Source organism: Periophthalmus magnuspinnatus, chromosome 4 (assembly GCF_009829125.3).
Source record: "Periophthalmus magnuspinnatus isolate fPerMag1 chromosome 4, fPerMag1.2.pri, whole genome shotgun sequence".
In the NCBI taxonomy this organism is placed as follows: Eukaryota; Metazoa; Chordata; class Actinopteri; order Gobiiformes; family Gobiidae; genus Periophthalmus; species Periophthalmus magnuspinnatus.
Window position 1 is genome coordinate 16,555,610 of NC_047129.1, and position 127,266 is coordinate 16,682,875.

General features: G+C 39.4%; 2 protein-coding genes across 8 annotated transcripts in view; one reads left to right on the forward strand and one right to left on the reverse strand.

The window, feature by feature from the left end:
- The first annotated feature begins 11,891 nt into the window (after positions 1-11,891).
- On the forward strand, positions 11,892-118,065 carry bcar3 (BCAR3 adaptor protein, NSP family member). 3 transcript variants are annotated; one of them, XM_055221403.1, is made up of 18 exons: positions 11,892-12,020; positions 16,729-16,843; positions 49,950-50,145; positions 51,628-51,861; positions 60,408-60,450; positions 99,035-99,163; positions 102,788-102,913; positions 102,987-103,103; positions 104,064-104,296; positions 106,143-106,243; positions 106,332-106,454; positions 107,112-107,336; positions 108,153-108,715; positions 109,557-109,672; positions 110,648-110,819; positions 113,441-113,552; positions 113,629-113,832; positions 115,496-118,059. In XM_055221403.1, exons 1-18 carry the CDS (start codon positions 11,931-11,933, stop codon positions 115,672-115,674), a joined length of 3,078 nt encoding a protein of 1,025 aa, XP_055077378.1. In that variant the 5' UTR covers positions 11,892-11,930; the 3' UTR covers positions 115,675-118,059. The 3 variants fall into 3 exon arrangements, with proteins under 3 accessions (XP_055077378.1, XP_033848020.1, XP_055077379.1); XM_033992129.2 differs by lacking the exons at positions 11,892-12,020; positions 16,729-16,843 and adding an exon at positions 30,749-30,909; XM_055221404.1 differs by lacking the exons at positions 11,892-12,020; positions 16,729-16,843; positions 49,950-50,145; positions 51,628-51,861; positions 60,408-60,450 and adding an exon at positions 82,723-82,988 and having other exon boundaries at positions 115,496-118,065.
- A 3,136-nt stretch (positions 118,066-121,201) lies between these two features.
- The window catches only part of fnbp1l (formin binding protein 1-like), a 54,246-nt gene continuing 48,181 nt past the window's right edge, over positions 121,202-127,266 (reverse strand). For 2 of the 5 annotated variants that reach the window (XM_055221408.1, XM_055221410.1), the window contains exons 15-16: positions 126,022-126,059; positions 123,354-125,936 (exon numbers count right to left, since the gene is read on the reverse strand). In XM_055221408.1, the coding sequence (XP_055077383.1) occupies positions 125,796-125,936; positions 126,022-126,059 (179 nt within the window). In that variant the 3' untranslated portion in view covers positions 123,354-125,795. Of the gene's footprint in view, positions 125,937-126,021; positions 126,060-127,266 lie in introns of all 5 variants that reach the window. The other 3 variants (XM_055221412.1, XM_055221409.1, XM_055221411.1) reach the window with 3 other exon arrangements.

The following is a 127,266-nucleotide window of genomic DNA, read 5'->3' on the forward strand; positions in this document are numbered from 1 at the left end:
TACTGAGAATACTTTTACACCGAGTTGCATTAAATTATAGTGTAAAAAACATGACATATAATTGCAAACAGCTTGATTTTGTTGCACTGTTTGTTATGCAGTAATTATGTCTAATTGGAGAAGGAAAAAATCCACGCACACACATTGCTGGAGCGGTGTTTTGTTTTTCTCTCTCTAATACTGAGCTGTTCAAAGCTAAAATTGTGTGATCAAGTGCAGCCATGTATTCCTTTGGTTTTTAGGAATGTAACTGTAATCTGAAAACCACCAAAGGAAAGCGTAACTGTGCCGCAATACAGTTACTCAAAATTAGTATTCAGTACATGTATTCAGTTACTTCCCATTTGTCAATTTACCATTTAAATAGTTCATGGCAAAGGACAGTGTTACCAATAGGGAAATCTGTCTCTTGACATCTATGAAAACCACCAACAGGAGCAACAAAAGTTTTAATTAGACTGAGATAATGTGTATAATAATGCATGATTTGAATATATAATACTGTAATGTAATAATGTTCCACCTTCAAGGCACTCAAAGCTCTTTACATCAAGGAACCACTCACCCATTCACACACACGTTCATACACCAGTGTACACAGACACTAAAGAGTGGGATTCGAACCACCATGCTTCAGATCAGTGGACAGATACATGATTTTAATGTATATAATAATGCACGATTTTATGCAAGCCCCGGTGTAGAGAGTTGTATGTCGGAACATGTTGGCTCGGCCGTGTAAACAAAGGCCTTTTCCTTTGGGCAGCTCTAGTTTGGAACGTCTGATTCAGTTAAATCCTTGTTTCCATGAGCGCCCTCGACCAGTTTTACCGAGTGGAACACCTGTAGCGCACAGCACATCTTTGTTTTCTAAGGTTTATATTGTGTTCATACTAAGGGCTATATGTCTTGTGTTATTCATACTTTTTGAGACAAGCTTTGTCTCACTTGCTTAAATGAACTTTGATTTTCAGAAACCTCTATTGCTGGGTTTCAGATGATCACAACATTGTATAAGTCAATAATATTTAAAGGTCTTGTATTACATGAAGTTAACTTTTGTAAGGTTTAAGCCATTATAATGCTGATACCTTCTCAAAAACATACCTGAGGTTATGTCTTGTTTCATTCACACATGTTTGAGTAACACTTTAATATTAGTCTTTCTACAACTTCAAAATGCTCTGTTCCACCTTGTGATGTCATGAAGCGGTAATTTTCAAGTTAACAGCTCCTTTTACCTTTTGTTACCTTGGCAATTCCAGGATTGAAATCATCCAAATGATTCTAGTGACAGTGTATGGAGTTTAAAAACACAGTGGAAAACGTCTCGTGTTTTCTGTTTGAGAGAAGAGCCTAAATATACAGGGTTTGTGTGAATGAAACAAAACACAACTCCGGGTATGTTTGTGATAAGGAAACAACAGAAAATAGCATAATATGGGCTCTTTAATAGGCTATAGATGGGGGACAGCTCAAATGTATACTGTTAAAATCAATTTGTGCTGTAATAGTGAGCTGTTGGGTTTAATCACTTGTTACTAATAAAACTGGATTAACAGAAGCAACCAGGTTCAACATTTGTGATTCATCAACAGGGAAATCTGTCTCTTGCCCTCCATCTGGGAGTATGAAATCATCACATCAAAAACCACCAACAGATCCTCTTCATTCGGAGCCTATAGCCAACAGTGTCAGCAGAGATTTGCACCTCAGCTTGTTCCATAGCACCTGCAGCTCCAGTGACAGTGATGGCACGGATGTCTGCCTCCGGTTGCCACGGCGCTGCGGATGGTTTTACTGGTTGCTATAGCACCCTCAGCAGCTATCACTGACCAACTGACCAATCAGCTTTTCTTGCAATTAATTCTTTAACTTTAACTTAAGCGTGTGTGTCAACTTCACATTACAGGAGATATTTTGAGGACTTTTTGCCATGCAGAAGATATAGCAATGTGTTTTAAACTGTCAATTGTCATGGCAGCAGTTCAAAATTTTCAGCATTGTGAGACTCATGGATAGGAACATGAAAAATGATCCATCTTGAGCAGGATTTCAGTCTGAGGATAACCAAATTAATTGAAGTTTTTTTTCTTGATTATGTAATTTGATAATTCTCCACAACTAAAAACAAAAAAGCACTTGTTGAACCAAAACTGAAATAATTTATTTTGCTATTCTGCAGTCTCGTCCTGTGTTCTAGTGACAGCTCACATGATCATGCGGATTGTTTTTGCCTATACCATCAGTCATGTTTGGTTATAGCAGCGTTAATAACAGACTTGGTTTCCCAGTTACCATGGTGATGGGGCTTTCCTCTTGTCTCTCACTGTGCACCTCATCTCTGCTGTGTTGTTGCCGTGGGAGATGGATTTCAGCTAAATGCTCTTTTAATTGAAGTGAATGGCAGTCCAGCCCATTGGAAATGAATATGCATGAACCCATTATCAAACGGGGTCTTGTTGCATCACATTATGGTCTGTTTCTTTGCATGAACACTAATTGATTATTGTTTGTAAAGGAATTTTTTAAATATGTTGCAGCCTGGTGTTATGCAATCAGGATTAAAGATACTAACAATAAATACTGGTAGGTACTCCATACCTAGGGTCTGTACTAAGGTCTGAGCTTTGTAAAACTTAATGTCATAAAAATATAAAATAAAATAAAAAACAGAAATAGTGTGTAAATATTGTGCACTTTGAGCAACCACTTTCTGTCCTTGTACAGCACAATCGATATAATTCATATACAGTATCTGCATTCATTATACCTGCATAGTGAACTCCATACTTTAAAACATGAAACACTTGAAAAAAAATAAAATAAAAAATTGCATTTATTACCTCAAATTAACGCAACATGGAAAAACACAACACTGAGACAGAGAATAAGTGCACACTGTTGTAGGCTCTGGTGCACGTGAGTGTAAATATGAGCTGAGTTTGACCTCATGTTGTTTTCTGAGGGAAGTTTGAAGTCCGTCCACAAGAGGGCGCAGCAATACTAGGATCATGGCACACAGGGTTTTCTATTATTACCAACTTTATGTCAGAAGCAACTGTATAATCTTTAAAACGTCAACGAAACTATAATAATTTTTGTAAAAGCAAATTGTACAGTAAATAGTAATGGCTAAATATGGGCTGTGTAAAAAGGCAACTTCAGTTAGATTTTTTGTAGTCTTAATAAAAGTAGTGTAAGTTGTGAATGCAGGTTACAGCAAACTGTTCTGTCACACAATGAAGATCAGTTAAAAATCTTTCTCTCTGACTCTCCTTTCTATCCTCTCTCTTCCACTCTGTCTCTGTCAATCTCTGTCTCACTCTCTCCTCTTTCTCTCTCTCCCTTGTCTCCCTTCCTCTCTCTTCTCTAACTCTGTCTCTTCTCCCTCTCTCTCCCACTATCTTGTTCACTCTCTTACTCGCTCTTGCTCTCTTTCTTCTCTCTTCACCCTGTCTCTCACTCTATTTATCACTTTCTCTTGCACTCTCTTTCCCTTACTCTCTTTCTGTCTCCAGTCTCTCCCTTCTCATGTCCCTCCTCTCACTCTTTCTCTCCCTTGTCTCCCTCCCCCTCGCTCTATCCCTCTCTTTCTCTCCCTTGTCTCTCTCGTCCTCTCTCCATCTCTCTTTCTCTCCCTAGTCTCTCTCCTCTCTCTCGCCTCTCCCTCTTTCTCTCCCTAGTCTCTTTCCTCTCTCTCCTGTCTCTCTCTTTTTCTCCCTAGTCTCTCCCCCCACTTTCTCTTGCTAGTCTCCCCCTCTCCCTCTCTCTATTTCTCTTCGTAGTCCCCCTCTCTCTTTCTCCCCTCTCTCTCCCCACTCCTCCTCTCTCTTTTGCTCCTTAGTCTCTCTACCCTTCTCTCTTCTCTCTTTATCTCCTTACTCTCTCTGCCACTCTCTCTCTTTGCCTCTCTCTCTCTTTGCCTCTCTCTCTCCTCTCTCCTTCTCTCTCCCTTTCCCTCCCTAGTTTCTCTCTCCTCTCTCTCTCTTTGTAGTCTCTCTCTTCTCTCTACCCTCTCCCAACTCTCTCTCCTCTCTCCCATCTCCCTATCTCAACTCTCTCTCTTCTCTCTCCTCTTTTCTCTCTTCTCTCTCTCCTCTTTCTGCACTGACAGGTTCGTTATTCGTGTTTGTGCCCCCTCCGCCCTTCTGCTCTCTCTTCTCTCCTTTCTTCTCTCTCTGTCTCTGCCCTCTCTCTGCGCTGACAGGTGCGTTATTCGTGTTGGTGGCGCTCTGCAGACTGACTCTCTCTCTCCCCTCTCTCCCCCCCTCACTTCTCTCTCCTCTCTTCTCTCTCTCTCTGCGCTGACAGGTGCGTTATTCGTGTTGTTTGCGCTCTGCAGACTCTCTCCCCCCTCTCTCTCCCCTTCTCTTCTCTCTCCTCTCTCTCTCCTCTCTTCTCGCTCTCTCTCCTCTCTCTCTCTCTCTCCTCTCTCTGCACTGACAGGTGCGTTATTCGTGTTGTTGGTGCTCTGCAGACTGACTCTCTCTCCCCCCTCTCTTCTCTCTCCTCTCTTTTCTCTCTCTCTCTGCGCTGACAGGTGCGTTATTCGTGTTGTTTGCGCTCTGCAGACTCTCTCTCTCTCCCCTTCTCTCCTCTCTACTCTCTTCTCTCTCTCCTCTCTCTCTCTCTCCTCTCTCTGCACTGACAGGTGCGTTATTCGTGTTGTTTGCGCTCTGCAGACTCTCTCTCTCTCCCCTTCTCTTCTCTCTCCTCTCTTCTCTCTCTCTCTCTCTCTCCTCTCTCTGCGCTGACAGGTGCGTTATTCGTGTTGTTGGCGCTCTGCAGACTGACTCTCTCTCCCCCCTCTCTTCTCTGTTCTCTCTCCTCTGTTCTCTCTCTCTCTCTCCTCTCTCTGCGCTGACAGGTGCGTTATTCGTGTTGTTGGCGCTCTGCAGACTGACTCTCTCTCCCCCCTCTCTCCCCCCTCTTCTCTCTTCTCTCTTCTCTCTCTCTCTCTCTCCTCTCTCTGCGCTGACAGGTGCGTTATTCGTGTTGTTGGCGCTGTGCAGACTTGACTTGAGGAGGCGCTGACAGGTATTAAAAGTAGCGCGCGTATATCCCATATGAAAATAACCGTAGTTGCTGTCGTGGGACGCTCTGTTTCTCTTCAAACTGAGTGCAAACTTTCTCACGTGCCATCAGCGGAGGACGGTGGAGTATTTTCTTGGGACAGTCCGCGCGCTACAGGCACCATTGCCTCATCCAAGCAGCCACTGTCCGAGTTCAGCAAGGTAAGACTCAGAGTTTAGTCAAATTAACTCAACTGACCGATTTATGTGTTTTATATTAAAAGCTAAGTGTATTTATAAACGTTTAAACATCAGTTACAAGACACGCTTTTCCATTAAAACTTAAAATAATAAGTTGCGCGCGTGCAAAACTGTGCCAAACAGCCAGTTCTGCGTTTATAGTGAATTGTGGTAGCGTGCAAATTAAAAACCACGTGGCATTTTGGAAGAACTAGAGTAAATCTAATCATATCAAACCCCATCTTTACAACGTACACATCAATTTGACATCAACGTTTGCTTTAGTTTTTTTGGTGATGCTAAAACTCACTTTCCAAAGATAAGAGCAACATGGCCCCATCAGAAACAAAAACATTTTCCAGAAATAGATTTCATCATGTTATTTCATCACAATATTTCCAAATATTTAAGTCTGTCTGGGGATCTTTATGGTGGTAAAACTGTATTCAACTGTTTGTCTGAATCTGGCACTAAAACCTGAAACACTCCAGAAATAACTAAAAATACGATGTTGAATTTTTGAATTGTAACCAACTGGCTGCATTATGATCTCAAATTTTAGAGCAAAAAAGTCAAGTACAACTGTTTATAATTACAGCCAATTGGTGTACATAGCATCTCTCTACAGTATACACATGCCTTCTAGACAACTACTTCAACATAGTTACTTCAGTGCAAGCCCAGCCACGTCTGAAATCCACCTGTATGTAAGTGAGAGTGAGAGAACACGCTCAAAATGAAGTTGGTAATTTGCACCGTCCCCTCCGGCTCTGCTTTGGCTCTGTCTGTTATCACACATAGTTGAGAGCTTTGAAGCATCTACAAGTCTGCATTCAACTTCAGAGGAACTTGAAACTCTCTCCGTTAAATAAAATGAATGATACAGGAGACATTTTTCAGTCGAGTCAGACAAGTTCCAGTATACGACAGGTTCTCATGCCGTCTCTGTTTACTGTACATGCATTCACACAGCTTAGGGGTTTCTTTGCAGACAAGATAACATCCCACAAAGAGATTAGATCAGTATTAGCTCCTATTGCCATATCAGGCTAAAGAAGATTAATCGTTTTCACCTCAAAGGACACACATTTCAAATCTTTCCATAAATCCCAGTAGATAGATGCTAGGTTTAGTTTTAGCTATCCCAACTGTGAGTGAAGGAGCACTTGTTGTACGGGCCCATAGGTGTGCAGGCTGGCAGAGTGGTTAGCCTGCTGCCTTTATTGTCATTAAAGTGAGTTGGTGAATCTAAATGCCCTAATTGAATAAATGCTAGGCTGATTTATGTCTCTGTGTCAGTCTCAACAGGTCCCGTTGACAGAAATTTGGGGCTCTGGGGTAAGAAATCTCACATGGCCCCCTTCCCCCTCTGGTATAAATTAATAGGAAACAGGTCCAATTCTGTGCTCCTAAGACTGGGGCCCGGGATAACAGAACCCCCAACTAACAGACTCATTGATCTTGTCGTTGATATTGTGCCCCGCCCACTTTTGACGTAAATGCGACTAAAATGGAGAATTTGGGAAAAGTTTTGCCGCTAAAATATGATATAAAGTAGGTTGATTTGTGTCAAGTGTTTAATGTTTATGAGCAACAACAAGTCAACAGTCCCTATAGAATTTATTTGCTGTCAAGATCGGCAGCTCCATGCAAAGTAATACAACCTGAATAGCGATGGCAGCGTCCACAGCAACACTTCAGGAATAAGGAGAATAGGACAGAAGGATGTGGCAAAAAAAGAGAAAATGTTTATTAACATGAGAGGATGCTGTCAGTGCTCTCTGAACCTCAAAACAAAAAGTTCTAGTATGAATATGGCATGTGTGTGTGAGTGAGTGTTGGTCAAAGGGGCTGATGGTGCAGATTGGCAGCCTCGCTTCTGTCAGTCTGCCCCAGGACAGCTGTGGCTACAATAGTATCTTATCACCATTGAATGTGAATTGAATGAATAATACTCTATAAAGCATGAATAATACTCTATAAAGCATCTTTTAGTGTCACTATATATCTGATGCATTTTTCTGGAATTTCCCCACTGTGGGACTAATAAAGGCATATCTTATATCTTCTTCTTCTTCTTCTTCTTCTTCTTCTTCTTCTTCTTCTTCTTCTTCTTCTTCTTCATAATAATAATAATAATAATAATAATAATAATAATAATAATAATAATAATAATTAGTAGTAGTAGTTTTTTGGAATATCAGTACGAAAAAACTTAATTAATTCCCCAAAATCACTCTAACCCCACACCATGTAGATAACAAATCGACAAAAGAAAATTAAGATGTCCAAACAGTTTAATGAAAGTGATTAAAATGTGAATAATTGCACATTGTCTTATCCACGGCCCAATGTGAACCGCTCTGTAGTTTATTGGAGGGACTTCGGCTTATCAAAGGTTGCACAGTTGTCCAGCTGTTAGTGTCTCTGTGTTGGTGATATTTTTACCACTTAATTCAATTGGTGGTACTGTGTCAGTCTAATGTGATTGGCAAAAAGGATGCCCTTGGAGTACACAGGAGGCTGCCAGTAAGAGCAGTGCATACAGATACACTATGGGGTAAACTGTTGTCTTGTTTTCACTTTACATTTATACCCTACTATGTCAAAGAGCATGTGTCTTTTGTATGATATATATATGATAAACGGTGAAACGATGCAGGGATTGGGCTCTGGAGGTCTGTGGTCATGGGAAACAGCTGTGGTCAGGCCAATAGAGAGAGAGAGAGGACACAGAAGAGGGGAGCGAGGGACCACTGGAGACCGCTTGGAAGAGAACACTGCTCTAATAATTCTTGATGACCTTTAGACCAGAAAGAGACTACAAACGAGGAAGAATGTGGTGTCTTGGCTACTCTACTAATGGTCAGGACTAGGAGCAGGCTACAGTGCTGTCTTGAGTTTGTCCTATAAGCTGTTCTTTGGGTGATTTTATTTTTTTGTTTGAGAATCGGGATGGGAAACAAGGCAATTATGACATGATCCTCTCTCTGACAATATGATTTTTTAGTTATAACATAAAATCATAAACCTGTGTTGTTCATTTTATTTCATAAAAAAAAAAAAAAATCTTTTTATGTATTTCGTGCAGATTAATGAACACAAGAAGTCAGTGTACATGCATCCAGCTTAATGCATATTTCATATATTTTTTCTAATTAAAGCTCAAAAACGAGTGGGAAGAAGCAATCGTATTAAATCCCTCCCCTGTCTTCCATTAGAACATAAATTAAATGCATTGTTGTGTTTTTCTGTTTAATAAAAGCTCAAATACAGACACCATTCCACCCACTCCTCCAAATAGAGCAATATGTAGAAAGGAAAGGAGCATAAATCATGATAATTAACTAAATTGTAATCAGAGCTGTCTGTGTAAACCCTCGGCTGTCTCAGTCCTGTTCTGACAGGATTCTGAAATAAAGATAGCTCCTTGGATGAGTTGGGAAATCCACTTTTAAAGTAGACCTATTCTGCATAATCAACTTTTCAGAGCTTTAAACCATGTTGTAGTTGTTTACACTTCTCATTTACCTTCTGAAGTTGTATTTGGACTGATTTGTGCATGTTTGAGTGATCTTTAATCGCTTATTTTTAAGACACCACACTGCTGATCAACTCCTGTTTTCACTGCCACAGGTACACGCCCACTGTGATGTATTTACTTCATTCTCCAATTTTATTTTCTTAATCGGTGATCCACTCAGGATTCTGCAGTGTTGCGTTGTGTTTTTGGTACAAATAGCTGCCGATTGCTGGTGTGATCTGCAGCTGTCCGTTGGAGGTGGCAGCTCTTTGTTGTGGTGACGTCAGCTCCCATTGGGCACTGCAGTTTTTTTTAACATGGAAGTCAGCAGATTTGCTTCTTTTATTAAGACATTTTTGGTCAATATTGCAAATTAAAATGTGCAAATTATAACATAATCATGCCAGAGATTATAACTATAGAGCAGACAAAAGCACCATAGTTCTACTTTAAAGACTTTTGTCCGGTTTAGAGAATTCAAATTTCTTTTTGATATAATTAGAAATAAATAAATACTGGGTTAGGACCAAAAAGTTGAAGATGTGAATGTTTTGAGGGTCATATTTTTCACTGTCAAAACATTTAGTTTATTTATGTATTTTTTTTATTTAATCTTCAACCATTGGAGTATCAACCATTGTACTCCATGTGTACAACAGTGAGGTTTAAACACTGGTCTGGAAATGTGTTCCTTCACAAGTTTCCAATCAGACTTTTATAAGCAAAACCACTTTCAATATCAGAGCCACAACAGCAGAGCCCTGTTTACTGCTCGAGGTGTATTATTGGGTCATCTGGAGCAAAGATGCAGTAGTTTTAGCTTTAGCAGCAGCGGTGGGCAGACGGGGCGGAGCCACGTTTCACTCACATCCTCTTAATGTGGTCCAACTCAAGACTTGATACTTTTTATGGCATCATATGGAGCTGGATCACCAAGTATTTGAGAACTTCCAGTCTTTCTGAGTTCTGTATAAGCTACACAATGTTGCATTTTGTTACATTTCCAGTAAAATATAAATAAGGCTTGGTTGACATTAGGGCTGTGTTTTAAAGGAGAAAAAGGAAAAGTGCAACATACAATGACATTTTTGAGTATAGTTTATTCAGGAATTTCCAATACAAGTTGAGTTTGTTGATATAGCACGTTTAAAACAACTTCAGCTAACGAAAGTACTTAATATAAAAATTCAAACAAAAAATAAATATATAGATGATACTGATTTGAACATTTTACCTGACTGATAGTACTGTTTATTGAGTAAAGGACAGCCAACATGTCTACTCCTGGATTTGCGTGCTAACTGTCCTCGTCAATGTCCTGTTCCGTTATCGCTTCATTTTGAGGTGATTTATGTCGTACTGGTCACTGCTTACATCTTTCCTACAGTGCGTGCGCGCGTATGCCTCACTGCATTTGTTTCACACTAATTAAATTTGTTATAAATTTTAAGATGATTGATGAAATTTAAAACAAGAAGACAGTGTTATGTCTCAGTATGTGCTACTTCAGCGTTATGCATAGCTGCGATACATTAGTGAAATTACTAATGACACGGACTGTCAGATTATATTTGAATGAAACTGACAAAAGACCACTGCAAAATACTCCAACTGGCTCTGTGCACAGCAGTGTTAGCGTCACTACTTCCTGTCCAATTTTCTCTCTATGAGGTTTTTGCAGAGTCAGGCTAAAAGGAATTAATATTTAAAGATGAGGCAGTGAACAGGGAGCTGTAGAAGAGACATGTTCTCTTTTAATGTTAATTTTTATCATGATTGTTTGTGATAATTTATGTTTTGATTTGTTGTATTGTATTTTAAAGTCTTTCTTATTCTGTAAAGCACTTTGAATCACTTGTATACAAATTACAGTATGCTATACAAATAAACTTACCTTGTCATGTTTGTGCCTCAATGCTAATGCCAATGCAAATTTTGAGACATAATAAATGTTAAAACAACGTCATTAAGTATTCTGCATTTAAAAATAAGTAGTTAGTCTTTTAATTAATTTTTAAAGTTTTATACTTCCAAAAAGGATATAAATGGATTTTTCTGCACTTTTATAGGTCATTTTTGTCTGATACTTACACATCAACTAATACTTTTAAAGACAGATTAACAAATTTCCATTGGATTTCCATAGTATTGTCCATTATTATTGAATTACTCAAACAATTATCACATTTTTGTCAATATCACCTGCCGGTACATAGATTTTGTGGCTTGTCCCTTGTTCATATCGTGCTGTCTTATCTTGTCCCCCTCCTCCTCTGATTGGCTGTGACCCTGACAGTGTCCATAGAGTGCATGAGAGACTCATCTCCATGACGACATGCTCGTACATTAGCCTGATGTGTCCAGACCTGTCAGCTCAATGACACCCAGTGGTCACGCAGTCGTGGGACATCACTTAAATAGATTGTGTGGGGTACAGGGGGGCTCAGGGTGCTCAGTCACGCCTTTACCAGGACCTCTGCAATGACTTGCCTCTTTCCTGGGAGACATTAACCTCAACTCATATACAGTAATATGAATGAGTGTTTTAGTCTATATGTGTGGGTGACAGTGAGTTGGTAGAGTGTTTGTCCATTCATCTGAAGGTTAGTGGTTCTAGTCTCTCAACATAAACATCATTGGTTGATTGGTCTGATCCACTGACCCACAGGTTGGCGGTGAGATTCAAGCTCCCAAAGATGAATGCTATCATTGTGTCCTTGGGCAAAACACTTAAACCAACCCACCCTCAGTGTGTGTGTACACTGGTGTATGAATGTGTGTGAATGGGTGAGTGGTTTCTTGATGTAAAGCGATTTGAAGGTGTAAAAGTACTTTGTGACCATTTACTGTTACGTTTTTTAGGCTCAATGCCTGTAGTTTCTTTGAGGCCTCATTTTACTCCTTATTATCCAAACCATCTAATTCCATCTGATTTGAAAAAAAAGAAGTGACAATTTTGAGTTGAAACCAAATAATCCGACTCAAGCAGCTTAACTATAACCATCGTCACAGCTTTTTCCAATCCGGAGAAAACATTATGGGCTTTTGTTAGTATCTGTTGTATTTCAGTAATCTGTTCTCCCTTTTGTGTTTTAGGTTCCACATATACAGATTAGTTGAATACATCCAACTGATCAAGTGTATGTTTCACAATGATGCACCGGTCAATCTCCCGATGGTTGAGTCAGCTGGGACTGCCTCAGTACTGCAGCGCACTGGAGCAAGAATACGATGGAGTAGAGGTAATATCCAACGCCACTTTGACTTTTAAATTATGCAGAATAATTAGAACTTTATTAGCAACATGTTGGTATGCATGTTGTATACTGTTTCAAATACATGCATTATTTACATCAACTTCATAAGGAAACAAGGCACATCGTATAAGAACTTAGTCAATAAATACTGGTTAAGATCCCATTATTTAAATAGACAGTGATGAACAGTGTCTTCAACTTGAAACAGCTGTTTAGTCAGTTCATTACTCTACAGACAACATGCTGAATGTCTGTTCAGCTGAAAGGACATGTGCGTTTTAATTACCCCCTGCCCTGCTAATGGTTACCCAGGATGCATTAGTGGTAGTTAGGACCTTACATAGTAAACTGAGGCGGGACTTATAGAAACATGGATATAGCTGTTTTAAAGGTATGTACAATGACTTTAAAATTACTTCATAATATTAAACTTTAAATAAGTTTAATATTATAAAAGGCCAGTAAATCCTCATCAAAATGGGATTGAAAGTCGATATTTGATTGACCAAAATTTTCTATATCAGCTCCGATATCTGAGACCGGTATCATATCGGTGCAACCCTAGAATTTACAATAGTGTATAGTCTAAATAAACCACTTTTTCTGTGATTTTTGAACCTCAGTCAAAACTATAATGATTACAGGCATGTTTTAGCACATTTTTGGATGGATTGCAATAATATATAATAATAATAATATGCCATAATATTGTCCCACAGAAATTCTGCCCATGCAGCTCTAATTCTGGGTTTATATTGCTTTCTTCAAACTGCTTCACTCCTCAGTGCACCAGCAGGTGGAGTTGTTGTGTCCTTACATAGTTTTTCATGGTCAATAATCAGGACTAAGTGGCATTTAGCTGTTTATGAGTTTTACATGACAGTGCGGCAGTCAGCATTTGGAAAACACAGATCTGTACCATCATGTTCTCTCTTTGCTTTGGCCTTCTGTTCACAAGCACATTAACAACATTAACAAGGACAAAACCAACATCCACTGTGCTAAAACAACTATGCAGAGAGCCGCAGTGAGAGGCAGTGTTATGGTGCAGCTGTGCATGATGGGAGCTAAGAAAACTTGTCAGGTCTCTGCTGGTCGGCCCGGGAGATGTGCTCGATAACACAGAGGTGTATGTTAACATGCGAACATCAACAACTCCAATGTTGTTCTTTTTCAGCTAATATGTTATGACTGAGCTGCTGGATCTCTTCAACCGTTATAATTGTTATTTGACACAGATAGCGCTATTGTGATATGCTTATTATTTGAGAGAATTATTTGTTCTTTCTTTTAGGTTTGTGCATAGAGTGATATTTGATGGCTCTGCAAATTTGGCATATTATTGTTAATGCTATTCAGTAAAAATCAGTTATGTTGGGAATAAACACAAATGTTTTATTCATGTAAATCTGTCCCTGCAAAGTAAAGTGATACAGTCAGATGCTGGCCATGTAAAGGGTAGGGCAGGGTAATGATCAAAGGCGCCACTAGGGTTAAGAAAAGGTGGAGCTGCTCGTATAAAAAGGGCTATCAAAACAATCAATTTTTCTTTTTTATGTTTGGAATGTTTCAAAGTACAGCATTAGACATATCTAGATTGCATTTATTAAGTTACAGGTGATTTATAGCTAAAAGATAACATGCATTCTAGTTGTCAACAGGCATGCTTCTCGACAGATCTCACCTGTAACTTGGCCTGGTGGCTTAAAATCAGAGAGATTAGGTGAATCGCATATGGCGGAATAGACAGTGATGAGGAAAATACTTTGAAAATGTGTTAAAATGTGTTACAAAATACTGAGTGCCTGCATTAACATGTATTTTGTAAAGTATTCAGATACATGGTTCAATCAGAGCACTGGATTCTGAATACTCGGGATACTTTTATGTCCAGTTGCATTAAAATTATAGTGTAAAGACTCGACATAGTATCAAAAAGAGCTCTGTGTTTGTTTCACTGTTTGTTGTGCATTTCCTGTCACTGGAGAAACTAAAATCACACCTACCTCACCACAAGAGCAGCGTTTTATATTTCACTCATTCATTTTGCACAGTTTAAAGTTTACATTGTTTAATCAAGTACCCCCATGTATTCCTTTGATTTTAGGAAAGTACATGTAATCTGAGTACTACTAAATGAAAGAGTAACTGTACTCAAAGTTAATATTTTGAGTATGTATTCTTGGTACATGTATTCACGTACTTCCCAATAGGTCTGAAAAAAGTATTTACTTGTATAATCACCTAAATCAAAATCAGGAGGTATTGTTTAAATTCTGGGACTGGCAAAAACTGAAATGTACACAGCCCCAAGAAATAATTTGATAATAATTTCATATATCATTTAATATTGCACCACTAGGGGTCAGTAAAAGAACAAATCATTACATTCAGTGGAAGGCTTACCAATTTGTGCACACTGTAATCACTTTTCCAGTTTGTCTTCTATGTTCTTACAGTCAGAATAAATAAATGAATTTCATGACATTCTTGTGGCTCGTCCGCTCTATAATTATGTGCCCGTAAGTTTACCCAATGGGCATGTGCGGACAGTCTAAATCAGGAGAGAATGGTTGCATTGTTGGGAAACCAAAACAACAAGGTCTAAGCAGGGGCCTGGGAGCGTCCTGTATGCGTGTGTCAATTATGAGTGTCTCTGGGCTGGTTAAATACACTACCGTGTTGAGTTCTGGTTCAAAGACTTGTGGCGGTCTGCAGACAGGGGCTCTTTTGGGGTCTTTAATGGTAGACTTGGGTCTCTTCAAATGGGGCAGGGTGCGTTTGTTTTTGTGTTGAAGTCACTGCAGTAATGACAGGAGGAGCGGGAGGGGAGGAGACGGCACACTTTTAGGAGAGAGAAGGCAGGGTCAGCACTGGTCAGTTAAAGGCGCTGGGTCATGTGTCTAGACGGTCGCACTGAAATTAAAGGTTGTCTGTCTGTTTCGATTTTCCTTTTTTGTTTTTCTTCCAAAGATTGTTATTGTTTATTTAATGATAACATAGCATTTTATCCATATCTGTGTAATCCCTCAGTTGTCCAGGTCTGATCCATAGCAAAAGACAAAGTTTAAATCTGTCAACTGGAGTGATTTATCCACGCATTTCAGAATTATGAGAAATTAGAACAGTTGCCATAGTGATAAACAATTCAAAACAAAATATTATCTCTTTTGAATGGGAAAAAGTCCTCAAAATGATGCGTAGAGCAGGAAGCTGAAACCCATGAATATCACTTTTTGCATTTAAAAGTGCATTCTTTAACTTTTCATGTGCAGTATCAGCCACATGCTTGTCTCCATGGAGATGTTAGTACTTAGCTTGTAATGTTCCAAGGAGTATTAGCATTAGGCTGTCTATATACTATAACTGTCTTGTATTTTTATAGCTTAAAGAATACATTGAAAAACATGCATTCTTACTGTGGACAGGCTTGCATGTCCGCAGATCTGATCTATATCTTGGCCTGGTTGCTTTACCTGCTTGTTGCCATAAGTTAAATAGTGCACGTATTAATTTATAACTGATATTAGAGGCTTTGGACACCACAAGTTGGTCTTGTCCAAAGAGGTGTACAGATACTCAAAAATACTCAAGTAAAAGTAAAAAGTATAAAAAATAATCTTAAATAAAAGTATTAAAGTACCTGTTTGACAATGTACTTTGTTTTTCGTGCAGATTTTGAGATCTTATAAAGCTTCAAATGTAGTGATTTTGATAAAGATTTGAGCTGAATTTTGTTCAATATAAACAATTAAATGGATTTTTTTTTCTAGCTGTTTTTATCTGTATACTTTTGTTTGCTGAAACTATGAACATGTTAAAAATAAACCTCTCAGTCTTTTCAGCAGGTCTTAAGCAATAACAAAAAATACTTTTACTTTCAGTCCTGTTCAAAATGTAGTGGAGTAGAAAGTACAGATACTGCTCTCAAATGTAATAGAGTAAAAGTAAGTCTGGTCTTTATGCACTTCATACTGTTCTAAACTAAACTGTGGCAATAGATCGTAACTTTTTTTTTGCTCATTTTAATTTCTGATTTTGGAAATAGGGAGAATCTACACTAACATCATGACACTCGACTTTACGGGACAAACACTTTGATTGATGAATTCTGTGTTTCCCATGGGTTTGTGTCACATTTTGATACCACATAAATGACCTCAGGAAGATGGTCACCTGTCTGAGTTGAAAGTTAACGCCGGTCCCCAGCTAAGCTTAAGGTCAAAGGTCAAACAATAGCTTAGGTCAGGCTTCTCCATTTTCTTTGCTCATTTATCTAATATGACAGTATGCTGAGAAAAATCCTGCACTTTTCCCTGAAGAGTTCATAGTCTAAAATAGACTTGCACAATTTTGGAACTGAACTAATGCAAAAATTCCATCAGTTTGAGGACAGTTTGTTGAAGTCTAAACTACAGGTACAGCAAAATATTTATATAAAAAAGACAAAATATAGCATTCTTTGCAGAAGGAGGAGGAAATTTTATGTGCCAATTAATTACATCCTTTTAAATTATGCCAAATCGAATGCTCTCGTGTAGACACTTAACCCACATCCAGTGTCTGCGCACACAGGTGTATGAATGTGCGTGTGGCGCTATATAAAAATGTGACTATTTACCAGCTCAAACAGCAATTTTGATTTGAAAAAAAAGTATTTGATTTGAATAGTTTTATGACTCTTTTGTTTCAGGACTTGCTCAACCTGTCGGAGTATGATCTGTTGGAGCTGGGGGTCCACAGTCACCTCCACCGGCTGCACCTTCTCATGTCTCTGCGTCTGATCCAGGAGAGAGAGCGCAGGAGAGGTAGAACACACAGTTCATCAGCAATTCATTGAAATAATACACACTCTACAACATATACCAACAGACCTTTTATGACTCATATAGCAGCATTTTTAAATCAAAATACCAAAAAATGTTTACAAATTAGAATCTTTATCATACACTTTATTCATAAATCTCTCTATATAAGGCTTCAATCATCATATTTCAACCTGTATACAAAATTACAGTTTATGTGTTTCAGCTTCCTGTCAACAATGACGCAACATTTCAATGACTTTTTCCCATTCAAAAGATGCAATATTTAGTTTTACATTGGGAATCGCTACAGCAACAGTTCTAATTTCTCATCATTCTGACACCAAGGAATAGAAATAATCGTTTGACTTGTTAGATGGAGCCCTACAAATAATAGGCAGCCAAACAAACAGGGTCTCCTTATCTGGGACATCACCTTTGTGTTGTGTGAATCCTGCTCTGTCTGTTGTTTCCTGGAGTTGATGGACATATGAGTGTTATGTAAATATAAAACAGACAATGGAAGTTCAGTGGATCATCTCTTCGACTGTGCGCTTCGGAGATACCAGATAAGTGTGTAAAGTAAAGCCATTATTTGTCATTATACATATAAGGTGTAAACGTAATAGCATAGATCAGACGGTTAGTCGTGACCTGCATCGTTTAGGAGCAGAGGAAACATAATTCCACATAAAATGGTCATGTCCAGTCCCGGAATTGAATCCCACCTTTTTGCAGTAAGAGTGAAAGTGCTAAACACTTGCTTGTCTCCATGGAGATGTTATTACTTTGCTTGGAATGTTCCACAATGTAAAGCCATTTACACTGATCTATCCCCACTGAAACAAATTACAAGTCAAATCTGTGGAGAGGCACGTCCACTCTTAGTAAGAAGTAAGTTTTACAAAGGAGTTTTTAGACCTTCTATTAGAAAAGTTATATAGTGCACCTTTAATTAATTTAAGTTAATCTGTAAGAAAAGAAAAATTCAAATCTGTCAAGTGGGCAAGAAGTTGTAAGAGGGAAGACATTTCACTGCTCATCCAAGCTGCTTTGTCAGTTTCTCTCTCAACTATTTGTCCAGTTGACAGATTTGAATTTTTCTTTTACTATGGATCCTACCTGGACGACTGAGGGATTACACAAACAAATTTAATCAGTAGTTTCTTTTCTACAGCACATCATTTGTTTGGTCAATGTTCATTCTGTCTTCAGTTTTAAACTTAGAATTAGCGACTCTTCTTGTCAGACGCAAGAGTTTGTTTACCCGCTTTACACGTTTGACTTCCTGTAGCCTTTCTCAGAAGCGTCACGTGATTGGGTAGTGACGTGTCTTGTAGGCTGCTTATATGGTTTTGTCAAACAGTAGGCTAAGCTCACAAATGCCACCGCTGGGTCAGAGAGGGCATCGAGATCCGCAAACAAGATCTGAGGTGCATAAATTGTGACGAGGGAGCATACACCTTATCGTACTTGGGATGCAGTTGTGAAGATTGCTTCTGTATGCTTCTGAGAAAGGCTACAGGAAGTGAAACATGTAAACAGGGAAACAAACTCTCCCGTCGGGCAAAACAAATAGCTAATTCTAAGCACATCAGTATTTCTTACTCTGTTTACTTGGACTTGGGCCCAGTATGATAAATACATTGATAAATCATAATGAAATAAGTAGTTTATGTTACAAGACTTACAGGGGCTAATAGAGCTTAAACATGTTTTGATGGAAGTTATATAAAATTATATCTTGTGCATGTGATAATGAATCCATCCAAGTTGCTGTTTGAGTATTTGATTTTAATGGACTTTTTATACAAACGTTCTTACATAAATGAAATATATCCTCCAAATATGCCACATACATTGAAGTCTTCATGCCATCTTGTCTGTTTAGGAGACACCACTATATTTCACCTCGGGGGTTAGGGACAGTCTCCTTAATCTTACTAAATAGGGTCTGGAAATAGTGGGAGGGGGATAATATTGTGTCCCCGTCTCATTGTAGCCGTGTGTCAGTCAGAAGTGGTCCTGCTGGGATTAATCACATCTCAAGTGTCTGTGATGAGGGCCACAGACTCCTTTGTGTGCAGCGTTCCCATGCGTTATACAGAGAAATGTGACTGTTGCCCGGGATACAGACCCAGCCATCGCTCCAGTTTATATGGCACAGTAAAGCCACTACAGGGCATTGGCTCAAGCCTGGGAGATACAGTGTGAAGGAGGAGAAGAGAGATAGTGTGTTGCATGTAATGAAGGACGTATGGTGCACTATAAGACATTTGTGCATTGGTTTGCCTGTTGATTTTGTATAGGTTTAAGACATTTTTTACATTTACCTGGATTTGGGATGAAAATTATTCAATTCAATTTTAATTATATAGCACATTTAAAAAGAACTTGAGCTGCCTAAAGTGCTTCACATAAAATGACAACAAAACAAATATACAGATACCATGATACATAGGAAAAGAACAATAAAACACCAAGATATCCTGTCTAGTTAGTATTAAATGCCAGGGAAAAGAGGTCTTCAGTCTAGTCTTAAACTGCGTTAAAGAGAGCGTCTGACAGATGCTGTTCCATAGTCTGGGTGCTGTCACAGAAAAGGTCTTGAGCCTGGCTTTGGGCACAGCAGCAGGAACTGGTCAGCTGACCTTAGGGCTCTGGGTGGAGTATAGGGCTCCAGTAACTCCCTCAAATAAAGAGGACCCATAGAGTGCACACATTTAAACACAATAACATTTTGAAGTGCACCAGATATGAAACATGAAGAGTGCAAATATCCAGATACTAATCAATACAAAAACTAGTATTGAAACTACTTGTAAATACAAGACAAATCTGAACTTTGATCAGATGTATAAGACAGCATGTTAAATAAAAGAAACTGCTCTTACCCTATACAATTACATTATACTGTATAAACATAATAATAGATAGATAGATAGATAATAATATGAACACAAATGGATGTTGTTTCAACTGATTATTAAAATCTGTATCAGATATTGAGCTTTCCTTTCGCACATATGAGTATCTTGACAAAGAATTGTATTGTCTTGCTAAATTCTGTGGCTGGAATAAAAACCGTAACCACATGTTCCCAGACTTGTAAGGTTTATTTGAGATTTCTGAAAACAGCAGGCTGTAAATTATTGCTCACAAAACTTCTTCCAAAAAGCACCAGTGACAGCTCGATCTTGTCTGACAGCAATCGTCATGGTTACAGAGGAAGAGCATGATCCAAACGTGTTGATATGACAGCAGCGTCTCTTTAAACACATTCCTGAGATCTCGGAGCAGAGCTGGTGCAGCCCTGACCTGCAGCCTCGGGCCCAGTGGTTACCAAGGTGAACAGTACTGTGGTATTATCTGTCTGCTGGCAGCCGGCCACCCCTATCATTACCTCAAAGGCCAGATTTGTTCAGCTAATGGTATCCCTCACACATACACAAACACTTTGACACACAGTGAAAACGCCAAGTCAACATCGTCCCTGATAACAGCATTCCACCATAGCAGGGAAACACACAGGGATCTGACATCCTCATCTCATCATACTAAAGCGTTTTTGGCCATGCTCTGTGATTACGTGGCTGAAAAGTTGGTCCGTGTGCCAGGTACTTTCCTTGTATTCTGGATAAGATGCTGCAGAGATGCGCCAATTATAAAATTATAGGATGAAACTGGAGAGTCCATGTTTAAAGGTCATCCTGTTTTGTAAATTATTTTTTTTCAACCTAAAATGCCAGTGGAATCCTGCTCCTGTATTTGTTTTCCACAGTAGAGTAATTTGTCTATATTTAGCCACAAAGCATTGACGTAGAATCTAATCAAAAAGCTTCCATGGTCTGGGCAAGGCTTCAGCATTGTAAATAAAAAAATCATATTAATACATATCTCTAACAATGTCTTTTGTTGCTATGTTTAATTTTACCTTCAGTTTATGGCAACTACCAAATGGGTAGGCTATATTTTGATGTAGTTAGGTAGGTTTACTAAATATACTGTTTCAGACATGTATATTTGTTAGACATGTCAAACCAGAATCTCTGTTCATGGTCTTCAGGTAAACCACTTCCTTATTTGAAGTTTTGTCAGGACCAAAAATGAATATTTTGATGCAATTTTTTTTATTGCTTTGGTGACGTTGGACCATTGCCAAATTTCCAAATAGGAAGTGATTACTGGCTCACTTCTGGCTCCATCAGCTCCATCCAGTTCACTTTACATCAGAAAACTGTTGCCCCTCTCTGCTGCTGTCAGGTTTGTCATTTTGATGTTAAACGTTCGTATTAACCCTCTCTACACGATCGTGGCATTTTTATTTCACTGTTGTGTCCGTAATTCAAGATATGAACATTAATAACTGACCCTACAGTGTCCGCGCCCTGTTAAACCAGCGAGAAGTAACTGCTCTAGCCTCGATGAGCTTCATTTGACTGGAGCTCAACGCTATGAGTCACAGTTAGTCCACTTATTTATACAGACTATGCTTGAACCCCATGAATACACATGCAGAAAGCTGACATTTACAAGTATAAACAAAAACTGATGTAACCAAGTTGAAGTCATATCAGATTAATGAACAATACTTCAAAATGCCTCCAAACCACAAGTGTAAAAGTCGCCTATTGTTTTAGTACTAACCATAACCCATAAACCTCTTCTTCACTATGAGTAAGTAATATAAATATCAGGGTTCAATGCTATGCCAAACATGGGTCCCACTCATGTTTTTACATTGTGAGTTGGACAGATTGACACAGCAGGTGGTTCTGTTGGTTTGTTTGTGTCCCTCGTGACCTGCAGAGTTGTCATAGTAACGGCATAGTTGTCCAATGAAGACCTTTACCTCATTTTTAGACAGGGACATCGGTGGTGGTCTGTGGAGGTGCACTGTTAGCCCTGTCATTACAAGAGAGCTCATTATACCTGAGTCAAAAGGTTCAAATACTGCTGTTGTGTCCTTGAGCAATACTCACCACTCACCAAAGGCCACTGTTTCTGATGTATGAGGGAGGTACTTTGACTATGTAAAAAGTCCAAAAAAATTCATCTCACATTTTTGATTTTAACGTAAAGAGGGGGTATTTTACTTCTATGGGGTTTTAACTGTCAACATGACATATTTAGATCACCTTTTTTGTTTTGTAAATGCTATATTAGCTGAAAACAACTTACAACACAACATGTTCTTTAAGTTTCACTTTTGACCTTGACGATTCTGACTCCCTCCCTCCCTTTGCTCCCTGCGTTAAGTCACTCCCCCTTCAGAGCACTATCATAAAACAATCAATGTAATGAAACTACTGCACATTACATCAGGTTTGTCAAGTTACATGTGCACAATTTTATAACATGTTTTGCATATTTACTGTCGAATTGTCGTGTGGGAGGATGGGTGATGTAGGCTGGTGGGGTGGAGCATTACACAGGGTCTTACAGCTAACGGTGAGGCAGGTTTGAATAGCGCCTGGGAGAGATCGCTAAATTACTCAAACATGCATGGATAACATCTAAAACCTCTTCAGGCATGTTTTTGATGAGGGAACAAGGTTATAACATGGTATAAAGCAAAGAGAAAAATCAGTTTAGCATAATACCCCCTCTTTAATCTCTCTGCTGCGTATTGGAGTTTATACTTCTCTGTGATTGGTTGAATCCACTTGTCATTCATTCAGAGCCCAAGGATGGGCAATAGGAGGAGTGGGTGGGTAATAGACATGAGGCGATATTAAAATGTATTGAATTTGGTCATACATAAATTGCTATTATCTTTGTTGACAATTATTAAACAGAATTAGTTACTTAAAGGTGCACTATGTAACCTTCCCAGTGGAGTCCCCATTAAGTATTATTGCTTTTTCATCTTTTCTATTACCTTCTATTAACTTGTACTGTGAGTGGGGTCTACTTTCCACAGTCCTAGATAAATATGTTAAATGCCATACAGTGGAACATTCCAGACAAAGGAATAACATCTCCATGGAGACAAGCAGGTGGCAGACCTTCCACCAGAAAAGTTACATAGTGCCCCTTAAATGTTCACCAAAATAACATATAGTCATAAAGATAAGATCATGATGTGATTTAACTTCACATGGGCCGGTCGTAGGCTTCTGTATATTTCACGTTGCATTGACAGGTTGTAGGAAACACCTGGCATCTGTTTTTCCTTGAGGTGCTGAAAACCTTCATAGACACGTGAGTCCTTATCATGGCTCCCAGTGCAAGTCTGAACCAGGATAATCTCCCCTGGGCTCAGATAGACTCACCAACATGACCCTGACTTAATACTACGTGTTCTGTAAACATCATCTGTTTGCCTTGTGTAACTTCGTCCAGAATACTGACAGTTCCTTCAACATATTGTCAGCTTGTTCTGTTCGGTACAAAACAGAAACACTCACTTCTACAAATTATTAGAGAAAAGTAGGCCACTTAACTCAATCACTAAACTCTCAGTAAGTGTAGTGTCTGCTTCCATTCACCTATCTACACTCTTATTTATCCATCAGTGTATAATTTGCACACATAGCAAGGCTGGTGTGGTGCTTTGCCCAAGGGCACACGTAACAGTAGTAAGCATTTTAAGTAGCATAGAGCAACCTGCTAACTCTGCTGTCAGTCAAAGTTAAACATATATTAAAAAATGGATAATGTTGCAAACCATTGACATTTTGGAGATAAAATTAGATAATCGAGTATCAGTTCAAAATGGAATTTAATCTCCCAAACAACAGCAGAAGTCATACATTTACACATTCACATATTTTATCAGTGTTTTTTGTCAATATTGACCACCCTTTGTTGCCACTATAGACTGTATATATAAATGCACATAGCTAATGTGCTAACCGCCATGTTCCAAATAGGAAGTGATCATGGGAGCGATTATGGCTCCATCAACTCCAATTCACTTTACACTGAAAAATGATTGCCTCTCTCTCTGTAACTGCTGCAGTGACCCTCGTCATTTTGGTCTTAAAATGTTTGTATTAACCCGCTCTACATGATTCTGGTGTTTTTATTTCCCTATTGTGTCCATAAATCAAAATACATTAATAAGAGACAAATCAGGCATTTTCTTTCTCTGGGGTCGCTCCCGCTAGCGTTAGCAACAGGTTTGATTGACATCGTTGCTAAGTGCCCGCTCCCTGTTAAACCAGCAGTGTGGGTGGGAAGGGGCGTTACCTTCAACAGCCTCTCACCAGATTGGCTCTTTGGTTGCTAGGATACTCGCGGTCTGAATTTCAAATATGGAACTCAGTGCCAAAGTGGCCCTTATAGCTGCTCTAGCCTCGATGAGGTTCATTTGACTGGAGCTGAACACTGGGTAACATCACATTCACTTACTCCACTTCTTTTCACAGGCTATAGTTGCCACCTATACTTAGACATAATGAAATTATCTTGCACATTGTATCATTGCTTTGATTTAAATATCTTCTGTGTAAAGATTAGACCTGTCACGATAACACATTTTGAAGCTCGATATATTAGAGAAATACTGCGATAAACAATAATATTGAAACTACTTTCTGTGAAGGAATGAGTAGTTCCTTGATATAAAGCATTTTGAGTGCCTGGAAGGTGGAATAAAAATGTGACCATGACCACTGACTCCATGGATATGTGATTGCTTCGACTGGAATGTTCCATATTATGACATTAAACTCATTTATCTTGCATTTATTTAATAACAAAAAATACCTTAAAATAATAATGATAAGTCAAAAGTTTGGACACACCCTCTCATTCAGTTTTTTTTTCTTTATATTCACTACTTTCTACATTTTATACATATACAGAAAACATTAAATATATAAAGTAAGATATATAGAATTATGTAGTAAACAAAAAAATATTCAAATCCTCAAAGGAGCCACCCTTTGCTTTGTTAAAAAATATTTAGTACAGTTACTTCACTTTTCTTCTTTATTACATAATTCCACATATCTTACTTCATATATCTGATGTCTTGTGTCTTCTGTATGTATATTAAAAAAAAAAAACAAAAAAAAAAAAAAAAAAAAAACACATTGAAATTAGATGATGTATCCAAACTTTTGACTGGTAGTGTATGTTTCACAATATAAACTTCTAATCTAATCACAATCACATACTTGCAGCCCTAATGAGTTTTCGAAAGCTCACATTGGCACTTACAAAAGAAATGGTGAGTTTGTACAGACACATGGGAGAAATAAAGGGAGTGACCAGATGAACGAGTGATGGACGAGCACTGGATGGAATGAGGGGGAGAGAGAGAGGAGGAAGAGAACGGGATTAAACCAAGAAGAAAATGTTCCTGGACTGTGCATGTCTGAGCTGTGGACATGGTGGTGTTTTGATTTGGACTTCGGTGTGAGGTAGACAGTGTTTAGTCAAGATTAAATACACAGTAAAAACGCAATTGGAAAAAAGGTTCCTGATTTCCTAAGTAAAAGTCTTGAGTGATACATAAGTAGGCTGAAAATATTATAATACTAACCATAGCTAACTGAAAGAGGCATTAGGTGACTTTTTTAGTCACCCACTTGTCTCCACGGCGATCTCTATTATGGCTATCAGGTCACCTCTACACAGATCTGACCTGTTACGTGATCTGGTGGCTTGCATTGCTTGTCTTCATGTAAACAGACACTTTTAATGCCACACTATGGAACGTTCCAGACAAAGCACCAACATCTCTATGGAGACAAGCCTATGATGGGCACTCTTTCACAAATGTTACATCGTGCATCTTTAATGAAGTAGCAAAGGTTAATAGAGGGAGTATTTTACTGCTATGGGGGATTAACTGCTAAAACATAACATATTTAGAACCCCATCTTACTTTTTATTGTTTTTAGATGTTTAATAAGTTTCAGTTTTTGTTTTTACCCCTCTGAGTCTTCCCACCCTTTGCTCCCGGTTCTTATTCACTCCTGCTTCAGAGCACTATCCCAACACAATCATATGTGTGCATATAACTAATGAAACTACTGCACGTCGCATCAAGTTTGTCAAGTTAAGTACAGTTTTGTATCATGTTTTTGTATATTTATGGAGAATTGTTGTGTGGGAGCATGGGCGATGTAGGTTTGTGAGCGGAGCAATGGACAAATCTTACAGCTAACGTTAAGGAGGGTTCAAATAGAGCCTGTGAGAGATTGCTAAATTACTCAAACATGCATGAATGACATCTAAAATCTCTTCAGGCATGTTTTTAATGAGGCAAAAGCTTTATAACATGGTAGAAAGCTAAAAGAAATAAAACGATTTTGTATAATACCCCCCTTTAATGACAAATTGGCAAACATAATACTCAGACTTACCTACTTAGATTTTACATTCCTCTTTGAAAAGGTGTGATAACAGACTGTACTGTGTTGTTATAGTTTTTATTTTCTTTGCCATCCAGTGAGTTAATAATTTCAGTTTTGGAGTGTGGCTTAAGTAGCAAACAAGCTCCCATTTTCACACCAAACAAACCAATTATGGAGCATTAAAACTAAAGGTTCTGGTAAAAATATGCCGCTGCTGATGTCATTCACATTCCCTGGGGGTGTGATGCTAACTCTAGGCACTGCTCTGTCTGTCTGCTTTGTTAGACTTTGATCTGAGCTTTAGTTTAACACAATCTATCCAGGAAGGGCTGACTTCATTGGAACTTGAACAGATGAGATGATTTTTATTCTTAAACAACTCCCTCTCAAATAACATTACAACGACAAGCTAGCGAGCCTTAGCCAACAATTTAGTCGCTCTCACCTTTTTTGTTGGAAATCAAACTCCTAAATGAGATAATGAACAGATTTCGTATTGATCATAGGCTCTTGAAAATGGCTTCTTAAAAATGTGTATCTTAAAACTTTTTGGCTGTGTTCGCATTGTGCCACCATGCTAAACTGCTGAACATTACGCCATACACATACACGTAAACCCCCCAGCGAGATGGCACTGCAAAGTATCACCAGATAACAAGGAAATACCACTGAAATTTTTATACAGATTACTCAGTGGTTTATCATGCTGGTCTCATAAACATTTCAAATATTGCTAATGTTTTTGATCTGTGTCAGTCTAGGGGTCCTGATGGGAGGGGAGAGGGGGAGAGGGGGAGAGGGGGGCAAAGAGGGCTCAGGTGAGTCAAGAGATGATTGTAGATTAGGTCCAGTGAGTCAACGCAGATTTTCCTGGAAACACCACCCTCCTGCATACAAACATGCCAAGAATTCTCACATGTCTTTGTTAAATATTAGTGGGATTTACAGTGAAAAGACAGACACAGAGGTCAGTTGTTTTAAAGGTAATCCAGCCACTCTACAGGTTCAAAGGAAGTTAACAGTACTCTCATATTTATATGTCTTTTGAAATGACCGTGGCCGGGAGTGCGTACACAGGGTTTATGTTTTACCCTCTGTACTTAAAGGTAACATTGAATGAATTTTTCCTGGTATTTGCAAATATACAAAAAAATGTTGCCCAAAAGGAGGCAGAAGAAAACTGTCTACTCCACATCTTCCCAGTTCACATTTATGGTAACAGTTCATAATTATGAGTAATTTTGATGACTTTGAAACCTTTAGATCCACTCTTTCACTCAGCCCTTTGGTTCATAACAGGTGATGAATTTAAAACCATCACTTTATGCTCTATGAAGAAGTAGGTTGGCCAGTATCTGTCAGAAGAGAACAACACTTTATAACACGTATTTATAAGGGACTATGACAGTAGACTGCATGAATATCTTGCTTGTCTGTTGAACTTTGACACAGGAACTTTTAATACAAGATCTCATGATTGTCTAGAAAGTCAAAAAATGTGACTCACTAGAACTGAAATGGGGAAAAAAAGGTGTTATTATTTTGCTGCCCAAAAAATTGAATATATTTCAAGGACATGTAAAACTGGATAGATTGGTGCTACAATTTAATAATCTGGTGATAAACATTTATAATCATCTGCTCCTGTTTTTAATACTTTAAATTGACCTATGTCGTTATGTGTTTTGTTTGTTTTGTTTGTATTGTTCTGTATTTTGAACAGGGCTCTCATTGGGCCCTCCCTGTAGAAATGAAATGAAGTTGAAAATTACTTATTACTTAATCATTTCACATAATGTAAAAGTTGTTTATGCTAACAGTTTTGGGTTTTTTGTAGTTTGTTTTCAATCTGATTATTGAATCAAAGAGTACAATGAGCGTCTGACTTTGGGTTGCCAGATTGCACATTTAAACCAGCTAACCCAACAGCAAAATGCATCTCAGGTTCAGTTATTTTGCTGTTTTCAAACCAGTTGAACTTAATGTTACAGTTGGTGTGTGTCCTTGGGCCAGTGACATTACCCACTCTTCCTCCAGGGTCCGAGTTCATTGGTTTATGATATTTTGAGGGTAGTTTTTGAGTGTTTTGCAGTGAATACAAAGCATTTTATAAAGTGTGACCATTGATAGCTGCTAGTGAAACTTATTAAAATGCAATTATTATTTAAAAAGTTGTGTAAAAAAGTTGTATAAAAGTCCAAAATACTGTGTGTGACTCTAAATTATACACAGCAGTACAAATGTTATGATGGCAGGCTTTGCGAGGTACCAGGATGTTTTGACCCAGTTCCTCTTATGCAGGAGCGCTCAATACGGGCATCTGATCGTCCCTGCTCACACAAAACACCGGGACAGGCTCTTTGTATTGTCTTCAGGGAGGACACACACATACACACACACATGCACATGTCCGATGTTATCATGAGCAGACAATGCAGAGGAACAGAAGGACAGAAACAGGAGAGACAGTCCCAAGGGGGAACCAACACATACAAACACACTCTCACCATGACCTCATCCCTGAAAGACTGCCCCACAAATGGTTTTCAATCAGAGGATGAAATGTAATCGCTCGAGCCAACATTCTTCCAGAGCTAAAAACCCTCTTTGATGCCTCCAGTGCTGCGAGTGCATTTCAGGTGACCTCTTACAAATCCCCTCTAAAACAGTTGCTTTGTTTTAATAGTGTTCAGGTAATGCTTATACCCAGTCTCCTGAGCGGTAGAAACCTTTGGACTGAAATGCTACTGTTATTTTGAAATGTTGAGAGACATTTTTGCAGTTAAGTTGAGTTATTTTTAGGTATGTTTGGTTCAGTGTAGTTAGCTCCTCCCTTCAGACAGATACAAGACAGTGTCCTCCAGTAATCTGACCAATACTGAAGAATGGATGAGCAGCCAAACGTCTTCACTCCTACAACTTTTTGTCCAGTTGACAGATTTGAATTTTCTTTTACTTTACTAGGTTTTTTGATATTTGTTTATTCATTCATCTCATTATAAAGACTTGTTAATGTAGCAGTTCTGACCCCCTCTTCATTATCTGGTTCTTGGTTCACATCCAGAACATCTAATCCTCCGGATCTGGGGTGCACAAAATGGGGCATGTGGGCCAAATCTACCCTCCAGGGGGGCTTATTTGGCCAGTGAGGGCGTGCTGATATTTGTAAGAACTTGAAGGACCTATTTTGAGTTATTTTTTGGCTGAAAAGGCTGTCAGGAGGTGAAAGTGAGCCCAAACCAGTCTACATGCTAAAGAGCACAATATTTGAAGGCGATTTAATTATAAATATCTTTGCAGACAAACTTTTTAGTGTTGTCTAAAAAATGAATAGGTTTGAATTTTTTACTCCAGCCACAAGGGGTCAGCAAGGGGTCAGATTAGTACCTCCAAAGTCCCTCTTTTTTTTGTTTACTTGGTTCTTTATTGTCTGTGCAATCTCTCAGTCATCCAGGTATGGTCTATAGCAAAAAAATAAAAAATCAATTCTGTCAATTGGACAAAGGTTTTAGAGTCAAAAGTGTTTGAGAGGGGAGTTAAAAAAGACAATTTTTGTCAGGAAAGGCAATCCATCTTTGAACAGGAATGGAGGCATGAACAGATTTATAACTCCATCCTCAGACCTAAATCAAAGCAAGGAAAACAGTAGTGATAACCAGCATGCTAATAGGCGTGAGAGAACCCATTAGGGGCCTGATTATACAAAATATGAGTCAAACATAGTTCACATTTAGTGTAGTTCAATTGACCTAGCCAACAAACAGAAACTGTAAACAAATAGGTGTTTTGGTTCAGTGTAGCTGTAGCTCCTCCCTTCAGACAGATATAAGGCAGTGTCCAGCTGTAATCTGACCAATACTGAAGAAGCGGCTTGGATGAGCAGCCAGACATCTTCACAGAATTGAGTTGTCCTTTGTTTTTTTTAGTATTGCGTGAACACAAAATGAGTTTGTGCCAGTAATACAAGAATACCTTTGCTTGACATCTGCATTCATTTTAAATTTTGACTCCATTTTCTTTTTTTATATATTTAATAGTTTTGTTTGTTCTTTTTTTTAGACAAGTGTGCTTTTACTGCTCATCTGACATCTTTGTTGCCCTGAGGTATTCCATGCACTATTGGCGTGGCATCACGTTTTATTACTAGCATGTGCTGAATGCAGTTCACTAAGCGGCCACCGGTGTCATTAAAGTATCTTTCAAACTTCCTGCACAGTAGCTCAAATCTCCACAATCTAAAGTGCACTTGAAAGTCCCTAAACATGTCACTACTCTACAAAAATCAATGTTTTTCCTTCTCTTTTCTGCCATTAGCAACATTAGCCAAACCTCCAAACCTGCTCCTAAAAGCCCCCCTCCCAATACAAAAAGACCGTGAAACATGAGGCAGGGAGGGGATAGTGGTGGGGGGAGAGGGGCAGTTTTGTTTGGTGCTGGGGGGCAAGAGGGAGCCAGGGGGGTGGGTGGGCGGCTTCAGGGGCAAGTCAGCTCAAAAAGGAAAGAAAGAATTACTCCTCCCCAGCGCAGTAGAGCAAGAGGAGGGGCTCGCAAATCACTCCCCAGAGAGAGAGACACAGGCGAAGGGGAAGAGGCTGGGACTACTTGTTGTTGCCTGCCTCAAGAAGCGTGAGCGTTCATCCAGCTAGCAGACACCGGTTTAAATAACTCAAGATTCAAACTAACTATGAAAGAGGTTATGTTTATTTCTTAAGAGGAAAAAAATCTCTCAAAGTAAAACCAAGAACGCTGGGTTGACAGGTAAGAACTATTTGATATTTTTGTATCCATTTAACTCCATTCATTTAAAGGTGCACTGTGCAACTTTTCTGGTGAGAGACACTACCTGCTTGTCTCCATGGAGATGTCTTAAATATTCCACAGACTGACATTAAATTGAACTTTTAAGTATTTTACAGCTACAGGTGTTTTACGGCTGTTTTATTGATACTGTAAAACTTGCATTCTTAAGTGGAGCAGGGTTGCCTCTGCACAGATCTGACCTGTAATCTTGCCTGATAACATCCCTTGCTTGTCTCCATGGAGATAAGTTAAATGCCATACTTTGGAATATTGCTACAAAGCAATAGCTTCTCTTGAAGACGAACAAGTGGCATTTAGACTCTACTTGAACAGTTACACAGTTAACCTTTAAATTTTGCATTATAAGTAGCATAAAAATACTCATTAGTGATTGTTTTACTTTGTTGTAGTATGTCTCCTTGGTGTTGGAATTGTTTACCACTTGCTGGATTTGGTACGGGACGTTTTGCACAATATTCCACCATCCCAAGGCGCTGGGTGTAGCTGGAGACACGGTTGCATTGCGGTTGGTGTGATTGGTTGAGGGGAGTAATTACATGCGATGGATAAGATCAACTATTTTGTAAGATTTGCCATGTTTGCTTGTTTTGGGAAAAGCTCGATTCTTCCTGTCTGCAGCCCCATGTCTGGTACCTATTTTGTGTTGTGGGTGTTGGATGTTTTATGCACTGAACAATTAAAACTGCAACTACTACTAATTTTGAGTGGTGGACAGTGGTGTTGTCAAAAATCTGATACTAATCGATAGTAAAACTAGTATCAGCACTAGATCTTCATTTGATGAGGTATGGATACTAAAATGAATGATCTTGAGCTGTATCAGAACAAGTATAAGACAGTATACAGTAGACTAGTATACACCCATGGACCACTATGGAACCTACCTGAACGACTGAGGGATTACACAGATATAAGGCCACATGGGAATATAAAAGAAAGTACTACTATTTAATGTTGAAAATGTACATTCTATTGTCTTAAAAAAAAGAAAGTGTTTTTTAGTATCGTGGGCAACAGTAGCTCAATTGGTAGTGTTTGTCCACTGATCTGATCCAGCTCTCGACATAAACATCATTGGCTGAGCGGTCTGATCAACTGACCCACAGGTTGGCGTTGCATTTCTGGCTCCCATAGATGAATGCTGTCATTGTGTCCTTGAGCAAGACACTTAACCCACCTCACCCCTAGTGTCTGTGTGCACTGGTGTATGAATGTATGTGTGAATGGGTGAGCAGTTCGTTGATGTAAAGTGATTTGTGTGCCTTTAAGGTAGAAAGAAATGAAATGGCGCTATACAAAAACGTAACCATGTGTGAGTGTGAGTGAGTATCAAGTTTATTCCTTAGTATCGAAATCGTGTTTGAAACTGTAGTATCATGACAACACCTATTAGGTTGTTGAGGGATTGTGGGACTAATTTGGAGAAGCAGACAGGAGCAGTGACACAGAGAGTAAACGTTATGGGGCTGTGAGCGGATGTGGACCCTTTAAATAGCCATGTTATTGCCATGTTGCATGTGGTCGCGAGCATAAACGCTGTAGGTTTGTTGTCCATAATGTGACACTAGAGCTGCTGGGTTTAATGAGTTCATGGCCTCGTTTTGGACAAGCCAACAGCAGCAGTGGCATAGTGCTGTGAATGGTTTGGATACGATGTGGCCTTGTTAATGTAGCGGCAAGGATTTATTGTTTGTTAGCCATGTTTGAGCCTTTTTAATGTTGATTACAACTTTAGGTGGTCGGTATTGATGATATTCAGATGATGTTATGGGAATGTTTCAAAAAAGATGTTAAAATGTACGAGTCAAAAGCTTGGACACACTTTCCCCTCTATTTATCGTCTGTATTTCCAATGAAGGCACATATGGCATGCAGCAAAACAACAAAATAAACTCACAATAACCCCAAATTTATTTTCATGTTTGGTATTTCTTGACCCTGGCGTGGTGCAGCTGTGAAGTGAAAACCATTTAAAGAGACTTCATCTTAAAGCTCATTGAGAGAAGGATAAGGGTTTGCAGCACTGTCCACAAAGCAAAGGGAGGATACTTTCAGAATTTGTATATAAACTTTTTTCTTTACTACATAATTCCATATATGTTGCTTCATATATTTGACGTCTTTTGTATGTATATAAAACGTAGAAATGAGTAGTTGTGTCCAAACTTTTGACTGGTAGTGTATGTCGTGAATACTCTGAAATGAACCATAAATCCTCATAAGTGTCACTTTATACTCTTTCAATATCTCTAATTATATCCAAATATAACTATATTGTTTAGTTTTATAGCCCAATTGGGATGAGTTTATAGGATCACAGGGTCTACAACTTCTAATGAAACTGTAAAGGCGTAAAAACTGTCCAACCCATGCACTTCCATGTACATGTGGTAGTCATGTTGTTTGCAGTTGCTGAGATATTTGACTTCATAACAGCGGAGATTTACACTGGCTGTAAACATGGTTGTCAGTGTGTAATGCTCTGACAGGTGGACTGACTGAAGCTGTGACCCTTCCGTTATGGGAAGACATCTTTAAACAGAGAACCACCCACGAGACGATGAAGGGGCAGACATGTGAACATGATGCTAGTGCTGTTTACCAAACCATCACCAGGGGACTCTCACACTGGGTTGGTGAAAAAATCGTTACCCACATACTAATTTATGTTGCACTTTCTTCCCCAGTTCATCCAGTCCTGATGTAGACTTGGTTTTGACCTGTTCTAGTCCTGGTTTAGCCCTGGTGTAGTCCATGTTTAGTTATGGCTTTACTGTCAGTTTTGTTTTTTAATGTAATGTTTCTTTGTGTGAATGCACCCTGTATTGAAACTAGATACTTATTTGAGAAAACATTGTTGCCAAAAAGTAAAAAAAAAAAAACAACCCACAAAATAGAGCATATGAAACAGAACCTAGAGCTTTCCTGAATAGGTTTTGCGTGGTCTTGATCTATATTGGAAGCCTTCATAGTCAGGGGAGTCGATAGGACAGGACAAGAGAGCCTGTTGTCCCAGGCCCCAGAGTCTTAAGAGCCCAGAATTGGACCCTCTTCATATTCATTTATATTAGAGGGGGGCTATGTGAGGCCTCTTGACCCAAATTTCTGTTGACGGGCCTGCTCATAGTAATAGTTTAGAAACTACTATTTCTCTGTGTTGAAAAAGTCATTGTCTAAAGTTGAAGGGTGTTACTTTAAAACAACTGTCTGGAGGCCGCACATTTCATCATCAAACATTTCATGGTTTCATGAAAATAGACAGTTAAAACCAAACTTCGAATAGTCTCCATGGAGACAGATAAGTTGCATGCCATACAGTGATCCTCCTCCAAGCCAAATAGAAGTCAGGTTTGTGGAGATGCAAGCCCACTCAGAGTAAAGTAGAATGTTTTTCATCCAAAATGAAACAAAAACAACACAAAAAAAACCATGCTTTTATGTTTATTTCTTGGCCAAAAAGTTAAAGTCAGTGGGGCTTTACTAAAAAAATATCTGCACAGAGATACGCACATAGCGGTTTATTTGGCTACAATATAAATAATACTGTGCCTAATTAAAAATAAAGACCCAACTGCAGAATCTTATTCACCTAGTTTATCCTAGACCTACTTGTATGACAGAACCACTGCAATATTCAACAGATTTTGAATTGTACTTGCACTTAATATGGCACATAATTATGAATGTAAAAGTCTCTGTATGCAATGGGGGAGTACTTTATGATATTTGTTGCATATTTTGGTGGGTTATTTGAACATTTCGGTAGCTCTTTGCTCATGAATGAGCGTGGGCTCCTGTGTCTGTGAATGATATTGAGTTACTAGTTTTGGTGGGGTAAGGTGTTTGGTATTCCTGCCAGCCGTCAGCACTACGTGACCTGCTACTCTCTGCAAAGACTGACCAACTGACTCATGCTCGGTCTGCCCTGTATTTACACGCATGCTGTTATTTTAAGTATCCACCAAAATGGCTCATTCACGTTTCGTCCCATTTTGTACTACACAGTAACTTTGATTGTTCTGTTGAAACCATAATCTTGCATGAAATTGACAGTTTGAACCCCTTTTTTGGGATTTTTAAAATATATTTTTACATATAAATTTAGGCCTGTCACAATATCACATTTTAAGTACGATACATTGCTGAAGTAAATATAGATGATAAATGATAATATTGAACCCAAACCATAAAGGAAGTATAATTTGACGTTAATGTAAGATAAAACATTAAAAGAAGCACATACTCTGTTATTTTCAAAGAATAATATGTAAAAACAAGATCTTAGAAGATAAAAAGTATTTAAATGCACAATATAGGTAAAAACATGAGCTGCAGTAAATAAATAGCATAATGAAACACTTCAGTAGTTAGTTAGCATCTATAATGAGACATAAAAGTTAATAATTCATCTCTCTACAGCTCAAACCTCATCGTAGAACAGAAAAATTACCAAAATCTTCCCACTAGTACAAAAATTTGGCATTTTGTGATTTTTCAGGGAATGAGTGCACTCTTTAAAGCAAACCCAAGCAATTATCAAGTGAGACGGCTGAACCAGGGAAACCAAAATGACACTCACTACGGTAATTGAAAAGAAGTAGACAGACTTGGAACTGCTGTGGTGATACTGAAATTAGTACTGTATCTGTATCTGTACTTAGGTGGACACTTTTTACTTTTACTCCATTACATTTGACAGCAGTACCTGTACTTTCTACTCCACTACATTTTTCAACTGGACTTAAAAGTAAAAGTGTTTTTTATTATTGTTTGAGACCTGCTGAAAAGTCTGAGGGTTTATTTTTTTAACACATTCATGGTTTGAGCAAACAAAAATGTACACACAAAAAACAGAAGCCAGAAGAAAAACAAAAACAAAAATCCAGCACAAATCTGTATCAAAATCAATATCTGAATGCAAAATCTATGCAAAAGTACTTCTCCATTTTACTTTTTACATACATTTTCAAACGGGTACTTATTTTACTTTTCTTCATGTAATACTTCTACTTTTACATGAGTATTTCTTTGTTCCGGCATCAGTACTTTTATTTAAGTACTTCTTCCACCACTGATTTTGATACTAAGGAATACCCCACTGTCTATGCCTTAAAAATAAAAAAAAATCCCTCTTTGTTAGTGGAATAATATAATGTAATTTTCAAATGCCAACAATTTTTTTTATATGACCTTGTGATCTTATACTAGTTCTGATGTAAAGTAGATCGAGGTCATTATAAATAAATTTTCAGTATTGATGCTTGTTTAAACGAGTATACAATGTTACTACTAGTTTTTAGTATAGATATTATCCTCTGTAATTTGTCAACCGTACTTGAAACGCCATAACCACATGACAGAATCCAAATGAAATCATCAGGACAAATGGCTCTGTAGGCTTGAGTGTAGCCGGATATTGTTTTTGTAACTCTGTGGTAGATTTAAATATATCTCCGATGCTCTCCTTATTTCAGACAGTCTTTACAACAGCTAAAGAACATATCCAGTGGCTGAGTAATTATAGTTTATGACACATTTTAATTACACTTTAGGATGTAGAAAACTCAACTGTGCAAACTCTACTATTGGGACATTTAAATCTGAATCCTGTTTACTCAGATTACACACAGGCTGCATTTACACTTGGTTTGGACATCTGTCGCAATTCAGATCCACAGCCGGGTAGCCAAAAACCAATACTTCAAAATAATAGTAATGATAAAAGTAATGGTCCAAGAAATTACTCAGATAAGAGTGTTTTGGGGAAAATACTACTGAAGAATGAGTGACTTTGTGTCTTTGGACGTAGTAACTAATGTAAGACAAAATATTAACTACCACATTAAGTACCACAAAAACTAAATGATATCTGAAAGAGCGGTGCAAGAAACACAATTGTTCAAATTATTTCATATTGTCAACATAAAGCTTTTGTCACTTGTAGACTTGTAACCACAACTTTTACTCAAGTAAGAGTACTGTTACACTGCACAATATGTTACTCAAGTGGGAGTAAAAGTATGGGGTATGAAAAGTACTCCAAAAAGTATAGTTTTACTTAAGTAAGCTATATGTACTTGAGGAAGGGTGCATTCACATTGTCTTTATTGGGTCGTGGTTTGAGTACTTAAGACATCAAATATGAAGCAATATGTATGGAATTATGTAGTAAAGTAAATCTTTGTTTGTATTTTATGTTCAAATCCTCAGAGTAGCCGCCCTTTGCTTTGCCGAAAAACATTTAGTACTTATTTAACGTTTTCTTTTTACTACCTAATTCTATATATCTTGCTTCATATATCTGACAATTTCTGTATGTATATGAAATGTAGAAAGTAGTAAAAATACAAAATTGAATGAGAGGGGTGTGTCCAAACTCCTGCCTGGTAATTTATCTCAAATCTTACCCACCTCTGTTCACAACTACACAATTCCAGCTCTAGACATTGCCCTTGTTCTTATGTACAGTCATGTGAGGTGCAGGAGTCAGCTGGAGCAGTGGGTTTAAATACATAGACCCTCATTAATATGTTCCGTAGAGCTGGTGGGCCCACGCCGTAAAGAGGGAACAAAGCTCGACTCTAAACGCGGTCATGTGACACTGGATGCCATTGTTCACGTCTGGCCAGGGGTGGTTTGCCTAATGCAGTCTTGTCTGTGTTTGTGTGCTCAGAGCATGCCAGAGCAGGAAGACGCTCCGGCCCAACCAAAGGAAGCCCCCCCAGCCCCAAATATCTTGCACTATAGTCTGTTATTCTCACTGGTGTAAAGCTATTCACCATGAGTCACTTGTTGTTATTTGGTCCTAAGTTGACCCCATTTTGGACCTGGTGCGAACTTGGAATAGTTTGATTCTAGTTGAGGTTTAGTACTGGTTTAGTCCAGGTTTAGTGCTGTTCTAGTCCAGGTTTAGTCCTGTTTAGTCCAGGTTTAGTCCTGGTCTAGTTGAAGTTTAGTCCTACTCTAGTTCAGGTTTAGTCCAGGTTTTGTTTCTGGTTTAGTCCTGATTTAATCCCAACTAGGAATGCACCGATCTGCTATCAGATATTGGCGCCGATACTGAAAAATTAGCTGGATCAGATATGGGCTTCCAAATATCGGTTCAGTCGATATCCTGGTTGAACATATGAATTGATGTAATAAGACAACTTTCTCGTAATTAATCCAGAAAGTCTTAGAATGTTTGAACTTTTGTTTATACAAAGTAGTTACTTGAGGGATAAATAAGAGCTGCATAACACATTTAGATAAGTCTTATTTTATTTTTGTTCTAAGGAAATGAATGCTGATTTAAGTCTTAAGTATCGCTGGTATCGGTTGATTTTGGTTATCAGGAGATACGTAAAGCTATAGTCGAAATCGGTATCAGAACTGAAAAAGATGGATCAGTGCATCTCTAGTTCCAACACGTGAATCCTTAAGAGACCTGCAGGGATGGGCAGGCAAACTGCGATGGATAAATGCACTTAAGATTAATAACATAACAGATTAGTAGTTCTTAATAATAACAAAGGCAATAAATTGTAATACAGCTCAAGTAGCATAAAAAAGGTACAAAGACTCCACGCAGTACACACAGTAGTCCGTATAATGAGTCATGAATAAACACTACTCAAAAAGTCCATGTTCTTTAAACCTAAAAAGTGAAGACATCAAACAAACCCATTTACAAATGTTTAGATGAGCTTAAAGCCAATAAAGGAGACGAGTCCTGACACGAAATGAGACACAAAACCTTGGATTTTGGAAACAAAAGTCCAGACCTGCTCCTGTTACTATGTGTGGCTCATGCACAATTTGTCTTAAGGAATTATACCAAGTAGTTGTGTTATATTTTATACATTTTAGGATTTTAGGATCCAGGATATTTCTAAGTTTGCTATGTCATGTTTGTGGTGGAAAGATGCTGTTGCTTTACCTGGAATGTTCCACTATGTAGCATTATACTTACAGTATACTTAGACACTACCAGGTCTTTTTACAGGTCTGATCAGTGGAGAGGCATTTTTCCATTTTTGAGCAATATAAACACACATGACAGAATAAATGCAAGATAGATATGTTTTAATACGTTACTTTGGAAGATCTGAGACAAAGCAATAACATCCCCGTGGAGACAAGCAGTTGGCAGACCCATTTGAGAAATGTTACGTAGTGTTCCTTTAAAGGCAAGTTTATTTGTATAGCACAATTCCTACACAAAGTAATTCAAAGTGCTTTACAGAACAAGAAGGACATTAAAATCACATTAAAAACATAAATAATCACAAATAATCATCATAAAATTAACATTAAAACAGAAGAGTGCAGAATAAAAACCTTTCAGTCATATGCACAGCTAAACAGAACTGTTTTGAGCCTGGATTTAAACATTGTCAAAGTAGAGGCCTGTCTCACATCTTCAGGAAGACTGTTCCAAGTTTTAGCTGCATAAAACTGAAACGCCGATTCCCCATGTTTAGTCCTGACTCTGGGCACCAGCAGGAGGCCGGTCCCTGAAGTCCTCAGAGTGTGAGATGGTTCAAATGGCACTAACATTTCAGAGATGTACTTTGGACCTAGGCCATGGAGAGACTTATACACAAGCAGAGCTGCTTTAAAGTCTATTCTTTGAGCTACAGGAGCCAGTGCAGAGACCTGAGCACAGGACTTATGTGCTCGTACTTCCTGGTTCTAGTCAGGCCCCGAGCAGCAGAGTTCTGGATGTACTGCAGCTGTGTTAAGGCTGGAGAGGCCAGTGAGCAGGCCGTTACAGTAGTCTAACCTACTGGAGACAAATGCATGGATAAGTCTCTCTAAGTCTGGCTTTGACAGTATACCTTTGATTTTTACAATGTTTTTAGGTAGTAAAATGCTGCAGATGTTATTGATTTGATGTGGCTGTTAAAGTTCAAGTCTGAGTCCATTATTACCCCTAGATTTGTAGCCTGATTTGAAGGTTTTAAAGAGAGAGAGACTGGAGGTGACTGCTAACACTTTCTCTATGTTTCTGTGGGCCAAAGATGATGACTTCAGTCTTGTCTGAGTTTAGCTGGAGAAAGTTGTTTTGCCTCCACACACTGATCTGTTGGATGCAGTGGCAGAGTGAATCCAATGGTCCATATTCACCTGCTGCCAGTGAGACATAGATCTGAGTGTCATCCACATAGTTGTGGTAAGACACATTATTGCTGTGTATTAACTGGCCTAACGGCAGCATGTAGAGATTGAACAACAGGGGTCCCAGGATTGACTCCTGGGGCACCCTACAGGTCAGGGACACCTTATCCGAGACACACTTTCCAATTTCAACAAAGTACTCCCTGTTTTCTAGCTAGGACTTGAACCAGTTTAGTGCCGTACCAGAGATGCCCACCCAGTCCCCTATTCTCTGTAAGAGGATCCCATGATCCACAGTGTCAAAGGCAGCACTCAGATCTAACAGGATCAAGACTGAGACTTTGCCTGCATCAGTGTTCAGGCGGATGTCATTTGTCACCTTGATAAGAGCAGTCTCAGTGCTGTGGTGGGGTCTAAAACCTGATTGGAAGACATCAAAGGAGTTGTTCATTTGGAGAAAATTAATAAGTTGTTGGTAAACAACTTTTTCAAGGACTTTGCCTAGAAACGGCAGATTAGAGAGGTCCTAAAGGTCCTATACTGCACAAAATGGATTCTTGTGAGCTTTTAACCATGTTGGAAAGCAAATAAAAACATGCCTAGAGTTGCGTTTTGTTTCATTGACACCCTTTATTATTAGTCTGTCTACATCTCAAAAGCTCAAAATGCTCTGTTCTACCTTGTGATGTCATGAAGTGGTAGTTTTCAAGTTAACAGCTGCTTTTACCTTCAGGTCAGATGAGATTGGCAATTCCAGAGCTGAAATTATCCAAATGATTCTAGTGAAGGTTTATGGAGTTTAAAAACACAGTGGAGCACTTTCTGTATTAACAAGTGACATCACAAGGCGGAACAGAGTGTTTTCTGTTTGAGGGAAGAACTATAAATAAATTTGCAGGGTTTGTGCTTTAAACGTGTAAATGAAATAAAACACAACTCCAGGTAACATTGTAACATAGATCAGAAAATAACATGATATGGTCCCTTTAAGCTACACAGACTATTTTACATGTTGTTGTTTTTTTTCTGTGAACCAAAGTCATAATACCATAATATTAAACAGTAGTTACAAAAATATAACCTTGAAGAGGGAACAGTGGTGCAGAGACAGTTTAGTCTTTGGGTGGGAAGCAGATTAGCAGGAAGGGGAAATGGCAGAGTAAACATTAGGACGGCAGTCGGCTCATTTGCCTGGATTTATACAAAATAAAACAAATATAAGTCTCTCTCTCTCTTTCTTCTCTGTCCTCTCTGACTCTAGAAGCAAATCTAAAACTGGATCACAGGGTTAAAGGACACAGCTTTCCCAATGAAACTGCTGCATGTTTTGGAAAATGGTGATCCCTCATTGTATATAACAGGCTTATAGCAGCACTCATTGGCCAGTACAGTCTCCATTATGCAATACTTGTCCATATTTACTTTCTTAGCTACGCACTTCATATGATATTTATTGAGGATGTCCCCAGGTATGGTGAATATTATTTTACTTCAGCTACAAGGGGTTACATTAAGCAGGCAAAGAAAATGAAACTTAAAGTGGAACTAAACACTAAATCCACCTTTTTTTGTTTTTTTGTTACTAAATATATGTGTGTATATAGTGTTTCAATAGTGTTAGCTTTTGCTCCTAGCATAGACTGTATACAGAAATGGACTGTGGGAGTGTAACGCTAGCGGGAACAACCTCGGGCAAAGAAGGCGCCTGATTTGTCTATTGTTGATGTTCATATCTTGATTTACGGACAAACTAGCTAAATAAAAATACGAACATTTTACGACCAAAATAACGAGCCTGACAGCAGCAGTTACAAAGAGAGAGGCGACAGTCTTTCAATGTAAAGTGAATTGGAGTCAGTTGATGGAGCTAGAAGCGCACCCATTCTCACTTTCTATTTGGAACGTGTCAGCTTGCAGGTTTGCTATGTCCCTTTATATATACAGTATATGGTTTCTAATCATTTTTTGGCAATTTTAGCATAGCTTTATGGCCAGAAACATCTAAATCTAAGTGTGTGTTGGGTTCAGTGGCCTCTGCAATTTCAGATAGTTGGTGACATCACACAGGACTGCCCTTATTACAGCCAGGTGTTTCTGAATACAAACACCTGGCTGCCAGGGCGGAGTTTGACATGTGGACACCTGTTAGACCAATAACATTGATCCTCATGTGTCCAGACCCCGCCCCTCTTCCTCCCCCCTCCCTCTCTTCTTTAGTCCTCCAAGTGCTTCCCAGTATACCAGCTGTATTTGAAATGTGGATGTGGGCGGAGTTTAGGTGTTTAATCCCACTTTAAAGATCTATGGTCCATGATCCATTGCGAGATAAGGCCAAAAGTTTGTTGCCAGGGATTCTAATCTATTATGCTCTGTATAAGCGAGCTCAGAACCAAACTCCTGTCCTTGTGTTCTGTCTGAACCGATGCAGTGTTGAAAGATCCCATAAACCAAAAGATTAAGAGATCATCATTAACTCAAGTCCCACTTAAGATGGCCAACTTTACTTAAATCATCCAAAGTGCACTATGTAACTGTTCTAGTGGAAGGTCAGCTACTTGCTTGTCTTTACTTAGATGTTATTGTTTGCCAGTAATGTTCCACACTATAGCATTAAACATATCTATCTTGCATTTATTCATTGCTGGTGTTTTTATTGAAAAAAAAAAAAAAAAAGAAATACATTGAAAGTACTTTTTATTGGAGCTGGCTCGCCTCTCGACAGATCTAACCTGTAATGGCCGAACTTGCTTTCAATATGGGAAATGAGCAGGTGGCAAAGTCTTCATCAGAAAAGTTACGTAGTGCGTCTTTAAATTTATCCTGGTCAAAATTTTAAAGACAAATAAAAGAAATTAGGTTAAAAAGTCTTTGTCAGTATATGTGTGTGTGTGTGTGTGTGTGTGTGTGCGTGTGCGCGTGTGTAATGGGGTCAAAGTTGTGCGTGAACAGCTGTAGAGACGGCAGGATGCACGGACTTAAGGAAAGAAAGGGTAGAAAGAAAAGAATAATTATGTTCAAGAGTCTGAGGGACAAAGGAGAGAAAACGAGGGATGACGAGGCAGGCTAAAGAAGTGCTGACATCATGATGGACAGATGAGGGAGGAGGGACCCTGTGCACTGGGCTGGAAGAGGAAAGAAAGATGGATGAGAGGGACCCGGTCAAAAGGAGAGGCAGAAGGCAAGTTGAAACAGAGTGAGAGAAGTAGCTTTGTCTGTCAAAACAAATAAACACTGAGTTGTCATGGATTGCTGCACAAAATGACAGTATTGGTAATAATATATATGTAAATAGTTTAAAATTAAATGAAATTATAGCAGGTAAATCTGGCATCTTTTGTTTGAGCATGAAACTTAATCAGGATTTGCATAAAAGGATAACTGCAAAAATGAAGTTGACGTTTTTATACGTTGACTTCAGTAATAGTTATGGGCTCAATATTTTTTTTATTTGTACTAATTGGCAACTTTTTCTTATTTTTTGTAGTGTGTGTAGTGTGATTTAATTTGCACAGTACATATATTGTGCCAAGGTTCGTGATCCAGCTTTTTCAGTTTCAATACTTTGACTTCTGATATTAACCGATACCAGTGTAGGGACGGAAAATGGCACTTATGTCGTTAAAATGCAGTTAACTTACTACAAAAGAGATGCAGTTGTGTTGTGTTACTGCTGCTTTTCTTCAAATCACTACACGGACAACGTTAAATGGATAAAACAAAAAAATATTAAACATTATGAGACATTCTAGGCCAAAATCTGCCTGTAAATAGCATCATTACATTTAATTAAAAGCCCAACCAAGATATCGGTTAAACTGATATTATGCAACTGATACTCGATCCAGCTAATTCATCAATATCGGTATCAGTATCGGCACATCACTAATTGTGCCATTCATTTTTTTGCAAATCATGTTTATTTGCAATCTGTTATTACAAAAAGGTTTACTTGGATTTTCATGCTTTTTCAGGTTGTATCAGTGGCACAAAGTAGTCCTCAGTATTATTGTTGTACTACAAACCCTTTTGAAACCACACATTTATAAACTAATCAAACAGTTATTACATACAGTAGTTAGCAGTATCATAGTATTTCTTGTAAATGAAAGTGAGCTGTAATGGAAACAGAGGTGATCTAATCCTTCCCAGGGTTATCTAGACCAAAACACAGTTATTTTCGCTTTGTCTGTCATCATTTTAACACAACAGGATCTGCATCAGCCACTCCCTTTGCCACTAATAAACACATTTTAAGTGTGTTTGTTGAAGCCAGTACACAACTGAATGTCCAAACAAATAAAATCAACCAATACCCAGTACTCAGTGATGGGAAGAATACTCTGAAATTGTATTTAGTTACAGAATACCCGAATTAAAATGTGTTTTGTATACATGGTTTAATCAGAGTACTGTATCTGAGTACTTGGAATACTTTTACACCGAGTTGCGTCATGTCATAGAGAAAAAAACAGCTTGATTTTGTTATGCAGTAATTTAAGTCCAACTATAGACAAGATCTGCACCTATCTGAACACTACCAAATGAAAAAGTAACTGTACCAGAATACAGTTACTCAAAATTAGTAATCTGAGTACGTACGTGCACTCTGTTACTTCACACTGTATGTACCCTTTTAGCTCGTTTCCATCATGAATACTTAATGCGTAGGATTGTGGATGTTGTGAAAGTATTCAGTGAGAGTCCGTCTGCAGTGGTGTTTGGAGGGGTGTGACAGATGGTAGGGGCCACACACACACTTGGAGGCAGCTGACCGTCACTCCCTCGGGCTCTTATAATGGACCCCTCCCTCTCCCCCTCCCCTATCCACCGGTCGTTCTGGCCCCTAGAGGAATCCAGTGTCTGACCTAGCATGCCTTCACAGAGCGACCCTCATTGTTCTTACTGTAGCCTGTGTCGTGTGCTGGGATGGAGTGGCTGAGGCTCGCTGGGTTTGTCTGAATGTGTTGAAGTGTGGTCAGCTGTGGCCTAATCCCACTGACCAGTTTATTGACAGCCACCACCGCACGCTTTACTGACCCACTTCAGGCTGCTTAAATCTGTGTTGTGTTAATTGGAGACATTTAAAGAAGCTGATTTTAATATAACTTCAACTTTAGCTGGAACTTTTTACAATAATTTGATTAATAATAATATTAAAGGGCCCATATTATGCTATTTTATGATCTATGTTATAATGTTGTTACCTCATCAAAGACACATGTGGAGTTGTGTTTTGTTTCATTCTCACATGTTTAACACACAAACCCTGCATATTTAGGCTGATTTCTTCTCTCAAACAGAAAACGCTCCACCTTGTGATGTCATGCGGTAATACAGGAAGTGCTCCACTGTGTTTTTAAACTCTATACACCTTCACTAGAATCATGTGGATCATTTCAGTCCTGGAATTGCCAATCGCTACTGAGCTAAAGGTAAAATGAGCTGTTGACTTGAAAACTACCACTACATGACATCATAAGGTGGAACAGAACATTTTGGGCTTTGGAGATGTAGACAGACTAATAATACAGAATTACAGAAACATGTATGAATGTAACAAAACACAACTTGAGGTATTTTGATGAGGCAACAGCATTATAACATGACTAAAAGCTCACATTAGTCAATTTTCCATAATATAATCTTTAATATACAAAAGTTAAAAATAGGCATTAAAAACATACATTGAAAGGGAGACAGTGGAGTAAATAGGCCAGTTGAAACAGATGAGTTTTGAAGTGTGGGAGTGAGTTGGTTGCAGAGGTCAGGAACAGCATTTATTCAAGAGAAAGTTTGAAAATGAAGCAGTGATTCCACTTTCAAGCCAGTCAAAGCTTTACATCAAGGAACCACTCACTCATTCACACACACATTCATACACCAGTGTACACTGGGGGTGAGGTGGGTTAAGTGTCTTGCCCAAGAACACAACGACAGCATTCATGTGTGGGAGCTGATCAATGCACAAACTCTCCACCAACTGAGCTACTGTCGCCCTAAATAACAATAACATAAACTATGTGTGTGTGCGTGTGCGTGTGCATGCATGTGTGTGTGTTGGTGGTATTTATAACATTGTGGGAGCTAAAATCTGTGTACATGCTTACATCATGGGGACCTAACTTCTATTATGGGGATAAAAATCAGCTCACCGATGTAATTCCTTTGTTATTAGATCAACAGTTTGATTTAAAGTTCAGATATGGGCTAGAATTGGTTTAGGTTTGTGTTTAGGTTTGAGAAATAGTAACTATGGTCATGTTTAGGATATGAATGTAAGTGAATGTAATGTCCCCCAAAAGCATGTAAGCTCAACATGTGTGCACGTGCTGGGAGTAGTTTTCAGTATATACCTTTACCTAGAATTTTGATAAGCCGTGTTGATGTAGATTGTGGTCTTATCCGGTCGTGAAAAGAGCAGATCAATGCAGTGCTGGGTTCAGGGACCTGACCTGATCAGGGACCAGGGCAGACACAAAGTTCAAAGGTTGACCCTCTGAGTATGAGGTAATGCTTTAGACATTAGGTCATGGAGTCAGTGACATCAATAATACAACAACAGACTTCACCATAATAAGAATGTCAGTGCTTTATATGATATTTCCATAACAGTGAGGTTTTGTTGTTGTGTTTGTAACTGTAGCGGTGTGATGTCAGTGTATAATTCATGAAGTGATTTGTGTTTTGAGAATAGATTCACGGGTCCAGTAAAAGAATTAAAAGATTTTATACTACAAATTTAGGTATTTGACGATAACACCCAGAAAGTTACAGTTACGACAGGCTGCAGTTTGAAATCCTCCTTTTTATAGACCTTGTTTTTCTTCTGAAACAACACGACAAAGGAAAGAATTTGTTGTACATCTGGCTGAAGCAGTGTCTGTCTCTCTGCATGTGGATGTCTGCAGAATAAAACCAGTATTTAGCCTAAAGCAGCAGCGATCACTATCTGCAGCGACACACAGTAGCCCAGCTCCGAGTCTGGACGAGATTAGGACTGTCACGATGACAACGTTTGAAGTGTGATTAACTGCATCACAAAATACCACAATAAACAAGCATTTTGAAACTACTTTGTGCCACTAAAACAAAAATACTAAATACTAAAGCTAGATGATCCCAGTAAAATGTTTAAAACACATTGGAAAAAATATGAGCAGTAAATAAAAGCAAACATATCCTCCACCAGTGTGGCATAGTGGTTGGGTGGCTGCCACTCTCACCTCACAGCATTTAGGCCTTTTCTGTGCAAAGTTTGCATGTTCTTCCTGCGTCTAGGTGGGTTTCTTGTGAGCGCTCCAGTTTCCCCCATCAATCTTGAATGTCTCACTTGTTTGTTGAACTTTGACAACTTTGGAACTTTTAATACCAGATCTCATAATTGTCTACATTTAAAACCTGGCCACACTAGAAATGAAAACAGAAAAAAAGCTTGTGGTTATCTTGCTTCCCAAAAATAGAACACATTTCAAGGTCACGTAAAGCCACTAATGCACTTGAATAATTGGGTGATAAACATTTATAATCACAGCTGCTCCTGTTTTGAATGTTTTAAATGGCCCTATGCCATTAGTTTTGTTTGTTTTTGTTTATATTGTTCTGTATTTGAACAGGTGGTTCATGATAAAAAGTCTGGTGCTGCCATTAGGCTCTCCCTGTAGAAATAATGATAAAGATGAAGAAAAAAGAACCCAAAACATGCACAATAGGTATAGTCCTCCGGCTAAGGTCATTCTGACCAAACCTAGCTCAAGATCTGGAGACGGGTCCCTGGGTGCAGCACTGGGGCCCATAGCTCTCGATTGACAGGTTGTCCCAGTAGCATTGAAGGACGGGTCAAATGCAGAGGTCAAATAAAATGTACCTTAACTTTAATCTTAGACAAAAGGTGCACACAAGCCTAAAAATGTCTCTTATCGAAGCATAGATTTGTCCTAATTATCATGACAGGTGTAGTTGAGATCAGGAGTTGGGAGTGTCCTGTCTGCCAAAATGCTCAGAAAATGATGTTTCAATTCTGCTGTGTGACTAACAGCCATGATGACTGATTGAGGAGTGCACTGTCCACTCATCATCCTCACACAGCTGGGGAATTTAACAGGGATCTGCCCACTGTTTCCATCTCTGTCAACAAAACCCCTGCACATCTCGGAGTATTTATATCTGCTCGTCTATCAGTACCACGCCAAAATAGAGCCACAAAAGTGTTTTCAAATGGTGTGCCGTTTGTTTGGGACAAAAGCAGAACAGTGCACTTTTGGGAGTTGTTAAAATGCATTACCAGTTATATTGAGAATCCAATAAATATTTGATAAAACTGCAGAAGCTTTGGCTATTTATAAGTTGATGCATTTAGCTACAGGAGACAGCAGATAAAAGTACTTTAGTTTACTACAACACGACTGGTGTGACTATTTGCTGTCTAGAAACAAAGTACTGTTTTTTATTGGTTTGTTTATTACAAAATATGTATTAATTGCAATATTGATATTGGAGAAGAAAAAAATCAAGAAAAAGTAACACACGGATAAATCTACTCAAGTGAAAATATTTAAGTACCTATATAAAACATGAGTAAAAAAGTAAAAGCATTTTCCCCATATTTTTTAGGTCTTATGAGGCTTTAAATGTAGTGATTTTGACAAAGATGTGTGTTGTTTTCATTTGTATATTTTTATTTGCTCAAACTATGTATGTTTTAAAACATGTTTTTCTGCAGGTCTCAAACAAAAATAAAAAGTACTTTTACTTTTCAGTCGTGTTCCAAAATGTAGTGGAGTAGAAAGTACAGATAGTAAAAAGTATCTACTGCAACTTAAGTAAAGCACAGTAACTAAAATGTTGTACTGCTACTAATTTTTGTACTATTATTTTTACTTTTAGTTTTTTATAGCAAAAGCCAAAGTGTAAATCTGTCAACGGGACACATTTTTGTAGAAGTGAAGATGTTTCTCTGCTCATCTAAGCCGCTTCTTCAGTTCTGGTCAGATTACTGGTGGACACTGCCTTAACACCATCGTTAAAGGTTGAATAGGGTAGTTTCAGCTGAAACTGGAGACAATAGCTGTTTACAGTTTCAGTGTAGTTAGCCCCTCCCTTCAGACAGATATAAGGCAGTGTCCACCAGTAAACTGACCAGAAATGAAGAAGTGGCTTGGATGAGCAGCAAAACGTCTTCACTCCTACGACAATTTGTCCATTTTCTTTTGCTATAACTCAGACCTGGACGACTGAGGAATTACACAGACACTTTTAGTTTTGTTCCACCATTGGTTAATCGATAATCATGATTATCCAGATCACAATGTAATCATAAGATTCATAAGAATATTGTGTGACTTTTACAAGCAAAAATAAGTCATTTTACTTTAATCATGTCTCCATTAAACTAAACATAAAAGTAAAGTGATTTTTTTATGTGGCTTTTATGTCACATTAACTTAATTTCTACACAATATGTTTTTTATGGTGTCAATAATAGTGTCATTCCTTAACTCTAGATGTTTTTTGTGGTGTTAACATTTGATATTCCATTACAAAATTGATTTAGTATTGTAGCTTTTAAAGTATAGAATTATGTCACTGATTCTTATGCAACAACAGAAGTTTTGTCCCTCCCGCGGGCCACATGTGTACCTCATAATGCGCGTACTTGTATATCTGTTTGTGCGATAACTGTATCTCTTTACCCGTGTCGTATGTCACAACCGTCTATGTCAGCCACCTTCAGTGTTTGTGAGCTCAGATTTCATAGAGCAAGATGACACTTAGCCTTATGATGTGTTTCTACGGTTACATAATGTTTTATTTTTTTAAGGTTATGCTGTGTCTGTGCACACTGTAACCAAATCCTGATGTTCGTTGTTGTGTTTTTGTAGAGTTGAGGATGATGGCCGAAGGGCGTTTTGCCAGTCTCCCCCGGTCCCTGCACCACCCCCCCTCACTCGGAGGAGGGGGGGCCCACGTTCCTCTGACGGGACCCTCGTACTCTGTGGGGGCCCCAAACACCTGCTCATCCCGGAGGCTTCAGGGGTCACTGGCCTCCTCCATGGACCTGCTCAGTTCCAAGTCTGGGTAAGTGTACATGTTCATCTTTTTTGTTTGTTATATTGTTTTGTAGAAAGTATTCATTTAACCATGTTATAATGCTGTTACCTCATCAGAACCACACCTGGAGTTGTGTTTTGTTTCACTCATACATGTTTGAGTTATCCTTTATGATTAGTCTGTCTATATCTTCAAAGCTCAAAATGCTCTGTTCCACCTTGTGATGTCATGAAGCGATAGTTTTCAAGTTAACATCTACCTTTTACCTTTTGTTGAGTAGATATTGGCAATTCCAGGTCTGAAATGATCCAGATGACTCTAGCGAAGTTACATGGAACGTAAAAAGACAGTGAAGCACTTCCTGTTTTACCACATGACATCACAAAGTGCAACAGAGTGTTTTTTTTTTTTTTTTGAGAGAACTATAATATGCAGGGTTTGTGTGTTAAAAATGTGTGAATGAAACAAAACACAACTCCAGGTCTGTTTATGATGAAGAAACAATATTTTAACACAGATCAGAAAATAGCATAATATTGGCCCTTTAAAGGTGCATCATGTAACTTTTCTGGGGGAGGGCTATCATCTGCTTGTCTCCATGGAGATGTTATTGCTTTGCCTGAAATGTTTCGCAGCATTTCTTTTGCATTTATAGGACGACAGGTGTTTTTATTGTGCAAAAATTCTATATATCCATGTCCAGCTGTTTTTCAGTTTTACTCTCTGATATGTTTTAGTCCTGGATGTCTCAAAATCTGCATCATTTAATTCCAAAATACCTTTAAAAACATGCATTCTTACTGTAAGCGGGTGCAGGTTTCCACAGATCTAACCTGTAACTTGCCTGGGTGCGTCAGCAGGCTTGTCTCCATGAAGAATGATATATTTAACGCCATACTGACTGGAAGATTTCAGGCAAAGCAATAACATCTCCATGGACACAAGCAGATGGCGAACCACCACCTCACCTGAAAAGTTACAGAGTGCAGCTTTAAAGATCACACTAGTCATGATAGGATTTCATGACCAGCTCCTCAAAATACATGAATTTCCAACTTTACATGATCAGCATAATGGAAGATTCAAGAGTCTACCTTTTTCACAATCAAAATGTCCCAACCAGCTTATAACCAAACCTCATATTCACCTTATTGTGGAAGTTGCCGTGGGCACCGCCATCATCATTTGGGTTGTATTATTTTGTATGAGGCTGCCGATCTTGACAGCAAATAAGTTCTAAAGGGACTACAGAGGCGATTTAAAATTTCCCAGAGAATTGGTGTAGTGTTGACTTGTTGCACATAAACATTTGACACAAACCAACCTACTTTAAAATCATATTTTAGAGCCGAAACTTTTGCCAAATTCTCCATTGAAAGGAATGGGATTTCCACTTAAATAAGGTGTAATAATTTAGATATTTCCTGATGAAAACTCCATGGGCTGATCAGAATCCTGTAAGTTAAGTATTTGTAACCTACATTTTGTTTTGTATTATTTCGTACACAGTCTTCCGTCAGGCCCGGGTGGCAGCCTATCAGAGCTCCCCGCTTCATCCCAGCAAGTGTCCATTCACGGCACACTCCCCCGACGAAAGAAAGTGGCACATAACATGGTCCAGAGCAGCTACACCTGGGATCCCCGGGGCAAACACTACCCCACCTCCCCTCTGAGTCCTGGGACCGTCCAGCCTCTGCCCTCGCCTCTGGTCCAGAACATCAAAGAGGACTTCCATGGATACAGGTAATGATGCTGAGAATGAGAATGTTAATAAAAAACAACCAATTGTTTTTATTTTGCTTGGCCTGTATGAGAAGTTTGAAGGTCTACAATGACAAAACACACCACAGTAAACATTATTACTGCATACTGCTAGATTTTTGTTTACTTTTGTGAATACTTTTGAATACTGATATGGTATTGTATTATCTGTATTTTTAGATACAGTACCAGTCAAAAGTTTGGACCATTTCTTTCAGTGTTTTTTTTTCTCTTTATTTGTATTACTTTCAACATCATTTCTGTTTCAAATATTTGATATTCGTATGTGTCAGAAAAGCAGAAACTAGTAAAAATAAAGAAAAAAAAACATTGAATGAGAGGGTGTGTCCAAACTGGTAGTGTATGGTTTTTAAGAAAGCTCAGTAGTGTGAGTTTCTAGTTATAAACGCAATATTTCCTAGTCTCGTCTATAATTTCAGTCATAAAAACAACTCATAATAATAAGACATTCAAAGACACCTCACAGTTTGTAGGACAGATGTAGGACAGGGGTAGGACAGGTGTGGGACAGGTGTAGTTCTGTAATGTGCTTCAGTATAAATTTTAGGTATCTTTTTACTTTTTAAGTACACTACTACTAATACTTTTAATTTAGATTTTTTCATTTTTACTTGAGTATTTTTCTGCACTTTTACTGAAGTAGCAAAATTGAGTACTTCTTCCACCACTGGGTGTAGGACAGACAAAAACACAATGAAAAGAAGAAGAAAACTATCAGGAAATCATTTGAAATCAGATTTGAACAGGGTAGTATTCAGGGCAGAACAGCAAGAAGATTATCCTGAATTTGTCAAAAGATGCTGCCATTACCTTTTGTCACACTTTTGAGATCAAGGTAGCTTGAGTTTCCCCCAATAAATCGCAGGTGTTTGGGATGAAAGTGCTGTGCTGAAACAGTGCTGTGGGCTGTGTGCAGTTTGAGCTTGGACTTCACAAGCACCAGAGCTACCATCCGTCATCGTGTCCTCCCATCTCTCCATCTCCAGGGTCCAGTTACAGACGGCTGGATCTGATAGGGCCAGAGTGGGGATCGTAGTGTGTCGCTCCGGGGGTTTGGGCAGCCTTTGTAGGTCAGGGTGTGGTAGAGCGGATAGCACATCACCATCACCTCTTTGTATGCTGGACTGGAGCTGTCTAAGGATACATTTCAGATTATAGGTGCTGCTGACATACTGCTACACAATTTGTCCATGTCCAGGTGGCTACATCTCACTTTATACTCACTTTTTGTTCATTTTTCATGCGTACAGATCACACTATAACCTATACTTTTCATCATCAAAGCTGTTCTTTTAACTTGGATGAATAGGCCACCTGTTAGGAGTTGACAATATGGGCAATTTAATAATAATAATAATAATAATAATAATAATAATAATAATAATAATAATAATAATAATAATAATAATAATACATGTATTGTTATATATACATATTATTATTATTATTATTATTATTATTATTATTATTATTATTATTATTATTATTATTATTATTATTATTATTATTATTATTATGCCTTACTTTTATATAGCGCTTTTCCAGTCACTCAAAGTTTTGTACATTATTCGTTCCCTCCACACTTGGTTGTGGTAAGTTTCTATTGTAGCCACAGCTGTCTTGGGGCAGACTGACAGAAGCAAGGCTGCCAATCTGTGCCATCTGCCTCTCCGACCACCACCAACACTCACACACACCACTTTCATACTAGACGATGTGGGTGAAGTGTCTTGCCTAAGGACACAATGACAGTTTTTGCCATGGATGCCCCACTGTGACACCTGGTATTTGTAGCAGTCTCTCATCTGACAAGATCAAACTTTGACAAGGGGTTTTGGGTTATTATCCCGATTTATCACAAATTTTATTATTAACAGAAATGTGCTAAAATGTGGCATAGTATCACATCTAATCTATATGTCTTGCATTTATTCAATTACAAGATACAGTTTTAATCTGTTGCTTAAAAGGACATGCAGGGTCTCTGTTAGTAAGGTGTTCTCTCCACAGATCTGATCTGTCATTTAGCCTGGCGCTGTCACTTGCTTGTAAGTTTAATGCCATACTGCGCAACATTCCAGGCAAAGTATAGAGACAAGCAGATAGACACAAGAAAAGGTATATAGTGCAGCTCAGCATTAAAGCAGACATATTGTGCTTGTGTCTGCTTTATAGTTATAATCTATGACACCTGTGAATCATTATGTTTTAATTTGCACATTTTGGATTTTGCAGATCATGGTAGCGAACAGCAGATATGTTTCATTTGTACCAAAATAACTGCGTGACACTGCCGAATCCTACTCATATCATAGATTAAGAAAATAAAATTGGAGAACGAAGTAAGTACAGAGCAGCGGGTGTGTGCCGGTGGCGGTGAAAACGGAGATTGAAGATTAAAGACTGCTCAAACCTGCATGAATCACTCCAAAAACAACTTTGAGTAAATGAGAAGGAGAAGCAACTATGACACGGTTAAAAGATCTGAAAAGCCGATCTTGTTGAATAGGTCTGCTTTAAACAAATAAATGAAATTAATGAATAGATTCAAAGTACACTCTCCATGCTGTATTTTACGTCTCTGCATTTCTACAAAAATGTGCGTCTTCCCCATAAAGTTTTTAGTGGACCTTTATGTAAGCTGCTGCAGGACGGTCCAGACACATGGACAGTTGGTCTTGACTTTCCATTGCTCATGTAGTCATCTGCCCTCTGACCTCTGACCTTATGTTACTCTAGCTCCAATTGGTCGGTTTGTCTTTGAGGAGACCTCTATGGGCCGCTCTGAAGACCACCATGACAGAAGAGGAGTGTGGGTAGTGAACAGTTACAGACATTCTATGGCACAATACAAAGAGGGGAGATGGAGCCTACAAGAGAATAAACTATGCATAAAAGATATACGAGATATATTAAAACAGCACATTTGATGTTTTGGAGATATGCTAGATATGCTAATTAAATATAAAAACAACACAAACTGTAACCAAGACATTTGCAAAATACATAATTTAATAACACTTACAAGCTAATTTGATTCACAATCCTCATCCCACTGTATATCTCCCACATTGTATTTCCAAGTCTTAGCATTGATACAATATTAGATCACAGTGTCCTCTGGTGGCCTCCTACAGACACTGCACCCTTCCCTCATTCTCGCTCCAATGCACACACACGTTGGGTTTGCGTGCTCCTTGGGGACGTTTCATGTAGACTGATCCAAACCATAACCATAGTTACTACTTGCCTAATCTTAACCTAAACCTATTTTAGTGCATATCTGAACTTTAAACCATCAGTCATCAACATACATTTAAAAGGAGGTATTCAGTATTCTGTAGCTAAATGCCTTTTCAAAGTATTCTTCCCATCACTGGTTATGGGATCTGATTTTTGTTCTCATATGGAATCCGGGTCGCGATGCTGTGAGTGTGTTTACAGATTTTAGTCCCCACAATATGACAAATACCCGCCCATACACTGTGAAGTCAGTTGTGGTCGCCCGCTGCATTGTGTGGCTGAGCATGTAGAACAACAGGACCGAAAAAGACTGTGGCGTGGTGCTTTTTCTCTCTCTTCACCTCGTTCTCTCCTTCTTCTGTTTATTTTTTATGTGTGTTTTCATGCAGTGTTGTGGTCATAGGAGCAGAAATCCCCAGCTCCCACTTGCTGCATGGGCAGAAACAGTTAAAGTTAGCAGTGGTCAGCTTGGAATGTCTGGACCAGGCCGGTCACGTTGACACTGAAGGAGTCCAGGCTTATCAGCTTCAGACAAATAAAGACACAATTAAACATATCCACACTAAGCTTAATGCATGTCCCAGATGGCAGAGGTTGAGCCAGAGCAGGAGGCTTGACAAGGGGGGACTTAAAGAAACATTTTTGATAAAGATAAAATACATAAAACTGTTTTGTGTCAAATAAACAGACGCCAAAGTATTTCTATTTTAAGAAAAGTCAGGGAATGTTACTGGTGTCGTTCCACAAGATGTGAGGATGAGTGATCCAAAAATAGAACAGTTTGGACTAAATGGCAAGTCTACATTTATTTATTTATTTATATTTCCCCCTTTCCTGCAGATGGAATTGGGTAAGCACAGGCATGATTGTTATATACACAAATACATTAAGATTAACTTACTCCTATACATTCATATATCCTCACATACACACATGTACATTAGACATAGTTCCTAAATAAAGTATATAACCACATTCAAGAGTATACATGCAGATAAACTGCAAGTTTACAATTAGAAATAGATAATAATAATAATAATAATAATAATAATAATAATAATAATAATAATAATAATAATAATAATAATAATAATAATAATAATAATAACAATAATAATAATAATAATAATGCGAAAGCATTCAGTGTAACTCCAACTATGGAGTATAAACTTATGCAAGAGTTGGGGAAACTCTTGCATAAGTTTATATACAAGACAACAAAAATATATAATGCAGATATATAATGTAATATATATAATATATAATGTAATATAATATATATAATATATAATGTCAGATTACAGTCGTTCAGTATTGTTTTTCAGATTTTTGTGGACTGATGGCATCCAAACAGCTGAAGAATATGAGAAAAAAATGTCAAATTGATCAAGCCCAGTTTTCAATAAGACTTTTAATTTTGTTTTATTAATATCAAATACAATCCACGGCGCCTCTTTAGTTCTGGTCAGATTGCTGCTGGACACTGCCTTATAACTATTTAATAAAATATCTGATACCAGCAATCTGACCAGACGACTGAGGGATTACACAGATATTACTTTCCTGAACATAAACAATACAGACATTGAATCTTTGCCTTTTAAACCAAAAATATTTCTTCCTCCAAAGTTTAAACTCAGGTCCAAACCAGATGCTTTTACTGACAGAGGATTGACTATGGGCCTCTCACTTAAAAAAAGACTCATAGTAAATCACTGACAACAATTAGAAATGGCTTAAATGAATAAAATTTAAACTGAAAAACACAAGTGAACAAAATGCCACAGTTTAAGACCTTTTTTCAGTTGTGTTAAGCTAAACTTCACATGCACCCAAACATGCTCTGTAAAAACAAATGCATCTGAATGTCTGGGGTATTTTGCAAAGAGGCAGACTTGGGTTTGTGCATGAACTTTGACCTCCGTGAGAGTGAAAGTTAAAATGCCAGTTCTGAAGTCTTTCCATTCGCGTTGTATGGGTGGTGTCTGGTATGTGCTGATGGTTCTCTCTGTACCACCTCTGCACTGGGAGAGGGGCGGGGCTTTGACAGGCAGATGGTCGCCGTGGTGAAGTCTGTGGGACATTACGTATGCAGCTGTACTCAGAGACAAAAAGGCATGCTGGGACTGTGATGGGGGTAGGAGATACTGCTGAAAATGAATATCTCAAGATTTTTGGAGCATACCCATAATAGTATTGAGATTAAATTATAAAAATTATAAAAAATCAGAAATGAGCTGAAACAAATCTTCAAATACTATGTTAAAGTACTTTTTTTAAATCAGCCTTTTTGGAGCCTGAGGAAAATACTCAAACTTCAAATGTTATGTCTCCAAAATGTTTGTGGTTTTATCTTTTGATATATGTCCCATCTCTAGAATGTAATTTGAACCCATTATTCTCTGTGTGTGCTTCTCAGAGTTGCTGGAATAGGTTTAGACCCAAAATAGAGCTATTCAGCAATTTACATTTATCCAGGCTTGGGACTTGGACAGTTGACAAAGATTAAAGTGCATTATGTAACTTTTCTGGTTGGGGGTCTGACACCTACATGGAGATATTACTATTCCACGTTAAACAAATCTATCTTACATTGATTTAATTACATATAAAATCAAATTATTTTTATTAGAGATGTAACAATAACCAAAATATCAACAGTGTCAATCATCATTGGTTGAGCGGTCAGATCCACTGGCCCAGAGGTTGGCAGTGTGATTCCAGCTCCCACAGATAAATGCTGTCGTTGGGCAAGACACTTTACTCAACTCACCCCCAGTGTCTTTGTACACTGGTGTTTGAATGTGTGTGTGAATGGGTGAGTGGTTCCTTGATGTAAAGAGCTTTGAGTGACTTGAAGATGTAAAAACACCATGTAAAAATGTGACCGTTTGCCATGTTTGACCATATCGTATCGTCAGTATAGTCAGGAGCACACACTACATCGAATGACAAGTCTCTTTGCTTAAATTCATTGTTTTGGTGCAGCATGAGCTAAAAAAACAGAGGGAACTACATAGACCATGATCCTTTGCTTTGTTTCAGTGCAGACTACATGAAGAACTATTAAGCACTTTTCAATCTTATTTTTAGATTATGACAGAACCGAAGGCTTGTCAAGGGTTTTTAAAAGAAAAAAGTAGCATATTCACAATTTAGACCAATTTGAATTAATATAAATTCATCAGTGAGACACATCTTTGCCTTTGTTCTTTTTTTACTAGATTCAAACCAAAGGAAACCTCTTAAATTATAGTGACTACTTCTTAATTTAAAGGACAGAATGCCTACGGGAATATCCTTGACAAAACAGAATTGTCAGAATTTTTAACTTAACTATGTCCATAAATTTTTATATTTTCTGTAGTTTAATTATAGGATCTATGTGTGTTTTACAGGCATTTCCCCAAATTTCCAAGCAATATTTTTGTTTTTGTTTGCACTGTTTTTTGTTCATAGTTTTTTTTTTTCTGTATTTTGAACAGGGCACCCATGAAAAAGAGAGTCTAAGTGTTGTCCCTGTATAAATAAAGATAAATAAATACAACTAGCTTTCTGTAACAAATATGCATGTTTCATAGAAGGTTTCATGTTCATATCTTGACTCATAGGACATGTCTTAGGGAGTCCACATTGTCTTACAGCTCTTTGTGTGAGGACATCTGATCTACGCCATGGGGCTGACAGGATGCATTGGATTAGAGCGTCTGTTGACATCCACAGTCATGAATACACCTTTCATGAATCATAGAAACATACTGTTGTGAATAGGGGCTTGTATTCATTACATAACTAAACCCTACTCATTATATTGGACCATATTAAAAGTGGAAGCCACCGAGCTAAACGTACTTGGTTTTGGTAAATGCTACAGTGTGCTAATATTCCCGTGGGAACACCGGCACAGGCTTAAGGGATTTTGACTACCAACCTTCGCAAATGCAGTTGGAGATTTGAGCTAATTACCACTTTCACAGAGTTCTTGGCTTCTGTTCTTTCTCTACTGTAGATAGAGTTGAGCTGAAAGTTTATGAATGTTTAAAACTTCCTTAAAACCACACTACGCAACTTTGCCATCTGCTGTCCTCATACAGATGTTATTGCTTTGCCTTAAATGTTCCACTCTACAGCATTAAACTTATCCTTTTCTACGACGGCAAGTGAATAATGCAACAGTAAGAATGTAAAGTTTTCAAGGTATTTCTTTAACAATTTAAACACCTATAATTGAATAAATGCAAGATTGGTTTTATGCCATACTGTGGAAGATTCCAGGCAAAGGAATAACATCTCCACAGAGACAAGGCGGCGAATCCTTTCCTGAAAAAGTTACATAGTGCAGCTTTTTGTAAGTTCTGGACTTTAGGCTTTATAATGTTTGTGTTACAATAATAACGTGGGGTATAAATAAGAGGCTTGTGGGCTGCCCCATGATCTGAGATTATCTGCTACTTACTTTACTGCTACTTAAAACTATTGTACAAAAGAGATCATTCCTATTTGTTCAAATGCATTTTTTTAACCTAGCTTCCTATACAGTGTTTCTTTGTTTACACTGGGCTGCGCATTTAATACAATTTAAACATGATCATTACTAATCGTCATTTCTAATCGTGAATGACCAGCTTGGGTGTTTGTAACAAAAAAGTCTACACCAGTCCTCTGTCAGTAAAAGCATGTGGTTTGAAGCTCAGACTCAGGAAATTAATATCGAAATCCAGTTTTATTTGTTTTTTATTTGACACAATAAAATCAAATCAATATGAGAAAATGATTGCTTTGTTGTTTTTTTTCCCGTCAGTTCTGCTTTTAAGATCACAGTCCTTGGTGGAATCGCAAAAATACCGCTATGTATGTGTGTGTATGTCTGTGTGTGTGTGTGTATGTCTATGTGTGTGTTGTAACCTTTCTGTGAATTTGCCAGTGGACCCTGAAGGCCAGTTCGTGTGGCTGTGATGTGTGTTTGATGGGGGAGGAGATACGAATCTAGGAGGGAGCAAAGCTGAGACAGACACACAACCAGTCCACATGTTTACCGCTCAAGTCAGGGAAAGCTACAGGCAAAATACTCACTGAATGAAACAAAACTTTAACTTTTGTTTCACTGGTGTGGTAATCTTTGAATGGCCTAAAATGACGCCAAAGTGAGATATAGGGATCAGTAATCTGGTTAAAAATTTGTGGTTTTTTGGGGGGAAATCACACTTTTGTCCTGGAAGGATGTGTTCATTGAATCGGACTCTATCTCTATCTTTTTTCCCCAGGGACCCCACTCCTGGCCTGGATGCAACTGTGGATTATGTCAAGGTAAGAAACCCCCGCAAATACTTGTCATAAACTTTCAATGTTTAAGGTTCTTTAGCAGGTCATGGGAACTATCTATGTGTTTCAGAATGTTACAAAATATGCACTGTTGCCATAGCAATTAACAATAACTTTCTAGAGTAGTTATAGTTTAAAACTGAGCTGGAGAACACGTCAGAATTAGCTGCGTTTTGCTTGCGGATGTGTTGACCTGGTTTATGGTTAATTTTTTCTGTAATTACTGGGTCAATCCAAGTGAAACAAAAATTGGCCCAAAGTTCAACAAAAGGGATTTTTTTTTTTTTTTTTCACAATAGCTTCAGAAAGTGCTGTCAATATTCAACCCCAAATATCTGGTTGTTGTCAGCTGAAATGACTTCAAACCGTAAGATTAATATGGGAAGTTTTTGGAGTCAGTCTCAGTTGTGGATCATAAATTTGGTAAATTCTTCAGATTGGCCCCTGCTCCCATCTGAAATTCTCAGAACCTATTCAAAACACAATATTCTATCTTTTTAAAAGTCAAAAGTCCTCAAAATGTTGCCTATAAACAGACCCATGTCTCATATTCACATGTACTTGTAGGATCCATACAGCTGGCCACATGTGAGGTAGATTTTATGTTCTTGGTAGGGGCTGTGCACGATGCCAAAAAAGTGTAACTTGTCATTTTCAAAACCTCAAACTCTTCACCCCAATGTAAAAATATAACTTGTGTTCATTCCCATGACTTGTGTATATATCGTGATTTGGACCGCAGCCAGATCTTGCACAGCCTTTTGTTGAGTTCAGATACACACACAACAATAATCTTACTTTAGATAAGCTCTGTCAAGACGCAAAGACTTCAAACTCTTTCTTTCTATACTAACAAAAATACTTGAGACTTTTGATTTTGATATCATAAAGATAATTTAAACACTTTATACATTTGAAGGTCATTTTTATAATAGCAGATTAAAGGGCCCATATTACTCTGTTTTCTGATCTATGTCATAATGTTGTTTCCTCATCCCAAACATACCTGGAGTTGTATTTTTTTTTTATTCACACATTTTAATACACAAACCCTGCGTATTTCGTGTATATTTAAACACTATACACCTTCATTAGAATCATTTGGATGATTTCAGCCCTGGAAATGCCAATCTCCACAGAACAAAGGTAAAAGGTACATGTTAACTTAAAATAACTATTACTTCATGTCATCACAAGGTAGAACAGAGCATTTTGAACTTTGGAGATGTGAACAGATTAATAATAAACAATTAGGACTACTCATTAATGGTGTTTCTACATACAGTGTTCTTACATTTACCACTGATACTCTTGGGCAGCTCTTCAGTTTATGTTTTTTTTTTCTAGTTTTGAGTTCATTTCATCCACATTTTGTCCTCCTTTGGATCATTTCTTGTTTAGAACTCCCCTGACAATGGTGCTGTTCTTTTCTCGACCTGGTTCAGCCTTAGATTAGACCTGAAATAGTTCTGTTATATACCATCACCATCAGCTACTATTGTACTACTATTGGGAGAGAGAGAGAGAGAGAGAGAGAGAGAGAGAGAGAGAGAGAGAGAGAGAGAGAGAGAGAGAGAGAGAGAGAGAGAGAGAGAGAGACAGAGACAGAGAGACAGAGAGACAGAGAGACAGTGAGAGAGAGAGAGAGATTTTTTTGGACAGAACATTTTATACAACTCTACGTTACAAAAAAAAAAAAATTGCAACTGCAAAAATTAAATCGGTGTGTATCTGATTTTAATGAGCAATACAAGTGATAACATTTGTATGAAAACACTTTTGATTATAGTCAACTTTCAGACCTGATCAGACTGAGGGTCATTCAGGTCTGATCCATAGCAAACAACGGAGTTAAATCTGTCAACTGGATAAATCTTGTAGGAGTGAAGACGTTTCGCTGCTCATCCAAGCCGCTTCTTCAGTTCTGGTCAGAATGCTGGTGGCCACTGCCTTTAAATCTATCTGAGGGGAGGGGGCTAACCACGCTGAAACTGTAAACAGCTATTGTCTCCAGTCTGAAACTGGACTGCCATCAGGGAAGAAGAAATGGTCATTCAGTATATTCAGGTGTCAGCTGACCTCATTCTTTGAGCACAGAACCTTGCTGAATCTAGACCTAACCAACTGCAGCAACACCAAGCACGGCCCCCATCCAGATGGTGACTTATTTTTTTGGCCAGACAGTGTAGGACCTAAGCAGATTTGATAAGCCACTTTTCAATGTTCCTTGTGTCAGTGGGGTCTGGTTGTATCCAGGTCCAAAGGCGTAATGCACCTTTAAATCAAACCGTGTGCTGTAAATGACATTCACACACTGAGCGAACGACAGCAGCTGCACCTGAGTCCTGCTGTGAAAAGGTGATGACTGACAGGCCATGATTCACCCATCACATAATCATCAGGCCCACACAGAGCAACGAACACTAAAATGGGTTGTTTTTCCATTTTGTTCCATCGATCATTTATCTGGGCCTATGGGGATAACAGTGAACTGATCAATTCAATGTATTCATTGCAAACATTTAATATAGAGTCTTGACTAAAATGACTTGAACTGACAGTATTTTTGGCTATGTTGGATTTAATTGCTTAAGTGACTGAAGCAAGTTTAAAAAGCATTTTTGATTTGTTAATATAAAAACGAATGGTTAAAGCAGACCTATTGTGCTTGTGTCTGCTCTCTAGTTATAATCTATGACACAATACTTATCTAAAACGACTTAATAAAAGAAACAAGTCAACTGACCTCCATGTTAGCTGTAAACGTCATCACAACAAAGAGCCGTGTAACTGACTACACACTGAGGAATCCTACATGTATCACTACCTAAGAAAATAAAACTGAGCAACGAAGTCAGTACAGAGCATCGACATATGCTGATGGAAATAAAAATGGGCATTGATCGGCAAAATGGTGTCTTGAAAATATGCGATTATAGATTGCTCAAACATGCACAAGTCACTTCAAATACATATATAATATGGTTAAAAGCTCTGAAAAATCTTTTTTTTTTTTTTTTTTTTTTTTTTTTTTTTATAATTTACTGATTTAAGGTCAGCATATTTAGATCAGTTTTGTAATAAGTTATATATGTTTAAGGAAAGAAATATCTATTTTGTCTGCGTCCCTTTAGATCAGGGGTCGGCAACCTTTAACACGCAAAGAGCCATTTGGACCCAATGTCACTGTATATGTTGTTTTAGTTTTTTTTTTACTTTTAGGCTTAGTGTAAACAACTATAGTGTGCTTATGACATGGGTCCCCAACCTTTTTTTGCACCATGGACCCGAATAATGTAGGTTTTGTTTTCACGGACCAGCTTTCTACGCGTGGCAGATAAATATGGCAAAAATAAGTTAAGTGCATAAATACAACTCACTATACCGCTGCATCAGTGTGAGCCCTGCACTTGTTTCATTGTGATGAGGTGATGAGAGACAATGACACCCCCAGTGTGATTATGTCTAGTCTGCTCCACAGTTTCTTTCAAAAAACTCTACATCTTATCTTTTAATCCCAGGTGCTTAGTCTCCATGTGCCAAAGCAGTTTTGAAGATTTCATTGCCTCATTTGCTTTTCTCACATATTACGCAGAGCGGACTCGGTGCGTGTGAATCACCTGTTGTGACAAACTCATATTTTAAGTAGGACTCCTGGTATTGTCTGTTAAATTTAGCTTTCTTTTTCTTGGAGGTCGTAGGCTCCTCTTCTGGCTTCTCAGTTGGCCTTTTCCCCTTTGTTAAAAAGCTCTCCAAAGACTTTTGTTTTGGCTCACTTTCACTCGCTTGTGGCTCTACTTTTGGGTGACGAGTCTGATGTGTTATACGCGATACGTCATACGCGGAGGACAAGAGCAGATCCAACACAGATATAATATACTTGCCAGTACATCAAATAGATTTTTGTGGTGATTTCCTATCAGGATTTTTATGATATATCTACAGACAAGCTTATTAGGATGTCATTAGGGACTGGCGAAAGTTACGTCGGAGAAGATCCTCCTGCTCCTGCCAGTTCCCGATCCCTGCTTTAGATACTTAAAGGGAGGTAAAGGGAAGTAAAATTTATCCCAGCATAGAAATTGTAAAAGTAGCTCTTAGGGTCAAAATGAGACCTGGCTGTTAGCATGCTAGGTTTTTTTTTGTCAAATCTGTGTCAAACTCTGCTCTGAGCTCTGAAAGTTGTGAAAAGGGCTTATGAACGTATCATGAGTAATTAGGATGCTTGGAATGTGAAAGTGAGGAATAACTTTGGACTGCTGCAATATTGCTACTGCTATATTATACAAAACTAACCCTATAAGCCCTGTTATGATGTTGTTACCTCCTCAAAACGTACCTGGAGTTGTGTTTTGTTTCATTCACACATGTTTGAGTAACCTTTTAACTTTATTTCAGTAGAAATTGGCAATTCCAGAGCTGAAAATTATCCAAATGATTCTAGTGAAGGTGTATGGAGTTTAAAACACAGTGGAGCACTTCCTGTATTACAACATGACATCACAAGGTGGAACAGAGTGTTTTCTGTTTGAGAGAAGAAATCAGCCTAAATATGCAGGGTTTGTGTCTTAAACATGTGTGAATGAAACAAAACACAACTCCAGGCCTGTTTGTGATGAGGAAACAACATTATAACATAGATCAGAAAATAGTGTAATATGAGCCAATATCAGAACTGAAAAGGGTGGATTTCTTGAGGTTAAAACAGTGCAGTGATGATGCTGGTTTCTTTGACTGGGAGAGAGCCAGACCAATTTGTGTTAATGTGTTTGTGTAGAATGTGACAGTTAGCAAAGAAATGCAGTGTCGTAACGGTGCGGATAGGACCAAAGGATGCAGACCAGAGCAGTTTTAACAGTGTTTATTTACAGCGGTGAAAATGCAGTCTTTAAACAGGTCACAAGAGCAGGTACAGGAACCGGGGGGCGGGAGACGGGTCAGGCGGGTGCGGTGCAGGTAGAGGCGGGCAGGACAGGACCAGGACGGGGATAGAAGCAGGTGCGGTACCAGGGCGGGCGGAGCAGACGAAGACCAGAGCGGGGAGCGGGTGACAAACCAGAGACCAGGACCGGACAGGAGACGAGACGAGCAGGAGACGAGACGAGCAGGAGACGAGACGAGCAGGTGACGAGACGAGCAGGAGACGAGACGAGCTGGAGACGAGACGAGCAGGAGACGAGACGAGCAGGAGACAAGACGAGCTGGAAGCGATACCGGGACTGGAACGTGGCAGCAGGAGCTGGGCGAGTAGAGGCAGGAATCTGGAGGGTGCATAAATCCAAATGAGCATTTGCAGGGAAGTACCATATAACAAAGCTTAGCAAGAAACATTCACGTTTACACGCGGACGGTCTGGCACCGAGTGTAGACTGCCAAGCCTTCTTGTACTCAGCAGCAGGTGGTGGTGATTAGGCTGATGCACCCCAGGTGTGCACGGGAGGAGTCAGGCACTCCACCCAGCTCCAGACACACAGGTAGGGGAGGGGGAGAGAGCACGGGAGGACAGGGAAACTGACATCATGACAGTACCCCCCCCCTAAGGTCCACCTCCTGGTGGACCCCCAGGCTTGTCAGGATGAGCGCGGTGGAAGTCTCTCACCATGTCGGGGTCCAGAATGCGTGCCCTGGGCACCCAGGATCGCTCCTCCGGACCGTAACCCTCCCAATCGACGAGGTACTGGAGGCCCCTACCACGGCGACGAACGTCAATCAGGCGGCGGACGGTGAACGCCGGGTGGCCGTCAATGACTCGGGCGGGCGGTGGGGGATCGGCCGGAGGGCACAGGTCGCTGGTCCGGACTGGTTTAACCTGTGAGACGTGAAAGGTCGGATGAATCCGGAGAGACGGGGGTAACTGGAGGCGCACCGCCGATGGATTTATGATCCTCATGATCTTAAACGGTCCCAGGAATCGGGGGGACAGCTTACGGGAGTCCGTCTTCAGCGGGACCGTCTTGGCGGAGAGCCAAACCATCTGGCCAGGTTGGTATACGGGCGCCGGGACACGGTGGCGATCGGCCGTCGCCTTAGTGCGCGCTCCAGCCCGAAGAAGGGCCGCCCTGGCCTTCTTCCAGATCCGGCGACAGCGCTGGAGATGGCGCTGAACAGACGGGACGGCGAGGTCCCTCTCCTCCGTGGGAAAGAGAGGGGGTTGATATCCCAGCGATGCCTCGAAGGGGGACATACCAGTGGCGGAACTCACGAGGGAGTTGTGAGCGTACTCTATCCAGGGTAGGTGAGTACTCCAGGTCGCGGGGTTGGCGGAGGCTGTGCACCGTAGGGCCGACTCCAGGTCTTGGTTGGCCCGCTCCGTCTGCCCATTAGATTGTGGATGGAACCCGGACGTGAGGCTAACCGTGGCCCCCAAACTGTCGCAGAAAGACCGCCATACCTGAGAGGTGAATTGGGTCCCTCTGTCGGACACGATGTCCACCGGGATGCCGTGGAGTCGGAAGACATGACTGGTCAGCTGGTCGGCAGTTTCTTTGGCTGTGGGGAGCTTAGGCAGGGCAACGAAATGGGCGGCCTTGGAGAAGCGGTCCACAATGGTGAGAACCACCGTGTTCCCCTGGGAAGGGGGAAGGCCCGTCACGAAGTCCAAGGCGATGTGGGACCAAGGGCGACGAGGAACTGGGAGAGGATGCAAGAGACCAGAAGGGGGTGAGTGGGAGGCCTTGGCCCGAGCACATACCTGGCAGGCGGCGACATAAGCCCGGGTGTCTGTGTCCATCGTGGGCCACCAGAAGCGTCTCCTGAGGAGGGAGAGAGAGCGACCGGCACCAGGATGGCAGGCGAAACGGGAGGCATGGACCCACTGGAGCACCTGAGACCGGACAGAATCGGGAACAAACAGTTTATCTGGAGGGCCGTTACCTGGGTCGGGGTCGTTGGTCTGGGCCTCTCGGACGGTGTCCTCGATATCCCAATGGACCGCGGCCACCACACACGAGGAGGGGATAATTGTTTCTGCGGTGACCGGGCTATCCTCCAGGGCGAACTGGCGGGAGAGGGCATCTGGTTTGACGTTCCGAGATCCGGGGCGGTAGGTGAGGAGAAAGTTGAAGCGGCTGAAGAAGAGGGACCAACGAGCTTGACGGGGATTGAGGCGCCTGGCGGACTGGATGTACTCCAAGTTTTTATGGTCGGTCCAGACGATGAATGGTTGCTCCGCCCCTTCGAGCCAGTGGCGCCACTCCTCCAAGGCCAGCTTTACGGCAAGGAGCTCCCGATCCCCCACATCATAATTGACCTCGGCCGAGGACAATCGCCGGGAAAAGAAGGCGCAGGGACAGAGGCGGTTGTGGGGGTCGAACCTCTGCGAAAGCACGGCCCCCACTCCCGAGTCGGAGGCGTCGACCTCCACGATGAATTGCCGTGAAGGGTCGGGCTGGTGCAGGATGGGAGCGGAGGTAAATAGTCTCTTAAGCTTCTCGAAGGCTGTCTGCGCCTCAGGAGACCAGGCAAACGGCAAAGCAGGAGAGGTGAGTTTAGTTAAGGGCGAGATAACCCTACTAAAATCCCGGATGAAACGTCTATAAAAATTGGCAAAGCCGATAAATCTCTGGAGCTGTCTCCGGCTGGTAGGAACGGGCCACTCAGTGACAGCCTGGATCTTTTCAGGGTCAGCTCTTACTTGGCCCCGCCCCACAATGAAGCCCAAAAAGCTGACCTCCTCTGCGTGAAACTCGCATTTCTCAGCTTTCACGAACAGTTTATTCTCGAGGAGGCGCTGGAGAACCTGGCGAACGTGCTGATGATGCTCCTGGGGGGACCGCGAGAAAATCAAGATGTCATCCAAGTAAACAAAGACGAATCGGTTAAGGAAATCACGGAGCACATCGTTGATGAGGGCTTGGAATACGGCAGGGGCGTTGGTGAGACCGAAGGGCATAACCAAGTATTCGAAATGTCCCAGGGGTGTCTTGAAGGCCGTCTTCCATTCGTCTCCCTCCCTGATGCGCACCAGGTGGTACGCATTCCGCAAATCCAACTTTGAGAAGATGGTCGCACCGTGGAGGGGCGTAAATGCCGAGTCCAGTAAGGGAAGCGGGTATTTATTCTTTACGGTTATATTGTTCAGACCCCGGTAATCAATGCAAGGCCGCAGGGATTTGTCCTTCTTAGCCACAAAGAAGAACCCCGCTCCCACGGGTGAAGTGGACGGGCGGATGATTCCGGCAGCCAGGGACCCACGGATATAGTCCTCCATTGACTCGCGTTCAGGTTTAGACAGGTTATATAGCCTGCTAGATGGTAGTGGGGCACCCGGCAGGAGGTCAATGGCGCAGTCATATGGACGGTGGGGCGGTAAAGAGAGGGCCTTGCTCTTGCTAAAAACCTCCCCCAGGTCGTGATATTCAGCAGGCACCGAGGACAGATTGGGGGTGTCTGGGGACGGATCAGCGACAGGAACGGACCTCCCGGCCGGAGGGAGGGCGGACCGAAGGCACTTGGCGTGGCAATCGGGACTCCAGCCCGAAACTCCGCCCCTGGCCCAATCGAAAACAGGGTTGTGGGCGCGTAGCCAGGGGTAACCAAGGACCAGAGGAGAAGCGGAGGAGGACAGGACATGAAACTGACGGTTCTCTTGGTGGTTGCCGGACAGAATCACGGTGACAGGTTCTGTGATGTGAGTGATGTGCCCCAGAAAACGTCCATTGAGCCCCTGGGCATTTAAGGGGCGTTCGAGGGGCTCCAGGTAGACCCCGAGCTGCTCCGCGACTTGGGCATCAATAAAGTCCCTCTCAGCCCCGGAGTCGATAAGGGCGGAAACGCATAAGGTCTCTGTGCGAACGCACAGGGTGGCGCTGAGCCGCAGTCTATTAGAAGAGTCCAGGATGTGTTGCTCGCCCACCAGTACTCCCAGTGCTACTGGTGGGCCCCCCCTTTTGGCCGAACTGGGCAAGTGACCACATAATGTCCGCGCTCACCGCAGTAGAGGCAAGCCCCGGCCAGACGACGCCTCCGTTGACGCTCCTCGGCCGACACAAGGGTCCTGTCGAGTTGCATGGGCTCATCCGGCGGGGGCGGGGCAGCGCGTGGCTCCGGCGGGACCGGTGACCGGCGTCTCTCTCGGCGACGAGCCCGTAGGCGGTTGTCTATACGGTGAGTGAGGGAGATGAGGGTCCGCAGGTCGGGGGGTTCGTCCCGGGAAACCAATTCATCTTTCAAAGTCTCGTTCAGGCCCCGCACAAACACAGCCCGCAGCGCGCTGTCCGTCCAGTCCAGCTCCGCCGCATGTGTCCAGAATTCAATGGAATAATCCGCTACCGTCCTGGAGCCCTGGCTGAGAGTCAATAACCGGGAGGCAGCATTGTCCTGGTAGTGCGGGTGGTCAAACACCAGCTTAAACGTGGACACAAATTCATTAAAATCCAGGCTATCCACAGACGTCTTCATTAGGCGCGCCTCTGCCCACTGGAGAGCTCTGCCCCGGAGTAATCCACATATATATCGGATCTTGGTGGCCCCCGAGCTGAAACGAGAAGGGCATTGCTGGAACATGAACTCGCACTGGAACAGGAATCCGCGACAGAGGTGAGGTTGTCCAGCATACGGCTCCGGATCCGTGCCTCTCGGCTCCGGGAGGCGTGGCGGCGCTCCAGCTGCAGCAGGCGGGGTGACGAGGAGCGCGGCCACCTGGTGGTTAAGCTGTGCCACCTGCTGGGACAATGTCTGATTTAGCTCCAATAGAGTTCGAATGGATTGTTCATGCTGACCCAGCACCGCCTCGGGGTGAGAGTGCGTGAGGCGGCGCGTCTGGTCCGGATCTGAGCCTGCTTGGTCCATAGTGGCCAGACCGTTCTGTCGTAACGGTGCGGATAGGACCAAAGGATGCAGACCAGAGCAGTTTTAACAGTGTTTATTTACAGCGGTGAAAATGCAGTCTTTAAACAGGTCACAAGAGCAGGTACAGGAACCGGGGGGCGGGAGACGGGTCAGGCGGGTGCGGTGCAGGTAGAGGCGGGCAGGACAGGACCAGGACGGGGATAGAAGCAGGTGCGGTACCAGGGCGGGCGGAGCAGACGAAGACCAGAGCGGGGAGCGGGTGACAAACCAGAGACCAGGACCGGACAGGAGACGAGACGAGCAGGAGACGAGACGAGCAGGAGACGAGACGAGCAGGTGACGAGACGAGCAGGAGACGAGACGAGCTGGAGACGAGACGAGCAGGAGACGAGACGAGCAGGAGACAAGACGAGCTGGAAGCGATACCGGGACTGGAACGTGGCAGCAGGAGCTGGGCGAGTAGAGGCAGGAATCTGGAGGGTGCATAAATCCAAATGAGCATTTGCAGGGAAGTACCATATAACAAAGCTTAGCAAGAAACATTCACGTTTACACGCGGACGGTCTGGCACCGAGTGTAGACTGCCAAGCCTTCTTGTACTCAGCAGCAGGTGGTGGTGATTAGGCTGATGCACCCCAGGTGTGCACGGGAGGAGTCAGGCACTCCACCCAGCTCCAGACACACAGGTAGGGGAGGGGGAGAGAGCACGGGAGGACAGGGAAACTGACATCATGACATGCAGGTATTTACTCCAGCCAAACATCCCCCTTTAGAGCTGGATTCTTAAGACATACCAAGACATAACATGTTTGTAGACGTAACAGTCTGTGTGTGATATTTCTGTAATTTTGGAGGGAGGGAAGTGGAGACTGCAGAGGAGATTGCTAGTGCTAGTAATTCGTGAGAAAAGAAAATATAGAGAATGTAAATGGAGGGAAAAGGAAAAAAAAATAATACAAATCTATTATTATTATTATTATTATTATTATTATTATTATTATTATTAATAATAATAATAATAATAATAATAATAATAATAATAATAATAATAATAATAATAATAATAATATAATATAATAATTAATTAGGTGTTGTGATTGGTTAAGCCTTTTTTTTTCACCCTTTCCTTTTCTCCCTTTAACACTTGAATGATTGAATCACATCTATTATGCAAACCAGCCCCTCCGTTTTACAGTCCCCCTCACTGTCTATAACAGTTTAAATGAGGGTATGACGTAAGCAGGCCTGACAGAATCCTGCAGAAGACTTCACATTCACAGCGTGTGCTGTGCGTAATTCTCATGATTCATGTGTCTTTTTAACTTATTTATAAATTTTATCTGAAAATCGTTGCAGGTAGACAAAAACTGGCAAGGCAAGTTAATTTCTAAAGCACAATTTGTACACAAAGTAATTCAAAATGATTTACAGAATAAGAAAGACATTAAAATCACAATACAAACCAATGAAAACATAAATAATCATCCAAAAAAAACAACTTTAAAAGAGAAGAGTGCAGAGTAAAAACCTTTCAGTCATATGCACAGCTAAACAGAACTGTATTGAGCCTGAATTTAAACATTGTCAAAGTAGAGGCCTGTCTCACATCTTCAGGAAGATTGCTGCAGGTTTTAGCTGCGTAAAACTGAAACACTGATTCCCCATGTTTAGTCCTGACTCTGGGCACCAGCAGCAGGCCGGGACTAAACCAGAACTAAACCAGGACTAAATCAGGGCTAAACTAGTACTATATACAGGCAGGACAACAGCTCCATCTGCAGCTCGACTTCTTCAGGACAGTATCCCAGGTGTGTGACAGTAAAAAGACCCCCTCGTCCCAGTTTAAAGTCATGTGGGGACGTTTCTGTATTTCCATTGGCTCCTTGTCCTCTGTCTCAATGATGTTTGCTCTGTCCTAGTCCATAATGTGCTTCTCTCTTTTACAATGGGCAGAAATGGCTGGTTTGAGTTGACATATTGTATCTGATTATATATTAGGACAAGGCAATGAATTACATTTCGATCAAATCTAGGTCTAATTGTTTGCAGGCTTCAACTATTGGCTTGGTGTTTTTCAGCTAACCCTGTGGGAAGTTGTTAAAGCCAAGTTACAACTTTGGGGGAACACAGCTGAATATATATATATTTTGTATTAAATAGCAGAGGTTTATGTGAAAAAACAAAAACTAAATATTTTAATTCAAGGTCATGAAATCAAATAGTAAATTGGGATCAATCAGTATGAGGGATAAACATGCTTTTGGTATATTACTCAGCGCTATCCATGGGTTTCAGATTCAGAATGATGAGAAATTAGGAGCGTTGACATGGCGATTAAAAATTTTAAACTAAACATTCTATCCTTTGAATGGAAAAAATCCTCCAAATGTTGCATAGAACAGGAAGCCCATGAATATCTCACATAGAGTTAGTTCATAGATGCTTTAGAACAGATCTTTTTTTGGGACGCACCGATCCAGCTTTTTCAGATCCGATACTGATTTCAATACTTTGGCTTTAAGTATCTGCTGATCCCAGATATCAACCAATACCAGCATAGGGACGGAAAATGGCTCTTAATTATTTAAAACACAGTTCACTTATTAGAGATCCTATTGTGACTGTTATTTACCCTTGAAATAACAACTGAACTGCTTTGTATGAATAAAAGTCCAAACATTATGAGACATTTTGGGCTAAAATCAAACTGTAAATAGTCTTATTACATCCAATTAAAGGCCCAACCAGGATATCAGCTTAAGCAATATCATGGAACCGATACCTAATCCAGCTAATTTTACAGTATCGGCACCTATACTCAATACTAGTATCGTATTGGTGCTTCTCTACTCTTGTCACCAGGACACTGTTTCAAACACAGCCTTAGTAAACCTAGAGTTCATTAGCTCTGTCCATTCATGAACTCATCCATCAGTCGTGTCTTTGTAATATATTTGCCACAGTGTTTGGATGCTGTCACCGTGGTGTGAAAAACAAACCCAGAGCTTCCATGAGACCGGACCTCATCTTTTGTTTGTGAACGTGTCCAGTTGGAGCAGTGAGCGTGTGTCAATAGTGTGAGCGTGGACCATATTCAAAACTACTGTATCTTGTGTAATATATCACGAAATGTAGCTGTCAGCAGAGCAGGTGTGTTTGCAGAGGCACACATGTCCACAGGTCGTTCAGTCACCCACTCAGAGGTCAAGGGTCAAAAGTACAGACATCATATCAGGGCAATGGCCTTTACAGAGAGCAGTTCAACGTGGATGTAGTGGCTGCGGTTACGTGCACAGTAAAAATCTGATTATTCTCAGATTTTTTTAGTTTTAGTCTAAAATATAAACAGCAAAATCATCTTGTTTCTTTCTGATTGTGGTCCCTTTGGTCAGTAATGAAATTTTGTTGTGCATGTAAACAAAGCCACTGTTGCTAAAGTGGTTCATATTATGTCAAATCAACTTGTATGAACCATGTTGTAATGATGTTCCCTTAAACCTGTTTTTTGAGTGATTTGTGTGTGTTTTCTTATTTCTCTTTGTGGTCCCTCTGAATACGCACATCAGTAATAATCAGTCAGTAAGGATGATTTTTGATGTTCCAAGGTCCTGCCCAAAAACTAAAGGGGACCGGGCTTTTGCTGTAGCTGGTCTCAGACTCTGGAACAGTCGTCCTCTATGAACAGTCCAATCTTTAAATATTTTAAAATCTTTATTGAAAACTAATTTGTTTGCAGTGGCTTTTAACCATAGGCTGTATATAGACATGGACATAGCCAACCTGTTAGATGCCACATCCCAAATAGGAAATGATCATGGGCGCACTTCTGGCTTTACCGATTCTGTCTCTCTGTAACTGCTACTGTCAGGCTCATTATTTTGGTCTTAAAATGTTCGTATTAACCCGCTCTACGTGATCCTGGTATGTTTATTTTGCTATTGTGTCCGTAACTCAAGATATGAACATTAATAAGCGATAAATCAGCTGCCTTCTTTCCCCAATGTCGCGCTCACTAGCATTAGCAACAGGTTTGATTGACAGTGTTGCTAAATGCCTGTTCCCTGCTAAACCAGTGGTGTGGGAAGGGGCTTTACCTTCAAAAGCTTCACTCTAAATTGGTTCTTTGGTTGGTATGATGCTCCCGGTCGGAATTCCTATTATGGACTCGGCCCCTATAACTGCTCTAGCCTCGATGAGCTTCATTTGACTGGAGCCGAACGCTGTGGGTGACGTCACACTCACTTAGTCCACTTCTTTATACAGTCTATGCTTTTAACAAGCTGAGCACACAATTGTGTTTTTATGATTACATTTTATATTGCCTTTGCACAGTACTTTTGGCAACTGTGGTTGTTTTTAAATGTGCTCTATAAATAAATTTGAGTTGAATAATGAGATATTGGTGTGTAAGTAAACAAAACCAGTGTTGTTTTTTTCATATTATGTAAAAGCAAGTTGTATGAGCCATGTTGTAATGATGGTCCCTCATTATTAAGTCAAAGTTGTATATTGAGTGATTCATGTGTGTTTTAGTAATCCTGTGTTGTCCTGCATTTGAGGTTTGAGTGTGCAGAAAATTCCTGTGTTCCACCCACCCCCTATTCCCGGTATAGTATACTTTCTATACTTACTAGTTCAAAAAAATCAGATGGGTCATGCGTATTGTAATGATCTGATATTTGGTGTTTAGCTCAGAGTTGATGCCTTTTGTTGTTTCTATCTTGTTGTTTCTATATGTTGTTGTTAATGTAACTGCTTTTGTATGTGACACTTGGTTGCTATGCCGACAAGTTAATGTGAAACTTCTATTGGTCATTTACTGGTCTCTTTTGGAGACTGGCTCTAGTGAGCTGCGACTGCTTTTGTTTTGCTCTTGTTTTGATGTGCATTATGGCCTATAGTAGTCCTTGTGTTCAGAAAATAAGCAAGCAGAAGAAATTTGGTGTGTTTCCTTACACCAAAACGCTACAGCCATTTATCAACAATAAAAACACTGCTGCTTTCTATAGTGAAGTTGGAGCATGTCAGTTCTGCAGTTTTGTATACGAAGTCAGTGGACTCATTTTTATTACAAATTCGTATTAGATCAATACTAAGACCTACCATTAATAAAATGCTAAATCATGGTCTATGGGTTATTGTTTCATACTAATCATACTGTGTCCTCTTTAAGTGCACATACGGCAGTGAGGAAGGAAGTGTCTGCAGATTACAATACACTCAACATCCTATAAGAAATCCCATACTTATTATCTGCTGTTTCCAGAGCCGTGTAACGTCTAAAAATATCTTTACATGCATTTTTCTGTCAAACAAGAGAGGAAGGGAACATCACGGTAAGTAGTGTTTAAATGCACAATAATAGAAAAGCAGAACTCAACAGGAAAATGTATAGAGATCTCAAAGTGGACATACAGTAGTTGTGGGTTTCAGCTTCCTGTTGGAGGTGACATTTTGAGGACTTTTCACCATTCGGAAGACAAGTTTTATATTGTTAACTGCAATGATAAGTTTGCTTCATTCTGAAACCTATAGATATCTTTCGTCAACAAAACAGGCTTTGTCAATTAAATGTATTTTTACTGGAGGTTCACTTCTTGCTTGTCTCCATGGAGATGTTCTTTTTTTGCCTCGAGTATTGCACAGTATGGCATTAAACCAATTTATTTAGCATTTATTCACAAACATTTTTACAGTGACTAGGCTCGCCTCTCCACAGATATGACTTAATATGTAACTTGGCTCAGTGGCGCCATCTACTTGCCTCCATGCAGTTACACAGGTTTAATTCTATACTGTGTAACAATCTCAGCAAAGCAATAACATCTCCATGGAGGCAGAAAAGTCACATCGTACGTCTTTAAATCTGCTATTTGCTACTTTTATTTGGTGGATGTGTTGCTTAGATACGTTTCACTTTTATTGCATGAAAGAGACGGTTTGATGTGTGGGGTCAGAGTTCACAGTTCTTCTTTCACTGCGGTGGTTCTATTCCCACTCTCTCTTTGAGCTCGACACTTTGAGGATTAAACTCTGAGGAGAGGAACAAGCAGCTCTGTGTTTGTGTCGAGCTGGAGTCAGGTTTGCAGTGACTGAAAAGTGAAATTCAAACCTCAAAGAAAAAGACAAAAGTTACATTTACAAGTATGTGCACTTTAAAACCTGTGCATCTTAATCACACACCAAGAATGTGTTATGGGCGAACTGAATAAACCAGTGTAGTTTGTGGCCATGGATGTACTTTGCTGCTCTCTAGTGGTCAAAAAACAGAAGTGCATAAGGAGACTTGAGTGTGGGATGAAGTGAAACATGAGCGCTTATTATCTCGAAGAAAAAAAAACAAAAACAAAAAAACAAAAACACTTCCATCCATGGATAGAGAAGGGGGAAATGAAAAAAACTAAACAAAAAAACTAAACTTTGACTTCTGGTTCATTATTTAACCAGAACAAACACAAATACAATGTGAACTGAACACAACTGGGTACATTTTACACTTGAGAGTAAAGAGCAGAGTGTGCTTGTGTCTGCTCTATAGTTATAATCTCTGACACTCATGGCTCATTATGTTATACTTTGCACATTTTAAATAGAAAAATTTAAAATCAGCGATTAAAGATTGCTCAAAATTGCACAAATAACAACAAAACCATCTTCAAGAGGGTAAATGAGAAAGAAACAACTATAAGATAGTTAAAAGCTCTGAAAAGTCAATTTTGCTTTAAAGGTGCACTGTGTAATTTTTTTGAAACACACAGAACACACAGTTGGGGATGGAGGATAGGTTTAATGCTAAACCGTGGGAAATTTCAGGCAACGCAATTACATCTCCATAGCAACTACCAGGTGGTGGATCCTCTACCAGAACGGTTAATGTCTAGTATTGCACATTTAAATAAGGCAAAAGCACTCATTTTATGTCTCAAAGTCACCAATATTATCAGTGTTCAACAATCAGTACTGCCTTATGCCATGACCAAACTTCTAACATCTGGACATCCCCTTTTCTCCCTTATTACAGTTAGTCTTCTGTTAGTAACATCCCCCCAAGCGCCCATGTACTGCTGTATACTGTATACTCAAGCAGACACTACATCCACATACAGGCCATGTCCAATCTGGGTCAGACGCTGCATTAGAGACGCCACGGAACACAGTAGTATTGGCTCCCACAGCAGAATCAATAAGGATTGTACAAACTGTCATATGTGTTTGTGTGAGGCTTCGTTTAGGCAACACTGCTCTTAAAATGCTCAGTAAAACATTCTTTCACTGTGGCAGGTTGACAATGAGCGTACAGTAGTTAGATTAGTTCGATTTTAGCATATTTATAATATATAGATGGTATAGTTCTAATCTATTCTTGAACTGCGTTGCAACACTGGAATTTCCCCATAACAGTGCGAACATAGTGTCATAGTATTTAGGTATGTGTACTTACTTACATTTGAGAGCAGGTATCTGTACTTTCTGCTCCTCTGCATTTTTGAGCTGGACTGAAAAGTAAAAGTATTTTTCATTATTGTTTGAGACCTGCTGAAAAGTCTGAGGGTTTATTTTTAACACGATTGTAATTGGAGCAAACAAAAATATACTAATAAAAACAGCTGGGAAAAAAAACAAACGATTGACTCAGTTGTTTCTTTTGATTAAAATTCAGCACAGATCTGTATCAAACTCACTACATTTGAAGCTTTATTAGATCTCAAAATCTGTGCACAGTACTTTTACTTTTTACTCTTTAAGTACAAAACAGGTGCTTTAATACTTTTACTTAAGTAGATTTTTTCATGTGATACGTTTACCTGAGCTTTTTTTTTTCTCTGGTATCTGTACTTTTACTTAAGTAACAAAACTGAGTACTTCTTCCACCACGACTAAAGATTCTTCTGCCTTACATTGACATACGTAAGGATTTTTAAGGAGGAAACAGATAAAGAGATGTGACTATAATGTGACAGGTCCTATATTACACAAAATTGAGTTTTGTGAGCTTGTTATGATGTTGTTACCTCCTCAAAAACATACCTGAAGTTGTGTTTTGTTTCATTCACACATGTCTGAGTAACTTTTATTATTAGTCTGTCTACATCTCTAAAGCTCAAAATGCTCTGTTCAACCTTGTGATGTTATGAAGTGGTAGTTTTCAAGTTAACAGCTACTTTTACCTTTAGTTCGGTGGAGACTGGCAATTCTAGGGCTGAAATCATCCAAATGATTCTAGTGAAGGTGTGTGGAGTTTAAAAGCACAATGGAGCACTTCCTGTATTACCACATGACATCACAAGGTGGAACAGAGTGTTTTCATTTTTTTGAGAGAAGAACTCATAGAAACTCGCACTCAATGAAACAAAACACAACTCCAGGTATGTTTGTGATGAGGAAACAACATTACAACATGGATGGATCAGACAATAACGTAATATGGGCTGTTTAAACTAAGCGCTGCAAGCTAATATAAGTAAGGCCCCATGAGCTGAGCCAAACCAGCAAACTAACAAACACGTAGAAACAGCATTGTGCTTTATGTAGCTACATTTTGCAGGAATCAATATGAGTGATGAGGCCCATTGTGGTCAACAGCCCATCACACTTCACTCTGCTCATGACCCACAGTGGACGGTTTGATTTGATCCACACAAAGGGCAACAGTGCAGAATATGATAAACACAATATAAACTAGATATACACAGGATTTTCTCTGATCTAATCTTAAACATGAAGTTACTGCTCATTTTGATTGTGATAACATTATAAATCAAAGAACAAAACATTTTAGCAGGTTATATTTAATCATAATGTTCAAAATAGAGATGTAATGATATCCAAATCTCACAATATGATATTTATTCAGCTAACACAATCATGAATATGCTACGTTTTCCTTTTAAAATGCCTTGACAAGCCTTTTGTTCTGTTGTAATCCAGAGAATTACGTTTGAAAAGTGCTTAATAACAGTTCTTCTTCATGTAGTCTGCACTGAAATAAAGCAAAGGATCATGGTCTATGTAGTTCCCTCTTTTTTTTTTAGGTCATGCTGCACCAAAACAATGAATTTAAGCAAAGAGACTTGTGATTGGATACATGGAGATGGACCATGATAGTACTGTTAGACATTTGACGATACGAAATTATGATATTTTGGCTATTGTTACATCCCTAGTTTAAAAAAAAAAAACAAGTTTAGATTCCTGGTCTCTGATAATGCTTCCGTTGGTAAAATCCTTCAGTTATGTAGCTCATGATCTGTGGATGGGCCTCTGGGTGCTGTGGTTACCTTGTGTACGATTATTTGTACCCTACATATATTTGGAGTTTGTCTATGTGCTGTCTGTTTTATGTTGTCTGAAAAAAGATGTGATGATGGTGATACAGTTTTGTAATAAGTAGTACTGTACTACCTTTACTTAACAAAGTAAAGGTAGTACAGTATTTCACTTAAGTAAGAAATTAGGTATTTGTAAGTAATTTTACAGTGGGTATTTTTTACTTTTACTTCACTACATTTAGGAGTACCTTACTTACATTTTAAAAGGAGGTATCTGTAGTTTCTGATCCACTACATTTTTTAACTAAACTGAAAAGTAAAAGTAACAAAATTGAGTACTTCTTCCACCACTGGTAATAATGAAAAAGGACTCTGTGTGTAAATATGACTGAAAATATTACTTAACCACTTGGGAAATAGTTTGGTTTTTTTAAAAAGATTTTTTACTTGTTTTGTTTTTGTGCATACGATTTGGCCATTGCTTTGAGTCCATCATTTACAAAAATCCCTCTGCAAATCCCATTGTAACCATCTTCACTTTTAGTTTTGCCCAAACGGAGCCGCTCATCTGTGGTGTGTCTCATATAAACTTGCTGAGTCTGCTTTTCTCAGTCGGTTTGACAGGAACAACAAGCAGATGGGAATAGAAGACAGAAGCTTTGCATGGGATTCCGACTCCGATCCCTATCCGCTGTTGTTTTTCCGTAGCATTCCTGGTTTGACAGATGTGTGTATTTTAAGGTGACTTTAGCCTAGCTGGTGATTTGGGGTGCTGTGGTTGGCAGAATGGGCAGCGTTCTCTATGGGTTTGATAGTGGAAGCTCTGGGACTTCGTACTGTAATTATTGGCTACATTTCCTGCGGTCGAAAAGGGCTTAGACAAGACTGTCCCCAACAAGGAAGCAGTGTCACAAGTTCATTTTTACAGTGTGCTCCACTGTGTTTGTGTAAAGCCATCTGCAAAGAATGTGAATATAACATTTAGTGACGCACCGATCCAGCTTCTTCAGTGTTGATACTTATTCTGATACTGCAGCTTTAAGTATGTGCCGATACTGATACTGCTGCTTTAAGCATGTGCCGATACCAATTCTGATACTGCAGGTTTAAGTATGTACCAATACCTGATATCAACCGATACCAACGCGGAGGCTGAAAACATTTATTTCCTTAAAACAAAAAATTATATATGACAAAACTGATCCAAATGCATTACAGTATTTGGCTGTTATTTAACCACAGCTTTGTGTAAATAAAAGTTCAAACATTCTGAGTCTTTCTGGGCCAAATACATTCAGGAAATAGACTTAGTATTACATTCATTTATATTTTTAAAATTGGGTTCATCTATCTAAAAAAGCTCTAAATGATTTTGTATAACACATCTGTAGGCTGTAAACCCCCTCACCACACACTTTATACACTTTTCTCTCACATTTCTCTTTTGTTTAAACACTCTCAAAGTTCAAACCTTCGTAGATTAAAAAAAAAAAAAAGTACAGTAACAAATGTAATTTTAATGATCAGCCTACGAGGTTGGACAGATAAGAAATTATTAATAGTGATTCACAAGTATTTCACAGTTCCTCTGACCGTGCCTCTTCGTCCTGGTGCAGCTTCGCTGCAGTGTCTTTTTCCATCGAAGGCCTTGGCGCAGGTGTCTTTTTCCGAGCGCAAACATACAGCACTTCAGAGTCACACTGCGATCGAACATTTATGTAAATTTAGCTGAACACATTCTGTACTGTACAGGAGACACGGCACAGAGGAGACTGATGGACAATGGTCTACAGTCCCTTAACCAATCAGGACGCAGAACACAATGTACGTTCATACACTGTGAAAAAGCATGCAAAATTGCACACAAAAAAATCAGTGAAACAGCGAGGCCACGAAAGGTGAACCACGATATAGTGAGGGACAACTGTATGAAGAAATATGTTCTTTTCTAAAATGCAAACAAAAAAGTCTACACTGAGTTAACATAATGTTCAAACTAGCACTTGGATGATGTAACTACTCCCTGGTCATAGATACACGGTCAGCCATTATCAGTTTGTTGTAATCGTCTCATAGTGTTCCCTCATGTCTAGACTTGTACATTCATAACTGTAGACTTGTTTGGAGCACAGGGCAAACCGCGTCATACTATTAAACACTAGAACATGCTTGTTTCTCTGTCTGGAATTATTTTAACCACGAACACACACACTGCACAGGATATGAGCAGCTTTCTGTTTTTAGACACACGGATTTATGGGAGTTATAAACAGCTTGCTCCTTACCCAGAGAAAAGTGGCATTATACGGAAGGAATGGTGAAATATTACATGAGTTCTCCGAGTTTAATTGAGTGTTTTGGGTGAATGGTTTAAAAAATGAGCGCATCATGAACTTTGAAGTAACTCAAAATTGTAAACTGCAAGAACGTCAAAGGCAAAAGTTTATTACATTTTTATATTTTTAGTAGGATCATGGGACGCAGTGGTGCTAGTGTAGTGTACTGCTCTTGTGTACTTAGGCAAGGCACTTCAGCAGCCTTGCCTTGTATTAATGTGTAGTTTAAGTGATGTATCAGTGTGTTGTGGCGGTGGTTTGAGAGGTAAAAGGCACAGACTGACAGCCTCACTTCTGTCAGTCTACCCCAGGGCAGGTGTGGCTACAAAAAATGCCCTACCACCACCTAATATGAAGTAAGTAATTTTTATACAGCACATTTCCAACTTCAAAGCACTTTCACACACCTATTCACACACATATTCATACATGCAGTATGTGTACGCAGATACTGGAGGTGAGGTGGGTTAAGTGTCTTGCCCAAGGACACAACGGCAGCACTCATCTGTGGGAACTGAAATCGTAAAAAAAAAAACATTAGATAAATCAAATGGATTATTATTCAAAGTGACAAAAAGACAGGTCCCTCTTTAATGCTTTATATAAGTGGTTGTACTTTTTCATGTGTCTACATCAATAAGTAATATAAGAATAAATAAAGCAACATACTGGGACATAACCTGCTAGTGGACAATATTTTGGTGAGACATGTTTATGCTGAAGGCTTTGCTTTTGGACCACTCCTTCTGATTTGAGCTATGACTGGCTCGGAGCAAACCACATGGCTGTGTTTAACATCCTTATATGGGCAAGTGGGCGGAGCTAAAGAGAGGAGAAAGTGTGAGAATGGATCGCAGTGAGCAGTGGAGGCTTCCCTCTGCAGGGGACAGAGCCGGGACAGTGGAGAGGGTGTTACAGGATGAATATATACAAACATCAATGATAATATAAGCTTTTTTTTTATTGCCATGGGATGATGTGTTCAAGGGATATCGGAAACTGCAGTGTCACTCAGGGATGTTGAAGATCTGAAGTTTTGGAATTTATAAAAATGTCCGAAAGATGCAACTTGAAGGACTTCACTGCAGCGTTGTGTTGCTTTTACAACAAGAACTCAATCAATGCAAAGGTGAGAGGAAAGATATTTTGCATTTAAGATAAAGCCAGGAACTATACATGCCTTTGTCAAAATATATAACTTTATTAATCCCATATGAGACATTTTTTACTTGTCTTGGCTTGTCTGGTTATTTCAGAATGTCATCTCTCTTGAGTCTAGAAATTTCCAGACAGTGCAAAGACAGGTCTGAATACACAATAATGATCATTTGAAGTCTCTTTCTATATTAAAAAGTCAACTATTTCTTCCAGTTTGAGGCTTTTTGCATATAATATTTACCAATGGTGTACAGTTATAGTGATAGTTAGGTTTGGTAGAGAGTTGGTTCTTTCAAGAGCTGATCTGTTGCGTTACTGACAGTGTTGACAAGTAAGAATACACATTTTGAGTATCTGTATTTTAGCAGAGTTACTTTTTAATTTGGAGGTATTCAGATTACAGTTACTTTCCTAAAATCAAAGGAATACATGGCAGTACTTGATTACACAATTTGCATCAATCTGCACAGAATCAGTGAGAAAAATATAAAATGCTACTCTTGTGGTGAGGCAGGTGCAACTTTTCCCTGCAAAACAAATGGTGAAACAAATATATAAAGCTGTTTTAGTACAATGTTGCGTCTTTACACTATAATTTAAATGCATCTTGGTGTGAAAGTATTCAGTTCAAAGTATTCTTCTCATCACTGGTCACTGATACACTCATTGTTCTACCAGTTTTAGTTAAATCTTCAATACAACACTTCCCTTCCCTGCTGTTTCTGTGAATACACTTGCACACCGCTGGTTCTAAATGTCTCCCGATGTCTCTGCCCCCATTCAAAAATACTTATTGCTTCTGTTTTGCAGTATTTCTCACTAACTTGCTCCTATATGAGACAAGTGGGACTTAGGGATGGAGCATATGGGGCCGTGTGGAGAACAACACTCTGCTGACAGACTAATCTAATGAGAGTGAATAGCAGTCCTTTTCCCCTCTGCTGCGTGTGTGAGCCGAACACTGGTCTTTTATTATTGGCCCGGGCGCTCCCATAAACGAACGCTGTGTGACTGGCCTGTCTGTGTGCGCTGCTATGAGATCTATGGCTGTGATGGGTCTATGAGAAAATGCATGTGCAGATAGTGGCAGAGGTATAAGGTGGCTACAGTGATGAATGTGCAACTTGGGCTGGTGGGGCTCCTTCAGTGACGTATGAATGCTGTTAAATAGATTGGATGGGAGCAGAGGCAGAGAACCAAAAATGTAAATTAGTGGAGCTAGTAAAAGGACGTTTTACATTGGGACACAAATGACGTTGCAAAAATATATTGACTTTTATTGGGATATCCAGTTGGCATTAGTGTTGTAATGAAAGATGGCTGAACTGTCTCGAAAAGGCTCAGTTCTCGATATCGATTTCGATCCCACAGCGATGGAATGTGATTTTCAACGCAAAATAAGACTAGTTTCTCAAATATTTCAACGTGATTTTATTTTATACTGTATATATATCAATGGACAGAGCTAACCTGCTAGCCGCCATGTTCCAAATAGGAAGTGAGCTTGGCGCTTCCTGCTCCATCGACTCCGGCTCCAGTTCACTTTACATTGAAAAATTGTCACTCCTCTCTCTGTAACTGCTGCTATGAATCTTGTCATTTTGGTTTTAACCCTTTAAGGACTGAGCACATTATAGACCAGTATAGCTCACCTAGACTTTTATTCTTTTTTTAGCCATAAAAATCATGCTAAAGGAAGTATCAGAATTTACTGCATTTTTTCACACAACTACCTCAATTTTACATATCCATCCGTATTTTTTCTTTTACGCATCGAATAAATGACCCCACGCTCTCATTCATTACCTTCGAGGGACAACAGAGGCAGATTACTGTAATGACAGTAAAATATTTTAATAGCCCCATGCCTCCACTTTGAGACGCTGTTTGAATTTACATGAGAGCACAGCTGATAGAGCGCGGTTGTGGAAAGTCCACAACCGCGCTCTATCGACGACGATAGCATCCGACGCTATAGGATTAAAATGTTCACATTAATCCTGGGGTGATTATTTCGCTATCGTATCCTTAAATCAAGATTACATTATTAATAACAGACAAATCAGGCACTTTCTTTCCCCAAGGCCGCTCCTGCTAGCGTTAGCAACAAGTTTGATTGACAGTGTTGCTAAGTGCCCACTCTGTGCAAGTGGGAAGGGGAGTTACCTTTATTAGCCTCGCTGTGGATTGGCTCTTTGGTTGCTATGATACTCGTGGTTTGAATTCCAAATACAGAACTTGGCTCATATTATTATTTTTTAATTCAGTGTCACTATTGGTTCCAGTGAGCATCTAGTTTCAGTTTTAGTATCGATTAGTATCTCTGTATCTACTTATTTTTTTAGAATGGGACAGAAATGCAAAAATATGTTGACTTTTATTGGGAAATTCAGCTGGCATTAGTGTTGCATACCAAGCAAAAGGCTCCATACTTGATACCACAGTGGTCAACACAACATCATATCTGATTTTTTTGTTTGAAAATGTTTATTACAATTAGAATTAGTTCACTTTAAACGATCTGCAGTGCCCAAAGTTAATCCTCACTTACCTAATGCATTCCCCACATCCTAATCATTCACCGCAACGAGTTTCACCATCACGGTAAAGCTTACAACAACTAGCATGCTAACCTCGCACCTGCTTCTTCGCGATTAGATACAAGCAGAACACAGCAGACTTATTTTGACTTCAAGAGCTGCTTATACAATATATTCATACTGGGGCAAGACACATTTTGCTCAAATACATGGAAAAAATGTGGACATGTCCTTTAATACTTCAATGGGATCTTGTACTAATCCTTATATTGAGCCATACAAACTTAAAATTATTCAGACTAGGCCCAGTTTTATTATATTATATGTTTTTAGTATATATACTTGTTCAGGATCTCGTTTCAATAGTAGTTTTAATATCGAGAATTTGACAACCGTAGCTGTCCAGTGCCGTAGTTCCACATGTTTAAAAATCTGTTAGCATAAGTGTCCCCTGTGAATCCTTAAGGCTTGGGCTGTTTTTGTATAAAATGTCATCAAGATAAGACAGCAATGTCCTGTCACAACAACGCATCAGATTAAGTCCCACACAAATTGTCTTGTGCATCACTGAATCCACAGAAACAGGCCAACAGTCAAAACCTAAACTGCATCGTGTCCTGCTCTGTGTGATACTGAGAAATAGTGGCATGGATTTGATGTATGGGCAAAGGATAAAGACGTCCTGTGGGCAAAACGGGCAGAGCACCAGAGCAACAGATGGAGCTGACAAGAGAGAAGAAGAGAGGGATACAGAGAAAGAGGGATAGAGAGAGAGAGAAAGAAAGAGGGGTACAAAAAGAGACAGAAGGCGAAAGAGAGAGAAGGCGAAAGAGATGCACAGAGAGAGAAGTGAGACACAGAAAGGGGGAGAGACAGAGAGGGATGAGAGAGAGAAGGCGGGAGGGGTACAGAGAGAGAGAAAGAGAGAGAAACACAGTGACAGAGAGAGGGGGGAGAGACAGCGAGATGGGGGGAGGCAGAGAGAAACCAACAGAGACAGAGAGAGAGAAAGAGCGAGGGGTATAAAGAGAGAGGAGAGAGAGAGAGAGAAGGAGAGAGATGGATAGAGAGAGAAGGGAGATATAGAGAGGGGGAGAGAGAGAGAGGGAAGGAGAGAGAGGTACAGAAAGAGAGAGAAACATAGCGAGAGTGACAGAGAGAGACAGGAGACACGGCGAGATGGGGCGGCAGAGAGAAACCAACAGAGAGAGGGAGCAGGACAGACAGATAGAAGAAGAGAGAAAAAGAGAGGGGTACAGAGAGAAAGAGAGGGACAAAGAGAGAAAGCGAGATGGGGAGGGGGTAGAGAGAAAGCAACAGAGAGAGAGAAATAGAGAGGGACAGAGATGGATAGAGAGAGAAAGAAAATAGATAAAGGGAGAGAGGGGAGAGATAGAGAGGGGAGAGACAGAGAGAGAGGGGGAAGGAAAGAGGGGTACAGAGAGAGAGAGAAACAGAGAAAGTGAGATAGAGGGGGTAGAGAGAAAGCAACAGAGACAGGGAGAGAGAAAGAGAGAAGGACAGAGAGAAAGAAAATAAATAAAGAAAAAGAAGAGAGAGAGGGGAGAGACAGAGACGGATAGAAACAGAGAGAAAGACACACACACAGATAGAGGGGTGAGAGCTTTCTCTCAGGGAGGCTGGGACAGGGAGGGATGGAGGGAGAAGGACAAAGAGTGGGATAGATAGAAAGACAGAGTGGAGAGAGATAGAGCGAGAGGGGGGCACGCTGGGGTCTAGTGGTACAGTACAGTACAGTATCAAGGGCACAGGTTCTTGTTTTATCCACTTTTATCACCCCTTTGACATTCAGTGAGGACAACACACTCTTTAAATGTCACTGTAAACTGCCTGACCTCCGGATCACTGAGATTAAGATACATTATGAACGAAAACACTAGCAACAGAAGCAAAAGCAGTGAAAATAACCAGTCTGTTTTCATCATTGAGACATGACGTCACACAAAATGAGGGGTCAAACTAAGTCCAGTCTCCACAGTGATCTCACGTCTTCTCACAACATTTGGTTCAGAAAACTACAATTATATGTAAAGTAATTCCCCAAATCTGTAGGCTTCTGGTGACCCTTTATGGTTTGTTTAATTTAAGATACGGCAGACTTATTTTGAGCTTATATCTGTAATGGGGCAAGACACATTTTGCTCAAACTTCAACATGATTTTGTACCGGTTCTTAAATAAATACGGATCCATTCATTTCTAAAATTATTCAGGAAAGGTCCAGTTTTGTCATTTTGTGTTATTTCAGTATCTGTGCTTGTTCAAATGGGTATCTCGGTTCAATAGTATTAGTATCGATTAGAATCTAGCTGTAGAATTACATAACTCTACCCGTCCTATTCACCTGGTCATCGAAGGTGCTGTGGGCGACGCTATTGCCATTTTTGGTTGTATTATTTTCTATGGGGCCGATCATGGAGAGAGGGAGGGAGAGAGGGATGGAGAAACAGAGAGACAAAGAGAGCAGGGAGCAGGGAGGAAGAGAGGGAGAGACAGAGAGAGGGATAGAGAGACAGAGAGACAGCGAGAGGGATAGAGAGACAGGGAAACACAGTGACAGAGAGAGAGAAGGAGAGAGACAGAAAGAGGGATAAAGAAACAGAGAGACATAGAGAGAAAGAGAGAGCAGAGAGAGAGGGAAAGAGTGACAGAGAGACATAGAGAGAGCAAGGGGGGCAGAGAGAAAGAGAGAGAGAGAGGGATAAATAGACAGAGAGACATAGAGAGAGTAAGAGAGACAGGGAGAGGGATAGAGAGACAGAGAAACATAGAGAGACAGAAAGAGGGATAGAGAGACAGAGAGAGAAACATATTGAGACACACAGAGAGAGAGAGAGAGGAGGAGACAGAGAGGGATAGAGAGGCAGAGAGACATAGAGAGAGCAAGAGAGAGGGGGCAGAGAGAGGGAGAGAGACAGAGAGAGGGATACAGAGACAGAAACATAGAAAAGCAAGAGAGAGATAGACAGAGAGAGGGGGGACTGAGAGAAAGAGAGAGAGGAAGGGAGGGAGACATAGAGAGGGACAGAGAGACATAGAGGGGGGCAGAGAGAAAGAGAGAGAGAGAGTGAGGGAAAGAGACACAACCCAGGGATAGAGAGACGGGGGTGGAGACAAAGAGGGAGAAAGAGGGGGCAGAGAGAGAGAGAGCAAAAGAAAGAAACACACGGACAAAGAGAGAGAGAGACATAGAGAGAGCAAGTGAGAGAGAGAGAGAGCGAGAGAGAGAGCGAAAGAGAGAGAGAAAGAGAGAGAGAGAAGCGTCCATTGTGAAAACGTCCAATGTGACCATTTCTGTATAAAATCAAGATAAAACAGCAGTGTCCTGTCACAACAGCAGATCTCAAACCAGCGGGCTTCTGGTCATTCTTCATGCTGTGGTTAATTTAGAGACAAACTGTGTTATTTAAAGACATTTTCTTAGTTTCTACTTGATTTTAAAAGTTTGAGAAGCACTGCAACACATCAAAAACTGCTGAACCAGATCTGGAGCAGCCAATTAGAACGATTATGTGCTTTGGTACTAATTATAGTCATCACAAGTCTTATGTAGTTCTTGTGTTTGTGAAAAGCTTCAATGCGTGACACTAGGGCTGTGTGATGTGCCAAAAAACATGTTATTTGAATGTTATGGTTCTTATGAAAAGCAAATATATAGGACTTTAAATAACATAAGTAAACATTTTAAGTATCTGTACTTTAAGTGCATTTTAAGAGGATACTTTACTTTTACTTCACTACATTTGAGAGCAGTATCTGTACTTTCCACTCCACTACATTTTTTTAACAGGACTGAAAAGTAAAAGTATTTTTTATTATTGTTTGAGACCTGCTGAAAAGGCTGAGAGGTTTATTTTTCACGTGTTCATAATTTGGGCAAACAAAAACATACAATAAAAACAGCTTGAAAAGAAAATATTTACACTCAAAATGATCCAAGAGAGAAAGAGCCAGAGAGAAGGAGGGCAGAGAGAAAGGGATTGAGAGAGATAGGAAGGGAGAGTGACAAAGAGAGGAATAGAGAGACAGAGAGACATAGTGAGAGCAAGAGAGAAAGAGAGACAGAGAGAGTGATAGAGAGAGAGAGAGAGAGAGAGAGACAGAGAGACGGGAAGGGGGGTCTGACAGAGGAAGAAAGACACAGGTGATTTGAGAGAAATAGAGAGGGAGGGAGAGAAAAGAAAGAGGGATAGAAAAGAGAGACAGAGACACAGACAGAGCAAGAGAGAGAGACAGAGGGGGGCAGAGAGAAAGAGAGAGAGAAGGAGGGAGAGAGACAGAGAGAGAGCAAGACAGGGAGAGACAAAGAGAAAGAGGGAGAGAGGGAGAGCTTCAGGCTTTCAATGATAAGTCGATATAATATTTATCGTGACAGACCTGCCGTTGTGTCCTCAGGCAAGACACTTAAGCCGCCTCGCCCCCAGTGTCTGTGTGCTGGTGAGTGATTCCTTGATGTAAAGCGATTCGGGTGCCTTTAAGGTGGAAAAGCGCTGTATAAAAACATGACCATTCCCCATTACATGCCAGCCCTAAACACAGCGTTCAAACGTGCCCCAGAGACGTAAAGAAAGACGCTCGTAAACAGGAAAGGAGTGGACCATGTTCTGCTGTACTTCTGAGAGGCTTTGATCATCACAAACACCTCAGGGATTCAGTGTCTCTAGATGTTTATCACTGTGAAGGAATACGCTGTTTTTTGAGTATTGCAGACGATTTCATAAGCCCGTCTGGAAAGGCACAAAGCCGTAACTACATTTCCATCTCGGGCCCTGCACTTTGACAGTTTGCATTCATTGTGTCAGTTGCGCCTTCCCTTGTGAAGAATGGAAAGGAACAGAGTCAGCTGTTAATACAATGGGACCTGCCTCCACTTAGCTGGTGCTGCCTGAATAATTATAAAAGAACTGAAATAACAATTTTGTTAATAAATGACAAGGGCTGCTGTTGTTTGGGTAATTCAAAGTAAAAAATATAAGTCTTTTTAAGGACAAATCTTGCTCACACTTAAGTTTAGACTACTACAAACCTGACTGAAAACTCACCTCTTCTCCCTGGCATTTAATACAAGTTCAACAGGATATCTTGGTGTTTTATTGTTCTTTTCCTATGTATCGTGTTATCTGTATTTTGTTTTCTGTTTACTTTGTGATGTACTTTGGGAGCTGAAGTTGTCTTAAATATGTTGCATAAATAAAATTGAATTGAAGGTATGTTATTCATGTTTAGTTTAGAAGTTAATATTTCATACTTCTCTCAGGTTAGTCTATAAATCCTAAAATTGCAAATATAATCACAATTGCAATTCTTTTCTAAAAAAAAAAGAGCAGAGTAAGGTGTATCAGAGCATTTTCGGTTTGAAAGAACAACTGTACCTAAATATGCAGGGTTTGTCTGTTAAATTTGTGCGAATGAAACAAAACACAACGCCAGGTATGTTTGTGATGAGGAAACAACATTATAACATAGCTCAGAGAATATCATCTTATGGGCCCTTTAACATCTAAAAACACTAGTCTTGGGCTTGTGAGTTGTGTCCTATGTCAGCACACATGGGATTATAATGTGTTGGGAGAGGAGCCTAAAGCATTATAATTTTAAAGGGGTCAACCATCACATTAGAGGACACAAAGGACAAAGAGCTTAGACCAGTGTCTCCTGATTGGTCAGCTGCAGCTAAGACGATTGTCCATACAACAAATAGGATGTCCAGATATGCAATAGAAATCTAACAAAAATCCAACAGAAATCCACATACAGGAAATGCCTTTTACAGTGTTCCCCCTGTGGCTCTGGGGTAGTACAACAGAATGGCACAATACAAGAAAAAAAACATAAGGAAGCTAAGTAATTAAAGGTCCGCTCTGTAATTTGCCTGGTGGGAGATGCAGCACCTGCTCTTATCCATGGAGATGTTATTATTATGCCCAGAATGTGTGTGTGTCCACAATAAGCCTTTAAATTAATCTATGTTACATTTATTTAATTACAGGTGTTTTTATTGCTAGAAATACATTGAAAAACATGCATCCTCACTGTAAGATTATTTTAGTTAATGCAATACTATGGAACACGCGAAGCAAACTATAATCTATATATAATGTATTTAAATGTTTTTTATTTTATTTTATTTTTAGAAACCGGATACTTTTGTTAATGTGTTCTTAGTAAAGTATGAATTGAATCTCCATGGTAACAGCACGTGGTGGACTCTCCAACAGAAAGGTTACATAATACATCTTTAAAGAACCAAAGTCTTCATATAGGGCACACTAGGATTTTCAAAAGTAGCAGAAACCAGATACGAATCAATACTAAAACTAGTATCAAGACTAGAATAGGTATCGATACTAAAAAAGTCACATTCACAGGACAGAAATGAACCTTTTCTGAATATCTTTAGAATGATCTTGAGCTGTATCAGAACAAGTATAAGACACATAGACCAGTATACACCCATGGACCACTATGAAACCTACCTGGACACTGAGAGATTACACAGGTATAAGGCCACATGGGAATATAAAAGAAAGTACTACTATTTAATGCTGAAAATCACATTCTATTGTCTGAAGAAAGTGTTTTTTATTATCAGAATCGGAAATGAGTGTCAAGTCTATTCCTTGGTATCGAAATCGAGTTTGAACCAGGGCCTACACTTAGCACATAGATGTCAGTTGTAATGAGATAATCAATCTCGCCTTTAAACATGGATCTGTTCTTAATGGCAGATGAACAGGGCCTAGGAGGACAGTTAAATCAATGCAGATGCCCCGGGATGTGTTTGAGCGGTCCAACTGTAACTGTCCTGCCATTACACTGCCCTTCACCTCAGCTCAAGAACTATCAAAGTATCTGGCAACTTCTCATACACGTCTCTATGCACGATCAGGCCAAGGGCTAGCTGGAATAGCTTCAGGTGAAAGTGAAGTAGCAGTTCCTCTTGAATCTTTTATGTAACATATGTTCAGACGACAGTGTGTCCTTTAATCGAGGTTATGCAGATGACATCACAACCTCTGGGACTGTATTAGCGAGTGGCAACATTTTATCAGCAAAATGAGTCTTGCCCCAGTTCAGATCTATTTTATCAGTAGCTCTTGAAGTCAAAATAAGACCGCTGTGTACTGTACTGCATCTAATTATAGGCAAGGCAAGTTTATTTGGATGGCACAATTCGTACACAAAGTAATTCAAAGTGCTTTACAGAATAAGGAAATAAAGTAAGAATTATAAGCCATTTCATTGTCCGATAATCACAATAGGCACAGCGTGATTAGCATGCTAGTTGTTGTCAGCTTTACCGTGACAGCGAAAATTTGCTCTGGTCTCTGGAAGTTGAGAAAAGTGCTGATAAACTCATCGATTATACAGATGACGTCATAACCTTTGGAACTGTATTAGTGAGTGGCAAATGTATATGAGAGTCAGTGGTGATGTAATGTGAGTGTGAGTAATGACCTTTTCTCCTGTAAAAGCTCTAAACACATCTAAAATGTGAAAGAGCTGCTACAATCTGATAGTAAATATTAAAGTCTACAACTCTGCTAAATATTTAGTCTGTATCTGGCATCTAAAACAAGAAAATCAAGCCAACAGTCGTTTAAAACCATTTAGCTAAACCACAGAAAACAGAGACATTGCAGGCTACGTTTAGATTTATCACTGATACAGACTCTGGATCAGACACAGCTGAACTGAACCTTTCTGAGGAAATATTGAGGAAATAATTATAGTGGTGAAAAAAAATGAGTAAATAAAAAGCAAATAAACACATTTTGTCTGTTACGCTGCTCACAATCCTGCCTCGGTGCCTCTCAGTTTGGATGTTTTAGACATTTTTCAGATAAATTATGTCACTGCATAATCTCTATATCTGTGTACTTGATGGTTACACTTAGGGCCGTGTAATATGTAAATAATATGCATCTAGTTCAAAACCCCAAAACCAAAGTTCATACTGTTGTTGTGTCTTGGGGCAAGACACTTCACCTACTTTGTTTTATGAATCCAGTCGTGTGAATGTGGTAGTTGGGAGTGCCACCAGATCACAAGACTGAAGCTTTACTTACTACGTTATTATGCACAGTGTAACTAATTCTGAGTATCTGTATTCCGGTACAGTTACAGTTACTTTTCTAAAATCGAAGGACTACGTGGCGATATTTGATCACACAGTTTAAGCTTTGTTGCTCAACTGCTCAAAATAAGTGAGAAAAATACAAAACGCGCTTTTTTGGAATTTGTCTTCTCTAACTAGTGACAGTAAATGCATTTTTACACTTTATTTTAAATGCAACTCAATGTAAAAGTATTGTAAGTTTGCAGAATACAGTACTCTTATTGACCCATGTGTCAGAGTGTGTTACAAAATACCATTTTAATGCAGGTATTCCATATTTTGTAACTAAATGCATGTTGAAAGGATTCTTCCCATCACTGATTTTGCACCCATCTCTGCAGGTAGGTTGAAGGTTGATGATTTTGTGGATTATTACTTTATTATCTGGCGACAGTAGCTCAGTTGGGAGAGCGTTTGTCCAGCTTTTGAGTCAAAGGTTTACATTTAGCATTTTGTACCATGCAAATACTAGCATCTGAATACTGCTGCTGTATAATGTGCTGACTCAGAAACACTTAATAATCGTAATACTTTAATTTCACACACAAGTCATTGTTTGCTTTGGATGACATGTGACTTCTTGACTCATTCATGAAACCAGTAGTAAACATGAGCTCACGTTAAGCCGTAGTGACAGAGAGGAATCATAGTACTGAGTGCCGTAGTCACCGAAGCTGCCACAGTGATGACCTCATCCTGCAGGCTCTTAACACGACCGCCAGTAAAAGAATGGATGATGCCCACTTTCATATTTATTCTCATCGCGCCTTCTCTTAAATATTACATTCGTCTGATTCATCTGCATAATCCATTTGTTTCTCTCTTGTGCCTTTGTCGACTTTGCATTTGTTTATCCGTTGCCCTACACTGCTCTGTCCATCATCTCTGTTGGCATGGTGACAGCAGATGTAAAAAGCGCACTTACTGTAGAACGAATCGATAAAAATAAAAAGAAACGCCAGTATTATTATATTAAATGGGTTTATCAGTTCAGTCACATGGTTTTAAACAGAAACCAGTCTCTGCATTGAGCTGAATGAGCCACTGCAGAGGATCCGTACATGAGTGACAGCGACTCAGTGGTCAGATCCAGTGGCCTACAGGTTGATGGAGCGATTCCAGCTCTTACAAATGAATCCTGCTGTTGTGTCATTGAGCAAGACACTTAACCCACCTCACCCTACGTGAATGGGTGAGTGATACCTGAATGTAAAGTGCCTTGTTTTTCAAAATTCAAGTACCGTAATACGCATTTCTATTGTATATTTGACCTGATTATGTGTTAAATTTGTTCTAGCGGGATTGGATTAACATAGCACACATAAAACAGGAAGAATAAAAAAGGAACCAAGGAACACAATCTTTTTAAAGCAGTGGGTCCATAGATTCTGTCATTTCCAATTCCACAAGGCTGAGGCTCAATGTATTTGAAGAGTTGAAGTGTAAGTGAAGTGTGACGTGGCTTTGTGGCTTAATGAACAGAGCCTTTGGGGACCGAGCCTTCGCTGCCGCCCCCGCCACCCCCCTCCCGCACCCTCCAGAACTCACTCCCACAATCCATCAGGAACTTGAACTCATCGGAGCACTTCAAATCCCGTCTTAAAACTCACCTGTTCAATTTGGCATTTCCCTCATGATTTCCACCATTGTCTTTGAGTGTAAAAAAAAAAAAAAAAACACTATATAAGTCCGACGTATTGTTATTATTGAAGCTGTTATACCTGAACTAAAAGATCCTCAACTTGTATCCAGATCTAGCACTGACAATCATTCAGAAGCACCAACTTTAAAATTAAAGGTGCAATACATAACTTTTCAGCTGGAGGTTCTACTGTCAACTGCTTGCCTCCATTCAGATGCTATTGCTTTGCCTGGAATGTTCCCCAGTATAGCGTTAAGTTTATCAATCTGTATTCTGTGTCTGTTTAAAGGTCCTATATTACACAAAATTGACTATTATGAACTTTTAGTCATGTTTTAATGCTGTTACCTCCTCATAAACATACCCACAGTTGTGTTTTGTTTCATTCACACGTGTTTGAGTAAGAGTCTGTCTACATCGCCAAAGCCCAAAATGCTCTGTTCCACTTTATGATGTCATGAGGTGGTAGTTTTCAAGATAACAGCTACCTCTAGGGGCTGAAATTATCCAAATGATTCTGGTGAAGGTGCATGGAGTTTAAAAACACAATGGAGCGTTTCCTGTATTACTGCATGACATCACAAGGTGGAACAGAGTGTTTTCTGCTTGAGAAATATGCAGGGTTTATGTGTTAAACTTGTGTGAATGAAACAAAACTCAACTCCGAGCATGTTTTTGATGAGAAAACAACCCCTAGCACACACAAAATTAAATAGTAGTAATACATTCAACTTCCCATTTGCCCTATAACCTTGTGTTTTCAGGTTGTGCTGATAGTATCCTTGAATAACAGGAAAAACACGCTGCTGTTACTATAGTTAAGGATAACACGGCCTTGTACTTTGTTTAGAGCCAATATTGTCCGCTGTCTCAAAATGACACTTGCTCTGTTCTGTTTGGACGTAGTTGAAATTCGATCTGAGCGATTCTTGTCCCACGCCGGAGCCGCTGAGACGCAGGGCAGAGGGGTCTATTGTAATGTCTTTACAGAGACATATAGTCCACGTTCTGTGTGTAATGTACTGTAAAGGTTTCAGTTTCATGGGGAGAAGTATTGGCTTTTTTCCATTTGTATGACTATGGATCAATACATGTGTAAGTGCATGGTCTTACTGTTATGGCTTCATGAGACTCATCTGATGGGTCAGGGTTGAAACTTAACCACCTATTACTGTTGAAGAAGTAAAAGAAAAAATCTAAATATATTTACTGTACTAAAAATATATGTACTAATAGAAGGGTCACCATTTGCTTACTTACTGTACATGCATATAACTGTTAGCTTTGTTATTATCCCCTACTACATACTTTACCACAGGGTTCAAAAGTACTGCTGCTGCTACTACTTCTATTACTGCTACTATTACTACTGCTGCCGCTACTCTACTACTACTACTTTTAATACTACTACTATTACTGTTACTACAATAACTACAACTACTACACAGGGTTCAAAAGTACTGCTGCTGCTAGTACTAATATTACTGCTGCTACTACTACTACTACTACTACTACTACTACTGCTACTACTACTACTGCTGCTACTCTACTACTACTACTTTTAGTACTACTACTATTACTGTTACTACAACAACTACAACTACTACATAGGGTTCAAAAGTACTGCTGCTGCTGCTACTACTACTATTACTATTACCACTACTATTACTGTTACTACAACAACAACAACAACATCTACAACAACTACTACTACAACTCCTACTAGTACTATTACTATTACTTCTGCTGCTACTACTACTACTACTACTACTGTTACTACAACAAGTACTACTATTCTTGCTATTACTTCTACTATTACTACTGTTACTCCTACTACTACTATTACTACTACTGTCACTACAACAACTACTATTACTACTATTACTTCTACTACTACTGATGCTACTGCTAATACTACTACTACTACTTACTACTACTACTATTACTACTACTGTTACTTCTATGTTACCACTACATCTGGTTCTCATAGTAGCCTACTCTTCATACAACTATATGACATTGGCATTCATACAAAGAGGAAAAATACATTTGTACTTTCACTTTCATAAATGACTAACTTTTCTCATAAATAAACATCAAATGAATCAATTCAAACAGTTACTGGAAAATCAGAACCTTTCCAAAGTTGCAAAACCCGTTCAAATGTGATGAGTTGAAGGAAATGGTTGCGTAACCCGAGGGCTGTGCGTCAGGTGTAGGTGTGTATGGAGGCAGGGACAGAGCTCGTCCCAGTGCCACAGGTCGGAAACCGCGTGAGACAATGAGGAATACCACACAGGGAAATGTACAAACAATAGGATTCTGTTAAAAGTGAGATGTGGAGTTTATAGTTTATAGTATATATTGTTATGAAGGCAGATCTGAGGAGAGACATGCAGAGACCAAGCAGCTGTGAAGTAAGTTTGCATTTCTGACTGTTGGAAACTTTTTATTTATCAGTCTGGTTGGTGTTGTGAATATGCTGATTTATATCCAAAGATAGGTAGAATTTGGGTAGAAATTGTACTCAAGTAAAAGTACTGGGGGGGGGGGGGTCTGCTGTCCTGGGTCCCAGGTTCTTAGGGGCCCAAAACTGCACTTTGTCCTTATTAATTTGAATTAGAGGACGGCCCATGTGTGACTTCTTGCCCTCCACATTTCTGTTGACGGGCCAGCTTATATTATTAAGTACGAAGTAGTGATCCAAGAAATTGCTTGGAGTAAGTACTCCAAACTTTGATGAGTACTACCAACTTCTATTTATAGTGTTAAAGTTCTTTTATAATCACCGTAAATTTAATCTTTGGCTCGCCTCCAGATGCCACATTGTATTTTTGGCAGCGTTTACCTTGTTATTTTTAGTGTGTTTTGTAAAGTTTGTTTTTCGATTGACCTTTAAGCTAAATGACCTCTCAAAGTAGGCTCTGTTTTGTTTAGTATACCTTCTATCTGCCTAAAATACTGGGACACGTTGAAGCCAGTATGAACACTATGAAACATAACTGACCGAAGAGGACTGGACGTTCTTGATTTGTAACTGACAACACGTCGGGTTTTGTTTATTATGAAATACCAGTTCTTTGTTTTTTGCTCAGCTGTGCACGTGGCTAAAGTCTTGGCTCACTTTAAATTTAACGACAAGGATGTCCAGGAGCAAAATATGATTATTGTTAGAAAAAACATCAAAATTTTACAATGTCAATGAACAAAACTGTGAAATCCTGTCTAATACTGTCCAATAGATCATTGTTCCTTCAGAATATGACTAGGATTAAACCAAAACTGAACAAGGTCTAGATCAGGGACTGAACCAGGTCTAAACCAGATTTAAAGAAAGACTAAATCAGGAGTAAAGTAAGACTGAACCAACACTGGAACAGGACTCAACCAGGACTTGAAGAGGGACTGAACTAGGACAAGAACAGGGACTGAACCAGGACTGAACCAGATAAAACGTACTTCATATTTAGTTTTTGCTCTTTTGATGTATAGATGCATTGAAATAACTTATATATGTTACTTATACTATGTTACTTATACACTTACATGGTTGTTAGGATTATATTTTGACTCTGTAATTATCATTGAACTGGATAATCTTGACATCACCTGATTGTTCATGACCTGTTGGAGATACTAAACACACAGGTTGATGCTTATAATTCAATGCTTATAATTTGTATTTTTCTCTTGCAGTTCTCAAGAGACCAGTTCATTTTGGACTGTCCTCCAGAGAAGCTTCGGCGAGAGCTGGAGGAGGAGCTGAAGATGAACGGAGATGAGCCCAGGAGCCATGCATGGTACCACGGAGCCATACCCAGACAGGTAACACACGCATGTACTACAGAGCCATACATACAGAGGTAACAAACTCATGTACCACGGAGCCATACGGAGACACACGCATGTACTACAGAGCCATACTCAGACAGGTAACACACTCATGTACTACAGAGCCATACGGAGACACACTCATGTACTACAGAGCCATACATACAGGGGTAACACACTCATGTACCACGGAGCCATACGGAGACACGCTCATGTACCACGGAGCCATACTCTGTATTTTAAAGATCCTATATTATGCAAAATGTACTCATGTGAGCTTTAAACCAAATTAGAATACCTCCTCAAAAACAGACCTGGAGTTGTGTTTTGTTTCATTCACACATGTTTGAGTAACACTTTATTTTTAGTCTGTCTACATCTCCAAAGCTCAAAATGCTCTGTTCCACCTTGTGATGTCATGAAGCGGTAGTTTTCAAGTCAATAGCTCCTTTTACCTTTAGTTCAGTAGAGATTGGCAATTCCAGAGCTGAAATTATCCAAATGATTCTAGTGAAGGTGTATAGAGTTTAAAAACACAGTGGAGCACTTCCTGTATTACCACATGACATCACAAGGTGGAAAAAGGCATTTTCTGCTTGAGAGAAGAGCTTAGCCTAAACATGCAGGGTTTGTGTGTTAAACATGTGTGAATGAAACAAAACACAACTCCAGACAGCGTAATATGGGCCCTCTAATAGAAACATTGTGTTGTGCCTGTAGTTAAGACTTCCACACACATTGTCTGAAATGCACATAATTATATATTGATTATATATTATTGTATTAGTTTATCAGTTCATATTTCAGTCTCTCAAATGTTAATGCCCATGAAGTTCTTATACAATACAATATACAGCCAGAACAGAACTGTACATTTAAACATAATCTTAACTTATTATTATTATTATTATTATTATTATTATTATTAGTAGTAGTAGTAGTAGTAGTAGTAGTAGTAGTAGTAGTAGTAGTAGTAGTAGTAGTAGTAGTAGTAGTATTGTTATTATTATTATCATTATTATTAATATTATCATTATTATTATTATTATTATCGTTTAATTAATCCCGACGTTCCTCCTTCACACTGCACTGGTCTGAACAGTCACCAGTCCCTCCCTTCAGCTTGGAGTCAAACTAGTCCAACCAGATCCCAGGTGTCATTAGTGTTTACAAGTTTAAAAATTACTACTTCACACACTGAGCTCTTTCTGAAAAAGTGAGGAACAAAAGGCAGTGTTGGCAGCCCTGAGAACTACTTTTTAAATGTGTTTGTGTTGTACAAGAGAGATTTAATGAGGGAAATGGACTATAATGCACAATTCTGAGAGAAAGAGAAAAAAAAAAAAAATCTGCAGTTGCGTAGGGATTCTTAATGTTTTCCAATTAAGATTCAGTTTTGTAGAGCACATTTCAAACACATTAGCATGAGAGAAAATACTTGAATGTGTTGATAAAAAGTTGGTAGGACTTGTTGTTTACAGAGGACTATCTCTTGCTTGATAAATGCAGTCATTTTTATTTGAAAATCACTTTGACATGTTATTAAGTCATCATAACACATTTTGAAACGCGATATATCGGTACAGAAATAGTCAACTTGTTCCAGAAGTTGCCATGGGCGCCGCCATTGTCATTTGGGTTGTATTATTTTGTATGAGGCTGCCGATTTTAACAGCAAATAAGTTTTACGGGGACTACAGAGCTGTTTTAAAGCCTCTCAGAGAATCGTGAAGTGTTGACTTGTTGGCACACATTAATTTGCCATTGAAAAGAATGGGATTCCCTCTTAACCGAAAGAAAAACGCAAAGAAAGTGCCGTTTGGAGCATTTTTAGGTAAAAGTGGGCGGGGCCGAATAAGGTCAATGCTGCGATAAAAGATAATATTGAAACTACTCTATGCAGCTGATACAATATAACAACAATAATACAATATAATCCCCGTAAATAATTTTTAAATAGGCTGAAAGGTCTGAGCTAAAACAAATAAAACAAATACAAATGAACCAATAATTAGACATAGAAGATACTTATTCCACCATCTGCAGCTCAAAACTTACTGTATTACAACAAAATCCCCCCATTTTTATAAAGAAAATGTACACACGATAAATACTGACCCCCAAAATATATAGTTTCAGCCGTCATATACTGAACGATATGTCGATATAAAGGGTGTCTCTTTGTCTCTTTAGAATTGAAAACATTTATTATAAAGGCAATTGAAAAGATATCTTAATCAGACTTGTTCTATTGCACAAAGCTCATCAAGACAGTACTGGATTTCTTGCCATGTTCGCTGTAGCAGAGCCTCATCAGTTGTTGCAGTCGCGCCTGTTATCTTTTGCTTTAGTTCAGTAATGTCCCGTGTCTTTTAACATAGCCCTGTAGAACCCACGATACACGCTGTGCCTTCTCTTGAGGAGGAGACATTTCTTAGGGGTTTATTTAAAAGGATGTGTCTTTAATCAACAGGATGCTTGACATACAAAAATGCAATGTGATTAAAACTTGTGTAACCACTGAGTACAATATAACAAAACTAATTAAGATATCTTATCAAATGCCTTTGTAATTAAATTTTAAAACTGAAAAATTGTAAAGAGTCACCCTGTACTATTTATCATGACAGGTCTAAAGGCTATTTTGTTTCAATTGTGTGATATTGTGTGGCCCAAATTTACATGCTTCATTATTTCACAGTTTCACATCACAGTTTATTGCGTGTAAGACACAGACAGTATTTCGAGGCAGAAGGAGGAGGGCGACCCTGTGCACTGCATGTGAAAGTCCACCAAGATCTAATCACTTTTAATAAGCTGCTTCCTCCGACTAAACCAAACCATTACAGGCTATACAAACACACACTTAATTAAAGTCTATGTGAGACAGAGCTATGACTGTGAGATGGAAATAGACTCTACAACACAAGTCTGCATAGTTCATCCTGTGCTAAAAGTTGTGTAAGGTGTGACATTAGACTGGCCTGTTTTCAGTTGTGTATCGATTCAGTCACATGACGCGTTTTAGCGATGCAGTGCAAAAGTCAAGTCAAAGCTCTGTTCAAGTGAGAAAGGCTGTGAGACCAAACCAAAGCAAAACATGTTTATGATGAAAAAGTACAGGAAATACAAGATAAGAATAAGCGAGTGCTCCACCATTTGGTTGTCTGCATGGAGGTGTCATTGCTTTGATTGGGATATTCCACAGTATGGCATTAAACATAAATTGCAGTTATTTATTGCATTTGTTTGTATTGCTAACCAAAAATCTTTGTAAAAAAAAATCATGTATTCAAATTATGAGTGGGGTCACCTCTTCACGGACCTGTACCTTGGCTTAGTTGTACCACCTACTTGTCTCCACATAGAGGTAGATATTTAATGACATACTGTGGAATATTTCTGGCAAATGTGTAACATAAGCAGGCGGCGGACCCTTTTGCATTTACTGCGGCATTTACTCCTCCTGTATAAATGTAATTGCTGCTGGCCCAGTGCTAATATTGAAGGACAGTATTATAAACGCTTTCATCATTAATTTAGATGAAATATTAGGCCTATCTAAAAATAACATGAGTGTAATAAAATATGCTTATCAGATTTGTTTTACTGTTTAAGGTCTCAGAAAACCTGGTGCAGCGAGATGGAGACTTCCTCGTTCGTGATTCACTGTCGAGTCCAGGGAGTTACGTCATGACCTGCCAATGGAGAAACGCTGCTCAGCACTTTAAAATTAATAAGAAGGTATACGGCTCCAAGTTACCATGGAAACCAACAGTTGCTTTTGTATTCTCTTAACACAATTTGTTTTTTTTAGGTTGTGATGTTGAATGAAGCTTATTCCAGAGTGGAGTACCGTCTGGATAAAGAAGGATTTGACAGCGTCCCTGCACTTATAAGATACTACGTCGGCAACAGAAAACCCGTCTCACAGGTCAGAGAGTCCCCAGGAGAAGTTTGGGGTGACAACTAGTTATGTGTGATCGACTTTGAGCAAACACTGCACAGTAAAGTCTATTTTAAGTGAAAATATAAAATACATATAGATATAACTAAAGGTACACTATCTAAATTTTCAGGTAGAGAGTTCGCCACATGCTTGTCTTTCCTGGAATGTTCCACTCAATGGCATTAAACTGATGTGTCTTGTTTTATTATATTACATATGTTTTACTTACTGATAAAAACTTTGAAAAACATGCACTCTTACAATAAGTGTCCACGCCTTTCCACAGTTTGACCTGTAACTTGACTTGGTGGTGTGACCTGCTGACTCTGTGGAGATGCATAGATTTAATGCCATACTCTGGAATATTCCAAGCAAGAAGACATCCAGGTGTTGAAAAGTTACATAGTTCACCTGTAAGCAGGATTCAGACTTGTCACAGTTTGGTCCGAATTTATGGCCTTGATTTAGTCACCACTCAGAGAATTTAGCTTCAGTCAAATGGAGCTCAACTAGGCTAGGAGGTAGAGGGGCCAATTTGGAGCCAAGTTGCATATTAGGAACAACCACAAGTATCATAGCAACCAAAGAACCAATCCGGAGTGAGGTTGTTGAACGTAACACCCCTTCCCGCCCGCATGGAGTAGGCGCTTAGCAACGCTGTCAATAAAGCCTGTTGCTAATGCTAGCGGGAGGAACCTCAGGGAAAGAAGCCGCCTGACTTGTCTGTTATTAATGTTCATATCTTGATTTACGGACACAATAGCGAAATAAAAATACCAGGATAATGTAGTGCGGGTCAATACGAACCTTTAAGACCAAAATAACGAGCCTGACAGCAGTAGTTACAGAGAGAGGGGTGACAGTTTTCTAATGTAAAGTGGCTTAGATCCAGAGTCTGGTTTTGATTTGTCGTGTCCAAGTATGAACTCAGACTTTTTTTTACAGGTTGTAGGAGCCATTATTTTTCAACCCATCAATCGTGCGCTGCCTCTCCGCTGTATAGAGGAGAAGTACGGACTGTCCAGTAGTCACAGAGAGGCCAGTCTAACCACACAGGACAAGAGGAACCAAAAACGCCTCAGTTTAAACATTACCAATGGACACTCCCACGAGAAACACAACATACACGATATATCACCCGGCAAGGACAACGGCCTGACCAGAGGACACCAGCTCAGGTCTGAATATACTGCAGCACACGCATAATAAGTACGGGTTCAGTGGCGGTGGAAGGTAACATAGTACAACAAGCAGAGTAAAGTACTATACTTAACTAGAATTTTTGGGTATCTGTACTTTACTTAAGTACATTTTACAGTGGATACTTTTACTTTTACTTCACTACATTTGAGAGCAGTATCTGTACTTTCTACTCTACTACATTTTTGAACAGGACAGAAAAGTAAAAGTACTTTTCATATGACTAAAGTTTTGGAGTTCAAGCCTCAGCTTTGAATAAACAAAAATAAATACACAAAATTCATGAGAAAAATTAAGATGCATATTGCTGCTGTCGACCAAAACATGTATAATTTTTTATCAATATTACTACATTTAACACTTGAACAAATTAACAACAAAGTGAAAAAAGCTTGCTTTTAACTCGGGTACTTAAGTACTTTAGCTTATTTTTTATGTGATACTTTTACTTTTACTTAAGTAGCTTTTTACCTCTGTATCTGTACTTTTACTTAAGTAACAAAATTGAGTACTTCACTCACCTCTGGAGTCTAATGATGCTAAAACTGTGACATACTGCTCTTGGCTGTGTAATCCACTTATACCATGATCCCACAAACTTAAAATAGTTCACTTTGAAACCTAAATGTTCAAAGCATCACTTATTTCTGTTTTAGTTGAAGCTAGTCCCTTTTTACCCGTTGCTATGGTAATGCTCACAGCGTAGTGATATAGAACAGTGATTAACAGTTGCCAGAACTACCTGTGAGGTTATACAAAAATAATGCACGGCCGTTAGCATAAGAATTCTCATGGACCATGGTATAATATGTAAGATTTAATTTGCGGAAACAGATACAGATTGTTTTGTCCCAAAGTTTTTTTTTCTTTTTGATACTATATTTTAAGGCTGTAGTCTTGATCAATTATTTCATTGCAATTTTAAGGATTTATATGGGATTGTGGGTTTAATCTGCTTTTTACATACACATACACAGTTCACATTGTGTCCTAGTACTTCTTAGTGTAAAAAGTATCAATACTGTTTAGTACAAATGAGAGGCAGCTAAAACTCATATTGTTATAATGCAGATTTATTTATTTTTTTAATACAGTGAGTTCTTGGGTCTAGTGAGTAATAGAAATGACCAGAGTCAACATTTATGAATTAATCTTTTGAGTATTTCCCATGGAATATGGAATAATTGGCTTTTGCCCTTAATCTGGGAATAAAACATCATCATATTTTGGAATAATTTGCTCAAGAGAGGATGGAATAATATTTTTATTGGATTAACATAGATTTGTTTTTTGAAATCACTAAGGGAGTTGACAGGGGTCTGCTGTCCCGGGGTCCCAGGGTGTTAGGGGCCCAGAATTGGATGCTCTTCGTATTCATTTATATTAGAGTGGGGCCCATGTGAGGCTTCTTGCCCTGGGCCCTCAAATTTCTGTCAGCTGACCTGGAAATCACTGCTAGGTAAAAAGTAAATTGTAAGCCTTCAACTTTTTTTTTTTTTTTCAAATGACACTGTTTTTCCAGTGAAGTCTTATTAGGGTTGAAAGGCTGGGGTGTGGAGAACATACGAACATGCTTCTTTGCCTTGAGCTGTTTACCCCTTTGGCAGAATGCTGGAAATAGGCAAATGGGTTTCTTCCATAAAAACCATGTATAAAATATGAGCAGAGCCACAGGGTGAAACCGTTAGAGCCTGTTTCAACACTTTCTGTGTAATATCACTGAAATAATGAGCAGATTCACTTTTGACGTGGCTCGATGACCTCATGCAACGCCTCCTTTTTATTTTAACGTGTTTATATCTGTCTTTTATATGCTCTATTCAGGCTGAAGGATCGCTGTGGGAGTCAACCAGCTAGCCTGAATCAGATCCTGGAAAGACGACGCCCACTCAAGGCACACCAGTCAGAAAGCTTCTTACCACTTGGTGAGAAGCACTGTAATATCCTTATTTACAAGGTTTTACAAGCCACATTTTTGTATGAATTGTCACAACAATGTTTCTCTCTGCTCAGGTTGTAAACCAGCCCTGTCCCCGGACACACAACCGCCCAGTCCGAAGCCCAAGTCCCCAGTGTTTCGGACAGGAAGTGAGCCAGTCCTCAGCCCCTCCTTCCCCCGGAGGACAGCAGAGATAGGTAAGCTGTGGCAACAGTAGCTCAGAGTGTCTGATCAGAAGGCTCGCGGTTCGAATCCTGCGCTCTGATGAATGCTGTCGTCGTGTCCTTGGCCAAGACACTTAACCCACCTCGCCCCCAGTGTCTGCGTACACTGGTGTATGAAGGTGTGTGTGAATGGGTGAGTGGTTCCTTGATGTAAAGTGCTTTGAGTGCCTTGAAGGTGGAAGAGTTCTATATAAAAACATGACCTTTACCACCATCTAATATAAAAAGACCCTCTAAAACTAAAAGGACCTCTGCCAAAACAGTGAATCTTCATAAATGAGTAACGTTGTCTGCTTTAAATTGCGTGTTTTCACTAATTAGTTATGCCATAGTCAAATCAGTTGACTTTATAACTAATTACTAGAGTCAGTATCGTAAAGCCATGGCTGCAGGCTCTTTAAAATGTAGGTCCATCTGCACGTGTCAATATCAGAGCCAGAAGCAGAGATCAGCTCATTTGCTTGTCAAAGAGAAATAGATTTTTACAGTGTCCTCATCTGCTCCCATCCACAAAGTATGTTAGTACAGCTTATAACCAGACACACATCGATGTATATGTCATGACGCTAAGTGCTTAAAACAACATCAATGCCATAACAGCTTTGCATTATGTTTCTATTTCCTGTTCAGGCCAGGCCATCAGAGGCTCTGACAGTCAGCTGAGCCCCAAACCTCCTCCTAAACCAAGCAAAGTGTTCCTGTCCCGCCTCCCTCGCTCACCTGCGCTTCAGCCCTTAACCCCGCCCACCAGCTGCTCCAGCCAATCAGAAACCTGTACCACTCTATCCGGTCGTACTACTGCCTCTTCAGATTCACTTTGTCTGGACACCCCGAGCTCAACATGGAGAAGTGCGGGTACGTTTTGACCATCAGTACTGTAACAGCTGTGTAATGCCTGTGGTTTGGAAATCTGTTAAGCTGTATGAAAAAAATAGCAAAATATCTCTGCACTATTTTGAATATTATTGTTGAAATCCGACAAATGATTTAAAGACCAAGAGCTTACCCTTCAGTACATTGTAAAGGTGTCTTCACAATAGTTTGAATTCTAATTGGCTCAGTGCATAAAAGCACCTGGCAACTTAAGTGTTAGCCTCACTACTTCCTGTTCAACTCAGGTTTTTGCTGAGTCGCACTAAAATTAATAAATATTTAAAGATAAAACAGTGGAGGTGAAAACATCATCGGACAACACTTAAGTGTGTAGAAAGGGAGGTATTTTTGTCTGAATGGTAACGCTAATGCTAATTTTGAGGCATGGCAAACATTAAAATAACATCAAAAACTGAAATAATCAACATATAAAAACAATCAGGTAGTCTTTACATGAATCAAGTTTAAGTTTAATAGGTTGTTTATTTTATATTTTATGCTTTTAATAAAGTTTGCATTAGCTTTGAGACAGTGAGCTAGCTAGCATGCCCATTTTTAGTTTAGTCAGGGTTTAATCCTGGTCTAGTCCTAGTTTAGTCTTGGTTTCGTTCCAGGTTTAGTCTTGGTTTAGTTCGACTTTTGATTTGAACACGCCCTCAACGCCACGTTAGTGATACAGCCCTGGATGTTGCAATATTGTGCCTACATTACCACATCACTGTTTAATCTCGCCTGTAAATAAGATTTGTATACTAGTTATATATGTTATTTTAAATGAACTTTTTTTTTTCACTGTAGCTTCTCCAGGGGTGAGACCGCACTACCTCCTCCTCCCCCCAGACGCCTCTGAGGTGGTCCAGCATCCTGAACTGGACTCAAGTTTGGGACAACCAGACCAACGACAGCCCAGCCCTGTCGAACTCAGGTCTAACAGCCCCCTCCGATGTCCTGACACCAACTCCTACAACGGTTCTATGGACAACCTCACCGTCCCCTGCAGTTACGTGGACAGACTTACTAAAAACGGGCACATTGAAGCTGAGAATGACACAGAGGGACACAGGAGAGGGCTTGATCGTAGCTCGTACCATAACGCCATCGCTGCTTTGGAAAACACTAGCGAAGAAGAGGAAGATAATCCAGGGAAGGAGGAAGAGGAGTATGATAATGACTTTGAATGCAGTTTTCTGAGGCCAGTGATAGAGACTGAATCAGCGTTTAACCCAAGCACGTTTGACTCCCGCCTGCTCCCCGAGGTCAACAAACCCTTGGAGATGTCAGTGCTGAAGAGAGCCAAAGAGCTGCTGCTGAGTCACGACCACCACAGCATCGCCAGGCACCTGCTCGTGGCCGACTGCCAGGTAACAACTCTATTTAAATGTGTTCTTTTATATACACTACCAGTCACAAGTTTGGACACACCCTCTCACTCACTCACTCAAGTAAAGAAAAAAAAAATCTGAATAACTTAAGTAGCAAAGGGTGGCTACTTTGAGGATTTGAATATAAAAATTAAAAAAAAAATTTAGTAAAGTTATTTAAGTTTTTTCTTTGCTACATGATTCCATACATCTTACTTTATATATTTGATGTCTTCTGCATGTATGTAAAATGTAAAAAGTAGTAAAAATTAAGAAAAAAAAACAAACTTGAATGAGATGGTATGTCCAAACTTTTATACCTGACATTGTATTGAGGCAGGGGGGCAAAGAGGTTTTAGGGGCCCAGTATTATTAAATTTAAATTAAAGAGGGGCCCAAGTGAGGCCTCTTGCCCCAGGCCCCCAAATTTCTGTCAATGGGCCTGGTAATCAGCTCTGATCAGCTCTCAAGTAACTTTTGTATTCCTAAATAAACTCATTATCAGACCTGATTTAACTCAGAGCAGCCAAATATAATTTAAAATCACTATTGATCGTCACGGTAACTGTTCAAAAGCACTAATGAATATTTTTTTAACAGACTTTTACTGCATCTATAGCATAATAAGACTAAATACTAACCATTTGTATTATATCTTGTGAAATTAGAATCTTTAAAGACAACTGCTTTACAGCTGCACAAGTTGAAAAATGCATTTGGGTAAAGTGTCTTGCCCAAGGACACAACACTCCACTACTGAGCTACTGTTTACTGTGTTGTAACTGTTTTGAAAATTTGGTGTGTAGGTTTTGGGGGTTTAAAAGCTGTCTGGTTCTTTCAGGTTGCTAGGATACTCGGAGTGACTGCAGAGGTCAAAGGTCGGATGGGTGTGGCCTCAGGTTTGGAGCTTGTGACTCTGCCTCACGGTCAGCAGCTCAGACTGGACCTGATGGAGAGGTACATCATCTATTCTACTGTACAGCTGCTTAAAGATGTACTATGTAACATTTACTGGTGGGGGGGTCTGTCTCCATGGAGATGCTATTGCTTAGCTTACAATGTTAAATAGTATGGCATATCTCCATGGGGACGCCAGGTTATGCCACCAGACCAACTAACAGGTCAGATCTATGGAGAGGCAAGTCCACTTTTTAGCTAACACTCGTAACGGAAATAATGCAATACGGATATGTCATAGTTTGGAACATTCCAAGGCAAAGGATGGAGATAACCCACTCATCAAAAATGTTATTCATTTCAAGTTTACTGAAATAGCCCATACAATAAAGAACAATAAAGCATCAAGATATCCTCTCTAGCTAGTATTAAATACCAGGGAGAAGAGGTGGGTTTTTAATGTAGTCTTAAACTGTGTTAAAGACTGAGAGCATCTGACAGGCAGGGGGCCCTGTTCCATAGTCTGGGTGCTGCCACAGAAAAGGCTCTGTCACCTCTGGTCTTGAGCCTGGCTTTGGGAACAGCAGCAGGAGCTGGTCAGCTGACCTCAGGGCTCTAGGTGGAGAATAGGGCTGCAGTTACTCCCTCAATAAAGAGGAACCATAGAGTGCACACATTTAAACACAATTAATAACATTTGAATTGCACTCGATATGAAATAGGAGCCGGTGCAGGTTACGCAGCACAGGCATTTAGGACATTCTGTGAATGCTGCAAGGAGCCCCGCTCCATCCCCACAGACAAAGAATTACAATAATCCAAACATGATGTTACAAATGCACGGATTGCTTTTCCAAATCCGCTTGTGGAAGAAAGGGCTTCACTTTACAAGAAGCTGGACTTCATGACAGAGCTGATGTGCTTGTCCAGTTTGAACACAGAATCACCCCACCTTACACTGTTATACTGTGCACTTTTTATATTGTTCTAGTTATGCAACATACTAATGGACACATCTTACACTGTACGTCATAGACACCACACGATGGCGATCGGAGTGGCGGTGGATATTCTGGGATGCACAGGCAGTGTGGAGGAGCGGGCGTCCACACTGAACCGGATCATTCTGGTGGCAGTGGAGTTGAAGGACACTGTGGGAGATCTGTTTGCCTTCACCGCTCTGATGAAGGCTCTGGACATGCCCCAGGTAATTCACACATTTAAAATTACAATATATTTTTTAGGACGGGGTCAAGTTTTGTTGTTAAAATGCCACATTATTTCTCATCTCAGTGGAGAACAATCATGTGATTTTTTTTTTTTGTGATATATCAGCCAACAGTTCAGGTTATATTACATTAGATTGTCAAAGAGTACAATTATCATTACATTAGTGTATTAAAAATTTGTGTTGCTTTTTTTAAAAATACTTTTTTATTTATTCAAGTTTTCAAATTAATGTGTAAAACAAGTGTAAAACATACAAAAAAATAAATACAAAACCTGGGCACTGTTGAACTACAATAAGGATATATAGCAGTGGTCGGCAACGTCCGGCCCGCGGGAAAATGTTGGCCCTTTGCCAATTTATTTTGGCCCGCGAGAGGATTTTGGACTTTCTTCCGGCATTGATTCTTTAATACTGTCATGATCCGCTCCGTCTGCTCCACGTTTTTCCTCCTGTCCTGCTCGTTCCGTCCCTCACCTGCCGAGCTGGGCTGAGCTCCTGGCTCCTCCTGCGCGCACCTGCAGCTCATCAGCGCGATCACCACCACCTGCTGTGTATAAGAGGAGGCAGGACCAGACACTCAGGGCGAGATCATCTGCGTTTCTACACCCTGTTCAGTGCCGGTTCATCTTCGTTTCAGCCTCATCCCGTTCGGTGCCGGATCGTATGTGCGTCTCCACCCAGCTTGCTGGACCGTCTCAGCTCCAGCGCTCCCGGCTCAGCTCCGACCCTGCTTCCACCCTGCTTCCCAGCCCTGGTACTGTCTGTTTTATCTCTGCATTCCGCGACCCCGGACCCTGGTTAGCACTCTGCGTCCTGCCCTGGTGCTGCCCGCATCGTCATCTCCGCTGCGCTCCACGTTCCGCTCCTGGATCCTGGCCCGTGACTCACCTCCTGCTCACCGCCGGATCAACCCTCGAACTGCACCATTTGTCATTTCTTTAATAAATACTGTAAATATTCCCCGAGTCTGCATCCTTTGGTCCGCTACACCCACCGTTACGACAAATACCAAGTTATGTGGGCACTGCTACGGGCATTCCACTGCCCATGGTGTGCATGTAACACAACATTAAAAGCAAACAATGAACTGGTGTGTACATACACCTTCACCACTCAAAATCGTGGCTAACTGTTTTTGGACATCTGGTGAGGCAAGTGTGCAGACTGCGCGCAGCTCAAGGAATGTGTACCCGTTACGCTATAGCCTTCTTGCACTTCTGTGGTTAGTTATTCAAAATTCCCTATTTTATTAAAATAAATCACTTAATCACAAAACTGTCAAAATACTCAGTTTGAAGATTTCTTTTAACCGGGGTGGGGACTTGCTTTTTGTCCGCATGTCAGGTTTTATTGTTCCCGACCTTTGCTCATGTTTGACACAACATAAATCCACTTAGCCATGTCAATTTTAAACATTTTTCATTTACGTTGTGATTTTATCACGATCCTTGCTGCACTTGGCATCATCCAAGTCCTACAGCTCTCCCACAGTCGTGCGTAAAGGTGCAGGTCATTACGGCACCAAATGCGGAGTAAGGAAGCCGTTAGTGCGGTATTACGCACGACTAAAAGCCTGTCGTAGTTTAACCTTCGAGGCAGAGCTAAATCGCAGTGATGGTCACAAGAAGACAGCGTGAGAAAAGAATTTTGATGGAGAGATTTGACGATAAGCAATAATTACGCAGCTTCCTGGTTCAAGTAACCGTCTTAGAAAGATTTTATCCTTGTTTAAATCCGCACATTTTAACCACAAAAGTATTAGTTTCAATTAATATCATGAGACAAAGACCTGAATAAATGAGGTAAAACCTTAAAGTGAAAAGTTTTTCATAGCTCTACCCGATACTGTGCGCCTTTAGTATCCATATTACCATGTTCAACAAAGGCATAATTCTTACCAAAACCATAATAAAAGGAGCAAAAGCTTTTGCCCGAGGATTTTTTAATTGGCTGTTTTAGGTGAGTTAAAATGCATGTAATTCATATTTATGTATTTATAAATATATGTAAGCCAATACCTTTACCATCTGGCCCGCCACCTGTGGGCGCTGAAAAAAATTGGCCCGAAGCCAAGCGAAGTTGCCGACCCCTGATATATAGGGTGACTCATGACTCTTTTTGTTTATATTCAGTCTATTTTGTCCAGCGGTTATGTAGAGAAAAAGTCAAGTCGTTGCATTGAATATATTTCTTGTATAATGTCTTTTACTGTGTAAAGAAGTGGACTAAGTAAGTCTGACATCACCCACAGAGTTCAGCACTAGTCAAATGAAGCTCATCGAGGCTAGAGCAGGTATAGGGGCCAATTTGAAGCAGAGGTCCATATTTGGAATTTCGACCGTGAGAGTCATAGCAACCAAAGAGCCAATGTGGAGCAAAGCTCAATAAAAACTTTAATATGATTAGAACAAAAATTGTATCAAGTATTTATTATAAATCAACGTGGAGGAGCAGCGGCTCTACTCCAAGCTCCTCCTCCTTACTGTGTAATATTTTAGGCATAACAATAACATCTCCATTTCTTGTCTCATTTAATGGGATTGTGTCTGTCTATAATTTGGATTTACAAGAACTGATGTTTACTTTCTTTTTTCTAGATCACTCGATTAGAGGAAACGTGGACAGTTCTTCGGAGGAACTTCACACAAACTGCGATTGGTTATGAGAAAATACTCAAACCTTTTTATAAGAATTTATATGAAGGCACAGGTACTGAACAAACACTCAAAATGAACATTAAAAACATGATGACAATAAATTACTCACTTATATCTGCCGTCCTCAGCCGCTCTTGGTACTCTGGTCTGTGTCCCTCTCTTGGTGCCCCTGCTCACCCTGATGGAGCGCCCACCCATGGGTCCTGAGGGGGCGGAGCTTTGGGAGACCAGTGACCATGGCTGTGACATTATGCTGCGCCACCTGGAGGCAGCTCGGGAAATGGCGCACAACTCAAAAAGCTACACCACAAATGCACACAAGATCTTGCAAGGTAAACACAAAACAAATTGTGTAGTTTATAGTTTTACTTCCTGGTTGGACGTGACACATGTAGGCCTAGAGGCAGTGGTGGAAGGTCACAAAGGAAGAGTAGTAAAACTTTTTTTTTGTTTTTCTTTGTTTTTTAAGTATATGTACTTTACTTGAGTACATTTTACAGTGGATACTCTTTACTTTTACTTCAGTACATTTGAGAGCAGTATCTGTACTTTCTACTCCAATACATTTTTTAACTGGACTAAAAAGTAAAAAGTACTTTTCATATGATTTAAAGTGTTATTTTTACCATGTTCATGGAAACATCACGTTCAAGCTTCGGCTTTGAGCAAACAAACAAAACTACACAAAATTCATGAGAAAAAATAAGAAATATATTTGTATTGCAACTGTTGACCAAAATATGTGCCATTTTAAATCAATATCACTACATTTAACACTTGAACAAATTAACAACACAAGTTTTGATTTTTTTTTTTTTTTTTAAAGTACATTTTTAAACAGGCACTTAAAAACTTTTACTTAAGTAGATTTTACATGTGATACTTTTCCTTTTTCTTGAGTAATGTTTTATCTCTGTATCTGTACTTTTACTTAAGTTACAAAATTGAGTACTTCATCCACCACTGCCTGGAGGTAATACCAAAAATGTTACGCTAAAACCTGCTTAGGCCTTAAATAGAACAGTTAGACTAATAAACATAAATGGGGGGTTAAACTGTCACAAAAATGCCTTCCTTGTACATAAATTGTCTGGGTAAAATTTTCCGTGCTGACGACATAGACTGAGACAGATTGTTTTATAACTCAGCACTACTTCATGTACTTTTGTACTTTTCTTCTCAACTTTTTCCACAAACTGCCACTTAACTGATGTAAAACTACAGTATGATGAATATTGACCATAGGTACTATCATACCAAGAAAAGTAATAATTAGAAAAACATGAAAACCTGTCATGTGCTAATGTGAACTGGAAACTGGGACACACCAGGTTGGGGTGTTTGGTAATAATAAACTTGTGTAAAATGTAAAAAAGAACATTATTAAGAACTAGGTCTATTCTCACGTAATTTGTGAATCAGTTTGAGAGACTTCTGTCATTACAACTGAGTACACTTTTTGGCCCTTTTTACTCTTAGTCAGGATCAAATGGGTCAAAAACGTGGGACACGTGGGATTATTATTACATTAGTGAAGTAAAAATATGCATTGCTTTTGACTAAACACAATTCATACAAGCATATGTTATGATTTCAAAAGGTTTAATACAAACGTAATAGGCTTTGAACAAAATATGTATATAATATTTATTTTAAAAATGTCATATAAAATACAAATCCAATATAAATCCACTGGGACATGGGACAAATGGCTCAAAACTGGGACTGTCTGAAGAAGGGCTTGATCCTGAAATGCCACATTGTGATGCTATTAAAACAATTTTAAAAAGTGGGTGCACCAAAGAATTGCAATGCAGATCTGCTCTTTTTCTGCTGTTTTGTATTTGGCCCCAGCAGCACACACTCAGAACTTTTTATCAGATGTGCATGTTTCTACCAACCTGGGTGAATAGGGGCATCTGGTCATCATTTTCACTTTTAAATGTGGCAAAAGGAAATATTACATTATTGAAACAAATTTTGCATCTTTTTCAGGTTTTGAGATTGACAAAGATCTACTGGAGGTTTTCAAGACAGACTTTCAGCTGCGCCTGCTGTGGGGAAGCAGAGGAGCAACCGTCAACCAATCAGATCGCTACAACAAGTTTAACCTCATCCTCACAGCGTTGTCACGGAAACTGGAGCCCCCACCCAAAACACAAACATTAATCTGACTTCATCCAAACGCGGGCATCCACCAGGGCTTGAAGTTTAAAAACATTGATGAAATACGCTGTTGTTTTGACCACCAGTCGGATTTGAGAAGATTATAAAATAAAAACACAGGTCTGATGTCTTTGAAGCTGAGCCACGTGGCATGGCTTTGGGGTTTTAGAATGAAACTAAAATGATTTAAAAGTGCACTATGTAACTTTTCTGGCCTGCTTGTCTCCATGGAATGTTCCACAGTAAGGTATTAGACTCATCTATCTAGCATTTGTTTTGATCCTCCAAAATATATTAAAAACATGCACTCTTACCATAGACTGTATAAAGAAGTGGACTAAGTGAGTGTGACGTCACCCACAGCGTTTGGCTCCAGTCAAATGAAGCTCATCGAGGCTAGAGCAGTTATAGATAACAGCTTAGAAACACTGTCAATCAAACCTGTTGCTAACGCTAGAGGGAGTGAACTTAGGGATAGAAGGAGCATGATTTGTCTGTTATTAATGTTCATATCTTCATTTACAGACACAATAGCGACATAAAAATACCAGGATCATATAGAGCGGGTTAATATGAACATTTTAAGACGAAAATGACGAGCCTGACAGCAGCAGTGACACAGAGAGAGTTTTGTTTCTCAAAACCAAGTGAATTTGAGCTGAGTCGATGGAGCCGTTAGTGCGCCCATGCTCACTTCCTAGTTGAAACGCAGTGGCTAGCAGGTTAGCTATGTCCATTTATATGTACAGACTATGATTCTTACTGTGAGTGGGGAACTTGGTCTTGTGGTGCCACTGGCTTGTCTCAATGGCTATAGCTAAGTTTAATGCCTTAGTGTGTGATATTTTAGGCATAGCAGTAATATTTCCATGGAGACAAGACAGCAGCGTAAAATTACCAGAAATGTTACGCTGTTTCCTGTCAGCATGCTATTCATTTTTGTCATCCTGGATAATATGGGCAAGAAAGGTTTGTACACTGACGAGTTACTATGCATTTGTACGAGGCGATGGGCACAAAGACGAGCCCAAAAAGGTCGAAGTTGTGAGTTGCCGTAGTTTTGTCTATTGCATCACTTCCTGTCTGATTGAAGAGCCGGTCTACACAGTTATTTATGACGATGATGTTTAAGATCAACTGTTGAACTGTTTCAATGAACCATTTTTACTACAGCATAACAAACCCTAGTCTGTTACTTATCTCTGCCTTTAAAGGGCCTGTACCTCGAGAACATGTTACTGAATTAGTCCTGCCTATTTATATTTAGTCCCTTTTTTCACTGATGTTGAACCATGATAGAGAAACAACCGTCTGCCATTCATACACCAGTGTCTCCTTACACGGGTGTATGAATGTGTGTGTGCGTGTGAGTGGTTCCTTGAAGGTGGAAAAGTGCTATATAAAAATCTGATCATTTACCATCAGTAGGTCACATTTTATTCACAAACAGCTGCTTTTACAATATAATAACTGGAGTAAAAAATGTCTCAGGTACAGGCCTTTTAACTTAAAGGTGCACTATGTAAATTTTCTGGTGGGGGACGACTACCTTCCATAGAGATGCTATTGGTTTACCTAAAATGTTCCATGGTGTAGATTTTAAGTGATCACATCTGTTCATTTGCAGTTGTCTAAAAATGTCTGGAAAATACCTGTAATTTGTTCTAAGAATGGGCCTACCTCTCCACAGATCTGCTCTGTAACTTAATATTGTTGCATCACCTGCTTGTTTCCATGGAGACAGACAAGTTTAAAACAACCTAAGCAAATGTAAGGTTCTTACTTATGTTTCACGTTATGTATTTTAACGGCTCTATCTTGCATCTATTCAATTGCAGGTGTGTAGAAAACACATGTAATCTCTTTCTGTGAATGGTCTCACCTCTCCCCAGATCTGCTCTGTAATGTAGTATCATAGAATCTCCTGCTTGTCTCCATGGAGATAGAGAAGTTTAATACAACCTAAGCAAATATAAGGTTCTTACTTATGTTCCATGTTATGTATTTTAACGGCTCTATCTTGGTTTTATTCAGTTGTAGGTGTCTAAAAAAGATCTGCGCTGTAACTTAGTATTATGGCATCACCTGCTTGTCTCCATGGAAATAGAGAAGTTGAAACAACCTAAGCAAATAAAACTTTCTTTTGCAACCCCCAAACAGAAAAATTACAGTGTGCCTTTACATCTCAAACTTTCCACATATGTAAAATGAAGCATCTGAGTCGTCATGTTGTTCAAATGAAACATTAACATGATTAAACTGTGTGTAAATTATTTGTAGCATGTTAATAATAAGACTGTATATATTTTACTGTAGCAGACTGTAAAGATGTGGATGTATTTTAATGTTTATATTGTGAGCACCAGTGGAAAGACTAATAAATATGTTGTATGAACTTAAATGTGTGTTCTGCAGTGGTCAAGTACTCAGTTTTGTTACTTAAGTAAAAGTACAAAGGTAAAAAGTTACTCAAGTAAAAGTATGACATGAAAAAATGTATTTACATACATTTATGTAAGTACCCATTTAGAAAAGTAAAAGTATTTCACACAATTTGTTCAAGTATTAAATGTAATATTGATTTTTTTTAAAAAACAAACAAACAAACAAAAAAAAAAAAAACATTTTGGTGAACAGTAGCAAAACCAATCAATTTCTTAATTTTTGTAATGAATTTTGTGTATTTATTTTTATTTGCTCAATGCCAAAGCTTCTTGAAAACTTTAGGATATTACCACAAACATCAAAATAACCCCTCAAATCATATGAAAAGTACTTTTACTTTTCTGTCCTGTTAAAAAATGTAGTGAAGCAGAAAGTACAGATACTGCTCTCAAATGTAGTGAAGTAAAAGTAAACAGTATCCACTCTAAAATGTACTTAAGTAAAATACAGATATCTGAAAATTCTACTTAAGTACAGTACTTTACTACTTGTACTTCGTTACCTTCCATCACTAATATTCTGTATACTTAAAATCAATTTCTTCAAAACGTTGCTTCAGTATTTTATTAGAACAATATCTTAGATGCAAAAAAAGCATTTATTCACAAAGTCAATGACAAACATTCAAAGTAAAACATGTGCACGACAATGATACTGCGGCAGGTTATTACATCATGTACAACGTGGTTGGATCGTCACCTTGGCGATAAAGAAATACAACAAACTTGTAGTGGTCAATGGGAGATTCCACGGGATGACATTTGTAATACAGATGAACGTTATTTGGCAGGAGCAGTTTAGATAAAGTTAAAAGTTTGAAAACCTCACACTGATCTGATCCTGTGTGTTTTGCATTATAGATACATGTATGACACAGTGACTACGTGTGGAAAAGATAAAAACTTTTATGGCTACATCTTATTAAAATGCATTTACTAGAGTTATTGTCTATAGCCAAGTTGAGGTAACATTTTATGAGTAAATCTGTAACTGTAATACTTGCAATACGATGAATATACTATACCTGTTAGTGGGTTTTAGTGTTAGCGTGATATGCTGGATATTGCTGCAATGAAATCCCAACCCCAAATGAAAGACTCCCCATAAAAATACTATTGAACAATAAGCAGTTTTTAATTAACTATATGCTTCTGAAATTGTGTAAAAATAAAAAGCATTTCTTCGAGAGATCGGGCTACTTTTTAGTAAGCGTATGTGTTATTGTCATTGTTACAGAAGGCAGTATAACTGGGCGCATAATCATTGATACTCTGCAGTGACATCGCGCTGGGGGTGTTCTACATGTACGTCCATGGAGGAATGTTCAGCAGTTACCATGAAGGCACAACACAAACATTAGCAGCAAACACTGTCAAAAAAGTTTAAAGAAACTCAAGAAATGAATTTAAACAGCACTTTCTCAGGAGCGTTCATAGTCACCTGTTGTAGTTCCAGCTAAGTCAGTTCTTTATGGTCAGATTGTGTTGAAATAAAGCTCAAATTAAAGTCTAATAGAGCTTCAGACAGAGGTGTTCCTTTCAGTTAGCACCACACCCCCAGGGAATCTTGATGCCATCAGCAGTATCAATAGTACAATTTCATGACTTCACACAAGTACATTTAAACAGATTGATAAAGGATTAGTTGGTGCTCGTTGTATTAACAGTGCAATGTCATCTAGAAAAAATTTGAAAGATTTGAAGGAAAAAAAAAAAAGACAACTATTTTACCATTTAAGTTCAGTTAGAGATTTTTTTTTTTTTTAAAAACAAGTCCAAAAAGCTTTCAGACTTTAAACGATGCCATTCGATATCTGAGTGAGGGAAGTAAACATTTTGTTTTACAGCATCATCCCATTCACAGGTTTGTCAAATAAAAACAGCTGTTCACATGAGGAACACACAGAGCTAGTTTCACAAAACCATTATTTTTAGTGTGACATCTCTAAATACAGATCGAAGAATGTGTTTGTTAACTTTGGTTTAGTTAGGCGCTGAAATATATATATATATATATATATATATATATATATATATATAAAAAAAAACATTTGTGTGAAACCAGCAAACTTTAGTGAATTATTTTTATCACCAAAAGGAAGCACGTATTGTGTTGAGAGAAACACAAGTGGTCAAAGTATTCAAAACAGCAAAACAGCTAAAGGTTGTAAATCATGCAAAAAGCTTGTTACAAAAAGTACAAAACTGTTCTGAGAAAAGTTAAATTTTATATTCGCGGCTAAAAGTGGTCATTCGTAAACCTAGCTACATACACACACTATTGGATTTACATACCTGTGTACAGCACCAACTCATTTCAAATGCTGTTCAAAGTGCAAAGTTCAATTTATATTCTTGTCTAATAATCAAACTTAAAAAACAATCAGCACGGAAACACATTCAGACATGTTATTATGTACAATTCATTCAATGGTTTTTAACTATCACCACATAACGTCACATTCAAATTAACAGAGAACATGTAAAAACCTGGACAATACTGTGGACTCCAGGTGGCTGATGGGAGATGTAGTCAAGCGCTAACATTTCGGTTAAAGCAGATTGTGACTGCAGAAAACTCCTCTTGATTTTTTAGATTTGGGGATTTCACAATAGCCCAATCTAGCTCGAGGAGGGGATTTATGAAGTAATGCTGCCATCTGCTGGTTGATGTGTAGAATTGCATCTCGAAGGAAGTTCATGGCCGAAGGAGGAGAGATGAAGGACAGGTGGCTTGGACTCCAGCTAACTGTATAAATTAAAGCTCCACTGCGGAAAACACTGGGATACAAATCATGCGGATGGTCATGACACATTCACGTAACCATGCACACAAATGGACGCACGCAAAGCTAAGCCCCGCCCCCTCACTGTGGACAACATGCAAAAGAATAGGTTTATTTAAGTTAGAATATAAACTAAATTTCTAGATAATGAGATTGAGCACTATGTATGTTTTTAGGTGGAAAGTCTGAAACCTTCTGTTCTCCATGTTGTCATTTTGTCTCGAATGTTCCACAATAGCATTAACTTAACAATCTCCATAGAAACGAGCATGAAACTGCACCAACTCAAGTTTTTTTTTTTTTTTACAATAAATATCTGTAATGGTATAATATATAGACTTTATTTATGGGTTTGAAGCTATAGCAACAAATCTCCATTACCGTGGCAATTAAACATAAAATCTAAATATGACATCTTTTGAATGAGGAAAAAGCATCACAAAATCCTTAAAATCAAGAAGGAATAATTAGTTTGAAACCCATGAACACCATATCGTGGAACATTACAGACAAAGCAATAACCATGGACGGATCATCCACCAGAAAGAAAACTTCCATAGTGCACCTTTAAATTTAGTATGAACCATTTTGTCCAACAGATGTCCCATGAGGTCCACTGTCAGGAGTGGAATCGGCCTGTAACAAATGCTGTTAACGTATGAACACAGACGTAAACTGAGCGTGTGCAGTTTGAGTGACATGAGGCGGAGTGAGGAGCAGAGTGGCACAGGCAGAACACAGACACATGAGCAAGCACAGGGTTAGTTATGTTTAGGCAGGCAACACTGACCTTGTTTATGAGTTACTATAATCTGCAGATATTTTGGGTTAGATTGTAGTGAATAGAATGTAATGTGATATTTTGTGTTTAGTTCAGGGTTGACACCTTTTGTTGTTTCTGTTTACTGTTGTTGTTTACGTAAGTGCTTTTCTATGTGACACTTGGTTGCTATGTCGACGAGTTGATGTGAGGTTTCGACTGGTCAGTGACTGGTCTGTTTCGGAGACTGGCTCTAGTGAGTTGAGACTGCTGTTGTTTTGCTCTTATGTTCAAAAAATAAATAATTAGAAGAGATTCAACGTGAGATTCAACGTTTCCTTACATCAGAACGCTACAATATAATATCGCTCAACTACATTTACTGTTAGCTAATCAAATGGGCGGTATCTCGTTAAAATGGCGGGGTCAAGCAATCAAGCCAAAAGGGTTCTCCTAATCTGATGTCATTTTGGTCTTTAAGTGCTCTAAGCAAAAGCGCCACTTGACTCCAGGTTAGTTATTCATTTACTTATTATTTTTCAGGTAACTCTTACGATCTTTGTGATTCAGAGTCAGAGATATGTTAAACTTCAGCTAATGTAGGTCTATTTATCCATTCACTTTAATAAATAATAAATTCAACTTAAAAATGTTGTAAATTAAAATCCCTTAGCTGAAGCATTTTAAGAAGACTTTTGCAATGTCTCACTCTTGTCTCAATTAAAATCTCCACGTTATGCATTTTTGTAGTTAATGAAATCCATTTTACTTTCTATACATATAATTACCTGGTATATACATTAAATTTGAACTTTCTTCAGATTTTTGTAATTAAAATAATGTTTTATATGTAGACCAGTGTTACCCAATCAGAGGATTTTAATATAAGGTGAAATTGGATCTAGTATTTGAAATTTAAAATGTTCTTTGATGTAAATTCTTCCTTAAAAACGTTTTAGAGACTTTTCAATAGGATTAAATAAAGAAAATATAATAGCTATAATTGACAATATACTATTGTAGATTTATTTGCTTAGTACCTGAGTTGGGAACCACTGATGTAAGCCCTGATTTTGGCACTTTGTAGATGGCTCTGACTTCAGTTATGTTAGTGTAGAGTAGGTTCAAGCGGGGGTCTGAACGCTGTTTTTGTGATCAAAACTTTTCACTATGAACTAGATATTCTGTTTTCTTAATAAAGATTGAATTGAATCAGCTCAAATCCAGAAGCCATTTTACATTTGATGGTACTGGCTTGAAACACAGAGATTTATACAACACTGAGCTAAATAATTCCAACCCCCAAACATTAATAATGGCAAAAACAGTGTCCAGATATCTACCGCTGAAACCTCTGTGCATTGTCCCTCTACTGGACAAATAGGGGATTACAGAATCTCAAACAGGTCAATGTTGTGTTATTATCTGGCAGTAAATTGTGTTTCTATGGTCTCTGACCCTGAACGCATTGCTGCTTGGATGGATGTGAGCATGCAAACGTGCAAACCTGCCTCCCATAACACTAAGTGGTTATCCCCTGCCTCTCTATACAGTCTCCCTTAAGCCCAGTGCTTAATTACTAGCAATCAGCGTGAGCCCTCCACCAGCCAATCAAAACGCCCGGCCACCCTGCAGCCCTCAGGAACCTGCGGTCACATAGAAGAAAGAAGTTACTACAAAACACACACATTCAAACACATATTTTGATGAGACAAGACAGTTTAAGTTACCAGTGCACAAAGTTGTTTTTTTTAATCAGTGAAAAACGTATCAAATGACAATATGACAAACCAGATGTGTTTTTACGAAAGGGAGCAAGATATTCTCTTATGTAACTGTATGATATCCCCTTTCATAGATGGAGTAACCAAACCCAAAGTTGCAGATATGGAATTATAATGATGCTCCTTTGTCTAATAGTAGAATGTCAAGATGATAGTCACATTTACAATACATAAAAACTATACATTTCATTTTACTTGATTTAAAAAAACAAAAAAGTCCGAGGTTTGTTATGTAAATGGAAGACAATATCTGACAGACAGAAATAGACAAGAGCACACTGTTATGACATAAATAAAGCAAATTATGAAAGTAAAAATCAATACCTTATTCCAATAGCATGTTAAAACCAGGTCAAATCTACAGCTTAAAATCAAAATACTTGCATGGGCGAAACAACATTTGTTTCTTAATATCATATAAAAGTATTTATAAAACACTTTGATCGATTAGATGTGGTTAAAGCCCAGAGTCATTGACAAAGAATGTTACAATATGTATTACTTTCTGTTCTATGGTTCAAGAAATACATGAGGAAGGTGAAATTTGGCTTCCATAACTTTGACTGATTTTGTGATATTAGTGATTGTATTATTGTTAGTAAATCAGCTAATCTTGTCACTGTATTGAAAAGAGGTGTAGTACAACAAGACTGCGTGCCTTTAGCTCAGGTGTGAACTTAGACTGTATAAAGAAGTGGACTAAGTGGACTAGCGTTCGGCTCGAGTCAAATCAAGCTCATCGAGGCTAGAGCAGTTATATGGTGAATTTGGAGCCGAATTCCACATTTGGAATACCAACAGCAATAATCATAAACACCAAAGACCCAATCTGGAGCGAGATCGTTGAACGTAATGCCCCTTCCTGCCCACACCGCTGGTTTAGCAGGGAGCGGGCATTTAGCAATGCTGTCAATCAAACCTGTTGCTAACGCTAGCAGGAGCGACCTCAGGAAAAGAAGATGCCTGATCTGTCTGTTATTAATGTTCATATCTTGACACAACTGTGAAATAAAAATACCAGAATCATGTAGAGTGAATGTTAATACAAACATTTTAAGCCCAGAGAGAATTTTTCAATGGAAAGTGAAATGGTGCCAGAGTCAATGGAGTCGGAAGTGCGCCTGTGATCACTTCCTCTTCGGGACACGATGGCACAGTTAGCTATGTCCACTTATTCATTTGTACAGTCTATGGGTGCGAACTTAAGTTTATTTGATATTTGAATTATGCAAGGTATACGTTATCTAACATAAGCTTTTTCCATTACTTAGCTATGTAAGGCCACCTAGTGAAAGTAATTATAGATGTAATCATAGTTCCACCACAACCTATCCAATCACCTGAGTGTTGCACAAACTAATAATCTACAGAACATTCAGTTTCCCAGGTAGATCTCATCAGGAAAATAGCATTCCTAGTTGTCTGTGTAATCCTCCAGTTGTTCAGATAGGGTCCATAGCAAAAGTAGGAACTAGTACAGTTTGCGTGAGTGGTAAAAAGTATTCACTCTGGGAATGTTGGCCCAGTTGATCAAATGAAATCATTTTTGTTAAAGGTCCAAGATTACATAAAAATGACTCTTGTGAGTTTTAGTCACGTTACAATGCTGTTACCGCATCAAAAACATACCTGCAGTTGTGTTTTGTTTCATTCCTGCATGTTTGAGTAATCCTTTAAGATTAGTCTGTCTACATCTTTAAAGCTCAAAATGCTCTGTTCCACCTTGTGTTGTGCGATACTTTTCAAGTCAACAGCTCCTTTCAACTTTAGTTCAGTGGAGATTGGCAATTCCAGGGCTGAAATCATCCAGATGATTCTAGCAAAGGTGTATGGAGTTTAAAAACACAGTGTCGTGTTTTACCACATGGCATCACAAGGTGGAACAAAGTGTTTTCTGTTTAAGAAAAGAACTCAGTCTAAATATGCAGGATTTGTGAGTTAAACATGTGAATGAAACAAAACACAACTCCAGATATGTTTGTGATGAGGAACCATTACAATTGTGATCATAGATCAGGAAATATTGTACCGGTAATATGGGCCCTTTAAGCACTTTTAACTAACACTACACCTTCTCATGTTCTCCTCATGTCAAATATTGTAATTTTGGTTGTGTGACTCTGGGACAGTCTATACTCATGGGGCTCAAACAGCAGTAGAAACCTCTTTACAAACACACACTGAACATGACACTCACCTCTTTGTACATGATGGAAGACGAATGAGACAATGAGAAATAGAAACAGGTGGAGAGGTTATTCAGAGGAAGAGAGGGCCGAGTGATGTGTCCATGCAGCAGATGAGTACAGTCTGTTTGGGGGAGGGGGTTGTGATAGGACAGGGGTGAGGACAGGGTCAGATGTAGGTAACAGCACCTTTACAGTTCTTCTCCATGGTGATGTCTACATAAGTGGTGGGGACGTAACCCTCCTCTCCACTCTGCTTCCGCGCTCGAGTCCAGCCATCGCCTTTGTCCTGCTCAATCACGTACAGCACCTTTAACGAGATAGAAAGGGTTTATAAGTAGAAAGAATTTGGTCATCTGTGGTTGTTATAATTTTAGTTGTGCGTTTTTGCTTACCTCATCTTCAGCCATTACTAGCGTCCCCTCGTCCTGACCTGAAAAAACAAGAAGAAAACTTTTATAGGGACGCGGGTTCTGGTTCTGGCGGGATGCTGGTATCTGATATTGGCGGAAATAATGAAAAAGTTGCTGGATGGGATATATTCCAAACATTAGTTCAGCCAATATCCTTGTTGTACATATAAAGTGGAGATTAACTTTTCCGCGTATCAGCTATTGACCTTAAATCTCTAGCAGAAGCCAATATTTTGTTTGACCGAACCAACTGTTTAAATGCGCATGGAAACTATATACATAAAGCTTTATTTGAACACTTTACTCATTTTTTGCAGTACCCTCTTTGGACTACACTGCTCTCCTTTCTAGTTTGTAGTAAAACAATGATGATGATGATTAGATCTGGGAAAAACGTTCAAAATTGGACCTATATAACGGCCCAAAAAGTGTCAACAAAGGTCATTGGCCAACAGTTCCTCTGGATTCTACAATCGATATCGGCATTAGCCATGAAAAAAAGCATGTCGGTCGATCTCTAATATAAATTGATGTAATAAAACTACTTACTGATTGTAGTTGTAATGTTTGAATTTTTATTTATACAAAGTTGTTCTAGTTACTTGAGAGAAAAATAACAGCTCATAACACATTTGGATCAGTTCTGTTTTATTTTATTTTAAGGAAATAAATGCTGTTTTCAGGCTCTGCTTTGGTATCGGTTAATATCTGGTATTGGCAGACAACTAAAGGGACTGAAAAGGCTGAATTGGTGCTTCCCCAAAATTTGATAAAATATATTCAGTGAATTTAGAGGAAAGCAATGCTGACCAAAAAATTATATCTTGTAATTTTTGGGGGATTAGCCCAATGTGAATATCATAGCAACCAGATCAGATACTAATCTGGAATTATTTAAAAAGTGCCTGGAAATATGCCTGCAAAATTAAAGATGGAATACGTAACTTTTCTGGCATGAGCTTCTACCACCTGCTTGTCTTCATAGAGATGTTATTGCTTTGCATGGAATGTTCCACAGTACGGCATTAAACGTATCTATATCCATGCAGACAAACGGAACGCCACCAGGACATGTCATAGGTCAGATTTGTGGAAAGCAAAGCCCAATCACAATGTGAATACATGTTTCTTAACGTGTTTTGAAAAACAAAAACATACGTTGCTGAAACATGCAAGATAGATAAGTATAATGCCATACTGTGGTACATTCAAGGCAAAGCACAGGTA

What these genes read in the sequence shown, in the direction of transcription:
- bcar3 (XM_055221403.1), top strand. Translation starts at nt 11,931, where the DNA reads ATGATGCACCGGTCAATCTCCCGATGGTTGAGTCAGCTGGGACTGCCT. An exon ending in ACGGAGCCATACCCAGACAG is followed by an intron (nt 99,164 to 102,787) that starts GTAACACACGCA and finishes TTACTGTTTAAG; the next exon opens with GTCTCAGAAAACCTGGTGCA. An exon ending in ACTTTAAAATTAATAAGAAG is followed by an intron (nt 102,914 to 102,986) that starts GTATACGGCTCC and finishes TGTTTTTTTTAG; the next exon opens with GTTGTGATGTTGAATGAAGC.